Source organism: Alexandromys fortis, unplaced genomic scaffold (genome assembly GCF_014885135.2).
Source record: "Alexandromys fortis isolate MF-2015 unplaced genomic scaffold, M_Fortis_MF-2015_v1.1 scaffold_3, whole genome shotgun sequence".
Lineage (NCBI taxonomy): Eukaryota > Metazoa > Chordata > Mammalia > Rodentia > Cricetidae > Alexandromys > Alexandromys fortis.
Window position 1 is genome coordinate 13,458,702 of NW_026067909.1, and position 141,370 is coordinate 13,600,071.

At 50.1% G+C, this 141,370-nt stretch overlaps 4 protein-coding genes across 21 annotated transcripts in view; 2 read left to right on the forward strand and 2 right to left on the reverse strand.

Annotated features, from left to right (window-relative positions):
• Positions 1-10,824: 10,824 nt before the first annotated feature.
• On the forward strand, positions 10,825-70,942 carry Cpt1a (carnitine palmitoyltransferase 1A). The gene is made up of 19 exons (XM_050137036.1): positions 10,825-10,985; positions 34,720-34,870; positions 36,978-37,117; positions 41,264-41,435; positions 43,172-43,273; positions 46,776-46,913; positions 49,265-49,342; positions 50,298-50,405; positions 50,839-50,926; positions 53,838-54,033; positions 55,974-56,162; positions 56,767-56,872; positions 59,985-60,101; positions 62,998-63,162; positions 63,760-63,894; positions 65,164-65,316; positions 67,471-67,584; positions 67,806-67,898; positions 68,997-70,942. Exons 2-19 carry the CDS (start codon positions 34,730-34,732, stop codon positions 69,081-69,083), a joined length of 2,322 nt encoding a protein of 773 aa, XP_049992993.1. The 5' UTR covers positions 10,825-10,985; positions 34,720-34,729; the 3' UTR covers positions 69,084-70,942.
• Positions 70,943-71,815: 873 nt separating this feature from the next.
• Positions 71,816-85,736, forward strand: Tesmin (testis expressed metallothionein like protein). Its single transcript, XM_050137038.1, has 9 exons — positions 71,816-72,265; positions 74,683-74,841; positions 75,836-75,956; positions 77,606-77,679; positions 78,677-78,768; positions 80,399-80,489; positions 81,680-81,817; positions 82,460-82,635; positions 84,921-85,736. The coding sequence occupies exons 1-9, from the start codon at positions 71,882-71,884 to the stop codon at positions 85,111-85,113; spliced, it is 1,428 nt and encodes a 475-aa protein (XP_049992995.1). The 5' UTR covers positions 71,816-71,881; the 3' UTR covers positions 85,114-85,736.
• Positions 85,737-87,925: 2,189 nt separating this feature from the next.
• Gal (galanin and GMAP prepropeptide) lies at positions 87,926-93,310 on the reverse strand. Its single transcript, XM_050137037.1, has 6 exons — positions 93,158-93,310; positions 92,894-92,971; positions 92,204-92,258; positions 89,758-89,847; positions 89,296-89,373; positions 87,926-88,110 (listed from the first exon to the last, which is right to left on the reverse strand). The coding sequence occupies exons 2-6, from the start codon at positions 92,969-92,971 to the stop codon at positions 88,040-88,042; spliced, it is 372 nt and encodes a 123-aa protein (XP_049992994.1). The 5' UTR covers positions 93,158-93,310; the 3' UTR covers positions 87,926-88,039.
• Positions 93,311-137,937: 44,627 nt separating this feature from the next.
• Ppp6r3 (protein phosphatase 6 regulatory subunit 3) overlaps positions 137,938-141,370 on the reverse strand; it is a 138,855-nt gene continuing 135,422 nt past the window's right edge. For 11 of the 18 annotated variants that reach the window (XM_050137017.1, XM_050137020.1, XM_050137031.1 and 8 more), the window contains one exon: positions 140,060-141,370. This exon is cut by the window's right edge and continues 662 nt beyond it. Coding sequence is in view for 6 of the 18 variants with exons in the window: in XM_050137033.1 (XP_049992990.1) it covers positions 139,993-140,044 (52 nt within the window). In the remaining 12 variants the exon portion in view is untranslated. The other 7 variants (XM_050137033.1, XM_050137032.1, XM_050137027.1 and 4 more) reach the window with 2 other exon arrangements.

The following is a 141,370-nucleotide window of genomic DNA, read 5'->3' on the forward strand; positions in this document are numbered from 1 at the left end:
AGGAGGCCTGGTCAACCAGTGCTGCCCCGCCTGCCACCTGGTCCAGCACAGTGGCCAAACTTGATGTCCCTCTGCGTGGTTGGAAAAGTTGGGTCACATGGGGTGAAAAATCACAGCTCAGGGTAAAGAAATAGAATTGGGCATGTACACAGGGGCGTCCACTCTTACATAAAGCCCTTGAGGATGGCTCAGGGAGGAAAGGCACTTGCTCCCTAGACTGATGACCTCGGTTTAACCCCCAAGACCCACATGGTAGAAGGAGAGAACTGACTCCTGGGAGTTGGTCTCTGACCTCCGCAAGTGCACCATGCCGTGTGCATGTCCATATGCAGACAGATAGCAAATGTAATAATTTTTACAAAACATAAAAGAACTTTTTAGCTCTTTCCTGCCAGATTCTTCAGAAGGTGAAGGTCATGTATGGAGGGACCCAAGACGGTTTTTGGAACCTGATAAAACCTAACAGAAGCCTGTAACTACAGGTGGTCCTCTCAGGGAACATGCCCGATACAATCACAGACTGAATTGATGATTCCTTTTTGTTTGTTTATTTTGCTTTTAATTTTTAATTTAATTTAATTTAATTTTTTCAAGACAGAGTTCTCTGTGTAGCTTTGGTGCCTGTCCTGATATGAGCTTTTGTAGACCAGACTGGCCTCAAACTCACAGAGATCCACCTGCCTCTGCCTCCTGAGTGCTGGGATTAAAAGCGTGCGCCACCACCACTCGGTTGTTTTTAATTTTTATAAGACTTGTTTATTTTAATATATATGTGTGTGTGTGTTTTGTTCCCATTTATGTCTGTGCACCGCAAGTGTGCTTGGTGTCCTGGGAGGTCAGAAGAGGGAGTCAGATCCCCAGGGACCGGAGTTATGGCTGTGTGAACGCCATGTGAGTGCTGGGAATTGAACCCAGGTCCTCTGACGGGACAAGTGCTCTAAGGTTTTGTTTTTATGAAACAGGATGGATCTCATGTAGCCCATCACACCTAAAACTCACTATAAAACTGAGAGTGACCTTGAACTCCTGGTCTTCCTCCCTCCATCTTCCGTGTGAGTGGCAAGTCACTTCTAGGCGGAGGAGAGAGCTGGGAAATCTCTAGGAATATTTTTTCAGACACAGATAGATAAAAGAACAGATGACAGATAGGTTGATAATAAGTAGATAGATAGATAGATAGATAGATAGATAGATAGATAGACAATGATAAGTAGACAGATGACAGATTAATAGATGATAGCTGGATAAATGGGTAGATTGGTAGACAGATGGTAGATAAGTAGATAAGTAGATATATAATGGATGAATGGATAGATGATAGATAAATATATGGATGGATAAATAGATAGGTGGTCATATGGATGACAGATGGAAGGATGGACAGATAGGCAGATGACAGATGGACAGATAGCTAGATAGTCAGATGATAGAAAAACTGATGATATATAATAGACGATGGAGAGATAGATTGGTGGAAAGTGAGTAGATGATTGATAGTAATAGATTGATAGATGTTAGATTATAGATTGTGGGTAGACAAGTAGATAGACTGTAGATATAAACTGATGATAGACAGACAGACAGACAATTAACACAGCAGATGCTGGATGCATGATAGATGGCTGAGAGGCAGAAGCAACCCTGTGTCTGGAGTAAACACTGTTATTTTGACTATTTGAATTCTTTGATGGAACGAAAGAGCACGCGTCATCCTGGAGGGCTGGCCCAAGGCCAGCAGGAAGCAGAGGGCATCCGACCCTCTTTCCCTCTGCACACACCACCCCAGGCCCAAGCGCTTCAAGCTCTGTTTCAGAAAAGATTGATTCTCCAAGGCTCTAGGAGTGTTGTGGCTCCCAGGAATATCTAAAGTGAACGTGTTTGTTTGTTTTGTTTTTTTCAAGGTGGAGTTTCAATGTGTAGCCCTGGCCATCCTGGAACTTGCTCTGTAGATCGGGTTGGCCTCAGACTGAGAGATCCACCTGCCTCTGCCTCCCAAGTGCTGGGATTAAAGTAGTGTGCCACCACCACCCAGCTTGAAGTGAACTTTCTAAAATTCCCTCCTGCAGGCTGAGGATGATCCTTGGTCTGTAAAGCACTTGACTAGAATGCACGACACCTAGGCCCCAACCCCGGCACTGCATTAGCTACCTGGGTGTGATAGCTCACACAGGTCATCGCAGAATTTGAGAAGTGGAGAGTTCAAGGTTGCTCTCAGCTACATAGGAAGTTTTGAGGGCAACCTTGTCTGCATGACATCCTGCCTCAAATAACAAAGTGGTGTGTGTGTGTGTGTGTGTACATGTGTGTAGGGGATACATTCCCCTAGGTGGGTGTATGTAGAGGCCAGAGATTGATGTGGGGGTGTCATCCTCAGTCGTCTCTCACTAACCAATGAGCCTCTGAGATCCACCTCCCTCTCCCACCCAATGTTGGGTTTACAGGCCCGCGCTGCCCTGCCCAGCTTTTGCTTGGGTGCAGGGATCCAAATCCAGGGCCTCAAGCTTCCACAGCAGGTGCTTCACCCTCTGAGCTAGCTCCCAAGCACCCGCGGTTCGTAAGTGGCTTTCATTTTTATTGGAGCCGGCAGAACCAGTGACCAAGTTAATGAGAAGATCATTACGGCATATTCCAACAGTGCCAGGAGGAACAGGGAGGTGACCCTCCTGAGTACGATGGCAGGCCAGGCAGCCCTCCTACCTCACAACAGACAGTAGGGATGCTGACACCTGGAGGATGGCAGGAGGAGGTGGGGAGAAACACTCAGGCAGAGGAAACAGAGGCGGAACGCTCCTGAGGCTGCAGACTGGAAAGGGCTCCCTATTGAAGGTCCTTGTGGGCGGTAGAGAGGAAACACCAGGTGGCCAAAGAGATGGCTATCCCTCAAATGGGACATGGGTTGGACTGTCCCTGTGGTCAGAACCAACATAGGCTTGGATGCTCATGAGTTTACCTATGTCCATCTGGTTTCTGTGTCAGGCGGTGCCTGGGTGGAGGTCTCAGGCCCACATACAATGACAAGCTGCTTGTAGAGCCCAGGGGACACAGCAAACTGAGTCCAGAGGCTTTTTTGCTTCCCCTGGAGCCCAGGCCCCAGCCTGCAATGGGCTCTCAGTAAACACAGGTTGGAAACCAGGCATGGGCTGGATCTTGTAATCCCAGCCCTCAGGAAGATGAAGTAAGAGGATTTCCATGAGTTTGAGACCATCCTGGGCTACACAGAGAAATCTCACAAGTCTGGGCTACATAGAGAAATCTAGCCAACCTGGGCTACAGAGTGAGGTCCTGGATCAAAAAAAAAAAAAAAAAAAAAAAAAAAACACATAGAATCTGGGCATGGTGGCATGCTTCTTTAATCCAAGCACTCAGGAGGCAAAAGCTTGCAGATCTCTGTTAGTTAGAGGCCAGCCTGGTCTGTATGTACAATTTCAGGCCAGCCAGGGTTACATAGAAAGACCCTGTCTCTAGCCTGGTGGTGGTGGCTCATACCTTTAATCCCAATAGTTGGGAGGCAGAGGCAGGGTGATCTTTGTGAGTTTCACACCTGCAGAGTGAGTTCCAGGACAGCCAAGGCTACACAGAGAAACCCTGTCTCTAAAAAGAACAATAGGAAAAAAAAAGAAAAAGAAAAAGAAAAGACCCTTCCCTATCTCAAAAACTAAAACCTAAAAGCCCCAAACCTGTACTAGGGTGATAGCTCACTGGGTAAATACCTGCTATATAAAAACCCTTAATCAACTCCCCAGAACCCACACAAAAATCCAATCATGGAAGCACATACCTGTAACCTCAGTGCCTGAGTGGTAGAGACAGGTGGATCCCTGGGGCCAACTAGCTTCGCTTACCAGCAAGTTCCAGGAGCCTTGAGAGATCCTGTCTCACAAAAACAAAGTGGGCAGCTCCTGAGGAGGTAGTCCTCTGCCTCCACAAGTACATACACACGCATGTGCATCTACTCCCACACAGTTCCTCCACATGCAAGCGTGTTGCTGCTGAGCATGGTAGCCCCACATGCCTGTGATGCTGGCACCTGGGAAACAGGCACTGGAGGCTTGGCTCACCGTCGCTCTTACAGTACAGAAGCCGTGCAGAGGAGGAGAGGCCAGGCACAAACGCCACGTATCATGTGACTTCATTTCTATGAAATGTCCCGAATAGGCGAGTCCACAGGGACAGAAAATGGACCAACGGTCACCTGGGGCCGACAGAAGGCAGAATGTGGGAGTGACTGCTGATGGCAGGAGTTTTCTGTCAGTAGCGAACGTTTCTGAAGGGGGTGGAGCTGATGGCTCATTAAATATCGCAAACCCCAGCCGCCGATGCACGGGTTGTGTCAGGTGCTGATCACGGGTCGCCGAGGCCAGCTGCTTCTTATTCATTTTGTTTTGTGGTTCTTTTGAAACGGGATCTCTGTGGCGGGCCTCGAACTTGCTATGTGGGTCAAGCTGGCATGGAACTTGCTGCAATCTTCCTGCCTCTGCCTCCTGCCCTTTGGGATTACAAGCATGCAGCACCAAGCCCTACATTTTCTTCTTACTTCTATTTATTTGTGTGCCCGAGAGCACCACAGCAGGCCTAAGGAGGTCAGAGGGCAGCTTGCAGGAGCTGGTTCTTTTCTTCCACCATGTGAACCCCAGGGACCAAACTCAGGTGGTTAGGCTCTGCCACAGGTACCTTTACTCCCTGAGCCATCTCACCAGCCTGGCTTTTTGGTTTTGAAGATGTTCCAGTAAACTTTCTTAAGCTTAATTTATAAAAAGACTAACAGCCTACTAGAAGACCAGGCAGAGTGACGGGGCAGGTGAGAGAAAAAGGAAATGTGAAACTCTCAGCACTGGAAAAGAAATGTGAATTAAGGGCCTGGGCCTGGCTCAGAGGCAGGCCACTTGCTCAGCAAGCACAGGACTCTGGGTTCCTCCCTGGTACCATAAGCACACGAATGAATAACTAATTGAAACGCAAATTAAAACTGTCCATAGCATCGTATGCCTACAGTTCCAGCATTTGGGAAGCTGAAACAGGGGGATAGTGAGTTTAAGGCTAGCCTGGGCTATGAGCAGGGCATAGTCTCAAAACAAAAAGACCCCAAGGTCGGTTATTCATTCCTCAGAACATTTGGGCACCTGCTATATTTTGCTAGGAATGCTGGGAACAGAACCAATTGCCTTGTATGTGCTTCACCAACATTCCACCGCAGAGCCACCCAGTCCCTTGGCACCCACCCTCTCTGAGACTGTACTCTCATATCTGGCTTCAGGGGATCACAAAAGGGCCAGTCATCTCAGAGAGTCAACGGCTAACTTCCTGCATCCTTCACAGGTACGCACAAAGAGGGTCAGGCATCATCTCTAAGGCTGCAGCTAAGCTCGATACGAGAATGAATAGAACATGTGGGGCAGATGGCGTCCTCTCTCAACAGAAAATAGATTAGTGGCTGCCTAGGATTGGGGTCTGGGGCCTTGTGGCTGCCAGGGACTGGAAGTTGGGGGACTAGTGGCTTTTTGAATGGAAAAGATTTAGAGAGAACATTCTGGTCTAGGATTTCTTTCTTTCTTTCTTCCTTCCTTCCTTTCTTTCTTTCTTTCTTTCTTTCTTTCTTTCTTTCTTTCTTTCTTTCTTTCGATTTTCAAGACAGGGTTTCTCTGTAGCTTTTTTTGGTTCCTGTCCTGGAACTAGCTCTTCTAGACCAGGCTGGCCTTGAACTCAGAGATCCTCCTGCCTCTGCTTCTGGGATTAAAGGTGTGCACCACCACTGCCCAGCAGAGAATTTCAACAGAGTGGCAGCAGCCCCCTGTATGACTGGCTTTAGGTGGCATCTTTGTGAGCTGGTGCTCTTCTAGGGCCTGGACCTCTTCTCAGCCTGTGTCCCCACATCTGCTGAGCTCTGCTATGCCTGCCCTCAGGGCCTCACTCCACACCCTGAGTCTGAGTATCCATACCTTCAGTTCCCTCCACTCAAGTGTCTTCTGGTCTCCTCCTCCTGTCTTTGTGGGCAGCTATGCATTAGAGACCTGAAGGGAAGGTAGGGGCCAACCAGACTAGTCCTGGTACTCTAGAAAAGACAAATTCTAGAGTGGGCAGGCTCTGGTTCACCTGCCATGCTGGGCCAGCAGGGCCCAACACAGAGGCTCCAGCGTCAGCCTCCTTGGAGGCAAATGGGGTGACAGTGAGACTTCTTACTAGGCAGTAGCTACGCGCGGCTCCGCTTAGCTCTTTGTGTCCCTCTTTGTTGTATATTAGTATTCTATAAATGTAAGTCCTCAGTTTTCAAGCCTGCAATGATGTGACTCATATATCATAAGAAGTCATTTGGAGACACACAAACCGGTGGTTTGGGGTATACAAACAGGGTGCTATAATCCTTGTCGAAATCCTAGTCCAGCTGGGTGGTGGTGGCACACGCCTTTAATCCCAGAAGCAGAGGCAGGAGGGTCTCTGAGTTCAAGGCCAGCCTGGTCTACTGAGTGACTGAGTTCCAGGAGAGAAACACAATCTCAATCTCTCTCTCTCTCTCTGATATCCTTTAGAGATACAGTCTTGGTGTATAGCCTTAGCTGACCTGGAACTTGCTATGTAGACCAGGCTAACTTTGGACTTGTAGCAATCCTCCTGCCTCTCCCTGCCAAGAACTAAGGTTACAATTGTATGCCATTACCCCCAGCTTGAAATCAACTTTAAATTACATTGTGTGTGTGTATGCGCGTGCATGTGTGTGTGTGTGTGTTGTATATTGTAGGTCAGAGGACAACTATGGACTATTGGCTCTGTCCTTCCACCATGTGGGTCCTGGGGGTAGAACTTAGATTGTCACGCTTGGTATTAAGCACTTTTCTCTGCTGAATTGTCTATAAGCCATTCACCTAACAGTATATCTTGGTTTTGTTTTTCAAGACAGGGTTTCTCTATGGAGCCTTTGCTGTCCTGGAACTTGCTCTGTGAACCAGGCTGGCCTTGAACTCAGAGATCTGCCTGCCTCTGCCTCCCTAGTGCTGGGACTAAAGTTGTGCATCACCATGCCTGGCTTTGTATGTCTCTCTCTCTCTCTCTCTCTCTCTCTCTCTCTCTCTCTCTCTCTCTCTCTCTCTCTCTCTCCTGTCTCTCCCCAGTGGCTTGCTGTAATTTTCTGCCATTCCCTTTGCACACTTCCCCGAATACTGAGACCTGTCACTGAGGCTCTGCAGAGGGGTCTTCCTTACCCACCCACTCTGCTCATCTCCCTCCAGCCCATTACCCTGTCTTGATTTTCTCCACAGATGTTAAAAACTGCTACCTACAACTATACCACCATACCATGTCGGTGTGTATCCTCCATCTCTACCACTAAATTCCAAGGGCCTGTGGGTGATAACCTGCTCTCTGTAGAAGCCATAGCTCATCCCTTTTTGTTTTATTTTGGTTATTACTTTTTAAAAAATGAGTGTCTACATGTGTGTATGTGCACTGTGTGTGTGTGTGTGTGTGTGTTTGGTGACCAGAGAGGCCAGAAGAGGGCGTCAGATCCTGTGGAACTGAAATTACAAGAGCGGGGAAGCAACCAAATGGCTTCTGGGGCCCACACTGACACTCCTAGCCTCTGCTCTATGTCTTTACATGTTTCTCTGGGACAGCAATCACTGCTAACCTTCCCTTTGCTGGGTGCTGGGGGGAAGGGCCAGAGGAAAGCAGAGTGGAGCCATTGACCTGAAGGTGGCCAGCAGAGAAGGGCATCTTCACAGGACAGTTGCACTCTGGCAGGAGCACTGGGGAACAGGAAAAGCCTCATGGATTCCAAGTTTCTTTCGCCATATTCATTGGCAGCCCTGGGTTTGTTATCCTTGTGACATCGTCACTGTCCTCATTGGACCTGGTGACGTTGGCTAAACAAATACTACCTCCGCTGTTGACTCAAAACGTGTACAGCGGCTCAAAGTTCAAATTCAGGGGGACTCTGAGGAGGCGGGGAAAGCACCGAGTTCTGGGATTACAACATTCTTTATTATGGGATAGTTCCCTCAAAACTATGTCGCAGAGCCAAGTTCCCAAAAACCTTACACACTTAAATAGAAACCTACCAAGGGCTGCCAATGGAAAAGGAGGCTGGGGAGTCTGGCCATGGAGCGGTCAGTGGGGCCTATGAGAATTCCCTGTAGTTTGTATTAAGTCAGATAATTAGGGTTGGGATGTGGCTTGGCCTACTCTGGGTAAGACCTTGTCTTTCAGCCCTGGTACAAACAAATAAATAACACAATACGAGGGCTGTGGCAGCTCACCTGTCTTGCGTGCACTTATCAGCTTAACTTCTTTTCATTGTCCTCAAACTTGTTACGTGGCCAGTGATAACCTTGAGCTTCCCGCTGGAGTCACAGATTCGCACCACCATACCTGCTTCATGTGATTCAGGGGATGGAGCCCAGGACTTTGTGCAAACTAGACAGGTACTCTAACCCCGAGCTACATCCCTGGCTCTGGGTTGTTTGTTTCTTTAGATTTTTTTTTTTAATTACATGTGCGGGAGGGTATGTACACATAAATGCAGGTGCCTGAGGAAGCCAGAAGAGGGCCTCAGAGCTCCAGAAACTGGAGTTATCAGTGCTTGTGATCCTCTCCACACTGGGTGCTGGGAACCAAACTTTGGTCCTAGAGAAGAGCAGTGCTCACTCTGAGCAGCTGAGTCACTTTCTCCAACCCTGTTTTTGTTTGTTTTCCACAGGTTCATACTGTAGCCCAGGCTGACCTCCAATTCATATGTGATTCTCCTGTCGCAGTCTCCCAAGTGCTGGGATTATAGATGCCAGCCACCACAGAGGGCAAACATCTGTCCTGGACAGCTGGCACAGTCTAAAACTGAGAAAGAATGTGGAACATAACCAGAAGAGCTTGAGAAAAGTTATTCTAGCTTTGCGGCCAGTTCCTGAGATATTTTCAGCGCTCAGGGAGTTTAGGTTAGGGCCGAAGCTTCCCCGCCCCCCCCCCCGGGGCGCGCGCACGTGGGGGTGGGATAGGGTGTGGGGGGGTGTTCTTTAAGCTCTTTATTAATAGCCACCTCGGGAACTACAATCCCTGGAGCAGAGTCATAGTGGGGACAGAGTTAAAGGAAAAGGAGGTTCCCATAGCATAAACTAGTTGCAGGCGGTTCTGACTCATTACCGTACCTCCCCTGGGTACAGGTACGCGAAGTAAGAGGCGCCGGGCCAAGGCGCTCCTACTGACGAAGTCCCCGCCCCTGTTCCTGCCCCGCCCGGCCTGCAGGTGGCACCGGGGCCCACGGTCAAGGCCGTAGAGCCTTCCGGACAGACAGGGCACCGGGCCAATCCAGACAGACGCAAAGCAGGACGCCGAAAAGGGAGGAAGTGTCCTTGGGGAGGGGACCGGTTAGCGCTGGGGTTGTAGGGAGAGGAGGAAGGGCATTTAAGGTGAGTGTGATAGTCCTTGCGCGGTAAAGGAGCTTTAAGAAGGGAGCGGCAGGGGGTGTCTAGAGCCACCAGGGCGGATGCAGCAGATAGCAGTGCAGGGCCTAGACACCTGCCTTCTAGGGCGGAGAAGAGCGCCTTCTCCTTGCAAGCTTCAACAACAATAATAATGATAGTGAGAATAATGCCGGAAGAAAATAAGTTCTTCCCCTTTCACCTCTTTAAGTCAGGTGGATGGAAGAAAGTGTTTCCAGATAGCACTTCGGTAGGTGCTCCCCACATGTCACACTTGACATCTGCTTTCACGCCCAGAAACAGGTGTTCAGAGAAGGGTGTTTAAGAAGGCCCATGGCATGTGGATGTGGGGTGTCCCAAAATGTCCTTTGGAGGCCGGTTCAGTTAAGTTACAGCAGAACTGTGCGGCCAAATGAAATACCCCGATTAGCTTCGAGTCACTTCACATAAACTAATCAAAACCCGTAAAGTTACACACAACAATCTCCAGAACTCTTAAAACAATGGGGATGGGGGCGCGCTGAGACACAGCAACGGTTAACCACAGTTGGGGGCGGGATCAAAGGGGAACTTTCATTTTCTCTGCTGAACCTTTCCGTGGTAACACAGGGAAAGATGGAGGCAAACCAGTCTTCCGTGACCAGGAGTGCTTCCCTTCAATCTTCCTTCTTCAGTGCATTTATAGAGCGGTTGCTATATGCGGGACCTGAATCTGCAGCCTGGGAGGGCGCCCCACCTGGCGGGTAGAGCTCCCTGCCGGGGCTGGCCCGACTTCTTCCAGCCGCAGCGCAGCCTGCAACCTTCGCCCGAGTGCTGCCAGGCGGTCCCTCCGCAGAGGCCACTCCGCACCAGGTTCCAATCACTTCTGGCCCGGCACCTATTAGTTGTAGGTGTCCAAAGAGTAATTCTATTCTATTGCTTTTTGCTGCTGAAAATCGAGGACCTTACACAGGACAGGCATGCACCACACCATAAGCCCAGATCCTAATTGTTCCACAGATGAGATTTTTTTTTTTTAACCCAGATGATTTTATTCCAGGTAACCTATGAGTGTGTTGGCCTCTGGAGCCAATCTGCTCTAGGATGAGAAACATCTATCACTCAAGCTTGGGACTTGGGCTTCTTCACTCCGCGATGGCAAACTATTCCCCGCCAAGCTCCTGTCTTGTTTTTGTTTGTTTGGTGGGTTAAAAAAAAAAAAAAAGGTCCGGGGCATGAACTGCAGGAGTATAGAGAAATTCATATGCCGATACATATATGCCGCGAGTGTAAACCAAGCGTGATGCAAAGAACATTTATGGGCATGGCCCTATCTAATGAGTTAGCCCCTTTTGTAGAAGAAGAAACAGGGCTTCAAGGGTGAGGAATGCTGTCCTAGGACTATTGTGGGCAACCGCGGGTGCTAGCCTCAGTTTCCTCACTGGACTCCTCCCCGTAGCCCCGCCTCGTCCAGGCCCCGCCCCGCCCGCGCCGCAGCCCGGCCCAGCTCAGCCAATCACCCGCGGCGCGCGTCCGTACGCTTAGCCTCGCCCGCCCCGGCCGGGACTCCTCTCGCTCATTCCGCTGCCGGCGTCCGCAGACTCGGTAAGGCAGTGCTTGGGTAGCGATGTGGCACCGCCCTGGACCGGGCGCGGGTGTCATCTATGGGAGCGCGGAGGGGGATACAGACTGTGTCCACGGGGTTCGCGGGAGCTGCGCGTTGGAGAGGCAGAGGGCACCCCCTCCCCCGCGAAGTGACCGGTCTAGGGATCCCGGAGTGGGAGAAAGGATGCTTGGTCCCCCGACTGGGCAGGATGCCTTCGCCAGGGACGCGTGGGGCCTCGGCTCCTCGTGTCCCTCTCCACGGTGGAGACTGCGCATGGGTTTGGGGTCATCAGTGCACCCTGACGGATGCTCTGAATTAGGCATGACTCCTTGGTCCCTGTCCAGTATGGACGTCAAATCCCTTTCCGTCCCATCCCACTCCCCACTCCGCGGGTGGCTTGGAGCAAGTGTGGGCGCCAAGCTCTTTCCCAGTCCCATCCCACTCGCCACTCTGCAGGTGGATTGTTGCCGGGGGTCCCCGAGGGTCGGGCGCGGTAGCAGGAAGGATGCTCGGCCTAGGAATTTGGCAGGTGGCCGGTGCCCCCTCCCCGCTTGGGTCCCCGCAGTGCAGCCGTCGGGACACGCCCTTGGCGCTGAGACTCAAGTGTTGAGCACCCCTCCCTCTCGTTTAGCGCGGGGTTCAAGGGCAGGTGGGTGCCCAGAGATTGCCCAAGGTCGCGCAGGGACCGGAGCCTGGAGAGGGGTCACGTGACCAGGCCTGAGAGAACTTGGCCAGGGACAGCCCGACGGTGAGGTCTGGGCAGCCCCTAGAACCGCTTGGCTGTGTTCTAACAGCTGATTCCTTTCGTTTTTCTTCGTCTTTATATTGTGAATCCGAACCTGGCTTTTTTTAATGCCACAGAAAACAGATGAATGCTCACTTTTTGAAGGAGTTAAAAAGTTCTTAGTGTGAACCAGGCTGGATATAGATCAAGCTGAGTACTCTCATCTCCCGGCCGACTCTTCTCAGGTCCTTTCTGTTCCGTGCATTCAAATAGTTGTCCAAGGACACATTTTAGTTGGGAACTGCTAACTCTGGAAGTTTGTAAATAAAATGAAAGTGAGTTTAGAAGCCTTTCGGAACGTATTGAGTTACAGCATTTTCTCGCACAGGCGTCTGGTTTCTGGTCATTCCTGATATTCAAGCGTGTTTATCTCTGTCAAAACCACAAGCCAAATGAGTAAAATACAGCTTTGGTCTTTCATTTGTGCCTGCAAGCATACATTCCCTCCCCCCACCTTTCTAGTCAGTCGACTAAGCTCAGTGAGGACATAAATCTGACTTGGTGCAGGGGACAGTGCAGAACAGTAGGTAGGTTTGGGCACCAGCTGCATTCAGAGTCTTGCTGGTCTGGCTTTGTCACAGCATCAAGAGCCCTTTTGTTATGAGGATTAACTACGACACCTCGCTAGACTTAAATACTTGAATATTTTTCTTGTATCTATTTATTACTTTTTTTGAGATGGGGCCTGGAACCCCTGTTCTCCTTCCTGCACACGCCCCCCTCCCAAGTGCAGTGATTTCAGGCGTGTACCACCACGCCCGGCTTTGAACTCCGTCTTAGTCTTAACCGTCTCTGGAATCAAACCCCGGTCAGGTTTTGTATCAAAATTGGCCGAAGCGGCTACTTGCACAAGACAAAACCTTTTGAGTTTGAGCTAGAAAGCCACCTGACTGCAGATGAGGGAGAGAAACGCCTCCCTCCCGCCGCCGCTGGGCTTGGCCAGGACCCAGTGCTCACCGAACGGGCAGGCATGGTTCTCCCGGGATTTTTGGGGCGCCCGTTGGAGGTTACTCAACCCTGATTCCTCTTGCCCATTTTACCCATTCATAAAAGCAATGTAAGTTTTACGATTTTTTTTTTTTTTTTTTTGGCTTGGGTTTCTCTGAAACCCTTGGAGGCACAGAGTTTTCAGATTGTTTTGTTGCAAGCGACTTCTGTCGTCGGACAGAACGGGTCGGTGATTCCCAGGGCGGCGCGCGCCTGCTAGCTCCGGAAGGCCTGCGTGGGCTCGGCCGGTGGAACAGGATCCGAGCGCCCCGGACGCGCCAGCACGGGGGCGGGGCTCTCGTAACCTTTCCCCTACTTTTCTCAGCCGCCACGTGACCCCCGCCGCGGTGGGGGAAGGGGCGGGGCGGGAAGCCGCGGTTGTTAGTGCCCTTCCCTTCCCCAGCGCCTTGAACTTGCAGTCTCGGTCTCCAGGCGCCCGGAGGCCCGGGACGCCCCCGTACTTTGACCGTTTGCAGGTTTTGTTTTGTCGGAAAATATGTTTAGTCACCCTGCATAGATGTTGACGGGTAGGCCAAAGTCCTGCAGCTGGTAGGAGCCTGCACTGAATTAAGTTAGAATAAATGGTAGTCCAAGGTGAATCGTTTTAAAGTGTGCTTAGCAGAAGTCCAGTCCCCTAAGGAGGGAGGGTCGCTTGAATCCGGGAGTTCAAGGACGGCCTGGGAACTTACAAAGATTCACCCCCAGCTCCGGGAAGAAGGAGGGGAGTTAAGCCGGAGGCGCGCCTAGCAGGCTGAGAAAAGGATTACTGCACACTCTTGAATTAATGCCAATTTAAGCTTTTATTGCAAGAACTTTTGTTGTCAGGAAAATAAGCCTGCTGCCAAACCTGACGACCTGAGTGAGTTCGATCTCTGAACTTGCAAGGTGAAAATTATCCCAACTTCCGCACACGTTCTGTAGTGTGGTGTGTGTGTGTGTAAGTATGCATCTATGTATGTACGTTCCACTGCCATAAGTAAATGTGAGATGCAATGCCAGCATATTGTGTTAAAAAAGCGGAAATAGGGATGCCGTGTGATCGCCGGCCTACCTACTTGGTAGCAGGTGCCGAGCCCCCCCCCCAGCAGTTTCTTTAGGACTGTGATGGTGTATGCCTGTACACCCACCATCTAGCACTTGCGAAGGGGATAGGGTAGAGCAGGGCCAGCTACACTACCAGGGCGTTAGAGTCCTGAGTGGGATACACAAGAACTGGTTTCTGAGCCAAACCTAGGCTATGCAGAGTTTTTGTTGGTTTGTTTTGTTTTGTTCTGTTCTTAATTTCTTACCTAACACAAGGAGTAAGTTCCACTTGTTGATTTCAAATATTTGTTGCCTTTTGTACCCTTCACCTTGAACCCCATACAAATATTGCGGCAGACATCGGGTCCCCGCGGTCCCTGGGCTAAGGCCAGCTTTGCCTTGTTTAGGTAACGTGGCAGCCTGGTTCTGGGAAGTGCCCACCTTTGCCCTTTTTGTGCGAGTTGTTCTGACCTTCAGGGATGTTTTTCCAAAGTTAATAACAGAAAGCAGGCTGCCTGCTGAGGGGCCCAACACCTGGGTAACTGCCACTTGGAAGGTTGGGAAACACAGTGGCTGCTGCCCGTACCTCTGAGGAGTGGCAACCCATGCTGCACACAGACCCATTTAGATAAGGTGGAAGTTTGGCATGGTTGAAAACATCCGTAATCCCAGTGGGTGCTGAGGCAGGAAGATTGCCTTGAATTCTAGGGCTATATTGCGAGACCTTCTCTCAAAAAACAAAATGAAAACAAACCCAAAATAGCAGAGCCAGGTTTAGTAGTCCATGCCTATAAGCCCAGCTCTTAGGAGGTGGAAGCAGAAAATTAGGACTTTAACATTAGCCTCAGTGACATACCCAGTTTGGGGCTAGCCTGGACATCATAAAACCCTGTTTCTAAAACAAGGAAATAAAAAAATACTATGTTGTACAGTGGTGCTGGTGGCTTGTGACCCTTAGGAACACAGGAGTCGTCTTGACTCTGTCCCCTTGTCCAAGTGTAACTGGAGCTGAGTCTGTTGCTTCTGTTTCTTGAGTCCCCCCAGAATTAGCTCTCCCTGCTGCCTTCTTGACCCTGACCCCGAGTAGCCATGCCAGTACTTACTGAGGGAAGGAAGGACAGAGGTTGGGATGCCTTTCTCCCCTGGACTGACTCAGCTATTGATATTACCTTAAGAGGGTGGGGGTCCTTTGGGAGTTTCACTGGTCATACCCCTAGAAGTCCATGCTTGGGAGGCAGGGGTCAGAGGAAGTGGTGGGGCCCCTGCCTTAGTTCACTTGCTCCATGCTGTTCCACACCTGATCCAGCATCCTACCACCGTCCAGGCTTCCTTTAGGGTTCCTTTGGCTTTGGGTAAAGCCATGAATAGAGAATTCAACACGCCTTGTTATGAAGCCCTGAAAGGACATTGAATAACTCCCCACACCTCTACCCACCTTGAAACGGAATGTAGTCTTGGCTAGCCTGAAACTCACTCCGTAGACCAGGCTGTCTGGCTGATGTGGAACTGATCCTCTTACCTCCACCTCAGGCCTCTACGAAACTGATTGGTTTATTAAAGCATTCTCCCTAGCTTCCCAGCAGCGGCCCCTGGCGTGATCTGTGGAAGGTCCACTTCCCAGTTTGTTGAGCACAACCCATTCATTGTGTCCTGTGGGCCAGTGAAGGTGTCTGAAAAGAAAGGAATGAACTGCCCAGGTTAGTCAGTCAGTCAGAAGAAAGGCTGAGGCGTTGGTGTAGGTGGGGTGGGGGGAAGAGCGAGGACAGACACTTCCTTGAAGGATTTGTGTTGACCGTACAAGCTCCTGCTGGAAAGGCAGAATGTGGTGCTGAAGGAAAGATCCGGCGCTAGGCTGCACACGGCATCCTTCAGTGTGTGGGAGCTGGAGCGCAGTGTGGCTTGGTGTTAATACAGTGTACGAGAGGATGATGTCTGTCCCTGAGAGACAGATCTGGAAGTGAACCCACATCTATGTTGTAGCCATTTTCTGAGCGTGGCCCTTAGTGGTGACTGTCCCGTCATGCGTGCAGACCGGGACGAGATGGGAGCACGCCTGGGGGTTCATCTCCTCTGTAGGAAGGCAGCGCAGATGCCTGCTCTCCTGCATCCCCTGACTCCCAAGAGATTCCAATAAGGAGTTAGACCTCAGTCTCAGCACTTGGGTGGCACAGGCAGGCAGGTCTCCAAATTTGACGCAGCTTTGTCTTCCAAGAGTGTGTCCTATGCACAATCTTGAACTTTCTGACACTTAAAAAAGAAGAAAGGATTTCTTCTATTTTGTTTTTGAGACAGGGTCATGCTTTGTAGTAGTCCTACCTGGCCTGGAATTTGCTACGTAGGCCATGCCAGTCTTGGAATTCACGAAAAGATCCACCTGCCTTTGCGCCCCCAGGGCTGGGATTAAAGTGCACCACGACACATAATAGGGTTTTAATATTTTTATTTTTTTTTACTTTTTAAATTTATGAGTGCTGGTGCGTCTGGAGACATCGTCTCGCCTGGGGCTGGAGACAGATGCTTGTAAGATGCTTTCTGTGAGGACTGGAAGCCACGCTTGGGTCATCCAAGGAGCAGCGTGCACTCTCCCTGCCTTGCTCCCGAAGTGAAAACATTATACATGCCGTAGAAAGTGAACTTTGGAGGCTAAATTTGGATCTTTGCCTGGGACTGATGAAGTGGAATGCCATCTTCTCTGTGACCCTGGGCGATTTTAGTGTGACCCAGTGATTGCGAGGAGGACCGCAGGCCTTCACAGGCCATTGTAGTCCTGAGGTACAGCATCCGGTAGATTGAATTGACTCAACATGTCTTATTTTTCCTTCGCCCACCCTTTTTTTGAGACTGGCTGCGAAGTTTGTTGGGGGGGCGGGGTAATTCAGCGCAGGGGAAGCCCTCAGGAGTGCAGATCCAGGGGACCACAGTTGATGATACACTTGAACCCCGAGCCATCGGGGATGAGCCACTTCTCTGCATTAGTCTTGAAGCCCCACTTTGAGCTGTAGATCCTCTGGCGGCCCGGGAACTCGGAACTTGGCCCGTCAAAGGACCTCCGTCGCACCTCTCTACTTGTAGTTTGATGAGCATGCACGTGCTGACCTAGAAAGTGTGAACCCTGGCCACTGTGCCCTGGGGACTTCTCAAAGGCACCACATACCTCTCTGGAGCTGAGGTTGGGGGACCTCAGAGGCATGACTGTCAACAAGAAACCCGCCTCGAGGATCCCTTAGGGCAACGTATACATGACAGGCTTCTTCAGCTACCGGGAGGGCTGCTAGCTGCAGCCATTGTGTGACAGCCCCTCCATTCTTAATGACGTAGAGCTGGAGTCAGTGAAGGTCCTTAAGTATAGGCTTGCACACAGAAGAGGAGCGGCACTCGGAAGGAAGCGAGACTAGACACATCTGTACATGGAGGGTTGCTGTGAGGCCCACTGCCATTTGCAGTATTTTTTTTTTTTTTGAGATTTCTCTTGTTGGAGGTGGTAGCACATTCTGTAATACCAGGACTATAAGCAAAGGAAGGAGGATCTCTGTGAGTTCAAAGCCAACTAGCCAGGGCTACGTAGTGAGAAGTTGTCTTTAGAAAAAAAGATTAATTTTAGTTATATATTTGTGTGGGGGGGAACCACTTGAGGGCAGTGGCCGCTGAGTCCTAAGAGAAGGTAGACTGCATTAGAGCTGGAATTAGGGGTTCGAGGTAACCCATGTGGATGCTGGAAACTGAGCTCAGGTCTTCTGCAAGCAGCACAGATTCTTAACCCCTAAGCCATGTCTCCAGCCCCACCTAACAGCATGTTTTTACCTGGAGGTGGCTCGTGGCGTGTGATCCCTACCCCTGTAAATCGGGACGTTTGTAAACACAGCTTCTAGATGCTGGGATTTGCTGGGATTGCTACTAGACAGGTGTTTTGATTGTTGCTGTGTTCTGCATTGCTTGTATTGCAGCTGTCAGGGTGCTGAGGTGACGAACATGCATGGGAGGTGCAGAGCAGCCCCAGAGATTAGGGAACATTTGTGGGATACATACAATATCTTGGTATGAGGAGAGGTTCTGAGCTCCTTGAGCTGATAGATGCACTCCCCTCCCTGGCAGTCAGAGCTCACGCGGGCGTTCTGTGCTGGCAAGACTGGATCTAGGTGCTACGTTTCAGAACGGATGGGCTGTACTGTTAGCCTTGTCAACATGTGTTTCCCTTGTTAGTAAACAAGTTTAACTGTTTTTTTGTGGTGGGGCAGGTATGCACATGTATGTGCATGTGTGCGTGTGCATGTGTGCACTTCCGTGCCACCTGTAGGTCAGAGGACAGCTTGGGGTAATTGGCTCCCTCCCTCTCCTGTGTGGGTCTCTTGAGGACTGAACTCATGTTGTTTGGTTTCTCCTGCTGAACCATCTCACCGGTTTCCTTTATTATTCTCTCTGCCTGCCTATCTATCTGTCTGTCTGTCTATATATTTTATTGAGACAGTGTCTCGTGTAGCCTAGGCTGGCCGTGTAGCCAAGGATGCCTTTGGATTTATGATCCTCTTGTCTTCACCGCCCAAGTGCTGGAGTTAGAAGTGTTCATCATGTCCAGCTTGAATTTTTGCAGTGTGTGACAGATGAGAGTTCTGTTGGTTTATTTTTTGAGAGATGTAGATTGAATGATGACTGAAAATTTACTTTTTTACCATCCAGATACTAACCAGGCCTGACACTGCTTAGATTTTGAGATCAGACCATTCAAAATGTCATGGCCATAACCCAAAATTCGTTTCCTAACCTGACCTGAACAGCCGAGTCCAGCCCAAAAGTGTGATTGGCACGTGGTGATATCAGCGTCTCACTGTGGGACGACACCTGTGGCCGCTTTAGAGCTTGCAGACAGGAATGCTCAGCCATGGATTCAGGGTACAGCTTTTCCCAGTGAGGCCCCTTGCTGTGGTTCATCTCTGACCACACGTACCCCAAGGGGAAAAAGCTGTCATAATCTGGTAGCCAGAGTGACTGAGTTTGCAAGATGGAGTCTCTGTAGCGGAGGGGGCTAGTGTCTTGGTCCGGAGCTGGAATCCAGTCTTCTAAGGTGCACCAAGTCGGTGCCTTGGGCCCTGCCGTCTCTTCTGCGCACGTACTCATTTCCACTCTTGTCCAGGCTCCCGCCAGACCAGTGGCTTCTTCCATCAGAGGACATAGCCTAAGGCCCTTACCAGGAGGGAGTTGTGCTGAACTCCCCGGCCTCAGGAACTGTGAGGCGTGTAAATCTTTATAAGATGTAAATCGGCTCTTCTGTTAGGACCACTGAAATGTACTGAGACATTCCTTGGCTTTCCTTGTTCCCCAGACCCCCCAGAAGCACAAGGTGCACATGTCCCATTCATTCTAAGTCGCTGCCTCTGGATATATCAGCCATATGAGGTTTTAAGTCCTTTTTATTTTTGATGTGTGTGTGTGCATTTCACGTGTGCATGTACTCCAGAGGCATGTACTCCAGAAGCATGTACTCCCACAGCCAGTGTTGTCTTCAGCTGTTCTCCAGCCTTTTTGAGGCAGTTTCTCTGTATAGCCCTGATGATTGGCCTAGAACTCATTCTGTAGCCCAGACTGGCCTCAAACTCACAGAGATCCGCCCGCCTCTGCCTCCTGAGTGCTGGGATTATAGGTGTGCGCCACCACGCTCAGCCTAAATTGGAGCCATATCTGTTCGGTAGAGGAGAACATTCCCATGAGTTTCAGGTGATAAGAGACCCTACTGGCAGATCTTTGGGGCCTTCCAGGGACAAGGCTCAGGGCTCCTCAGCCTGGTGCTGTTCCTGGTGAGGGATGCCTGCCATGTTCCTAGACCTGGAATCCTGCTAAGCTGTCTCTTCCTGTGGGTAACCCTTTCTCTAAGGATTTCCAGCAGTTGTTTACTGCCAGGTGAGATGGACAGCTGGTGAGGGATTAGCTGGAGGCAGAGCTTGCTCTTGCGTGCCAGGTGAATTATGAAATTCTGGTGGGCAGCTAAGCCATACTGAGAGTTAGCCTGTTTGCAATAAGCGAGTTTTCCTGCTGGCTGCCACCTATCATTTTGGCTGCAGCAGTGACCTAAGTCGATGTGTGTTGCAACTGCAGGAATCTTAAACTGGTCTTTGCTGTCACCACTGTACCCTGGTAAGTAAGGACATGCCCGTTGGCACCGGACCTGGACTAGATTCCTGCTCTGCTGTTGGCTGGCTGTGACCTTAAGTGAGCTTCTGCTGTCTAAGTCTTGTTTTCCTCATTAGTGAATGGCGACCTCATGGGTTCATTTCTTAGAGTTAGTTAGAATTTAATGAGTGGATAGCAGTAAAACAAATTAATTAGAAAATTTTATCAGGGGCCCTGGTGTTAAGGTCCATGCCTTTAATCCTACTTGGTAGGCAGAGTAAAGTTCATCTCTGTGAGTTCCAGGCAGGGCTACACAGACCCTGTCCAAATAAATAAATAAATAAATAAAGCAACGGAAAAGACAGAGGTTGAGGCTATGGCTCAGTCAGTAAAGTGCTTGCTGAGTTCTGATCCCCAGTACCCACATAAAAAGCCAGGAGCAATGGTGCACATCTGTAATCCCAACACTGGAGACGCAGAGACAGGAAGATCCCTGGGGCTCACTGACTAGCCAGCCTGGTCAAATTAGTGCTCCGTGGGTTCAGTGAGAGACCCCATCTCAACCAGTAAGGTGGAGAGTGATAGACACCCAGTTTGGACATGTGTGAACACACATGAACACACACACAAATTAGGCATTGTTTGGTGTGTGCCATGTGGTTGGGCGAATGGATATCTCCCATTTTCTTTACCATGGAAAACATGAAACGAGCCTGCTTGCCATCTCTGACGGTGAACTGTGAGCCACCGCCCTGCGTGTTGTCCTTTCTACCTGTCTACAAACCTATCTGGCTCCCCATCTGTGTGCTGCAGGGCCGTGTTGAAATACTCCCTGGAGCACAGAACCTATTTGCATAATTCAGTTGCTCGGAAGCCTGTCATCCCTGTGCAAGTCTTCCTGTTTGATTTATATGATGAACATGGTTTCCACATTGCAGTTTCTCTGGCATGTGCCAGTTTCTGGCGGTGTGCTGGGCCTCTCGTGAACTTTCCCCTCCTTTCTTAGCTGGCTGCCTGCCTAAACCCTGCAGCCGCGGGGAACTACGGGGAGACGGGGATGCTAAGAGGGCTTGGTCTGGGAAGGGAAGTGGGTATTTTTTCTCAGGGTTGGCAGCTTGGTGGCATGGCCAGTGTTAGGGCTCATGTGCTGACCTCAGAGGTGAAATGCTTTTGTTGTAGAGGTGTTGGCAATGGAGAGAGCGAGCCCAGTGGGCACATCCCACTAGCAAAGCACAGCGCCATTTATTTAGCCAAGGACTGGAGCGCCACTCCAAGCCACGTTATTAAAGTGAAGACAGGCTTAAGTCAGCAAGATACCTCAGTGGGAAAAGTGCTTGCTGTGCATGCCTGGTGACACCAACCCCGGATCCCACGTACATGTAAGAGTAGAGAAGTGACACGGAATTGTCCTCCGACCTACACACACACATCCATTGTGCACACACACACTCACGTAATAATAAACAGAACTTTGAGAATGAAGACAGTCTGTCAGTAGCAAGTGAGATGCAGTCTGCAGAGTCCTCAAGATTCAATCAAGAGCATTGAGTAAGACTGGTGTCTCTGAAAGCTTTCAGCGTCTTGGGAGATGATTAGACACAGTTTGGGAAGGGACGCCCTCTGCCAGGAAGCACGGGTGAGTGACCCAGTATGTCCTGAGGCATTGCCAGGCTTTGGGAATGTGGAGTCAGTAGCTGGCCAAAACTGGGCCCTGTTGGAGGCGTGTATTTAGCTAAGTGTGATGAAAGGTGAGAATGGGAATGACCCAAGAAGGGTTGAGCAGATGGATCAGTCAGTAAAGCGCTTGCCTTGAAAGCATAAGGACCCGAGAAAGGTCAGGCATGGTAGTGCATGCTTGTAATTCCAGCTTTGGAGGGGTAGACGCAGGAGCATCTCTGGGGCTTGCCCTCAGCCAGCCTAGCCCAATCAGTGAAGCCCCAGGCTGGTGAGAAAACAACAGTGTGCAACGGCCCCTAAGGAACAATACCTGAGGTTGCATACATACACACTCACACACACTCTGAGGACAGTCAGTAGTGGGTAAATGGTGGAGCCACTGGGTCTAGTGTAGATGGAGGTATAGAATTGCAAGCTTGGGGACAGACACACAGTAGACCTGACGTGAGGTTGGTGGTTTTCCTGCATTTTGGTGTGCAGATAGCAGATTACAGTGAGGGGCTTAGTGCCCTGCTGCAGCCCTCCTTGGGGGTCCCTCCCCAGCAGTGGGGCTGGGACATACATGGTGTTGGGCCTGAGTGTGGGGGCACTTACACGTTCTCAGGCAAGGAGGTTGGCAGGTGGGATGTGGGAGTGGCCGTTACCACACTAACGCTGCCACTTGGGGCAGAGGCAAGATCCAGGCCTCGACACCCACTTCTCAGAAATACTGACACCAGATACCACAGCCTAGCCCTCTACCATCAGGATTTTTTGCTTTTGGCATGGTGAATGTGTCTCTGAACATCTTCCTGGCACCTGGGGGGTTCTTGCTGCAGCAGCCACCTGCGGTTTGGCCTGAACCAGTTTGAGGACACAGGGCAAGAAGCCACCTTGTGTTAGGAACAGTCCCTGAGGGGACTTTACTTTGTACTGGCCAGACCTGTTTCTGGGGTGGAGCAGTCAGTGTGTTTACCTAGAGGGTGTGTTGCATTCAACTCCCCCCTCCCCCCCCAGGCACACTCTAGTTTGGAATTCTAGTTCAAAGGCTAATGCTAGGTGTGGTGGCAGATACTGTGACCCCAGAGGACAGTCACAAGTTCAAGGCCAGCCTGGTTTAGACACCTTAGATACCGAATTGTTTTTGCTGAACAACTTGGGAGGGACGGTGAGTGACCGAGGGGAGGTCCAAGCCCTCTTTCCTTCCATCCATATATTTTTCTCTCTTATGGTTTTCTTTCCCAGTATATGTTCTTGTGGCCCTCTTTGAACTGGGGATGCAGGTGCATGCCCTGCGGTGCAGTTACTTCCCAGTGGTCCTGTGTGTAAACCTTGTGCCCAGGGACACTAGCTCTCCACGCTGGGCTGCAATGGGTCAGAGCAGCCCCCTGTTGCCAGCTCTTTGTATGTCCCCGTGTGTGTGTGTGTGTGTGTGTGTGTGTGTGTGTGTGTGTGTGCGCGCGCGCGCGCGAGAAAGAGAGAGAGAGAGAGAGAGAGAGAGAGAGAGAGAGAGAACATGCAAAGCAGAGCTTCACAAGGCACTTGGGACAGCTCTGGGAGTGACTGTAGACACTGGAGAATTGGGAGGGGCAATAAAAAGAAGGGTGTGGGCTGAGGGGCGCTGGTGGGCTGATGTGCCTCTTTAAGTCTAGTCTGTATTTCTGGCCTTGAAGCGAGTGTGGATTGCAGAGATCTGATTAGGGACAGGGGCCTGGCTGGCTCCCAAGGTACAGAGAGCCGAAGAAGACCCTCCCATCAGTGGAGACAGAGGTCAGGGGCTAGAGGCCATAGCAGATAATGTGGTAGGCCAGGCTTGAGCCACTGGTGACCTGAGGTGGGAAGAAGGAACTGGAAGTGTGGTCTAGTACTGGGAAATCCGTGTTTTAGTGCGCAGTGTATGGAGCCTGGCAGAGCCCTCCAGCCACCATGGAGGCCTGCCATGCCCTCTTTGCAACAGCCCTTGGAAGGGAGGAGGAGGCTGCCCAATGCCAGTGGCCTATGTCCAGGCACAGCTGGCCTGCCAGATAGAATGGCTGGGCCAGCTGACCCTGAGGGCCATTCTTCTAGTATGTCAGGGTTCCCAGGTGCTCAGACACAAGGACACAGCCTTAGGACTCAGGCTAGGCAGGGTGTGACCACTGGAAGGGTTTCTGGGAAGGGAGAATAGGAGTCAGGGCAGTGGGTGTCCTTAGTAACCAGGCAGAGAGCCATCTGAGGAACAGATTGGCTTTCTATTGGCAGAGGGATGGCAGAGTTGAATACACCTGGTGAAAGGAGATGAGGGGAGGGGCCAGGGGATGGGTCAGTCAGGGAGAGGCCTGTCCCCAAGCCTAGCCTCTGAGACAGAAACGCAGTTCTAGAGAAAGAAGAGGGAGGGCTCCTGATGGGCCGAGAGCTTAAGCTCACTTCCTTATGAGGCCAGGGTGCAGCAGGGGAGCAGCCAGACTCCTGGGAGCTGGGGTGGGGACACAAGGGACAGTATGGCAATGTTTGTGGACCTCTTGTACACAAATTCTTGCATGTACAAATACACACACGCGGTATACATACACACATGGTATATACACACACAGTATGCACACACACACAGTATACGGACATACAAACATACACATGGTTTGGACTGTTGGCATGTCGGATGGCTCTGCCAGGTGTCCCACAGACAAGTCCCCTCGCAGCCACTGTTGAGGGTGGACTTGCTTTTGGTGTTTTACGGAGAGCTATTCATTCTCCCACAGTGGCTTCACACGGGAGGTGAGGAGGACACAAGGGTGTCCACCCCACAGCCATGCAGCAGAGGGTGTGAAAATGGCCCAACATAAGTCAGAGAATTACGCATGCGCCACAGCACAGGAGTGGAGGTCAGAGGACAGCCTTCAGGAGTTGGTTCTCTCATTCTATCATGTGGGTCCTGAGAATTGAACTTGAGCAGAAAGGCTTGGCAGCAAGAGCCTTTGCCCATTTAGCAATCTTGTTGGTCTAGAATTTTTGTAACTTGATTATTGTGAATAGTAATGTCCTATTGAAAGTCAACACCGGAAACACCCTGCCTACAGTTACGTTCCCTCTGAGGAGAAAGGTGGTGTTTCCAGGGACACCGGGAATACTGGCTCAATCAGGGATGATGGAGGGACACCCTGCCCCCTCCCGCCCCCCCCAGGTTGATTAGCAGAACTATGACGACTGGATTGGGACTCTGTGACTGCTGTTTCTGGGGTGACAAAGCCTCCCAAATACATCTGTGCCCACCTCTAAAGTAGGGAGCTGTAGGTGGCAGTCTGCCAGTTGTGGGTGTGGTCTCCTGCCCAGGAGGAGGATGGCAGGACTAGCTTGCAGCCTGTGAAGGAACTGGTATCGGCTCAAGACCAAGTTCTTAGCACAAAGGAGATTTATTTGCACCAGAGGGACAAAGGGCAGGAAATAAGAGACAAAGCCAGGAGACAGGGCGAGGGAGAAGGGGAAGGGGTATTTATCTGGAGGACGGAGGACGGGGCACACAAAGGACTGCCTCTGGATAGAGGGGAGACAGATGTGGCCCATAGAGAGATGACAGTTTATAAAGGTCAAAGGCAAAACCCTGTGTTAGGATGAGGTGTTTAGTTTTGACTGGGTGTGTTAATTAGGGAAGCTGCAAGGGGGCTTATGATAGTTGAACCTTGGTAGTCAGCCTCAGGAGAAGGAAGTAGCCAAGTAAGTGACTAGGCCTTGGTGGCTGGCTGTAGAAGTGTAACCTAATGTATTTTAGCAAGGCAGAGGGAATTGGGGAGAAGGGCGAGGCCAGGCAGCACCGTGTTTGCCATGCCCAAGCCAGCTAGAGTCCCTTCAGCCTGACCAAAAGATGTGGTTTAGTCTTGCCAGATCTCAGAGTGGTGTGTGTACAAAATGTTCCCTGGAGAGACACAACACAGGGTGTATTCTCTCCCAGATCGGGATCCCACAACAGAACACCAAAATCCAACTCGGTGGGCCAGTGGCTTTATTGGTGTTACCTGAGGAGCAGAAATGACTCAAAGACAGCTGTATCACCGAGGCCCACCCCAGCATGGGTGACAGCTCACAGGCTGTAGAGTGACCTTTCTAGGTGCCTTAGTTGGTCTAAACCTCTTCCAGTAGGCTTCGGTGGCTTCTGTTTCTTCCAGTCAGCTGGTCTGGTCTCAGAGTCTTCTTTGTAGCTTGGCTCCTCTGAGTCTTGGGAACAGCTTTTTCTGTTAGCTCAGAGGGACTCTCAGCTTTTATTGCTTACTCTTGCAGGGAGGAGCCTACTGCATCTGGTCAGTTTCAGGGACTTCCTGAAAGTATTGTGAGTTCTTTCCTTCCTGCTTAAGGAGCTCTTCTGCAGGATGGACTGTTTTGGAGGAAACTGTTACAAGTGGGTGTGTGATGGGGGTGGGGCCTTTAGTTGCAGCAGCTGACTTCCCGTCTCCCTGGCTGCCTGCTTCATCCTCCTGTCTCCACTTCATCTGCAGGAGTCTACTGTGTAGTACATGGATGGAGCCAGGGGCACTCCACTACTTAGAACCCATGAGAGCTCTGGCACAGCTGCATTAGATACATTAAGAAGTGTGGGGAAAGCCGGGCAGTGGTGGCACACACTTTTAATCCCAGTACTCGGGAGATACAGCCTAATGAATCTCTGTGAGTTTGAGGCCAGTCTGGTCTACAAGGTGAGCTCTAAAACAGCCAGGACTGTTACACAGAGAAACCTTGTCTCAACCCTACCCCTTCCCCCCAAAAAAGTTGTGGGGAGATCTCAGACATGTGCAGAAAAATCAACAGGAATGACGTGTGTGGTCATTGCCTACTTTCCCAAGGTTTCCCAAGGAACCTTTGCCCACCCCTCCCCATCCCAATCCTAGGTCCCATGAAATCTGTAAGTGTGTGTGTGCACGTGTATAGTGTGTGTATTTATGTTTCGTGTGTTTTGTGTACATGTAGGCAAGAGGTCAACCTTGGTTGTCACAATTCCTTATACCACCCACCTTACTGTTTTTGAGGCAGGGTCTCTCTTTGGCCTGGGCAGATGCCTCAGGAGGCAGGCTGACCAGTGAGCCCAAGGGATCCTCCTGTCTTTGCTTCCCCACAAGTGTGCTCCACCATGCCTGGCTTTTAATGTAGCTGGAACTCAGGTTTTTATGTTTGTGCAGCGGCACTTTCCTGACTGAGCTGTCTGCAGATATTTGGTGTCTACTCTGCCTCGTTAGATGATTTCTGAAAAGAAAAAAAAAAGAAAAGAAAAGAAAAGAGAACTTCCTTAGTGCTGGAGGGTGGTGTTCCTGGTGGGAACTGTGATGGGGTGGGCTTCTAAAGCCATCTCATTCCTTCCCGATGCCCCCAGTCCTGTGGCATCAAATGCTTGAGTGTTAAACAACATTTGTATTCTGTGAAAGGACATTTTTTTCTTTCTTTCTTTCTTTCTTTCTTTCTTTCTTTCTTTCTTTCTTCATGAACGTGCATAGTATGCTCATATGTATGCATGTGTATATGCATTCATATGTGTGCATGTGCATATGGAGGTCAGAGGTCAACTGCAAATATTATTTCTTAGCAACTGTCTACTTTTTTCACTTAAAAAGTTTAATTTATTATTACTGTATGTGTATGATGTGTGTGTGTGTGAGAGAGAGAGAATGGGGTAGCATGCATACTATAGTGAGTGTGTGGTAGGCAGCGGACAGCTTTTGGAAGTCAGTTCTTTTCTTTCACCTTTTTTCTTTAATTAAAAAAAATTAGGGGGAGCCGGGCGTTGGTGGCGCACGCCTTTAATCCCAGCACTTGGGAGGCAGAGGCAGGCGGATCTCTGTGAGTTCGAGACCAGCCTAGTCTACAAGAGCTAGTTCCAGGACAGGCTCCAAAGCTACAGAGAAACCCTGTCTCGAAAAACAAAAAACAAAAACAAAACAAAAAAAAAAATTAGGGGTGTGTGTATGTGTGTATATACATCACATGAGTGCAGTGCCCACAGAGGCCACAAGAGGGCATCAGAGATCCTGGAACCAAAGTTATAGGTGGTTGTGAGCTGCTTAAAGTGGGTGCTGGGACCTGAACTTGTGTCTTCTGGAAGAACAGCAAGTACTCTTGATCACTGAATTATCTTTCCAGCCTCTGAGATAGTATTTTTAAATAACAGCCTCATTGAGATGTGTTCTAGCTAGTTTTATGTCAGCTTGACACAGACTGCTGAACCTTGCCAAGACAATGTAAAATAGTCTTTCAAAATTTCCTGCTTCTAAAAATGATCTGTCAAATATTCTGGGCCTGTAGCTGAAAGTGGATGCCCCAGTGTTTCAGAGAAACGTTGGGTGACTGTCCAGACACCAAGCTGTCTCTGTTGTTTCTTACATTTTTCGGAAGTTGCTTGCTTGCACTTCCTGTTTACTTAGGTAATATTATTTTCCTTCTCAGGTCTTTGATGGGGTTGAAGACTAGATAGTCACAGTTACTATTCTCTCATATCTTAACTAAGAACACGTCAGGTACTAGGCTCAGATTTTTCAGGGTAGGACAGCTGTTGGAGTAATCTCTGTAATTTGTCATTTACCTATGATCTGGACATTTAGTATGTTTCCTACCTCACAACTTGTTGCTTATAGTTCCATTTTTGTTTATGTTATTTCTCCTCCTTCCTTCTGGACAATATGTGATAATCGTTCTTATTGTGTATAATTTTGTATTAAGTTTAGAACCTTTTTATCTAGACAAAAAGGAAAGTGTTGTAGGTATTTGCTCCACCCATGACCTTGGGCTATCTAGCCTGATTGAAGGTGCTTCTTGTCTGTTTACGACCTCTCAGAAGGAAGGAGGGAGGGGGCCATTCTACCTCTTGGTGAAGACCAGGTCAGGCAGCCTGGTCAGGCAGCCCTGATCAGTTTCCAGCTTTCCAAGGACTCTGCAACTGGATTTACCATATCCTGTATTTGTGGGTGTATTTCTCCCCTTTCATATCTAAATAAATCCTTGATACACCTTAAACAGATGCACATGGATTTCTTTTTAACCCAGTTTAGAGTCATCCAAAAGGAAAGGACCTCAATGAGGAGATGCCTCCATTAGAGCCATCTGTAAGGCGTTTTCTTATTAGTGATTGATGGGGGAGTGTCCACCTCCTTGTGGATGGTAACATCCTTGAGCTGGTGACCCTGGATTCTATAAGAAGATAGGCCGAGCAAGCAATGGGGAATCAAGCCAATAAGCAGCATCCCTCCATGGCCCATGCATCAGCTCCTCCTCCAGGTTCCTTTCCTGATTGCCTTCTAGTCTGGACTTCTTTTGGTGTTGTGATATAGAAGTGTAACCAAATAAATCCTCTCCTCCCTAACTTATTTGATAATGGTATTCCATCACAGTAATAGTGACCCTGACTAAGACAATCTATAGCTCACATCAGCAATTCACCCATCTAAAGTCTGTTTTGGAGATTTTTAATTATCTGTCATTCTGCTCGGCTTGGGAACATTCTTATCAGCCCTAAAGAAACACTCCTTCTTAGCCTTCTCCTTTCCAAGTTCTCTCAGTCCCTGGCAGCTCCGAGCTTTCTATTCTTTTTTATTTATTTATTTATTTTTGAGACAGGGTTTTTCTGTGTAAAAGCCCTTGCTGTTCTGGAACTCGCTCTGTAAACCAGACTGGTTTTGAACTCAGAGATCTTCCTGCCTCCTGAGTGCTGTGATCAAAGGCATCACTGCCGGGCCGATCTCTCTATCTCTATAGATTTTCCTGTTCTTGATATTTTGTGTAAATGAAATGAGATGACATTTGACTTTTTGGCTTCATGTTGTGCTCTTGCCTTTTTCTCCCAAAGGAGACAGGATCTCATGTAGCTCAGGCTGACTTCTAGCTTACTCTCAAGCCAAGGATGATTTCAACATCTGATCCTCCTGCCGCCCCAGCTCAAGTGCTGGGATGACAGGCATGTGCCCCTGTGCCTGGTTTACATGGCGCTGGGGTTGGAACCCTGGGCCTTGTGTATGTGAGGTGAACCTTTGGCCCCCTGAGCCACATCCCCAGACCCTGACGTCATGGTTTCATCCGTGTCATTGCGTGTGTTGGTGACACTTTCCTTCTTAGGGCCTTGTCATGTTCTGGTGTGTGAGTATGTCACAATGTACCTACGTTCTTCCTCCTGTGGAGGGGCCTGGCTGTCGTCTCCTCTCCTGCTGTGGAACCTGCATGTTTCTGTCTATCACGAACATGGCCGCTGTGAGCACGCCTGTATAGGTTTAATGTGGACTTGTTTGAGTTGTCTTGGCCAAGGAGAGGAGCTTCTGGGTTCCACGGTTTGGGCATTTATGCTTTGTTTTGTTGGTATATGATCTTTGTGTGTAGCCCACCTGGCCTTGAACACACCACCTTGAAGGAGCCTTTTGGTGAAGAGATCAGGCCGTCTTCTAACTTGACCCCTTCACCTTTCTCCAGCGCAGTGGGGGAAGCCCCTGTCTTCTCAGCGTCCCCGCCAGCACCTGTCAATCACTGCATTCCAGCTGTTCCTGGGCGTGGAATGTGCTGGGATTTGATTTGTACTTCCTGGTGGCTTCTGGGAATGGCCTGAGACTGCAATAGCCTGTGAAGCCGGCATGGAGGCCAAGACTGACTCATTAACTCCGCCACCAATGCCTGCTTAATGGTTTGACGCAGTGAGGCTGCGTTTGTGAATTGCTTATGCACACCCAAAAAAGCAGTAGGGCTGCTTGCTGCCTTGAACCTGTCAGGCCAGATGTGGTGGCCTTCTTTAAGTTAGGCAGTTTTTGTCTGTTTGTGACAGGATTTCACATAGACCAGGCTGGTAACTCACTGTGTAGCCAAGGATAACCTTGAACTCCTGATCCTCTTGCCTCTACCTTCCTAGGGCTGGGTTTATAGTCTTGTGCCACCACACCTGGCGGGCTCAGGAGGCTCTGAACATTAAACTCGGGTCACGTGACAGGGACGTTTCACTCTGGAAAGGCCACCATAAGCCACCAGGCCTCTTGATTGTCCTGAGACTAGGTTTGGTTTCTGGGCAAACGTGTGGTTCATGACTTTGGATAGAACTGACTGCAGCACTGTGTTTAAGCTGCAGTTAACAGCCCCCTCGTGGGCTGAGGAGATGACTCAGTGGGTGAAGAGCGTGCTGAGCAAGCTTGAGGACCTGACTTTGAGCCCCAACATTCATGTAAAATGCTGAGTATAGCAGCATAGGCCAGTAATTCCAGCTCCGGGGTTGGCAAACGGTGCGAACAGGATACAAGGACTCGGGGATGGCTCCACCTAGCCAGTCTACACTCTCCTCGTTCAGTGAGAGACCTCGCCTCCAGGCAGTAAAGTTGAAAACAGTAGAGGAAGATAGCTGGTGTTGAACTCAGGTCTTGATGCGCAGACAGGGGTGCAAACACCCAGGAACATGTGTACTTTCACATACGCACAATAGGAAAGTCCCCTGATACTTTAAAAATTCATTAAAGTATTTATTGAGTTTGTTTTTGTTTTTGCAACAAGGACTATCTGTAGCCCAGCCTGGTATTCACTGTTTAGCCCAGGCTGGCTTTGAACTTGAAACAATACACCTGACTCACCTTTGAGGTCGCATAAATGATTGGCAGGGCGACCAGTCACAGAATCTGTTTGCCTGGATTGATGCCTGTGATGTGGGCTTCAGGTCTCGTGATAGCTGCGGATATGGGAAGCTTAACCTGGTGCTGGCTCTGTCGTCAGTAGGGTGCCTGGCTAGCATGCCCTGCCTTCTTCCCTGGCAGTGGATAAAGCAGGCATGTTACAGATATCTGTGATCCCAGCACTTTAGAAGTAGATGGAGGAGGATCTGAAGTTCAAGGGAATCCTCCTCACCCTGACCGGAGCTGCCTTCTGTGCCTCACCCGGGCTGTGTGTCTCTGAACAAGCATGGGTGGGTAGTCTTGTCGCTTTCTCAGGTGGGGTCGGTGCCCTCCCATGCAGTATGTAAAGGCTCTGGGACTTCTCTTGGGCTCTAAGTTTTGCCCCCTCACCCTTTTGGAGGTCAGAGCAGAGCTCAAAGGCCAGCTTCCAGCTGTGTTGCCCGCCAGCACCATCCTCATTCCTCCCACCTCCCCTGGCTGCTCCACCTAGGTGTCCTTGGTCATTTCCAGCACAGCAGGTCCACAGGTGAGTTGTCAGCTGCCTGCTCCCCCTCCCACCCCAGGAAGTTGCTCCGTAGAGCACATAGTTCAAGGCTGGAGGGCCCCTTTTATCAGCATGTCCAACCTATAGGATCCAGGCCTGCTGAGTTGATTATCGTCTTCATCTTTGATGGCTCCACTCCGGGCCAGGGCTGTCTGCTTGTTTCCAGAGTGGCATGCTGAGCTTCAGGGTCTCTTGTCTGTCATCTCCTTCTGCACCCTAACTGCTGTGCAGGCATTGGTTGCTCTTTGCCTCCTCTCTGTACCACAAGAGGGCAGAGGGACCAGTTCCCATTTCTTACCAGGGTCTAGGGCCTCGCTTCACTGGTACATGGGAGGCAGCCAGCAAATGTTTGTTGAATGAACAAATGATTCACAATTGACAGGGTTTAATTCTACAACTTGGGCTGCTAGATCAAACTGGCCTCTAGCCTGTGGCAGTCCTTCTGCCTCATCCTTCCTTAGGTCCGTGCTACCACACCGAGCTTTGGTTGATATCTTTGAACTATAGTGACATGTATTGATTTAAAAAGGTTTTTTGCATTGCTGGGGATAGAACCCAGGGCCTCACACAGGTTAGACAAATGCTTTATCATTGAGTGACAATGTCTGCTTGTTAATGTCATGTAGCCCAGGCTAGCTTCTAACTTTCAGTATAGCCGAGGATAACTCTGAGCTCCTGATCCTCTTGCCTCCACCTCGAGTGCTCGAATTACAGGCAAGGACTATCACAGGTAGTATTGGATGTCATGCCCAGGGCATGTGCGAGCTCAGTGGGCACTCCTCCACCTGAGCTACAGCCCTAGAATCCTGTTTGTTGTTGTTGTTGTTTTTTAAATACACATATTTGAGCTGGAGCGATGGCTCAGTAGTTAAGAGCACTGGCTGCTCTTCCAAAGGACCCAGGTCCAATTCCCAGCACTCAATGACAGCTCACAACTGTCTGTAACTCCAGTTCCAGGGGATCCAACACTCTCATACAAGCAAACCAATATATGTGAAATAAAAATAAATACATCATTTAAAAATACACATATTTAACATTAGGGGATTTTGTCTGAGTGTTTTGCCTGCATGCATGTATGTGCACCATATGCATGCCATGCCCAGGGAGGCAGAGAGGGTGGAGGATCCTCTGGAGCTGGAGTTACAGATGGCTGTGAGCTACCGTTTATGAAAGTGCTAGAAACCAAACCCAGGTCCTCTGTGAGAGCCGCAAGTGCTCTTAACTGCCAAACCCTCTCTCTAGTCCTGAAAGCTTAACAGCTTTATCCGGCCTTGTGGAAAGTTACTATATGATAAGAACACCCCCATAAATTAGATTTTATTATGGTTCTGCATAGTTATTACCTCTTACCTTTAAATATATGTATATATACATATATGTGTGTGTGTGTATACACACACACTTAGTGCTTTGTAACTAACAGCTCTGGGAAATGGGTTGCACACCTTCAGAAGAGGGGACTCCTCAGGCAGCTGCTGGGGGACTGAGAGAACCAGGAAGGCAAGAGGTGACCCTTCTGTTGAGTGGGAGTGGGCTGGCTTAGACAGAAGAAGAGAGGGAAAGAGCATATTGTAGTTCCCTCTTGTTTGTTGTTTATGTGTATTAACCTATTCCGTGTGTATATGTACGTGTGAGTACAGTACCCGCAGAGGCCAGATGAGGGCCTCAGCTCTCCTGGAGCTGGACTTACAGGTGGCAGTGAGCTGCTTGACTTGGGTTCTGGGAATGGGACTCTGGTTCTCTGCAAGAGTGGGAACACTCTTCCAGCCAGCTCTTCTCTCTTTTTTTTTTTTTTTTTTTTTTGTGCTGGTACTCTAACTTGGGCTTTACACATGCTAGTCACTCAGACATAGCCTATAGATTTTTTTATTTTTTAAAATATTTATTTATTATATGTTCAATATTCTGTCTGTGTGTATGCCTGAAGGCCAGAAGAGGGCACCAGACCTCATTACAGATGGTTGTGAGCCACCATGTGGTTGCTGGGAACCGAACTCAGGACCTTTGGAAGAGCAGGCAGTGTTCCTAACCACTGAACCATCTCTCCAGGCCTCCTAGAGATTTTTTAAAGATTTCCTATAGTGAGTGGGGCTGGACAGACTAGCACAGAAGAGGCCATGTTTTGTGCAGGTATGATGAAGGCCCCATACATGGGTGCTAAGGCAAGTTTGACTTTAGGAATGACCTCAGAGGATCAGGATTAGTTAAGGTCTGTGTAGCTTGTGGGATGATGGTGGAGTTGTTCTTTTTTTCTTAAGTTTCTTGTTTGTTTTGTTTTGTTTTTGTTCTCATTACTTTGAGACAGTGTTTCTCTGTGTTTTTCTGTGTAGCCCTGGCTGTCTTGGAACTTCCTCATCCTCAGCAATCCACTTGCCTCTGCTTCCCGAGAGCTGAGATTAAAGGCGTGCTCCACCATAGCCCAGTGTAGAAAGTATTTTTATTTATTCTGTATGTTGGGAGAGAGCGTGCACTGCACAGTGTGTGAGAAAGCCGGAGGACAACTTTGTGGAACTGGTCCTCTCCTTCCACCTTTGCTTGTGTTCTGGGGTTGAGTTTATCTTGCCAGTCTGGAGGGAAGGGCTTTTCCAGCCCAGCCATCTCATCTCCTGTCGCGAGGTCTTTGTGGTCTTCTCTGACGTTGGGGGTGCAGTAGTCAGGCCCAAAGGTCAGGGTTCAGGGCTGCTGGGGACTCGTTTGTTGCTGCTCCTGGAGTTCCCATGACAGCTTCTGGGATGGGCTGTAAGAAGAGTCATCTCCACAGTGCAGGTCGATACCTGGCCACCAGTGTCCTTGTCGTGCTGGCTGAGGATGCCTTTGAGGGTGTGGTCTGTGGGATGTGCAGAGGACATGGGGTGGTGGTAACATGGGCCCACACCGTCACCTCAAGGCTGTGCGGAGCTGGACAGGTGAGAAGCGTGGAGTGAGGGACAGCAATGGAGACGTATATGAGTCGCTTAAGTCACAGGGTTAAATCTGGATGCTCCATCTGCTGGAGGCGCTGGTTTCTGCTGTCAGGCCTCTCTAAGCCATTTCTGTCCCTGCTCCAGGTACTCAAAGATGGCAGAAGCTCATCAAGCTGTGGCCTTCCAGTTCACTGTCACCCCCGATGGCATCGACCTCCGCCTGAGCCATGAAGCCCTCAAACAGATATGCTTGTCGGGACTGCATTCCTGGAAGAAGAAGTTCATCCGATTCAAGGTTGGTTGGCTGTCCCCTGCAGTGTTTGCTGGGACTCAGAGATCTGCCTGCCTCTGCTTCCCAAATGCTGGGGTTGCAGGCACATATCACCATGACTAGCTTATTTACTTATTTTTAACTCTATTGAGTTATTTATTTACTTATTTATGCTTGTATTTTTTTAGAAAGGGTCTCATTCTAGCCCAGGATGGCCTTGAAATTACAATAGTCATCCTGCCTCAGGCTCCAAAGTGCTAGATTGACAGGGGTAGCAGCGCACGGACCTCTGAGAGCCCTGGCTTTTGTGACACAGGATCTCATGTAATCAGGGTGGCCTCAAACAGAATGTGTAATGAGGGATAGTTGTGAATTCTTGATCCTTCTGCCTCTACCTGCTAAGTGTGGAGATCACAAGTGTGATTTTATTTTTCTTTTTAAAAAAGAGATTTATTTTAATTATATGTATCCTTTATTATGGAATACACCTAATTAAAAATAATAATCTGGGTATGGGAGGGCTTATGTTAGTTGCAGGTAACTGGAGAGACCAGAGGCATTGGATCCCCTGGAGCTGGAGTTACAGGTGGTTGCCTGACATGGGTGTTGGGGATTGAATTCAGGTCTGCTATAAGAGCGAGTGTTCTTAACTACAGAGCTATCTCTAGCTCCAAGAAGGGTTTTTCTTCTTTGTTTGTTTGCCTGTGTGTATACATAGTGTGTGTGTGTGTGTATGTGTGTATGTGTGTGTATAGGCCTGACCTTTATATTGGGTGTCTTCCTCTATAACTCTCTACTTTATATATTGAGACTGATCATGAGCTCACTGATCCTGGGTGGTCTAGAGCCTGGTTGGTCTAGAGCCTGGCTAGTCTAGAACCTGACTGGTCTAGAACCTGGGTAGTATATAGCCTGGTTGGTCTAGAACCTGGCTGGTCTTGCTAGCCAGCTTGTCTCTGGAGTCCTGGGGTTACACGTGGGTGCCACTCCTGCCTGGCTTTTTGCATTGATTCTAGAGATCTAAACACTGGTCCTTCCTCCAGCTTGTGTGGCAGGTGCTTTTACCCCGAGCTGTCTCTCCAGCCCTGTTTTGCTTTTCTGAGATAAAATCTGACCCTGTAACCCAGGCTGGTCTGTAACTTCAGGCAGTTTTCCTTTCTTCGCCTCTCAAGTTCTGGGAAGACATGTGAGTCCTCACAGTGCTTGGAGAATTGCTGTTGTTGAGTTAGGGTCTCACTTGATAGCCTTCTCCCCCAACCTCTCTTCCTTAGACAGAGTTTTGAGTTACCTGGGTGAGATTGCAGCCCTGCCTGATGACCTGAGTTTGACCCAAAGTTCTACCAGCTAGAAAGAGAACTGATTGTCACACGCTGTCTTCTGATCTCCACCTTTGCAACATGGTGTCCTTGCATCCACTCATGCACAGTGGATCAATACAGCAGAAATTTTACTTTAAACTTTGTTTTGCTGCCTGGAGGGCTGGAGGCTGAGGAGTTGGCTGACTTCTCTATAACTCCTGGGTGTCTCAACCAGAGCGCAGGGCATGGAGGCTCATTAAAGAGCAACCTCCAGGATTCCGGAGCACCTACCCTAGCCCAGACACCAACTCCCCCGGCTGTGAGTGTCCCCTGGGGCCACTCCGTCAGTTTGCGTTTGCAATCCTTTCTAGTGTGCAATCCCTCCATCTCAGCCACCAGGAAAGCAGCATCAGAAAGGCCCAGAGCAGGGCTGGGGATGAGGCTCAGTGGTTGGACAGGGCAAAGGGAATTTGGGAGCTGGGGTCCCTGACTGCCAGATAGTGGCAGACTGGGAGTGGGACCTCATGGTGCCCAGGCTGTCACCATATAGGGATCTGTATGGTAAGTCGGGCCTAGTGTTCCTGCCGCCCCTGAGTCCCTCTTGGGGAATCTCCCAGGGTGCATTTGGACTCAGAAAGAAGAAGCTGCATGAAGATGAGGCAGTCGTGGCTCCAGGAAGAGTCTCAGCTACTGGGCACTTGGTCCTTGGTGGCCTGCGTGCCATACCTTCTCCCTGCTGCCTGCTGTTCCAGCTGCCCGTTGCCACAGGGCTACTGCAGAGCAGCAATGGTGGCCTCAGGAGAGTGGTGCTTACAGCCGGTGTATCTTTCCAGAATGGCATCATCACTGGTGTGTTCCCGGCGAGTCCCTCCAGCTGGCTTATCGTGGTGGTGGGTGTGATATCATCCATGCATGCCAAAGTGGACCCCTCCCTGGGCATGATCGCTAAGATCAACCAGACCCTGGACACCACGTGAGTAACTGCCTCTCCCTAACCCCCTCCCCACCTCAATATTAGGAAGATGACAGTACCCTGTTGACTGTCCTTGCTTTGGACTCTCCACAAGGCCATTGCTGCCTGGCCACATGGGTTCTCTTCTTTTTCCTGACCTGGTAGTGAAATCCCTTGGAAGGGTGACCTGTAGACCCGGCCACCCTCCTGGGGATAGTAGGCTAAGAATGGCCAAAGCCTGAGCCACCTGTGGCAGTCGATGGAGCCAGTGGTGACCTCAGAGGGCTTCTCTGTCTCAGAAGATGGCTCCCAGTGTCTATTCCACTGAAGTTAGTCTGTCCACTGATCTGGTCCCCTGAACTGACTGCCATTGGCCAACACTTCAGCCTTTGGCCCCTTCAGAGTGGCTTAGATTTCCCAAGGAGGTCCATTTTACCTTGGTTTGGAATTTAGTTTATTATGGGAACTTGAAAGTTGTTGGCATCCTGTTTGGTGACAAGGCCTGAGGTTTTTCTTTCCTTTTTTTTTTTTTAATTTTTTTAAGACAGGGTCTCACTGTATAGCTCCAGCTGGCCTAACTCTGTAGACCGGGCTCAAACTCACAGAGTTGTTGCCTCCTGAGTGCTGGGATTAAAAGTGTGTCCCACGAAACCCAACTTTTAAAAAAGATTTATTTCTTTATATTTATGTATATGAGCGTTTTGTCTGTATGCATGTATGTATGTGTACCTTATGTGCCTGGTACCCTTCGAGGCCAGAGGAAGCTGTTGGATCCCTTAAAACTGGAGTCAGAAATAGTTGTGAGCTGCTTGATATAGAAACTGGACTCAGGTCATCTGTAGGAGCAACAAGTGCTCTTAACCACTGAACCATCTCTCTAGCTGTGGAATACTTTTCTTACGGGGTCCTTTGTAGCTGGGGTCTCCTGCTAGATGCTGGACCTGCTCTAGAAGGTATCTAGGGAACTGGGATGGCATGGAGCCTTGGGCCTAATGCATGCTAGGTTCACTCTTACCACTGAACCATACCCCAGCCTCAGGTCACCTCTGGTGGCAGTTCTTCCATGCAAGTCCCTGGCACCATCTAGGATGGAGGATGTTAGACTCTCTCGGTGTAGAGTGCCAGGGCACAGGACACCATGGCTCGGTTTCCTTTGCATTGTGACCCCTGCATTTGAACATTTTCTTTTTCTTTTCTGAGACGGGGGTCTCAAGTATCCCAGGCTGGTCTCGAGGTGCTATGTAGTATAAGATGACCTTGAACTCTTGATGAACTTCACCCTCCTGCCTCTCCAGGGACTACAGGCATGTACACTGGGTTCAAGCAAGTGGTTTCAGAATTGTCCCTAATTGTCCTGTGCCGCATGTCCTTCACAGCATGTCCTCAGTGGGCTTATAACTGAGAAGCAATAACTGCCAGGTCCTTGCTATGCACTTGGCCTTGTTTTCTAGCCAGGAGTTGCGAAGGGTCCATACAGTGTTTAGGGTCAGGGCTAAGCTCAGCTGGGAACATTGAGTTCAGTGCCTTTGGAGGCCAGTTGAGGGCCCTGGGCCCCCTGGAGCTGAGGTTGCAGGTTGTTACGAGCCACTCAACCACATATGCTGGGAACAGACCTCTGGAAGAGCAGCAAACCCTCCAACCACTGAGCCTCATCCCCAGCCCTGCTCTGGGCCTTTCTGATGCTGCTTTCCTGGTGGCTGAGTTGGAGGGATTGCACACTAGAAAGGATTGCAAACGCAAACTGACGGAGTGGCCCCAGGGGACACTCACAGCGGGAGGAGTTGGTGTCTGGGCTTGGGTAGGTGCTCCGGAATCCTGGAGGTTGCTCTTTAATGAGCCTCCATGCCCTGCGCTCTGGTTGAGACACCCAGGAGTTACAGAGAAGTCAGCCAACTCCTCAGCCTCCAGCCCTCCAGGCAGCATTGGTTATGCCTTTGTAAGCAACCGCAGGAGACCAGATAAAAATGCCTGTTCAGGCCTCCTGCCAAGGGCCTTGTCTGCCTGGGGCCCTGAAGATCCAGCAGGGGCTAGGTTACCAGAAGCAGCTGGTGGATCTGGTCACCGGAGACTGGACTTGTGCAGTCCTACAGGTCCTGAGCGGTGAGGGAAGTCCACCAACAGCTCAGCGTGCCTGGTTGAAGGTAGCTGCGGGGCTAACAGTTTTGCTTTGCTGTTAACATGAGCTGTGCCTCAAAGCCGGATTGCACACAGCCATGCCAGCTACTAAAACCTTGTTTAATCTCAGTGTTTATAAGATTTGTTTCTTTGTCTCTCAGAATCTATTTTCGTAAACTGGGTCATCCCTGGCCCAAATTTAGAAAAGCCAGGTGAAAGGTCAGAGTCCTGCAGCCTGAAGGGTTGTTCTGGAACCATCTTCCCATTGAGGACTGAGCTCCTGTACCCCTAGGCTGTGTTTCTGTTTGCTTTGATCTGAAAATATCAGAAGAGGTTAAAGACACAGCTAAACTTTGGATGGTTTTTTTAAGACAGGATCTCTCTGTGTAGTCCTGGATATCCCAAAACTTGCTGTGTAGATCAGGCTAGCCTTGTGAACTCACGGAGATCTGCCTGCCTCTGCGTATGACACCACACCCAGCTTGGATTAGCTTTTTAATTTTATTCTATGTGTATGTGTGTTTAGCCTACATGTGTGTCTGTGTACCATATGTGTACCTGGTGCTTTTGGAGGTCAGAAGAAACCTCAGATCCAGGTGGTTGTGAGCCTCTATGTGGGTGTTGGAATTCGAACCCAGGTCCTCTGCAAGAGCAGCCAATGCTCTTAACTGATGAGCTGTCTTTCCAGCCATTTGAATGCTGGGTTTGACCAACTGTGGGAAAATACATTTCAGAGCATAAGTGTTTTACCTGAGAAGAAACTTGTCTCTGTCACTTACATGACTTTAAGTTATTGTTTTCCAGTATCAGAACATTTATGGTTATGTATACTATTCTTTTGATCATAGACTATCTTTTATTCATCCCTTGACGTTAGTTCTGTACATGTCAACAGTGTATCTTGACTATACCCATGCCAACTCTCCATATCCACTCTTTTATTAAATCCACCAAGTCTAAATAGTGCCCCTGCAGGAGTGTGGCCCGATCCAGCTGGCTTGGCCTCGGTCCACAGCCTCAGCGAGTTCTCATGTGCAGCAGAGAGCGTTTCTCCTTCCCATCCCGCTCTTGTATCCTTTCCACCTCTTCTTCCTTGATGTCTCTTGAGCCTCGCAGAGGAGGGTGCTAGTTTTTACTTTGCCACTATTTCTCCATTTCCAAAACAACTGCAATAATTCCACAAAATAGCTGCATTTTTGTCTTGGTTTTTCTTTCATAATCGGTGACTTTGTTTTCTTAAGCATTTAAAATCTTTTACGTTTTTTCTAGGTTTATTTATTTTTATGTAGTTTTTTTTTTTGTTTGATTTGGTTTAATTTGATGTGGTTTTGTTTTTGAGACAAGGTCTCACTTTGTAGACCAGGCTGATCTTAACTCACAGAGATCCACCTGCCTCTGCCTCCAGGGTGCTGGGACATTTGAGTTTCTTATGAATAAAAACATCTAAAATTATATTTGAGGACGGAGGTATAACTCAGGGTTTGAGCCCCTACCTAGCAAGCATGAAGCCCCTGAGTTCAGTTGCAGGCACAGCAGATCCAAGCAAATACAAACAGGTACGTTTGAGGGGTGGGGAAAGCTTTATAATCTGAAGAAATTGGGCCAGGGTCTCTGTGAGCATCATTTAGCAGTCCCCACCCGCTTGAAGCAGTTGTCATAGTGAGCAGGTCTCTGCCCACAGCGGGCTTCTCTGCTGTGCCCTCTAAGGCTGGAGAAAGTGGTGTTGTTCAGGATGGCTCAAGTCACTAGCCGGTCTCTGGCTTCTTCTGTGCGTTGCCCAGGCTGGTCTCTGGCCTCTGCACAAGAGAGGCCACTCTGCTGCACCCAGCCAAGGCTGGCCCATTCTGAGAGGGACAGAGAATGGCACAAGCACTAGGAGAGTTGGTGGGTCCCTCAGGCTTCCTTCCCTAATGAGCTCAGCTCTGCTTGAAGGTGCTGCAGCCTGCTCTCTGCTGCCGCTGGGAAGGCGCTTGGTCCCACTGCGTGGCGGTGGTAGCTGTAGCCACCTTCCCACGCTGCCGCTCTAGCTACTTATCTGGTCCATTCCCACAGTGGCCGCATGTCAAGTCAGACAAAGAACGTGGTGAGCGGCATCCTCTTCGGCACCGGGCTCTGGGTCGCGGTCATCGTGACTATGCGCTACTCACTGAAGGTGCTGCTCTCCTACCACGGCTGGATGTTCGCGGAGCACGGCAAAATGAGCCGAAGCACCAGGATCTGGATGGTAACTATCGGTCACTAGCTAGAGTGACGTCACCAGAGGAGGACCCTTGCCTGATTAGCACTCTGCTCTGCTCTTTGATGTGTGACTGGTCCCCAGCCTCTGGCTATGGGAGAGCTGTGGCTCACCGTGACACTGGGGTGGAGCCCAGGGCTGCTTGCTAATGGTTTCTGGGAGTTCTGCCATCTCTCTGTTCACCTGCTTAGCCTGTAGTTCAGGATGTTTACTGAACCTAAGTGCCACCCACCAGGTCTTTGTAGCCTTGGGCCGTTTTGTAGTCAAGACACTTTTGCTGGCCAGATCACAGGTTTTACCCTAACCCTTCAGTGTTCTCCATTTCACCCCGACCCTAAGGCCAGGCACCCTCATTTAAGGAAGAGGGTTATTGCCATATGCACGAGCCTTGTCAAATTTTAACTAGTTATGGAGATTTTTTGTTTTGTTTATTGTTTTTGTTTTTTGAGACAAGGTCTCACATCACCCTGGCTGGCCTTGAATTTACTCTGTAGCCTGGGATAACCTTGAGTTTCTGGTTCTCCTGCCTCCAGCTCAGGCAGCGCCACTATGTCTGGTTTTTACGAGATGCCAGTGATCAAACCTAGAGCTTCAGAGCTTCATGCGTAGCTTAACTCAGTGAGCTGTCTACCCACTGAGCCATGTTCGAAGCTCCAGCTCATTTTTATAAGCTCAGTTTTCTGGAGTGGGGGTGGAAGGTGGCTGTCCAAAGTGGAGATCACTCCTGGGGCTTCCGTCTTTGGCATCAACACCCCTTCCGCAGTGTGACTATCACGTGTGCCCCCACCCACTTACAGTTACCACTCTCAGCTTCTGGTCTGCAGTTCTGTTTTTTGATTTTATTTTGTTTTTGTTTTATAAAGAAACTAATTTTCTGCTCCCAAGGTTTGTAAATGATTTTAATGAGTCTGGTCCTGGTAAAATTGTCTTTGAATTGCTTCTTCCCGGGGGTCCTTCTTGGTGAAGGGGAGGGAAGGGTCAGCTTGACGTTGACCTACAGGCCAGCACACTTCCCCCATCATCCCCACTTGAGATCTTCTCCTTCAGAGTCCCCTTGCTACCCACCACACACTCCACTCTTTCCCAAACCAGCTTCCACCTTGTCTGTGAGTTTTCTAATGCCTCGAGTAGCAGAACTTAAGTCCTAGATAGAGATGGTGTCCGGCGGGCTTAAGCAGTCCTCGTGGCTGATGTTAAACTGAGTCCCAGCACTCCTGAGTGCTGAGAATCATCACTGTCTACACCTTGAACCCTTAGAGATGTTCTGGTTTTGGATAGGAGCAGAGAGTGGCCTTCTCTACCTGGCCTGCATCGGACTGTGAGAAGTGGCTCACTCTCCGTGTTGCTTCATCTGATGGACAGGGACACACTGCCTACCCTGGGGATGACTTGAGGGCGGACCCCTCAGCTGGCTTTACTTCCTATATCCAGAGCCTGCACCAACCTCAAACCATGAACCTCCCAGGAGGAGGCTGACAGCCGCCTGCAGAGGTGTTGTCGGCTCCAGGGTTCCTGGCCATGGGTGACGGTCGGCAGCCATACCTGAAGCCTCTGTCAGACCGAATTTTGATTCAGCCCAGTGTTTACTATTTTGGTTTGCCGAGGTCTGATGGTGTAAGTCAGGGAATGGCCCCACCATAAGCACTCAGCCAGTCGTGTGCAGGTGAACCCTGACTTTGACTCTAATACCTGCGTCATCTGTGAAATGTAACTTGTATCTTCAGGCTATGGTCAAGGTCTTCTCAGGCCGAAAGCCCATGCTGTACAGCTTCCAGACGTCTCTGCCGCGCCTGCCTGTCCCAGCCGTCAAAGACACCGTGAGCCGGGTAGGTGTGTCTCACCTTTGTGCTGAGATGCCTGAGTCCTTTAGAGCCATTCATCTGGCTAATTGTAACTGTGGAAACACTCCTTCCTCTTTATTAGTGGGTGGAGTCTCTGCTGCAGGGTTCCTGTGATAATGCCACCCCACCTCAAGAGTGCTTGCCCTGGCTGGACAAGGGTTCTGCCATGAACTATAGCCCCAGCCCTTTGATGTGTAGTTTTTGCATACAAGGTCTTGCTGGGTAACCAACCCACACTGGCCTTGAACTTTTTCTTTTTTTTTTTTAATAGTTAACTTTATTTATTTATTTATTTATTGCATGCCAATCCCAGTTCCTGCTTCCTCTTCTCCTCCCACTCCTCCGTTTGTTCCCCCACCTTCCTCTCCCTCCCCTCACCTCCCCCCCCATCCACTCCTCAGAGCGGGTAAGGCCTTCCTGCTTAGTCAGGTCTGTCCCATCACTTCCTTGAGGGAGGACCAAAGCCCTCGAACATTTTCAGTTTTTTTTTTACCCTTTATGTATAAGTGTTTGACTTTGTGTAGATGTGTACACTGATGCATGCAGTGCCCGCCATATGTATGCAGTGCAGTGCTCAAGGAGACCAGAAGAGAGCGTTGGATTCCCTGGAACTGGGGCTAAAAAACAGTTGTGAGCCATCAAGTGGGTGCTGGCAATAGAACCTGGGTCCTCTGCAAGAGCAGCCAGTGCTCTTACCTGCTGAGCCATCCCTCCAGCCCCATGACCTTGATCCTCTTGCCTTAGCCTCTTGATGCCGACGTGGTAGACATATTTTACCATCCATAGCTTGATGTTGTTTTTCTGTAATGGATTAATTGCATCCTCAGTATTCCCCATATCCCACCTACTGGGGAATGTTTACTTTTGAGTAATGCCTTTATTGCGATGCGGTTTAGGACTGGATGAGTCCCTGTTTAATGTACATGCTTCAGGAATTTGAGTGCATCCATTATTTTAAACTGTGGCAAATACATACAAAAGCCACATTTATAATATTTTTTAAAGGCTGGGCATGGTGGCATATGCTATTAATCCCAGCACTCAAGAGACAGAGGTAGGCAGATCTCTCTGAGTTTGAAGTCAGCCTGGTCCACAAAGCTAGTTCTAGACCAGCCAGGGCTACACAGTGAAACCCTGTCTCAAAAAAGAAAGAAAGAAAGAAAGAAAGAAAGAAAGAAAGAAAGAAAGAAAGAAAGAAAGAAAGGAAGGAAGGAAGGAAGGAAGGAAGGAAGGAAGGAAGGAAGGAAGGAAGGAAAGCAGGAAAAAAAGAGGAGAAAATGAGTTGAGATAGTTTTCAATCAGTAAAATGCTTGCAACCTTGCAAAGTCCTAAATTTGGTTCATCAGAACCCATAGAAAAATGCGAGGTTTGTGGCACACACTTGTAATCCCAGTCCTGGGGAGTGGAGACAGGAGGATCCCTGTGGCTCAGGGCCCAGTGAGACCAGCCTGGCTGCTTAACTCCAGGCTGCTGAAAACCTCTTTCCAAGGGGTGGGTGGTATTTGTAAGGATGGCTTCTGAGGGCATGCGCCCTCCGAATGCACCATACATGTATGCGGCTGTGCATGTGCTTGCATGTGCGCATGCACACACATGCACACACACACACATCTTAACTGTTTTCAAGTATAAGCTTATTAAAACTAATTACATCTAGGGCATTGTGCAATTGTGGCCACCATGATTTGTCAGGCCGTTCTGTTGCCTCAAGCAGAAGCTATAGCCATTAGGCAATAACTCCCACGCTCCCTGCCTGTCTGCCAACCTCTGCTCTACTTTCTGTTTCTAGTTCTGCCGAGTCAGGGACTGTGACATGAATGGAGTTACGTAATGGGTGACTCTTGTGGGTTTCCCCCCACACACTAGCGTTTATTTCTCTTTGAGGCATGATCTTACTCTGTAGCCCAGGGTAGCCTTAAACTCGTAATTCTCCTGTCTTAACTTCCCAAAGCAGGATGATTGTAAGATTGACCCTGACCCAGCACGGCTGTGCTGCTTCCCTTTCTGTGGCTGAGAACGTTCATCGTGTGGGTAGATGGTGTGGGCTGTGTCGTAAGCAGGAAAGCTGGGAACGTCCACGCGCCTGTTTTCATGTGGGTGTGGTTGCTGCTTCTGGATGGCAGGTTCCGTGGGTGGGACTTCGTGTGGCAGAGTAGCAGAGAGTGACTCTGTATTGAGCCTGATCTGCTGTTCAGTGGCCGCACCTTGGGAGAACACCCATACTTTGTGCCTTCTGCCCACTTTTCAGAATTGTAAATCAAAGACATACTGGCTTCGGGGAATTACAGCTGCCTGCCTGCTATGGCGCAGTGCTCACCCCAGAGTCTATAGAGCCTCCTCCCTTTTTCCAGATGGATCTCACATTGCTCAGATTGGTCTGGAACCCCTAGAATTTCCTATGTAGCTGAGGATGACCTTAAACTTCGATTCCTCTGCCTCCCGCACCTGAGCTCTGGGATGGCAGGCTAATCTTACAATACTCAGTTCTCTGCAGTGCTGGGGACAGAATCCAGGGCTTTGTGTGTGCAAGGCAAGTGATCTGCCAGCAGAGCCCTGGGAGAGTGTGGCCTTTCCGTTTCAGTGCCCATGTTGAACTTGGAGTAAGCTTCAGAAGAGCAGCTGGCCCTGCTGAGGAATGGCCCCGCCCCTCATTGTGCAAAGCAGGCCCTAGGGAACCCTGCTGTCCCCAGGCTGGTGTTTGTTTTGAGACAGGGTCTTGCTATGTAGCCTGGTTGGCCTGGAACTTTCCAGGTAGGCCAGTTAAGCCTCCTCTGCCTCCAAAGTGCTGTGTCCTACGTCACACCCAGCTCCAGACCTGGTTTCCTTTCTTGACAAATAAGATTTGATGGCAGTTCCACTTCCTGGAACTCACTCAGGTACAGGTGTGAGCTTTCAGGGTTCTTAGAAAACTCAGGCATGGGGGCACATGCCTGTCATTCTAGCCCTTGGGAGAAAGAGGAAGGAGGAGGATCAGAAGTTCAAGGCCAGCCTCAGCTGCCTAGTGAGTTTGAGGTCAAATTAGACTACATGAGACCCTGTCTCAAAAAAGAAAAAGAAAGAAGACTGTGAACTAACTACTCCTGTGTGTTTTACCTCGAAACATGTTCAAGGTTTGTGTCTGTCAGTCTGTCCGAACTGAGCATCTAGACCCTGGAACCATGGTCCTGTTCCTGCTCTGCCTGGACACTTATCTGACCCTCACTGGGCCCACAGGGCTGTCCTACCCTTCTCAGGGCACCATTGAAATAACAACCAAATAATGGTTGAAAGATGTCTTGATGTCTCCTCCATGAGGAAGAAGTTACCTGGATTTCCGTTCATCTGCAGCAATGTTTATCCCTGCAAGGGTTGTCTTGTCTGTAGAGAGGGGAGACCGACTCAGGGAAGCTTTCCCAGCCTTTTCTGCCTGGTGTGACTCTCCTGAGGTGTGAAGTGTCCATGGTTCAGGGGTGGGTATCTCACTCAGACCGTGTTCTCTCAATTCCAGTACTTAGAATCTGTGAGGCCGCTGATGAAGGAAGGAGACTTCCAACGCATGACAGTGCTGGCCGAGGATTTCGCAGTCAATCTTGGACCCAAATTGCAGTGGTATTTGAAGCTAAAATCCTGGTGGGCCACAAATTATGTAAGTATTTCTGCACGTAAATCTTTTCTCATAGATCTTTTCTCAGTGGGCTGTTTCAGTGTGGAAGTTCCCGTTTGGGTACCAGGGCTCACAGAGTATGACAGTAGCTGAGGGCAGCCATACTCATCCCTGAGAACTGTGCACAGAGCTGCTGGCTGCCTTTCCCTCACACAGAGGATCCTGAGTAGCCTTTGCAGCCCCCTCAGGGCAGGGCTGCTCTGCCCTTGAGCCTCTAGTCCTCACCTGGCAGGTCACTAAAGGCTGTTCCTCCCGTGGTGGCCCTGCCACCTCTCCTCTTTCTCTGGTACCTTTTACATCCCAGAGTATCATACCCCTCTGAGTTCCTGGTCAGGGTTCAGATGATGCTGACAGTGGCAACTGTCTGCTGGGAACAGCTGTATGCTGTTGGGCAGGGCAAGAGGGCCTGTTAGGGGTGTGAAACCAAGAGGAGGAGGCCACATGTAAAGAATAACTTTCGTGGGAGGCAAAGGATTGAAAATAACATCTAGTGAGCCAGACGCAGTGGTACACACTTATAATTTCAGCACTCAGAAGGCAGAGGCGGGAGGATTGTGGACTCACACAGTGACCGCATAGTGAGACCTTATCTCAAGAAAAGCTCTTAAATTTAAAAAGTATCTATTTTTATTTATATATAGGTGCGTAGGTGAGTTTATATGTATTACATGCAGGTAGTTGCCCGTGGAAACTAGAGGGCATTGGATCCCCTGGAACGGGAGTTTCAGGTGGTTGTGAGCTACCTAACATGGGGTCTGAGAGCCAAACTTGGGTTCTCTGCAAGATCAGAACACACTCTTAACTACTGAGCCATCTCTCTAGTCCCTAAAACAAAACTGTAAGGGCTGGAAAGGACACACAGCTGAGAGAGTCCTTGATAACGGTGCACAATGCCCTGGGTTCATTCCCAGCACTGCGCCTGTTTTGGTGGCACACACTATTCCCAGGGCTTCAGAGAGAGGCAGGAAGATCAAAGTCCAAGGTCATTTGTGGTTATATAGAGTTCAGGGAGAGCCTGGAATGCATGAGACCCTGCTTCAAAAAAACAAAACAACAAAAACAAGAGGCCATAGAGATGACTCAGCAGTTAAGAGCACTTGTTCTTGCAGAGGACCTGGGTTTGATTCCCAGCACCCACATGATAACTCAACAGTCATCTATAACCCCAGTGCCAGGGGCTCCAACATCCTCTTCTGACCTCAGTAGGTACCAGGCACACACATGCTGCACAGAACATATATGCAGGCAAACACACACATGAAAAAAATCCTAGCTGGGTATGGTGGTGCACGCCTTTAATGCCAGTACTCAGGAGGCAGAGGCAGGTCAGGTGGATCTCTGAGTGCGAGGCCAGCCTGGTCTACAGAGGGAGTTCCAGGACAGCCAGGGTTACATGTTTCAAAAAAGAAAAAAACAATGTAAAAACCACAAATAATAAATAGACAAAAACAAACAGAGAAAGTAGGCAGAAAGAAGCAGAGAAAAGGATCAGACAGAACCAGGCACTGAGCTTGGGAGGGCAGGACTCCACAAGACTCCTGGGCCATAAGGGGCTGTCATGTTCTGGTTTTAATCATAGGCCAGCTGGACTGCTGCACACCTAGACTCTTGTGTGTGCCCTTTCCCAGGTGTGCACCCCAACACAATGCTCAGCATGGACCGCGAATGGGCATTTGCTGGGTGGCGTTGCAGTGGGCACTCTGGAGAGTAAAGACAACACAGGCTGCCTCTGACTTATTGCTGTGGCTCTGGGACGTACCCAGGCATCAGGAAGGGGAAGATGGGTCATTGGGGAGATTTGGGGTCATCTCTGTTATTTTTATTTCTGCAGTGCTGGGGATGGGACCCGAGGCCTGGGTCAGACAAGTGTGTAGCACTGCGCCCCACTTTCCAGCCAGGGCACTTTAGCGGTTATGCATTCGGTCTCATGTGGCTCCCAGGCTAGCTTGAAACTTGCTGTGTAGCAGTCTTGAACTGGCTATAGCCTGGAACTCCCCATCCCCCTGCCTGTATGTGCATCAGTGTCCAGTCCTGTGCCCAGTTCTGTGCAGCACTAGGGAGCAAGCATTCTAGCAGCTGAACTGCGTCCCCAGCCCGGACCCTTTTTTTCTTTTTAAGTGACTGTGAAATGATGATCTGCTGTCTAGCCAGGTCTCCCCTTAAGACCGGTGTGTTTCTCAACTCCGTGTGTCCTCTCTGCTTAAGACAGCTTTGTTTTGGAGCCTGTCATATGCCGGAATCTTCCAGAAAGTTGTACTTCTAGAGCAGGCTGGTCCAGGGAAGGCAGCTTCATGGCTTCGCTCAGCACGGTCTTGTTTGTGTTTGCTCTGTAGGTGAGCGACTGGTGGGAGGAGTACATCTACCTGCGGGGCCGAGGGCCGCTAATGGTCAACAGCAACTACTACGCTATGGTGAGTGGGTCTTCATCATGCTGGACAGAGCTGCTAGCCGCCTGGGAAAGCTTGGGTGGATTCTTCTCCTCTTGCTCCTGCCTCTGTTGTCCATTGTCCATGACTTCATGTTGTGTGAAGATCCCACCCGGGGCCCATGTGTTAGATCCCCCTGTGCTTGTGGGATCCCTGCTCTCTACCCAACAGTACGGACACCTTTGTATTGCAAAGCACATTCACGGCAAATAGCGCTTGCTTAGTAAGCCCTGTTTGGCCTTGAACCTGGTAGAAAAGGTGTACACCACCATGCCCAGCAAAATCCTGCTGGCATTTAATAGCCCCAGAACAGATGGAGGCTGGGGTAGTAGAACAAATTTAACAAATTTAGAGCCTGTGGGACCAGCACTGGGGAGCTGGAGGCAGGGGATCAGGAGTTCAGGGTCATCCTTGGCTATGTATGGAGTTCAAGGCCTTCCTTGGGGGCGAGAAAGATGGCAGGTTCAGAGCACTAGATGCTCTTCCAAAGGACCCAGATTTGGTTCCCAGCATACATGTCAGGTGGTTCAGGCCATCTTTAATTCCAGTTGCAGGGGATCTGATGTCCTCTTCTGGTCTCTCTGGGCACCTGCACACATGTACACTTAACCACACAGATATAAAGAAAAAAATTCTGCCAAAACCCACAAATGGACCTGAAACAGTAACAAAACTGTCCAAATATGAGAAAAATCAAATAATTTATTAAGTTATAAAGTCAGGCATAGTAACACATGCCTTTCATCCTCGCTCTCAGGAACCTGAGCGCGTAATATAACCTGGTCTCCAAAAACCAGAACCTAAAGCAAATATAGAAAGCGAGGCTGTTGTGGTACCTGAGCGGGGCTGTAGGAACACCTTGATGTCATGGAGGCCTCCACCATGTGTACAAATCACTATGCCATCCCCATGAGCATTCTCTGCTGTCACCCCCTCCCAGGAGATGCTGTACATCACCCCAACCCACATTCAGGCGGCAAGAGCCGGCAACACTATCCATGCCATGCTGCTGTATCGTCGCAAGCTGGACCGTGAGGAGCTCAAGCCCGTATGTAAACTGTCCTTTCAGATCTTTAGAGAGGTGGCTCAGGTGACAAACTGCTAGTGACGCCCAGCTAGATGCTTTGGTGTAATAATGGTTGGAATCCCAGCACTGGGACCAGAGACAGGCAGATAACTGGGGCTCACTAACAGGCCTAATCAGTGAGAGACTTGAGATGGCTGAGTGCTTGTGTTCAGTTCCTGGGGGATGAGAGGCATGCTGGTGAACTGCTCAAGAGAAGCGTTTCTTTCATAACCTCTGGTGGCTTACGTGTTTGTCTGTACCCTGGCACAGCTCAGCAGGTCCCTCAGGTGCTACCCCAGGGGACAGCTGGAGAGGATGAAGTCAGACTGGGCAGTATGCAGCATTTTAATCAGCTCCATTTAAAGTTTTCCTGTGGGATTTTTGCCTTTTGGTTTTAAACACATTTTTATTACAGATTCGTCTTCTGGGAAACACGATTCCGCTCTGCTCTGCCCAGTGGGAGCGACTCTTCAACACCTCCCGTATACCCGGGGAGGAGACAGGTGGGTGGTGCTCACCAGGGCTCCCTCAGGACCCGGACTTAGTCATTCTGCTGCTCAGAACCAGGAAACATTAGGGAACATTGGGGTAGGATAATCTGCAGGGTGTCGGGCAGGAGAATCCTCAGGGTGTGGGGGCAGGAGGATCCGCAGGGTGTACCCTGAGAGCTTGTTTCTGAATGTTCCTCCTCTTGGAATCCCTCTTTTTGTCGTTGGTCATGGTTTGGGAACAGGATCTCATGTGTTCTAGGATGGACTAAAACAATATATAGTTGAGGATGACCTTGAGTTTCTGCTCCTCTTGCTCCCACTGGGATTACAGGCACGTGTCACTGTGTCTGCAGTATGTTGTGTAGGAATGGAACCGTGGGTTTCGTATACACTAGACAAGAGCACTACCAACTGAACACCAGCTCCAGCCTAGGTCTAGACAGTGGGTCAGTTCCAGATTTTAATATTTCTTCAGTTCAGAGTTCCATTCATGGGCATTTTCCCCAGACCTGCTGGAATATTCCCTTGGACATCTTCCTCTGGCCCACATGCCGGGTTTACTGTAAAATCCTCATGACTGAGGAGCTGGATCCTGGCCCAGATTCTTGCTTTTGGCCTTCTGGCCTGGGAAACATGGTTATGTAGTCTGCCTTCTAACCTATGACATCTTGGAAAAGAGGGAGAATGGATACAGCTGGTCCCATGCAGGCCTGCAGGGGTCAAGTGTACAGTATTGGTCACCTTATAACATTGTGACAAAATACCTGAGCAAAAACCACTTATGGGAGAAAAGATTTAGTCTGCCTCATGGTTCCAGAGGCTGTAGTCCATTGTTTCTGGGCGGTGGAAGAGCAAAGCATCATGGGATGCAGGGACATGTGAGGGAGCAGAGCACTTACCTTCTGTCAGCCAGGACACGGAGCAGGAGAAGGGGCCTGGAGTCAAGGATGCCCTTCAGGGCTTGCAAAATGACTCAGCATGGAAGTGTGCCTGTCCCCAAGCCTGGTACTTGTGGTGGAAGGAGAGAACCTCCTCCCACAGGCTGTTCTCTGCCCTCTCCATGTGTACCGTGGCATGCCTGTCCTCACATGTTTGCATCCCCACACAAGATAAATGAGTAACTGTAATTTTTAAAAATTTGAAAGACCCTCTAGAGATGCATGCCACAGAGGACGTCTTGGAGGAGTTGGTTCTTTTCTTCACTGTGTTGGGGTCAGGCTAGGCAGCAAATGCTTTTACCTCGCTGGCCCTGCCATGGTCTTTAATAGTAATGATCATGAATATTAAAATCCCAGCATTCAGGAGGCCGAGGCAGGTGGATCTCTGAGTCCAGCCTGGCCTACACAGTAAGTTCTAGGTCAGCTAAGACTACCTATGAAACCCTGTCTCAAAAGCAGAAACAATTTATTAAAATGGACTGCACCTAGTGGGGTCATATACGCCACATGCTAGTGTCCAGGGGCCTTGCTGCTTAATTGTCCAATGTGTTTGCTTTCCTCTTTTGAGAGGGTCTCGTGTTCTAGAACACCCCCATGTAGACTAGGCTGGCCTTGCATTCACAGAGATCCACCTGCCTCTGCCTCCTGATTGCTGGGATTGAAGGTGTGCACTGCCATAACCAGCCTTTTTGTTGTTAATCCTTTTAAAGTTTCTTCATTGTGTTTGTGTGTATGATTGTGGGAGGGTCACAGCCACACTGCAGTGCTCATGTGCCGCTCAGTGACAGTACCGTGGGGCTGACTCACAACCTCTGCATTTACATGGGTTCTGGAGATCAAACCCGCATCACCAGGACTGTGCTGCAAGGGATTTTACCCACAAGTCATCTCCGTGCCGCCCCCCCCCCCCCCCCCCCCCCCCCCCCCCCCCCTTTTTTTTTTTTTTTTTTTGAGACAGGGTCTTATGTAGCCGAGGCTAGCTTCTAACTTGATATGTAGCTAAGACTGGCCTTGGACTACTGATTCTCCCAGGTGGTGCACCATCATGCCTGGCTGAAATTTTTCATTGTTTTAAGATTTATTTTTGCTTTTTATTTTTATGTGTCTGTCTCTTTAAATGTATGTGTGAGATGCCCTGGAGCTGGAGATACAGGCGGTTGTGAGCCACCTGATGTGGGTATGGTGAACTGATCTCTGGTCCTGTGGAAGAGCAGCAAGTGCTCTTAACCACTGAGCCATCCCTCCATCCCCTGAAACAGCTTTCATGCTGGAAATGTCCACTTTCTTCATCAGAACATTTTCCAGGGTGTCCTCTTATAGAACCACGTGGCCTGGGTGCTTTGGACTCGTGAGCTCTGTGGGAACCGGGTGTTCATTCATAGGGGAAACCGCTGTATTATTTCCCGCTGTCATAAAATACCTGTCCAGCAGCCTATAGAAGCAGGTGTGTGGAGCTGGCGGTTCCGGAGGCATCTAGTCCATCCCTATCACAGAGGAGCACAGCAGCGGGAGGCTCTAGAGCTAAGAGCTCGCGTCCCTCTCCACCCACCGGAAGCACAGGCCACGAGGCCACGCACTGGGGAGGGTAGGAAGGCTGTGCCCATCCCAAAGGACACTCTGATCCTTCCCAGGTAGCCACCAACAGGGAACCAAGTAGTCAAATGCCCGTGACTTTGGGAAACATCCGTTCAAACCACCGTGCCTGCCAGCCTTGTTTCATAGATGAGGAAACTGAGACGGAGGATTGGTTTGGTCAAAGATTGACTCAGTTTGGAATCAAGGACCACACACCTGTGATCCTAGCACTCAGGAGGTAGAGGCCGGAGGATCGGGAGTCCAGGGTTGTCGTTGGCTATCTGTATAGGGAGTTGGAGTCCAGCCTGGGCTACATGAGATCCTCTCTCAAAAAGCCAAACTCTCAGCTCTGAGACTCCCACCAAGGCCTTCTGACTTGCTGTCTCTCCCTTTGTGTCATCCCACCTCAGACACCATCCAGCACATCAAGGACAGCCGGCACATTGTCGTGTACCACAGGGGCCGCTACTTCAAAGTCTGGCTCTACCATGATGGGAGGCTGCTGAGGCCCCGAGAGCTGGAGCAACAGATGCAGCACATCCTGGATGACCCCTCAGAGCCACAGCCCGGGGAAGCCAAGCTGGCCGCCCTCACAGCTGCAGACAGGTGCGTCGCCTTGCAAACCCTTCCTGGGTCTGGGTTTCACAGTGCTCCGAGGAGCTCTTCCAGAACAAGGTCCATCCCATGGATACCGGCAGTAGCACCAAAGTAGCCAGAGCACCGTCACGGTGTCACGTCTCGCTCCTGGATGTGAGTCATACAGGCAGTGGGATTCAGCACGTGACAGCAGGTCTGTAGCGGTAGGGAATAACACAAGGGCGCTTGGTGCAAGTGTGTAGCCTTTTGCGTGGGGCTATGGACATACTTGTTAATGGCCTCAGACTTGCTGTGTGGCTGAAGCTGGTCTTAAAACTGGGGTCCTCCTGCCTCCACCTCCTACATGCTTGGATAAAGTCCTGTACCACCAACATCCAGCTAACTTCCTTTATTTCTTGATTTCTCTTTCTGAGGCAAGTGCTCCACCACTGAGTGAGCCCCCAGCCAGGGACTTGCTTTGTATGTTGTACGTGTGTGAGTAGTGTATGTGCGTGCAGGGGATCTTCAGCTATTGCTCTCCCTCTTTTTTTTTTTTTTTTTTTTTTTTTGAGACTAGGTTGCTCCAGGAACCTGGAGTTCACCGATTGGCTATTCTGACAAATCAGTGCACTCTAGGGATCCTCTTGGCTCCACCTCCTCAGTTCTAGGACAATGGCAAATGGCCACAGAGCCTTAGGCTGGCTCCCCCTACCCCTCTTCAGTGAGTGTGTCTTCAAGGACAGCTCCAAGAGATCCAAGGGGTGACTGTGAGAAAGAGAAACTGCCCTGTGCTCTGCCTTGTGCAGAGTAAGGAGCAGGTGGAACAAGAAAGTGGGGAGGGGATTTGTCTCTCTGAAGCCAAAAGTAGCAGACATTTCACAAAAGACAGCCTTCCACAGAGCCCCAGAGCTGCTCTGAAGCTGCTGCAGCAGCCAAGGCAAGGGGCCAAACACTTTAATCAGGAGTTGCTCCGGGCACTCGGGAGAAACAGGACTGTGCTGCTTGGCGTTGGGAGCCTGGGACTAAGAAACCTGTTTCATCTTTTGCCTTGAGGGCTAGGGTGCCCTGGGGACATGTGGCATTTGTGGGTGTTAACACACCAAAACTTGCCAGAGTGTGGGGTGGAGGCAGGCAATGGAGCTATAGCAGAAGACCTGGAGGCTAAAGACCAAGTGAGGGACCTAGGAGCAATGAGAGGAAGCTCCTGCAGGGGTCTTTGAAGGGACATGGGCCTTACACCAATATCAACAGTGCAGTGGGCACAGGATGGTCATCTTGGTAGTATCATGTGATCTGGGTTCAGGGCCAGATGGTTTCACTTCTTCCCTACTCCAAAATAGTTGTGGCCTGTTCTCTGTGCCTCAGGTTTCCTCATCTGAAAGATGGGTTTATAGTGCTGAAGATATCAGTGGACTCATGTCTTCAGAGAGGCTCAAGGCAGTGGCTGGTTCGAGGGCTTAGGTCCTTCAGCATTTTTTGTGGCATCTGCAGGACAGGGAAGGGCCGCCCCTCCCTGGCAGCCGGAGACACAGGCTGGACTACATTCTGAGCATTTATTGTTGATTTAATTAAAATCCCATGGCTAGTCAACTTCTTTGGTATCTGTGCGTGCGTGCGTGTGCGTGCGTGCGTGTATGTATGCATGCATGCATGCACATGCTCAAGTATGCACACTTTGGGTGTTGTTCTTCAAGCACTAGCCATCCAAATTGATTTTGGAGACAGAGTTTCTCACCAGCCTGGAGCTTGTCAGTTTGGGTGGCCTGGCTGGCCAGTGAACCCTGAGGAGTGTGACTTTGTCTCCCTAGGCCTGGGATTGTGAGCATGTACTGCCTCACCTGGCTCTTTTACATGGGCTCTGGGGATGAAATTTAGGTTCTCATGCCAACAAGCAAGCACGGCTGTCCACTGACTGAGCCATCTGCCCTCCCAGGGCAACTTTCTTTAGATGCATTTATTTCTTGCCACAGAGTGCCCTGGGCAAAGTGTCGGCAGACCTATTTTGCACGTGGGAAAAATAAGCAGTCCCTGGACGCGGTGGAAAAGGCGGCATTCTTCGTGACATTGGACGAATCGGAGCAGGGTTACAGGGAGGAGGACCCGGAGGCATCCTTAGACAGCTACGCCAAGTCTCTACTGCATGGCAAATGTTTTGACAGGTACCCTCTCCCTTTTATCTTCAAGGTTGGTGGGGAATTGTGGGAGATGTCTCAGGTACGCTTTGGAGCAGCTTCCCCGTGTCTGAACCCACCACAAAAGTTGTCCTGTGAAGGCTCTACTTGCTTCCCTCGGCACACTCGCCCATGCACAGACCAGGCCAGAAGGAGCTGAGATCCCTTCCTTTGCTCGCCCCACCACTCTTCTTAACTGAGCGGGGTCAGTCCCGGGAGCTGGCACTGGCCTTGGTTGTGGTTGTGCAGCTGCTGGGGTTCTCCTTCCTGGATCCCCTTTCCAGAGCTGTAAAGTGAGGAAGTGCCTCCCAGGCCTGGCTGGAAGGGGCACGTGCTAGTCCATGTTATAGTAGTCAGTGCCACGCTGGTCCCAGGACACACATGTTGCATTTATTTTATCTCTGGTACAAGAAGAGATGAATGACTGTGTCCTTTGTGTCCCTTTATTGTCACCTTCCTGGGGTGTAGAAACCTGGAGAACTCACTGTCAGGGGCGGGGAGAAGTCATTGGTCCATGCAGAAACACATATACAGCTTTTGGAGTTTGGTGTCTATGTAAGGCTGGAAGCCATGATCATGCTTTCTTCTGTAGGTGGTTTGACAAGTCCCTCACATTTGTTGTCTTCAAAAACAGCAAGATAGGCATGAACGCTGAGCACTCCTGGGCGGACGCGCCCATCGTGGGCCATCTGTGGGAGGTGAGCCACGCCCTTCTTACCTGTTGCTGAATATGGAAGGTGCATTGGGGAGCCCAGCCCAGACCCACTTGAACTTGGCTGTATTTGTCTGATTTTCTCTGTATCAGTTACATTCCTTGTCTGTGACCAAATAACCTGAGAAAGGGGGGAAGAGGTTTCTTTCAGCTTTGACGGGACCAGCCCCGTGTGGCAGTGGAATGTGGGGGCACCAGGAAGCAGGGCCCTGGCTGTAGAGCTCAAGGCCTGCTCCCAGTGATGTACTCCTCCTAGAGTCCAGAGCATCCAAAGTAGTGCTGCCAGCTAGGGAGCAAGAGTTAAAACACACGAGCCCGTGGGGGGACTTCTTACATTCAAACCACAGCACTTAGTTCTTTACTGGTGTTGGTATCATGCAGGAAGTTACAGGCATTTGAGTCTTGGTTTCCTGGAACTTAATGTTCCTTGGGTATAGGCACATGTGATGTCTCTTCATGGAACCAAAACCACACAATGACTCGGCTCACACAGCTTGGGTCATTCTGAAATAACACACTTACTGGTAGACTTCCTGGTTTTCCCATTTACTCTAGTTTGAGGGCAAACAGAAAGACACATGTGTGTGTGAGATGCTGCACACACTAGGCCGGTATTCCACACCAAGTCTATAGTCCCAGCCAATATTTTGGAGACCAGGTCTCACTAAATTAAACATGTTAGACTTGAACTCACTCAGTTGCCTAGGCTCAGACCTGGAATCCTCCTGCCTCAACCTGTTGAGTATCAGAGATTTATAGGCATTACCACCAGGCCTGACTTAAAGTTTTGGCTTCTAAAATGGCAGTGTACAAGTGGCCAGAGAGATGCTAGCAAGGTAAAGCACTTGCCATGAAGGCCTGGTGATCTGAGTTCAATCTCTGGACAGGAAGGTAGAAGCTGAATGGGTCATGCAAGCACTCACACACATCGGAATAATTAAATTAATAATTGAGTGAAAAATTTTAAGGAGATGTATCTTATTGAAAACTTTTGTTTCCTTATTTTTGGTTTTGAGACAGGGTTTCTCTGTAATACAGCCATTATTGTCTTGAAATTCACTTTGTAGACCAGGCTGGACTCAAACTCACAGTCTCTGCCTCTCATGTGCTGGGATTAAAAGCATATACCACCACATCCCAGCTTTTTTTTTTTACTTTTTGATGATTTATTTATTTTTATTTTATGTGCATTGGTGTTTTGCCTAAATGTGTGTCTATGTGAGGGTGTCAGATCCCCTGGAACTGGAGTTACAGATGGTTGTGAGCTGCATGTGGGTGCCTAGAACTGAACCCATGTCCTTTGGAAGAGCAGCCAGTGCTCTTAAACTGTTGGGCCTTCTCTCCAGCCCCAGCTGGAAACATTTGTTTATTAAAATTACTAAAATCCCTTTAGGGTTACTTGAAGGCCACCACGTCTCTCCCCTGCCCTCTCTCCCAACGCAGCTTTCAGAAACACAGAGGGGGTGTGGGGTACATAACTGGCCCCCTAGTGCCCAGGAGACTGAGGTACGGGGTCAAGCTTGAGGCCAGCTTGAACTACAAAACAGAGAGGCAGAGAAAAAGAAAAGGAGATTGTCCTTGGGACCAGGGTGCAGACCTGACATGTCTGCATTGGCTCCTCAGTCAAGTGTCTGTTACAGAAATCAGAAGCACTTTAAATGCTGCCACAACTCCCAACAAAGTTTAATTTTTAGATTTCTGACTAGAGATGTTCTCTCCCTCTCTTCCTTCGTCTCTCAAGAATCTCACCAATCCATGGCAATCCTCCTGCCTCAGCCTCCAGAGTGCTGCTGGGAGTATAGCTGTGCACTGCCACAGCCAGCTAAGACTTTACGTCTTAGTTTCTTCTTGCAGTGTTGTACCCAGGATTTCTTTCCCGTGGTGCAAAATCAGCTGCAGAGTGCATGCTGTGTCTTCCTGCTCATGCACGTGCTCTGCCCTCCTCCTGGAGGGGGAAGGTTTTGTCCCCACCAGGCCCTGATGCCAGCAGAAGTGTGGACTGTCAACCCGGAAGTACAGATGCCTCACCTCCATTAGCCCCCGCCATGTCCCTGGGAAGCCCTGCACAGCCCAACAGAGGCTGTGCCCATCAGAATATCCCAGGAACACATGCACAGAGCTGTTGTTGGGTCACGGAGATCTCTGGGACCTAGGCAGCTTGCATAAGAGGACAAATGGTGGCATATGCCTCTAATTCCAGCACTCAAGAGGCTGAGACAGGAGGATTACTGAAAACTTGAAGGCAATCAGAGCCACATAGTAAAACAGACAAACAAAACCCCAAAAGCATGGAAAAAAGAGATAAAGAAAGAGAAGTCGATAAGATAGCCACATAGTCTCTCTGATTTTTAAGGTTTAGTGTGTATATGTGCATATGAGTGCAGTATATGCAGCAGCCAAAAGGGGGCAGCAGATCCGTTGGAGCTGGAGTTACAGGTGGCTGTGAGCTGGGGACCAGACCCTAAACTTCTGTCAGAGTAGTGAGCACAGAGGGCACTCTGCGGCTAAGTCATCTCCAACTCTCAGGCTAGTACTTTAAAGTAAGTCTGATCAAGATAAGGTTAAGGAAGGAAAATCTTAGGCCACGGATACTAGTAGAATCAGCATTTAGTTTTCTGTCCACGTGATGGAGTGACTAAGGCTCTTAAATGGAGCCCAGGAGCCTGGGAGAGTGCTGGGGACCCGGCTTTCATCCTGAAGGCACAGGGCCACATTGCCACAGGGCTGGTTCTGAGATGTGAAGCAGCATCCAGGGAAATGCCTACGCTTCTCCGGTATTACAGAGGACACCCAAAGGCTGTGCAGGTGGACACTGGAGATGCTGAGACCATGACCTGCCGTGTGGTTTAGAGCCACAGTTTTACCCTCCCAGGGCCTGGCCTCTAGCTGTCTGGGAGCTTCCTGGTCTCTGCTGTTTTGGGTTTTTAAGATTTATTTTGTGAGGTTGAACTGAAATGGGCACCCACCTAACTGGTGGGCACTGGGGAAGGTGCTGCCCTTGCTCCCAAGACTGGTCCCAGGTGTGTTCTGTGCTAGGCATGGAGGAGACACTATACTCACTAGGGTTTTCTCTTCCTTTTCTGCTTCTTTCTCCTCAGTATGTCATGGCCACTGACATCTTCCAGTTGTGTTATGCAGAGGATGGACATTGTAGGGGAGACACCAACCCCAACATCCCCAAGCCCACCAGGCTACAGTGGGAGATCCCAGGAGAGGTACGTCCGCTGATCCAGAGACCATCATTCACCGGGTGGAAGAGCTCAGTCTTCCCACGGTGCTCCTGACACGGTCCTGAGCTCTGTTGACCAGAGTATGGGAAGGGCCTGGGCTGCTGAGGGAAATGGGGCTTCAGTTTCCGACTCTGTATGGATTCCAGCTTTGAAGTCACGGAGCTTTTGTGACTTCCTTGAAGACAGAGATAAAAACATAAGTCACAGCTGGGCAGTGGTAATGCAGATCTTTAATCCCAGCACTCAGGAGGCAGAGGCAGGTGCATCTATGTGAGTTCGAGACTAGCCTGGGCTACAAAATGAGTTCCAGGATAGCCAGGGCTAAACAGAGAAACCCTGTCTTGAAACAGCAACAACAACAAAAACCCTAAGTCATGTTGACTTGAAATCCTCTAAGTGGTTTGGGTTTTTTTTGTTTTGTTTTTGAGACAGAGTCTCATGTAGCCCAGGCTAGATTGGAGCTTGCTGTGTCCCTGGGGACAGCCTTGAACTGCTGAAGCTTCTACTTTTAACCACTCACTTGCTGGGCTGGCAGGTGTTGACTACACCCTGGGTTTTCTGGCTGTAGGGATGGCACCCTGGACTTTGTACAAGCTGGGCAAGCTCTCTACCTACCGAGCTACGCCCCCCCCCGATGTTTATTATTTTTAAAACTTAAAACATTATTGGCTCCCCATATGTATTTTGGGGCTGTGTTTGTGGCCTACTTCTGTCATCCCAGCCCCTGTGCTGAGACAGGAAAACTGCTATGACCTTGTCTCAGAAAACAACATAAGATTCTGAGATGTGGTTTACGCCTGTGAAATTTTATAAGTGTAAGTAATATTATTTTTTAAAGGACAATAAAGGATTTTTTTATAGGAGCCCTGGGAAGAAGGGATGTTAGGGTGGGAATTTCTGGGTGCCGAGAAGTACTTTTTTATGTAGTAAAATTCTAGATCCAGCGTTCTGAGGTTCCAGGGCAATATGGGATCCATGGAAAAACATGACCTCTGCGGAGAGTCTGGCCTAGGGCTGGAACTGACTAGTCCATGGATTGCTCACTGGGTCTCTTCAACACACCGTATGTTAGAGGTATTGGATTCTTGGCAGAATTGAGAAGACGATGTGGGTATTTCCTAGGTGCCACACAGTTTGCCTACTCAGCATCCCTACCAGGGTGGTCTGTCTCTGAAGCTTCCTGGCAAATCACCATGTTCCTGTTTACACAGGGTCACCTGCGTGGCATAGGTTGTGTAGGTTTAGACAGTCATGCAGTGTCATGTGTCCCCTGTCACAGCATCAGACAGCTGTCACTGCTCTAAATAGTTCGTGGCCTCCACCTGCTAACCCCCTCCTGACCTCTGGCAAACACTGATCCCTTTATTGTCCTTTAAAAAATAGTATTATTTCACACATGGAAACAATGTATTCTGATAATATCTATTCCTCCCTCCTCCCTCCAACTCCCCCTGCGTCCTCCCTGACACATCTCCCTCTCAATTTCATGATGTCTTTATAAGGTTTACTTTTAATTATGCGTGTGCGTGCCCTTGTGGGTATATGTATGTGTGTAGAGCCACAAGTAGTTGTGAGTCACCTGATAAGGATGCTGGGATCGGAACTCGAGTCCTCTGCAGAAGCAGTACACACTGCTGAGCTACCTCTCCAGATTCTCTACAAAGTAATAACTACAATCCACTGAGTCCACTGATGCTCCCAGTGTGCTCATGGGTATGGGCTGGCCACCGAAGCAGGGAACCTCCCATTGGTCTCACTCCTAAGGAAAAATGACATTACCATCCCCAGCAGCCATGGGTGCCAATAAAGCCTCAGCTCAGGCTGGGGCTGCATGAGCCTCTCCCTGCTCCTTGCTGCAGCGTTAACTGGCTGGATCTTGTGCAGGCAGCCACAGCTGCTGTGAGCTAGTGAGTATACCAGTCCTGTTGCAGCCAGAAGACATGTTTTCATGTCCCCCTTTCCCAGAATATCTTCCTCAAAATGACTTGCTTTGTGCAGCAGGCCTACAATTGTTGAAGCTCCCTTGAGTCTCAGGTGGGAAGCCTTTCCCTGTGGAGACCCCAATGGCAAATCAAAGTATGGTCCCACCAAAGTCTGAGTTTGTTGGGCTTGCTCATGGAGCCTGGGTGAGTGTTGCTTCCAGGAGCCTATGACCCCAAGAGCAGCTGTGCCAGAAGACGGTCTGACTCAGCTTGCATGATGGCTACCCCATCGCCCCTCACATGGAGTTCTGCTTTCTGGTACCCTTCCATTACCCACATAGCCTAGCATCTTCCAGGATGAGAAGGCTACTTGTGGTTGGGACAGAATCACATACAAATGACTACGAGAAATGTGAGGGCAATCTAACTATGACATTTGTCACCTAAGTGACCTCCAGTGTTAATTCATCTGATCTGGCTGGCTAGGCATGTGTTCCCTTCCTTCACTGCTACTCCTGTTAGCCCCTCCTGAAGCTGCCCATCTCGTCAAAGAAAACCTTCCCCTTAAAGAGTAGGGCCATCATCCTATCAAGGGCACAGAGTAGCTGCCCTCTCCTGCCAGACCCTACAAACAAGTGCCTGGGCATGGGAGAGGGGTTGCCTTGGAAGTTTCTTCCACATAATGCTAGCCACTCTGATGATGTTGCCTGTCGTGTGTGAAGGACTGCTCTGCACTCTACAGCAGTCTCATGCTCCGCAGGGGCTGTGGTTTCTGACTGGGTTTCCCCACTGCTCCTGGGGTGAGGTAGAGATGCTGTGCTTTGCCTCACAGGGCTTCCGGGTAGCCTTTCCAGAAACATCCCAGAGAATGTGCAATGCACATTTGCAAACTCGGTTCTGTCCTGCCCCGCCTTGTTCTGTTGTGCTTCCCCACTGAGTGGAGCCTCCTCTCCCTGCAGTGTCAGGAGGTCATAGAGACTTCCCTGAGCAGCGCCAGCCTTTTGGCAAATGACGTGGACCTGCATTCCTTCCCATTTGACACCTTTGGCAAAGGGTTGATCAAGAAGTGCCGGACGAGCCCGGATGCCTTCATCCAGCTGGCACTGCAGCTGGCACACTACAGGGTAAGAGAGGATCTGAGCTCATTGTGGGCACTCGGGGTCCACACACACACACATCTGGGCGGTTTCCCTAGTGGGCAGAGGAGGTAGAAAGCCCAGAATGAAGAGCACCTGACACCAAACACCAGCACCTCCCGCCCAGGTCTCTGAGGTACCGAGGCATGGAAAGTCACACTGCTGATCACCCTTGGTTTATAGTGACATCCCGCTCAGCATTAGCTTCTGTCATAGACAAGACAAGAGTTTGAGACGTCCACAAATGAACAGTAAAACCTTAGAGTAGGGGCTGGGGAGACGGCTCAGCAGCTTAGAGGACTTGGGTTCAATAGAAGCACTCCACACGTCAGCTCACAGTCATCTGTAACTCCAGTCCTCAGGGATCTAGTGTCCTCTTCTGGCCTCTGGACACCAGGCACATACGTGTTGCTCAGATGTACATGCAGGCAACACACCCAAACACATAATGATTAAATTTGAATAAAGGGTCGGGGGGGGGCAGATTCCCTCCTCCTCCTGGCCCCGCTCCTGGCCACTTGTCCCTGTAGGCGAAGATGGTCAGTGCAGCCTGTCAGCCCTGAACTGTGTTCCCTTCCTTCCTAGGACATGGGCAAGTTCTGCCTCACGTACGAGGCCTCCATGACTCGGCTCTTCCGAGAGGGTAGGACAGAGACTGTGCGCTCCTGCACCACAGAGTCCTGCAACTTCGTCATGGCTATGATGGACCCCACGAAAACGGTAAGGTCATGACGGCTGAACACAGCATGGTGCGTGCTTTCTCGGAAGACCCTAGAAGCTAACCATGAGGCTCTCTAGCCCTTCCATCCGTCTCCCTTCTCCCTCTACCCTCCTTCTCCTGTCTCTCCCCAGCGCCTCATGCAAAGAAACAGAAAGCATTTAAGAAGCTCAGTAGGGACATGTACAAAGAGAGTATTGTCCACTGAGCTTTTGGGAATAAGATTATTTGTCCTGAGAACCTTCACATGAGGATGGGCACAGCGCAGGAACAGGAGACAGACATCCATCACTGGTGTCAGTGGACTTTGACTCTGGGATCTTCCGAGCCTGTTGCTCGCTCTGCCAGGCAAAGCTGGGACTTCCTTGCTCTGCCTCTTAGGAGCCCTGTAGTAGCCTTATGAGAATGAAGAAATAGACGCTGGACTGAGATGAATTCAGTCTACTGCTGGCCCCAGCTAGCACACGGCCACATTCACATCTATGCCCAGTTCCCCAAGCTCCTGGATAGGTGCTTGCCACCAGCAGACAGTAGGCTACAAGAGAGCTCCAACTAGGACTCTCTTTCCTCTAGAAAAAAAATGGCAGGTGATGCTATTTGTCACTAGAACTTCAATATGACCCAGAGGCCGGGTCTTTCATAGGAGCGTCAGTGCCTTGACATACCTCCATGTAAAGGGCACATGTTGCTCAGATGATGTTGTGATGTCCAGAAGAACCTTAAAGCAGTGTATGTGTATGTGATTGTGTACGTATGTGTGGTGTGCATATGTGAGTGTAAATGGAGGCCAGAAGTCAGTGTTAGTGTCTTCCTCTTCATTCTCAGCCTCTTATTTTGAGATGAGGTCTCTCACTGAGTCCGGAGAGACTGCTATTCTGGCTAGACTGGCTGGTCAGCAAGCCCTGAGGAACGAGCTTCGGTCCTTGTGCTTTTGTGCAGCAAGCACACGACTTCAGTTCCCTGAAGCATCCCATTCGGGTCACATTGAAGCCCTCACAGTACCATTTTAGCAGAATTGCCAAGGAGGGTAACAAAATAAACTGAGGGACAGCTGGGCTTTGGCTACCTCACAGGGGTGTGTACACAGCAGACACCCACACAGGGTGCCCCGGCAGCATCTGGGAAGGGATAGTGGGCTGGCGGAGCTCTGTCACGACATCCTGGTCACGGACCCTGGCACATCCCACAGCCTTTTACAGACCACTGAAGAGAAAGTGGCCTGGCGCACAACAGAACCATGCAAAGCATATTCTTGTCCTGTTGACCCTTAGGTGGAGCAGAGGCTCAAGCTGTTCAAGATAGCTTGCGAGAAGCACCAGCACCTGTACCGCCTCGCCATGACCGGTGCCGGCATCGACCGTCACCTCTTCTGCCTCTATGTGGTGTCCAAGTATCTGGCAGTTGACTCTCCTTTCTTGAAGGAGGTAAGCCGCCTGCCCCGGGCTGCACACTCAGCCTGCTTGCCGGAAACATCTTAGTATTGCTCCAGCCTTGCGCATCAGCGTGGGTGAAAGGGCAATAGGCCTGTGGAGATGCAAGCTGCAACTTTGGTACCATGTTTCTTCAGCAGTTTGGAAAGGCTGATGTGGGCCCTCCTCGCAGCAGCAATAGGAGCTGAGTGCTGGTGAAATATGGGAAATAATCAGGAAGAGTTGAGCACTGAATGTCTGTCAACTTTGTTCGCTGTGCACTCATGTGAGCAAGGGTGCATGCGGAAGCCAGATCAGCTATCTCTAGCATCACCCTCCACCTTACTCCCTTGATAACTGAACCTCCAGGGTCAGCTCACCAATTTTTTGGCAAGACTGGCAGCCAGCAATACCATATAATACTGTTTCTGCCCACACCCAGGACTGGGGTTGCTGGTATCCGTACTACTCCATTTGTTGTTGTTGTTGTTTTCTCCATGATGCTAGGGATCTGAACTCGGGTCTTCATGCTTGCACAGGAAACATTCTTACCCACTGAGCCATTTCCCCAGCCCCTCAGTTTTGTTCTTATTGTTTTGTGTGTATGACTATTCTACCCATATGTATATCTGTGTACTGTGCTTAGTGGAGGGCATTGGGTCCCCTGGAACTGAAGTTACACATGGTTGTTAGTTGTACAGATGTGGGTGCTAAGGACAGAGGTCCTCTGGGAAAGCAGCCAGGGTTCTTAACCAATGAGCCATCTCTCCAGCCATCTTTTTTTGGGTTGAGGCAGGATCTCACTATATAGCCCTGGCTACCTTGGAACTCAGTATGTAGGCCAGGCAACCCTTGAGCTCACAGAGATGCACCTGCCTCTGCCTCCCAGGTGCTGGGATTAAAGTTGTGTATTACCACACATGGCTTCATCTTTGTTCTTAATATTTGTGAGTTTAAAATTTTTTTAAACTTTGAGATAGGCTCACCATATTGGCCAATATGTTCGCAAATTCCTGTGTTCAGATATTCTCCTGCCTCAGCATCCTAAGGTAGCCAGGAGTAAAGTCATGTGCCGCTACACCCAAATTTTTAAAACTTAGCGTTTTTGTTGTTGTTGTTGTTGTTGGAATTGTTTTTGGGGGGTTGTGGTTTTTTTGTTTTGAGACAGCATCTCTACGGCCTCAAACACATATGTAGCCAAGGCAGCCTGGACTGCAGACCTCTTTGCCTCCACCTCCTAAAAGCTAGAATTATTGGTGTTCAGCCTGGTTTTCCTGTTCTGTTGAGACAGGATCTCACTTTGTAGCCTAGGCTAGCCTTAAATAGCAATCTTCCTGCCTCAGCCTCCTGAATGTTGGGATTACAGGTATGTATCACCATACTGACTTTGAATAGTGACTGAACAACCAGCTTGGAAAGTTGTAAGTGGGCTCATAGAAGCTGTCCCAGATCCCACTGACGGTCCTCCACCTCCCGAATGAGAGGTGGTTTGGTCAACGGGAATGGCTTCCTGCTCACACACTTTAATCTTTGTGCAGCCTTCAGGGTCTTTCCTTGTCTCCCTGTTAGGGGTCCTCAGGCAACAAAAAGGAGGGGTGTTCTATACGGCTTTCTGCTGCTGTCTTAAGTGTCACTCTGAGCACTTGCCACTTGGGGAGGAATGAGTTTATCTGGCTACATTTTTAGGTCACAGCCTATCATGAGGGAAGTCAGGGCTGGAACTTAGCAGAAAGCATGGAGGAACGCTCCTTGCTGGCTTGGGCACAGACTCACATCTAGTTAGCTTCTCTAAAAATAAAATGTTACATTTATGAGTGTTTTGCCTGTGTGTACATATGTCTGTGCATCACGTGTGTTACAGACAGTTGTGAACCACCATGTGGGTGCTAGCAGTCGAATGTGGGTCCCCTGCAAGATCCATGTCTCCTGCCCTCTCCAGCTAGATTTCTTGTACAGCTCCAGGGAACAGAGCCACCTCCAATGAGCTGGACCTTCCTGCATTAGTCTTCCACAGACATGTCCACAAATCAGCTTGACACAGTTACTTAGCTGAGAATGCTTTATGTCCGTCCCCCCAGGTGATTCTTGGCTATGTCAAGTTGACAGTCACTGCTTACTAGGAGAAGGGGGTGGGAAAGTGTCATTCGGACATTTCTTGCTTTGTCGCAGGTTTTGTCTGAGCCATGGAGGTTATCCACAAGTCAGACTCCTCAGCAGCAGGTGGAGCTGTTTGACTTTGAGAAAAATCCCGAGTATGTGTCGTGTGGAGGTGGCTTTGGGCCGGTAAGTATAGCCAAGTGCACTCACTAACTTCAAACCCATCCCATTTCCTCAGATCCACTTACTACATAGTCTAGGCTGGCCTTGACCCCACTACATCAGCCTCTCCAGTGCTGGGATCCAGCAGTGAGGTCCCACTGCTGCCCAAGTTTATGTTGAGAACATGAAGTCCCCATACACGTGATCTCATTTCCTAGTGATGACACTGACCTCTGTCTCTGCAGGTTGCTGATGATGGCTATGGTGTTTCATACATTATTGTGGGAGAGAATTTCATCCACTTCCACATTTCTTCCAAGTTCTCTAGCCCTGAGACAGTGAGTATACTGGGAAACTCCTTTTTCCAGAAATGGGTTAATTTTCGTTTTGGAAGGAGCACATCTTTACAGAAACATTCAGTTGAGGTGTCAACATTTATTAGCTTATTTTCATATAGATAAATTTCACTCATTTGAAAAGCGTAAGTTTATTTCGTTTACCTACTTTCACTGGTTAGCAGTGGTCTTAAGTCTTCTTGTATGTGTATGTATGGGTTTCTGTCATTCTCCCTATTTTAAACTCTGTGAACAAGTTCTGGGCTCACATGAACTTGACACTGTCTGAGGGAGCCCCTGGGAACCTGTTTGATGTCTCTGCAGCATCAGCCATTATGCAGTCAATGCTACAAAAGCTTCCAGGCTGCCAAGCCCCACCAGACACAGAGTTCTTGAGAATGTGGTTCAGGAAGCCAGGCATGAGGTGCACACCTATAATCCTAGGAATCCTGTACTCTTAGGAAGCTGAGGCATGAGGGTTGAGAGTCAAAGATAGCCTGGGATATAGAACAGTGACAGGGGGGCCTCAGATCTTATCCATCTGTCCACAGAGCAAGTCACCTATGGGCTGTCCCCCTCTGAATGCTCAGGCTGCCTTCCTCACCCTTTCTGTCATTCCCTCAGAGCTCAGAGAGTGGGATGACAGGAGGCTGGACTAACCCAGGGGCAGATGATAATGGGAGACTCTCTCCATTCCTTTTTAGTCCCCCCCGCCCCGTGTGTGTGTGTGTGTGTGTGTGTGTGTGTGTGTGTATGTGGTACACGCGCATGGGTACAGAGAGCACTGGGCATCTATCCTTATCTTTATTCCCTGGAGACGGTCTCTCTATGAACTTGGAGCTACTGTTTGGGCCCAGGCTGTTTGATCAGCAGGTTTCCACAAATCTTGCTGCCTCTGCCCTCATCCCTGGCTGGTTAAGGCCATGCATTGCTTTTACATGGGTGCTGGGGACCCAAACTCAGGTCCTCAGGTTTGCACAAGCATTTTGTCCACTGAGCCATCCCCCAGCTTCTTTCATTTAACCTTTAAAGACTTGATGCAGTCCATGCTCCTGCCTCAGCCTCAGCTGCTGACGTGGTGTTCTGCTCTGTTTCCTTCAGGACTCACACCGCTTCGGGAAACACTTGAAAGACGCCATGGTGGACATTATCACCTTGTTTGGCCTCACCACCAATTCCAAAAAGTAACCTCCTGAGCCACATGGAAGGAAGACAGACTCTTGTGATACAAACCAAATGAATAGGTGTCGCTCCTGATTGTAGGACAGGCAGAAAATTGCTCTCCTAAGACTCAGTTTTCCTTCCAGAAGGTTTACCGCCTGTCTCCCTAGAACAACAGTAGGCCCCACTGTGAAGTGTGACCCTACTACATCCAGAGATGCCCTGGCTCCTGGAATACTGGGCACAGTCCCCTCAAGTCTTTTGAATCAGCTCCTACTGGATGAAGAGATTAAAATGCTGGTGAATTCCTGGATTATTAGGGTTGTAGCCTCACATGTGTTGGAGGTGACAAGACTTCCTTGGGGGTAACTTATAAATACCTGGGTCTGGAGGGTGTCTGACTCCACCCAGGCAGTGCAAAGGTCACCTTGTCTTCGGAGCCAGTGGACTTAACAGCTAACACACACGTAATGCACTAATGGAATGCTTGGGCCTGGGATTAAGGTTTTGCTGTGGGTGACAGCCGTCATCCCTTTGGGAGTCCACATTTCCAGGAAGGAGGACACCACCTTGTCAATGTCACCATCCTCACACGTCTTCAAAACCCAGTGCCTTAAAGTCGCAAGCCCCTTGGTAAGCGGGGCATTAGAGACTTATTTGTCAAGTCTTTGGGTGGATATGTGAGGATGTGGCTTCCCCTCACGGTTTCCTACATAGGGACGCCTGCCCCTAAGTACGCACTTCCCCTACCCCGGAAGACCAGGTCCCTCCCTGGTGAGGCAGCAGTGCTAGAGTCTCATTGAGCAGCAGAATAGGCATGCGTCAGCAGCGGGGAGCAAGGGTTCGGGAATCCAACTCTATAGTTGGAGACCAGCTGGAGAATGTGGCTTGGTATATTTGGCAGCTGGTGGCGAGGAGAGTAGGACCCTGGTCACTGACACAGGCAGCCAGAAGACACACACCCTAGACATCAGTGGGATCACCTTCTAATCCCACCCAGTCAGAGAGACTTGCTCTCAGTTCCATAGAAGATGAGATCGTTTTGGCAACAGACTCAGGGGTCTCAAGCGATGGGTGCTTTGTACCCAAATGCCATCCCTCAGTGGGAGTGCCTTTCTGAAAGCGCCTGATGGACCGCAAGGCAATTCCACACCAAGTCTGTTTGGACTTTCGTAAACAGAAGCATAACGGATCCCCCCCCACATCCACACCCTGTCCTGACAAGCTTAGCTACCAGTGTTTTAAATCATGTATTTATTTTTCTGACCACTTCCAATGTGCCCTCTGGCCTGGCTGAATTCCTGCCTCTGTGCTAGCAGTAACACAAAAGTCAGGGTGACCAGCCATGCCAAGAGGTGCACGCAGAACTGCTTATGCATGTCTTACGAATATGTGTGTATAGATTTTGTAATCTAAAAAAATTACACCTAAGAGGGCCAAAGATTTTTTCTTCTTAAAAACGGAACAAAAGGCAGTATAAATACAAAAGCAGAAGCAAGCAGTACGTCAGAGCCTCCTAAACTCGGCTGTTCTGACCACTGACCAACCTTTGTTAGCCCAGGAGCCCTGCTGGTGCCCAGGTGTCACATTCCCCTCTCAGGTTTCCAGTCCTTGCTGCTCCTGAGCACTTACCAATGCAATGTTCTGGTCCTTACAGGGTGGAAGGGTGGGCTTTCACTGCGCGCTGAAAGGAGGCAAGACTATGATGTATTTAATTTAATGAGGAACAAAACATAGTCTTACCTACCGCAGCCAAGGTTTGAATTCGGTATCCTAATCTGTCCATTGCCTGTAAATACCATATGCTGTCTGGATATAAATCTTAGAAATGCATGTGTGAATGGAAGTAGCTGACCATTAATAAAACATTAATCCTGTCTACTCCAGCATTTGTCCCTGTCTCCGGTGTCATACTAATCAGTGAGGGTTATATGACAAGTAGTGGCCTCTGAGCAGGCAGTGTGGGGGACAGCACTGTGCATATACAGACAGATGGGTGAGGGAGGGAAGGAGGGAGGGAGGGAGGGAGGGAGGAAAAGATAATAGGTGGATAGATAGATATTGATAGATGATAGATAGATAGGCTGGAAGGTGACGTAGAGGTTAAGAGCACTTGCTGTTCTTGCAGGAGACCCAAACTCACTTTGCAGCATGCACATGGTGGCTTACCAACTACCTGTAACTCCAGTTCCAGGGAATCAGACACCCTTTTCTGGCCTCCTCAGTCACTACACTCACATGTATATGCGTGTGCCCACACATACACACCCCCACCCTCTCTAATAATAATAATCTTGGGAGAGAGATGAGATAGCAAGCTTTTAACCCCAACTCTTGGGAGGCAGAGACAGACAGATCTCTGAGTGCCTGGCCAGCCCTGGGCTACTTAGTAAGAACCTGACTTAAAATCAAAAACTGGTGGAAATAATGTAAATATTGTACTCAAATACGAAATTCTCAAAAGAAAAATATAAAAAAAGAAACACCACTTTGGGGGCCTCAGTTTCCCCACTGGAGGGCAGGACTGATTAATCCCTGGAGAATGAGTCCCTCCAGCTTCCATTCAAGCACACAGAAAGGTCCTGCCCACCAGCCTCAACCCAGGCCTCGCCCATCAGGCTCAGGCCCCGCCCACCACGGCGCAGAGCCCGCCCTCCACAAGGCCCCGCCTACCACTACCCAGGCTCCTGTCAGCTTGGCCGAGGCCCCACCCACCACAGTCCTGGCCCCGCCCCGTCCCTAACGGTCGACGGCCGGCACAACCTGTCAGGGTCGAGGCCCGCTGGGCGGCCGCGTCGTGTCGCTGCTCTCGGGTCCCCACGACCATGGAGGACGCTCTGCTAGGAGCCATGACGGGCCCCGAAGACGAGCTGGGCGCCGAGCTGTTCGGGCAGGAGCGTGGGTTCACGGACGGGCTGGCGCTGAGCCCCGCGACGGGTGCGGCCGAGCGGGATGAGCTGCCTGTGCTGGCCGACGCCTACCTGGGCGCCACCGAGCCTGGGGAACAGCTGCTGCGCGCGCTCAGCCCCTCGCCGGGCGCCGAGGTACCGGCCGCCCTGCTCGGCGACTTCCCGGGGCTGCCCGACCTCCGCACCCCAGACGACGCCGCGCCGCCGCCCGCCTACAGCGTGCACGTGCTGTCGTCGTTACTTCCCGGGGCGCGCGGGCCCGCGCTGTTGCCGATGAGCGCAGGAGTGCGCGTGATCCCAGTAAGCGCCGGCAGGGGGCGCCGCCGCACTGTGTCTCCGCGTGCATTGCCCGCCCACCCGTCCCCCTCCCTCGGGGTCTTGTCCAGACCGCAAGTTCACAGCGTCCCCGGGTGACACCTGAGCACTCCTCAGTCTCCCTGCCCAGCCTGTTCCCCTTCCGGAACACACACCTGCTTAGCATCACGTAGCCAGGGATCAGTCATTCATTCCTGGCCGGTCAGACTTGTGTGCCCCCCCCATCCCTGTCCCCGCCCCCACCCGGATGGTGTTAGGAATGGAACCCAGGGTCTTTTGCGTACTCAGCAGATTGTCTTCAGCCTAGTCCTAAAAGTCTGGGTTTGCTTTATTTTATACATGCTTGCTCACACCAAAGACTTTAATTTATTGACGAGTTCACTAATTGATGATTTTTCCACCTTTGTAAAATAAGGGACAGTTCTTCAAACCTATGTAATGGCGTCTGAATGAACGCTACTCCTCAGTCAGCTACTGTTCCTTGAAATTGCTAAGTAGCTGAGAATGACCTTGAACCTGAGTCTCCTGCCTCTGCCTCCTGAGTGCCCAACCACACCCAGTTTATACAATGCTGGGGATCAAACCCAGTGCCTTATTCATGCTAATCAAGCACCCATCCAACTGAGCCACATCCCCAGCCCTTCTTAAAGGAAGCCCAGTACATGTGTTAACTTCCAAAGAACCCAGCTTGGGAAACTGGTTCCTCATCCAGTCAAGTGTGTCAGGTCTAGAGTAAGCTTTCATGGAATAGTTTTTGAATCTCTGTGGAGATGACAGGAGCCTGGCTTTGTACAGCATAAGTCACAGTCGCTGGAGCTCAGGGTCCAAAACTGCTGTTCCCTGCTTAATTTAAAGTTCTCCACAGGAACTTTAGCCCAGCCTTATCCCGAGGCAGAGGCCTCCCCAAGTTTCCTATGGTTCCAGATGCCAGCAGGTCCATTTACCCTAGTGGGAGCTCACCAGGCACCTTGTCTGATGGCCCTCCCCTAAGTGGAACAGGGAAGAGAGTGTGCCACTGTTGAAGACATGCTCTCTTTTAGTGTAATTCAGGTGCTATAGATTATTGGATGACAAAACACTCTGCTTTTTGAAATTTTAGATTTTTAAAAAATGTGTTTGTCTACATGTGGACATACTGTATTCATGCAGTGCCCACAGAGGCAGAAGACAGTGTCAGATCCCCTGAAGCTGGAGATACCCACAGTTGTGAACCATCTGGTGGGTGCTGGGAACTGAACCCAGGTCCTCTTCGAGAGCAACAATTGCTCTTAACTGATGAGCCATCTCTTAAGTCTCTCTTTGAACATGTTGAGACTATTTTCTGATTCATTATTTTAAAAGAAGATAGGACATAGGTCTATTTATCCTTTAAACAAGTAGAATTGTTGTCTCTATTCCAGTAACTATTCAGAGTAAATCACTAACGTCTTTTTGGTAGATCTTTTGGTTTGTTTGTGGTTTTTTGAGGCAGTTTCGTATAGCCCAGGCTGGCCCTGAGCTTTGTGTACGTACACATGATCTTGGATTCCTGCTCCCCCATGTGTCTAGCTCAAAGGGGCTAGGATTCCAGGCTTAGGCCAGCTTACATGGCTCTTTCTATGGGAATCTCTTTCCTTCATGTTCATGCATTTAGGTTTAGTCTGCTGTGGAACAAATGGTTCTGATATATAGTGCTAATGGAGAGGCCAGCAATTGTGTTTGTGGGTCCAGGGAAGGTATTTCAGTGAGACTCCAGCAAACTACTCCTGGCAAGTTCCTAAGGCAGCAAGCATGCCCCTCCCCCAAAAGAAGTATAAGTAACCTGCATTTCCATAAAATTTGAAATGTCTGAATAAGGCTGTCACTCAAAATCTAGCTGCACTTTGTAGTCTTCTTGAGTCTGATCTAAATTTTGTAACCATTGGGACCTTTCAGCTTTTAAATCCCATTGCTTCTTAGTAAATGTAATTTTGTCATGTTTATTTTATAATTAGATTTATTCATTTGTGTGTGGCTGCATGTGCCACAGTACGCATGTTGAGGTCAGAGAACAGCTTCCAGGAATTGATTTTCTCTACCGTATGTGCCCTGGGGATCAAACTCAGGTCTTCAGGCTTGGTGCAGGTGCTCTTACATACTGAGCCATCCTGCTGGCCCTGTTTATTTCTTTTTGACGCAGGCTCTCAGTATGTCCCTAACGCTAGTCCTCTTCACACCCCATGACCGATGGCTCTCCTCAGAGGCCTTCTTCTGGGGCTGCTCAGGTGCTTTCCCCTTTCCTTCCTCATAGGACAACGGTTCTGGTGCTGAGAACCAGGGAAGTCTTTGCTCTGAGGCTGACCCAGAGCTCTGACTTCAGTGTTCTGTGCACTGCCACTGTAGCATGTATCCCTGCACTCGCTGATGTCACCTCGCTTTTCCAGGTTGAAATCAAGGAAGCAGGTAGCAATGTGCCAGGCAGCAACCCCGAAGATGCGGCTTTCCAGAACCCTCTGACTCAGGAATCCTGCTGCAAGTTTCCATCATCCCAGGAGGCAGAGGAAGCTTCCAGCTGCCCCCGGAAGAAAGACTCCAGTCCCATGGTAAGATCCCCGTGGGCCCTGTCACTGACTTGCTAAGTCAATGCTCTTTGTTCATCTACAACTTGAGAGAGTCAACTTGAAACCTCCATCTTTCACCTTTCACCCCCAAGATTCTTATCTCTGCCCCACCTCAGAAAATCAAGTAACGATTGGGATACTGCTGTGCCCCACAGGGGAGTCACCAAAGTCACACTGCCCATGTAAAGTACAGAGTTAGGAAATGAGGTAGGGATAGTCTAGGGACAGCCTAAGTAAGCTTTCAGGATTGGTTGGCCCAAGTCTGTGCTTCTATAGCCTTCCTGCCTACCTCCAGGTTGTCAGTGACAATAGTGTACAGGGTGTGGAGACTGTGTGTTGTCATTTCCTTCTGCAGCTCTGCAGGCAGCCCTTCTATGCCTGTCTTAGCCATAGGTGGTGTGCGTTGTACTTCTGGAACTGTTCAGGGCATGTGATAGAATCACCAGTGCTTCAGCAGAGCTTGGGCTACACAAGTAGTGCACCCTCAGAGCCTTCAGCAGCTCCAGATGAGGCCTGGTCGAAGACACAGAGGAAATAAAGTCAGTGGGCATAAAAACTACCTGTTAGATAACAGCCTGGATCTGTGGCAAGAGGGAACAACCAGCAAATTAAAGCTAATTCTACAGATGTACTCAGCCCCCAAGGGTCTCAGAGGTGGGAAACTGGGATCCGGGAAAAAGCTCAGTCCCTGTTCATAAGGCTGTGGATTGAAGGCCATCAGAAAGGAATCCCTCTCCACAGGCACATGGTCCTCCAGAGGATACAGTAGAAACCTGTGAGTGTGTAGACATGGCACAGGAATACATGGGGTGGGGCTAGAGAGCAGCAGTTAGTGTAGAGGAAGACATAGAGAACATACCACCTTCTCCCCTCCCCCCCCCACACATTTAGACCTGCCAGGGGCGAGTCTTCTCAGATTTCCTCTGTTCCTGCTCCAAACTGGAGTCACTTAACCGTCTTCACCATGTGGTTCTAGGTGATCTGTCAGCTGAAAGGAGGTGCCCAGATGCTCTGCATAGACAACTGTGGCGCCAGGGAGCTCAAGGCACTCCATCTGCTTCCTCAGTATGACGACCAGAACAATTTCCCACAGTCAGGTACCACAGCACACAGGCTGCCCTGGCTCACCCTAGAGGTGGTGAAGAATGGGGTAGTGAATGAGTGTTAATCTTTGTGTCTAAGAATGTGAGGAGGCCTAGAAGGAGGCTGTCCCTAGCTGGCCGGCCAATCCAGGCTGCTGACCAAGAGTCCAGTGGACCAGTGAGAGACCCTGCCTCAGAAAAAGACAAACTGGTGGATGGCTACTGCAGGACAGTCCTCCAGCCTCCACAAGCCAGTGCACACAGAAGCACCACAACCCCACACAGACATGCACAAGCACACACACACACACTGACAGTAAAACAGGCCAGTCATGTATTAAATGAGTGCTTGGGCAAACCCGGACAATATCAGTCAGAGAACAGAACAAAATCGATCACCATAGCCTAATCTGTCTAGAGCACATTAAATGACACTCAGTCTTATCTGGCTCCTCCACTACCTTGCCTTCTAGCAAGTGACAGCTCTCATCAGGATGCTTCTGCTTCATTCCTCCACTCAGGGCAGAGGTGGCTCACCTGAAACGTTATCAGCCTACCCAGGGGCTCGAGGCTGGGCCACTCACATGTGCTTTAAATGACTGGTGTTTTAATGGAAACAGTCTGTGTGATCCATAAGGGCAAGCGATCCGTTCCTCTGCTTTCATCATCAGGCGTGCCAAGGACACTCCAGTGACCTGATAGTCACCCAGCCAATTCCTCACACTGACTCCAGAATTAACAAATGACCCCCAAAGGACTCATCCACACACTTTAAAGCTGATGAATGGCTAGACAAAGATTAAATGATGTGGTCTTGCGCCTGTGTGTAACCAAGCCTAGCCTTGGCAGTGAGCTTCTCTCTGTAAACTCAGGGACCCAAGCTGCTGTGACAGAAGGTAACCTTTCAACAGTCTCAAGTCAACCAGTCTCTGTAGCCCAGGGCAAAGAGAAGTCTAACACTCTCTCCATACTCCCTCCTTGATCCAAAATGGATCCAATCACTAGGTTTCCACTGAAAATGTAAAATGCCTCAAGGTGTCCAGTGAATCTACTGTGTCATGTAAGGACATCTTGGCACATGGTTTTGGAAACTGGATGCTAACATCTTTTCAGTATAGTAGACCTCTGCAATGCTCAGGCCAAACAGGTTTATGATTTTTAAAAAAAGCAAAAAAAAAATATAAGTTTAAAAATTACAATAACACAAAAGCATCTATAGAAAAAAATCACAAAACCCAGGAATAGTGATGCACATGTGTGACCCAGCCGTGGAAGGTAGAGACAGGAGGACCAAGAGCTCAAGGATTACATGCATGGTGAGTTAAGTCTGGGCTTTCTGAGACCCTGTCTAAAAGCAAGGGGCAGGAGAGACAGCTTAGCAGTTGAGAGCACTTGCTGCTCATCTGGAGACCCCCAGTTCACACCCACTTCACTGGCTCACACACTGCCTATAATCCTGCACTCAGGGAGCTGACACCCTCTTCAGGCTTCTGTGGACATCTGCACATGTGGTATACACACACACACACACACACACACACACACACACGTATAAATAAAAAATTAAAAACAAAAAGACTAAGATCAGGATAAGCCTTGCCTGTCCATGGTAGACCCACACCTTTCAATCCTTGCTGCCATTTCATGTCAATTTTTTCTCACAGATCTCCCTAAGCCAATGACAACTTTAGTGGGAAGACTTCTGCCAGTACCAGCAAAATTAAATCTCATCACACAGGTGAGTCATTTAGTACAAAACACACTCGATGTCGTCTCCTGGCATTTTCCTGGCTGCACTTATTTACCTCAGGTTATACAGTTTACAGTGAGAGAGCCAGTGCTCATGGCACATGCCTATAATCTCAGCAGTTGGGAAGTGGAGATGGGAGGATCAGGAGTTCAAGGTCATCCTCATTTATATAGCAAGTTCTAGAACAGCCAGGGTCACATAGAGCCTTGTCTTAAGAACAACGTCAAAATCAATAGTAAAATAGTTACTATGTATTTGTACCTTCATACCTGTGCCAGACACTAAGATGGAAGATCAGTAGTAGGGACATGAGGGACTACAAGGGCAATGGTCGGTCACAGCATTAGCCAGGAGTCCCTTATGCTCCCAATGGCCGGCCCTCCACCTGAACAAACGCAAGCTCAGAGAGTTGTGCTAACAAAATGTGGGGAAGGAATAGAGGATGCCTATCTGAGTGTTTGCAGCCGGGGATGTTTTTGGTCAGGTAGGAAAGGTGTGGGTATAGGGATGGAGTCCAGCTACAAAGTCTAAAAGATAAACAATATTTGCCAGTGAGATTTAAGATATCCAGGTCTCTCTGTTGTTCTGAGAATGTAGTACTTTTGGAATGCTTCTAGTCTGGGGACATTTGTAACTGATTTTATTTCCAACTACTTGTTTGTGGACACAAAGTGTTCCAATGACAGTGTCACCAGCCTCCAAGTGACAACTGTATGTACTACTCCCTACTTGTCTTTGCTGGCCCCAGGCCCCACCCCACCCTGACTGTTCTCATCATCCCTATGGTTAGACACTTTGTATCCTGGGGTCCTGAGCCTGGGTCTAGGAATAGCTGTGAGATGGTCTCAGCCTATGGGCTCAATGTCAGTGGACTTGTTGTGGTTATGAGACCTGGATATGGGATTGCGATATCCACCTGTAGGGGCTGCTGCTGACACTTCACATACACACTGAAGAGACCGTTCTTGCTTTTGCCTCTATCCAGGTTGATAATGGAGCTCTCCCATCGACTGTCAATGGAGCTGCCTTCCCCTCAGGACCCACTATGCAAGGGCCACCCAAAATAGCTCTGGCTGGGTAAGGATTAAAATTGGAAGCTACTCCCTTTAATGCAAGCATCCAGGATGCTGTTGTATAAGATGCACTTCCTGCTGCACTCTAGAATTACCTTTGCTGAAGGATCAGTGGTCATCTCCCCTTCCCAGCAGGGTCACTGATCACCTGTGGGTACATCAGTGGTGGCTTCTGGCCTCCCCTCCACTGTCTGCTGTCCTGTGCATGGTCCATGGTCCCCTGGCTGTTGTAGCTCTGTCATGGTTTTTCCTGCACTTGGGTAGTGCCACGCTGTTTCTTGAAGGCTGTCGTTGATACAGTTCACACACGGCAGCTGCTTACATGATCATCTTTGCCCCATCATTTCACAGGGCAAGAAAGGGGCCTCTCACTGGGCAGAGGGCCTCTTCCTCTTTGGGGCACACTCTGAAATGGGAGTTGGTTTGTACAATGAGTGTAATGGTTTGCAGGGCAGGTTTTGTTTTGCTTTAGGTTTTGAGACAGGGTCTCTCTATAGTTCTGGCTGTCCTGGAACTCACTATGTAGATTATGCTGGCCTAGAACTCTGCCTCCAGGTGCTGGGAGTGACAGCCTCATGCAGCTCAAACTGACCTAAAACCTGCTATGAAGCAAAGATTGGCCTTGAATTCCTGATCTTTCTGCCTCCCTTTCCTGAGAGTTGGGGTGAAGTCTGTACTCCTCTTCTTTCACATGTTAGGGCACAGGGCCATTTGGAGAGTGGAGCTTACAACGCTGGCTTGTGAGGCACCAGCTTGTCTGAGTCACTTTGCTTTCTTGAGTTTCTGCTCACCTTATACTCTGTGGCTGCTTTCTCTTGTAGATTTCATCAGTGGGGAGTTTAGGTGTGAATGAGCTTCCCCCAGAGTATGGCTTCAATTCTCCCTGGAGCTGTGAATCCCAAATTGGACTATGGAGGGAACATGGAACAGGACATCCCAGGCATGTCCTTGAACACTATTTTACCTTTCCATAAGCACCAGGGCAGGATGACCCAGGAAACATTGCCATCAGCCACTCTGGAACAACGTAGATGTAGAGGTGGCTGCTGTCATGCACCAGAAGAGGCAGGTGCTTCACTGACAAAAGGGGGACACCATATTCAAGTGGTTGCTGTCCATGAGGTTTCCCAGGCAACAATGGGAGTAGACTGATGGCTGATGATGCCAGTACCTTGTACAAGAATCCCTAGATGATTGGGGTGTAGGAGCCTGAGATCAGGGAGAGTGCCATGCTCAATTTCTCTTTGCTGCTACTTAAGTTGCTATGCCAACTTGACAGGTCAGGGCTGTTGGCAAAGGGAGCAGTGTTGCCGAAAAGGAAAAACCACACTCTGGGAAGAATGTGTGACACTTGGTGTTCCCCTCACTACTGTCCCAGGGAGAGTGGAGGAGAGCAGAGGGCAGGGAGTGAGATGATGGACGGATGGCGTGTCTTCCAGGAAATGGTGCTGATTTGCCAGGTCCTGGGTTATAATCAATGGCTTTACTAGTTTCTTTCTTCTGAGTTAGTAGACACCACACCCCACCTCTAATTCTGATTTTCTTATGAAAAGTCCAAAGAAAGTCCCTAAACTGAGTCACCAGTCTTTGTATGCGTTTTCTTATCTCAGGCTGCCTGTGCCTATCCCTCACAGATACTGCGACTGCTTCACCAGCGGGGACTTCTGCAACAGCTGCAGCTGCAACAACCTACGCCATGAGCTCGAGCGCTTCAAAGCCATTAAGGTAATGCACTTGACAGAGCTTTACCAGTGTTGTCAGTGAACGGTCTCCAGAGTCCAATTCAGACAGAAGCATAGACAGATGCAGTGACCTGGGTGAGATATAGTGATACCCAGCAACCGGGGGTGCTTCATGGCTGCAGCAGAGTCTGGGATGCTCTGACTCATGAGCAGAGTCTATCTTGGCTCAGGGATCATAATTCTGGGTAGCTCCGTGCAAGGAGGTACAGAGTATTATCACCTGTGGGTGGGAAGCACTTGGTTGAGCCTCATAGACTTTAAGCTTTCTGTACTGGTATATTATTTGTGTTTTAAGAAGTAAAGCTTGCCTGAAGATCAGAGGGCAAAGCAGCCACACTACTCAACCATACAGGCCAGGGAGTGGTAGCACACCCTCAATCCCAGGACTTGGGAGACAGAGGAAGAGGGATCTCTGTTAGATCAAGGCCACCTTGGGCTACACAAGATTGAATCTGTCTTAAAGAGAAACAGCTCATTTGGGATCACACACTTTTAATCCCAACACTAACGAGGTGGGGACATGTTTGCCTAGATGTCACCAGCTGATGGAAATGAGAGGAAATCCTCACAGAGATTTGCCAAGCAAGTTCTTAGCAGCTTCATTCATAACAGACAAAAGCTGCCCTCAAGCCCTCAGCCCATCAGTGATGGGATGGAGCAACTGCCAGCTGGGTGAACAGAATGTCACTCACCACAGGGAAAGACCAATGGTTCCCTCCACTGGAAGGAGTCATGTTGGCCTCACCCTTTTTCTGAGCCATGTACACACCACCTACCTAACACCCCTTAAGCTCCCAAGTTTGTCAACAGAGTGAAATGAGAGACAACATTCATTACAGAGAAAGACGGCTAGGTGTTGGTGTGAGTTGTTCTATGCCATGACCTTACCTGCTTCAAGCAAAGATGCGAGGCATGCTGGGAAACTGTTTTTACCATGTACTATTCTTACAGTACGTAGGCGTGGCTCTCAAATGCAGAGAAAGGGTTCAGTGCTTCTAGAGCCCTGCTGCACCTCAGTTCTGTGTGTGGCATGGCCGCACAGAAGCCTTGAGACCTCTGGCGTGCCTTTAGGACACAGCTCCCTCAGTGACTTCCCCAGTGTGGCCTTCCCTTTCGTGGAGCCTTACTTTTGGGTCCCACACATTTCCTGATGGTTCCCATGTTCTCTCTTAGGCATGTCTTGATAGAAATCCCGAAGCTTTCCAACCGAAAATGGGGAAAGGCCGGCTGGGCGTGTCTAAGCTGCGACACAGCAAAGGGTGCAGCTGTAAGCGATCGGGCTGCCTGAAGAACTACTGCGAGTGCTATGAGGCGAGTGGGCTTCTCGTCCTTCCTTCCCAAGGGGAACGGGAGGTGCTGTCAGCTTGATGGGGTCTAGAGTCACCTGGGAAACAGGCCTCTGGCCATACATGTGGAAATTATTTTGAAGTGGGAAGAAAGACCTGGCCATTGTGGGTGGCACCACAGCAGCAGCAGCAGCATCCATCACTCTCTGCTTCCTTATTGTGGATCCCATGTGAGCAGCTGCTTCATGCTCCTGTGGTCTTGACTCCCTCCCCCTGCTGGACGGTACCCAGGAACTGTGTGCCAAAGAAAGCCCTTTCTCCTTCCAGTTGCTTTTGTTCAGGGTATTTTTGTCACAGCAACAGGAAATAAAACTATGACACAATTCTGTTTTTATAGGCAGGTCTCCTAGTTCAGGCTGGCCCGGAACACAGTCCCTAGCCAAGGATGGTGACCTTGAATGTATGATCCTACGGCCTCCACCTCTAGAGCACTTGCTTTATGGCCATTCCTTAATGCTGCCATGCCTGCTTCCCTCGCTGGTGACAGCCTCTAGTATTAATCTGAACTAATCTGACCAAGCAGATGGGTGAAGGTAGATGTGAGCGCTGGGTGGCTTGCGGGAGGGGGGGTGGACCCTGGTTTCAACAAAGCATTTTCTATCATCAGGCCAAAATCATGTGTTCTTCGATTTGCAAATGCATTGCTTGCAAAAACTATGAAGAAAGCCCAGAGCGAAAACTGCTGATGAGCACACCCCACTATATGGAGGCTGGGGACTTTGAAGGTAACCATCATCTGTCCCCAGCCAAGTTCTCAGGACCTCTAAAACTGAGAAAAAATAGGTAGGTGTTCTGAACAATTAGACTGGAAGTTCTGAGGGAGGCTTAGAAACCACATCTGCATTGGCTGGAGCTCGCAGTGCACGCATAACACACACACTGGCCTTCCTTCTTATCTTGGCCTTTCTTTCCCTTTGCCCTGTCTGTGTATTCCTGTTTATACTTACAGGCTCTGCCCAGGCTGTTCACAGGAGTAGTGGTATTCTGATGTCTCTGAATGAGGTCAGAGTCTTGCTCAATCTGCCAACAAATGCTGGGTCCTACCTCTCCCTTCCATATTCCCTTCCTCTTCTCTTTCCTTGTCTCTGTCCATTTTCCAGGCTAAGGATAGAACCTAGGACCCAGGACTTTCTTCTTGAGCTGTGCCAAGCTCACTACTGACTTTTTACTGTGGGCAGCAGTACAGATGTGTTTTGGACACATGCTGAACTCTTAGCGGTAGGGACTGTGGTTGGATATCTTCCCTTGGGTAGTTTTTGTTTTTGTTTTTCGAGACAGGGTTTCTCTGTAGCTTTTTGGTGCTGGTCCTGGAACTAGCTCTTGTAGACCAGGCTGGCCTCGAACTCACAGAGATCTCCTGCCTCTGCCTCCCAAGTGCTGGGATTAAAGGCGTGCGCCACCACCGCCCCGCTCCTTGAGTAGTTTTGAAACCACACTAATCTTAGTCTCCCAAGGGCTGAGACATCATTTGATCATATATTAGACTTGATTTTCCTATTTAAAAATATTATTCCTAGGGGTTGGGAAGGGTCACTCTATAGGTAAAGGCCTGTTATGCAATCATGAGGACCTAAGTTCAAATCCTAGCTCCCATATAAAAAAAGCAGGCTTGATGACCTATGCTGGTAATCTCAGTACAGGGGTGGGAGATGGGGATGAAGACAGGGTTCCTGATTCATTGACTAGCGAGGCAAGCCAATCACTGAGCTTTATTTAGGTCAATCAGTGAAAGACTCTATCCTTGAAAATCAGGTGGACCTTCTGGGGAGACCATGTAATAGTAAAGCCTTGTTGTGTAAATTGAGAGTGAAGTCTGCGTGGTTGTGGCAGGTGCCTGTAATCCCAACGTATGGGAGGCAAAAACAAAGGATCCCTGACTCAATAATATATATTCGTCTCAAAATATAAAGTCAAGGAATGATCAAGAAAGACACACAGTGTCAACCTCTGGCCTCCACACATGCATGCAATTACACCCATCCATACAAATGCACCATACACTACACATGTACACACATGCACGCACACCCCAAAACCTAAACAACCAAAGGAAGAGCATTCCTTTAAGTGCTGTGCAGGTGGTCATCCAGGTATCACAAATGAGCCAACTTCATTCTGCAAAGCCGAACTCAGGCTTATTTGGTTAAAGATGTGAGATGCACTCTCACCAAGCCTCACTAATGCCGGGGGCTGAGGGCATCTGTACACTGTCTGGAAGTCTGACATCACCAAGCCCTGTGTGACCTGTGACTTTGCCACTGAAGCACATGAGCCTCTAGGTCTGTCAGTGGCCTTCACACTGAGACATTTATACTCTGCCAGGGTCCCTATGCTGCTCTCCCAAGCCCGACCCTCACACCTTTTTTTATTTAGTTATTTGCTTCTGGTGTGTTAAAACCACATATCTCCCTCTAGCCCAAGTGGGGACACAGGCCTGGGCCAGTGGGCTCAGCACAAACAGAGCCCCTTTTATTAGCAGAAAAGCACATGGCACCTTTTTAAAAGATGTCTTTTGGCAATTGTATGCTTGTATGGAATGCATTGTAATCATAGTCTTCCTTTGGCTCTCTTTTCCCCACCCCATCCTTGTGACCCTCTTCTTCCGAACTTCTTCCTCCTCCTCTCACTTTTGTTTTTGATTGTGTGTGTGTGGTGTGTGAGAGAGAAAGAGAGAGAGAGAAAGAGAGAGAGAGAGAGAGAGAGAGAGAGAGAGAGATTCACTTGTTTTGTGTTTAATTAGGGCTTCTCACCTGTGTGGAGGGTGTAGCTATTTACTGGGTATGGACCATTTACTACTGGCTACATCCCTGAAGAAAATGTCCCTTTCCCCCATCAGCCATTAACTGCCAGTTACTCCTCAGAGAGGTCTGTGGCCTCATGAGCCCATCCCCTATCCATGCTGGAATATTGAAAGACAGTACTGTGCAGGATCTTCTGAGATGTTTCCTGGGCCTTGAAGGGGAAGTGGTTTGGGTGTCCCTTCTAGAGACCATTGATCCTTGAACTAGAGTGATTGGGCACTGCCAGGCTGGATGGTAAAGACGCTGAGTGGCTGTGTCTCTCCTCAGGCAGACCTTCTCCTGTATCTCCTGGGAAGTAGTGGAGGCCACATGTGCCTGCCTGCTGGCCCAGGGCGAGGAGGCAGAGCAAGAGCGCTGCTCTCCAAGCTTGGCCGAGCAGATGGTCCTGGAGGAGTTCGGAAGGTGCCTGTCACAGATTCTCCACATCGAGTTCAAGTCCAAAGGGCTGAAAATTGAGTAGAGTGCAAGCTGGTAAAGGGGATGCCTGTGGCAAGCCTCAGCTTTGGGGAGTTTGCACCTAGGAAGGTGGTACCACGGGAGGGGCACGAGGCCCCTGTAACATGGCCAGGCCAGCCAACTGTGAGGTCTGAGCCATCCCACTGTTGGATCAGCCAGCCTGCTCAAGCCACCCTGAAGTACCGGCAGGCAGACTTGTCCTGGCGGCTGGACACTGGCCCTCTGGGGATCCCCTGCCCTGCATAAGAAGAGTGGCTTTCTGATTATTGTTATGTGTTCGCTTTTCAAATCGCTTAGTAGTTTCCCCATTCAAGTTGTTATGAGCCTTTAAGTCTCCAAAGAGCAAGGCTCTGCAGGTACCCCAAGTCACAGATCAGGTGACCAGCAGGGGTCTTCCAGGCCAGGCCTGTGACAGAGAGTGTGGTAAGGGGGTCAGGTGGGAGCTAATTTTTCTGAATTTCTGCTTGAATTGAGAAAGCAGTCTCCTGTCCAACCCTCATCTCCACAATTACTATTACATTGTGGCCAGCAAAACAGTCGCAGTGACCAGCTTGCAGACACCAGCAGGTGAGGTGGGCAATTGTGCCCATGCTTTGCATTCTGTTGTGAGAGTGAACCTTTCCAGATTCCCAGTTGGACCTAGGTTAGTAGTTGAAAATAAAAAATTTGTCTCAATAGCTTCTTCTCTAGACTCCACTGAGACCTTGTCTCTTCATGAGTCTGCGTTTCCTAACAGCACTGCTGCTTCATCACTTTGAGAGGCTTAAACCTGGGCATAGCTGGGTGGTGGTGGCTCACACCTTTAATTAATCCCAGCACTCAGGAAGGCAGAGGCAGGTGGATCTCTGTGAGTTCGAGGCCAGCCTGGTCTACAGAGCTAGTTCTAGGACAGCCAGAGATACACAGAGAAACCTAGTCTCAAAAAAACAAAAAACAAACAAAAAAAGAAAGAAATGAAAAGAAGCACCTGGGTACAGACAAGACAGTGGTGGAGGTTGTCTGGGGAGCCAGGAGTTCACTGACGAGAGGGAAATGATTGGAGAAGGCTCCACCAGTAAAGTACTTGTTGTGCAAGCTGGAGGACTTGAGTTCAATTCCCAGAACCCCTGTTTAAAAACAAACATCCCCCACCCACCCAGCCCACAGCCCACTCCTGCTACAGCCACATAAAAAACAAACCAAAGCCAGACACAGGCTTGTAATCCCAGCACTGGGGAAGTAGAGACAGGAGTCTCCCTGGGGCTCACTGGTCAGCCAGCATAGCTTAATTGACAAATTCCAGACAGAAGAGACCCTGGCTAAAAAGGTAGCTCCTGAGCTAAAAAGATGCACAGACAATGCATGCACAAACACACCATGGGGAAAAGATCTAGAGTCAGAAGATGATGCAGAGGAGGAGATAGACAGCTGTGCACTGCTGACCCAGAGGCTGGGCTGTCATGGGAATGGCTTCAGGAACCCTCTCCTGGAGGCCTCAGACCAATGGCCTTGCAGGAACCTAGGGCTCAGGAGGCTCTGATGAGCTGGCCAGCTCCTCAGAACTAGAGAAACAGCTTTTTACTAGGGTGCCCCCACCACTGGAGCCAAAAGAGAAGGCTGCATCATAACAAGATGGCCTCATAAACTCCTGGACCATGTGCCAGGGTTGCCAGACATTAGGAGGCACTAAGGTAAGGAGGGCTAAGGTGAGGCAAGGCTGGCATAGCTGCAGCTACTGATCTGGAGAATTAGGGTTGGGGCACATGATGTCACAGCCTTGGACTGGAGGGAGCAAAGCTAGAAAGATGCCACATAGGACAGGCTTCAGGCTGGGGGCTGACTGTAGCAGCCCAGACGTCATCCTTCTGGGGACTCTTCTGGAGAATAATGTGGTTTGCAGACCCCCTGACAGTGGGCAGGGCCTGCTAGTCTGTCTTGTGTAAGCCTCAGGGTCCAGGTGCCGGCTCAAGTCAGAGTTAAGTGTGAAAGAGGAAGAGTGAGGGGAGCTTGAGAAATGGCTTCTCCCAGAGGACATGAGGGTGATTTCCAATGACTCCCAACCACCTGTAGCTCCAGCTCCAGGGCTTCTGCACACACATGTACATGCTACACACACACACAGAGAGAATTTTTTTTAAAAGAGGAAGAGGGAAAACAGGAGGGAAAAGGTGGGGTAAGGGTTTAGTTCTGGCAGACAGTCTTTGCAGCTGTGGCACCTGGACTGGAAGTGGGAGCTGGGTCTGAAACACAGGAGTATATGAGGAGTGGTTGAACCTGGGGACAGCATGTCTGGCATCAGCTAGTGTCTCTTGCAGAAACAGCAAAGTAAGGGTTGCCTTGACCATGAGGTTGGAGTCATCCTTGATGTGGAGCCTCTGCGGTCTCCTCTCATCTCTGTGCTGCAAAGGGTACACATAGGCAGCCATGTAGACCAGTGCTGACCGCCTGTCCTATAACCAGGAGACACAGAGGGAAGGCTCAGCTCAGCCTAGCACATGGGTACCGGGCTCTTCTGTCTCCTGTGCTCATCTCTCATCTTCTGGTATCTGCTTTCTGCTTAGAGCTAGTTCTCTTCCTGACTCCATAGCCACCGTTCCAGGGTGGGGTTGTACCCATTTGTGCCTTTGTTCATGCTTTTAAAGCTCACTGGTGAGGATCTAGAGAGACGGCTCAGCAGGTAGACATCTACTGCCAAGCCCGATGATCTGAGTTCAATACCCAAGGTGTGTGTACGTGTGCATGTGAACATGAGCACACAGATATATAAATAACCACACTAAGGTAATGGGCTGCAGCACAGAAGACTCAAACAGTCCCAGATACTTGCTAGTCTTTATTGTCACTCCAACCAAAACATCACAGTATCACAGCAGAGAACAGAGGGTTTGCTTGAGGAGTTAGCAGAAGATTCTGCCTAGAGTGACATGGCACAGGTGCCGGTGGGTGTTGTCTCAGGACTGCTCTAGATCTTCTGAGGAGGTGGCCAAAGGGAGGCCAGGCAGGCTGTCAAGGGCCCCAGCCTCTGAATAAGGAAGAATAGCAGTCAGGTAGTTAGTTTGAGAGATAATATCCTGCTAGTACCCATGGAGAGGGGCGAGTTCCCATGGGGACCCTGAACTGGGGATAGCATCCATGTGTCTAACCTCTGTCTGAAGGACTTCCCACTCTTCAAAGAGGGTAGGCATTGGAGTTGTGAAGCTAGTGTCTAAAAATACTTTGTGTTACAAGATCAAAGCCAACTGGAGGTGGTGGTGGCACACCTTTAATCCCTGTACTTGGGAGGCAGAGGCAGGCGAATCTCTGTGAGTTCAAGGCCAGCCTGGTCCACAAAAGCTAGTTCCAGGACAGGCTGAGAAGCTACAGAGAAACCCTGTCTTGAAAAGCCAAAAAACAAACAAACAAAAACCCAACTGGAAACCCCTGGCAGAGACAAGGTGCCTCTGCAGGAGCAGTCACCCAGAAATCTGCAGAAAGCCCTAGAAGCTCCCTAGAGGTCTGGGGACCCAGAGTTGAGACTAAGGCTATCAGCTCTCTCACTCCCCGGCCTGGTTGATTGTTGATTGGTTTTACTTTTTGAAAGACTTCATAGTGCGCGTGTGTGTATGTGTGTGTGTGTGTGTGTGGGTGTGTGTGTGTGTGTAGTAGTAGTAGTAGTAGTAGTAGTAGTAGTAGTAGTAGTAGTAGCACATCTTGTGAAACTGGAGTTATGGGTGATTGTAAGCCACCTGACATAGGTACTTGGAACTGACTGAACTGGGGTCCTTTGGAAAACAGCAAGTACTCTCAAGTTCTGAGCAATGTTTCCAAGTGCCACCCCCGCCTCCCACCCCTATAGGTTTTATTCTCCTGGCCTTCAGTTTCCCTTGGAAGGGCAGTAGCATGGCCGAATGCTGAGTACAGAAACAGCTCCCAGAGCCAACCTGCCAAGCACTGTGCTGACAGAATATGGCTTCTCAAGGGCTCGTAGAAAGAACCTGGCCCTGAAAAGCACTATGCCGAAAATAGGGGCCCCCAAAGCTCCACTCCCTTCTCAGTAGTGACATCAGCCTGTTGACCCAGCACAGGACGTTTGAGTGCGATGTACTTGAGTCCTAACATAGGATGTTTACCTGTGGCATTCCATGAAACCCATTCTCATTTTTTCCTGCCAGGGATGGGTATGCCCTGCAGCCCAAGATACAATTTTAGATGAAAAATACTCCCATACCTTTAAGGTGCAGGAAAGTCAAAAACTCCATTATGGTGCGCACGATGTTGCTCTCAGGCAGGGGCCCATCAATGCTGCCTAGACAATGGAGAAGAACAGTGTTCATTCCCTTTTTTCTTACCACCCTTGTATCACCCATCTGAGGCCAAGGAGGCTGGCTGAAAGCCTGGGGGCATCCCAGGCCATCCAGGGCCTCTCTTGAGAAGTGGAGGGGCCGTGGACCAGTTCTTCCAGAGGCCTCCGTAGTCAGCTCCCTTGTTGGAGCTGCATGCCCCATGACTTTGCTCCCCAGTCTTGGCAGTTGAGAGGTGTGTGAGGCCGCAGGCTCTCAGGTTCTACTCGGCTAGGACAGCCTCAGGCTGTAACTAGAGGCAGGATAGTGGTAGGTGTAACCGCCATACCCCAAGTGCACATGGGAATCCCAGGAATGACGGGGTGCACATGCAGGGACTCGGGCCTTACCTGGTCTCCCTTCCTCCACTTCCAGTTGTAGCTCCCGCTTGCCTGTGAGGCCATGCTTGTCACTAAATGATCTGTGGTTGTCAATGGCATCTGTTCACAGACCAGAGAGGGAGAGCCTGCTGTCACTGTGGCTTATCAGCCAGGGGAAGACTACACATGGCTGGCCCAGCAGCATAAAGCCAGTGGGGGGGGGGGGGGCAGAAGAGGGAAGCAATGTCTCCAGGGTCCCTGGCTGAGAGTGGTGATCACAGGGAACTGAGACTCCAGTAGGAAGAGGGGGGCTGATGGCAAGGAGGGTGGGCACAGAGCAGGTGTCTGCAGACAAACAGGTGCCAGGTGCACCTGGGAACACCAGAGGAGCTGGTTGATCCCAGAGACAGGAGCTGGCTCCTAGGACAATACTTCTCAGACCGATAACAGAATCTGGGTCTCTTCATCCGTGGAAACTAGAGACTGGAGATGTCTAAAACATGCCTGGATTGTTATTTTCAAAGCCACTCGGTGAGGAGTGGGGTGCAGAGAACTGTGGGTGTGACAGAGCTCCCTAAGAGACAAGGTCATAGTACAGGAAAGAAATGGCAGCTGATGAGTATTGAGAGATGGCACACAGAGGCTGGAGGGACGACTTAGGAGACAAAATAGGTGACATGGATGAGACTCGGGGCTTCTGGCCACTTAGCCCACCTGCCAAACTAGACAAAAAGACCAGAGAGTTCTTTTCAACAGAGTCAGTGTTCAGGGCTAAGTTCATGGGGTAACTAAATTACCTCGTCTCGGAGCTCCTCCCTGAAGCGTCAGCATCCCAGCAGCTCTGGCCTTCAAAATCTGCCACACCTCAGTGGCATCGAAAGTACCTGACACCTGGCTAGTACACAGTGCACCTGCTGACCCAGCTGGATGGCTACATGAACTTGGCAGTGAGAAAAGTTTTCTATTCTGACTCAAAGTCTTCCTGTTAACATTTTTAATATTCTAAAGCCATGGGTCAGTGCCAAGTTCATACCTGTGAGGACCCTGGAAACCAGTCTGTAGGCCACTCCACCGATTGTTGGAGAGCTTCCCAACAATCAGGTGACTACATGGATCCTGCACAGGGCCCCAGGCAGGTTTGGTCAACCCTATGCCTTGTTTCTCAAAGGATGACCACACATCTGCAGTATGAACATGTGGCCTCATGCAGACTCGGGCTGGGAAGCACCAGCCCTACTCCACTGTCCCTTTCACTCTGGTGGACTGGGAATTGGGGGTGGATGGGTGGATATTTTGTCTCTACCCATGTGTCAGGGGACAGTGAATGGGTACTCAAGATGGACAGGCATCTCCAAGACAGCTGTGCATGTAAATTTGAAAGACACAACAGCCAAGCAACTAACCAGGCAACTCTCAGAAGGGAACCAGTATCTTCCAACCCAGTCCCCTCCCTTTTCCCCTGGTGATTCCACAGTCCCAAGTAAAATCTAGTGGTCACAGGTAACAACATTCACACCACACAGAAATATCAAACTCAGGCCAAGCATCAACCTCCATCCACCACAGGGTGACAGCATTGGGATGTGATTGATGGATCATTGACACACTTGGGTGATCTGCCCCACCCCACTCCACGCAAAGTCCTCCGACTCTAACCCTCTCCAACCGTGAATGCAGAGAAAGTACTAGTGACACAGAGTGAGACCTATGCCGGAAGGGACAAGGCTAGTGTTAGTGTAAGCTGCGGGGGGAGGGGGGTGACAGTGGGGCTGGGACTGGGGAACAGGTTTGAGCAAGAAAGAAGCCAGCTCAGGTGGGCCTCCAGGTGGGCTCTCTGGCTACTTCAGTTTGTCAGCTTACTGGAGCACAGAGGGCAGCTTCAGGATGCTGGAAAGTGGAAGGGTGTTAGTGAGACCCAGGGGTCCAGAGAGGGGGTCCAATCAGAACTCCAAGGAAACCTGGAAGACTTGCCCAGAAAATTTGAATAAAGCCCCACGGAGGAGCAAGTCAGTAGAAGAAACTTTTAAAGGAACAGGGCTGAGGTTAAGTGTGCAGAGCAGTGACAGGCGGTCTCTGGCTGCTCAGGAGGTGTCGGGTGCTGAGTGGGGCAGGGCAGCTTTCAGAAGTGGAAGGGAAAGGAGGTTCAGACCAGAGCAGGCTCGGAGGCTCTGCCCAGATGAGGCAAAGAAGCTAGGCACTGGGGTTCCCAGGAGGCTGGTGTGGATGACATCAGGAGACCCCAGGAATGAGCTCATCTGCTATGAGTAAGAAGAGTGGAGGCCTGGAGGGGTAAAGCCTTTCAGGGAATGGGAGAGCCCCCCCTTTCCACCACAGCAGGTGTTTTAAGTCGCAGCGGGTTAGGCTAATGGAAACCCACAGTCCCCACAGCCACATGGGAATTCATCTGAGAGTAAACTGGCTATGAGAACAGACACCAGGAACCATGCAGCCTCAGCAACCCAGCCCAACCACTCACGTGGGCCCAGAAGGTAGCCAGCGCTGTTCAGTGTCCAGCCTCTCTTCTCCTTTGCCTAAAACAGGATGACACAGGTCAGACAGCCTAGGTCCCAGAGCTCAGGAGCAGAATAGCCTGTGCATTGTTCTTCAGCCCAGACCAGCACAACACAGAAGCCTGGGCATCCAGGCTGCCAGGGTGACCTTTGGCCTGAGCATGCACTAATTCCAGGTCCCCTGATGTTCAATCAGAGTAAGGCTCAGCTGAGAAGCCAGGTGACAGACTTAGTCCTGAGCAGTCTTAGGGCTGAGGGCTGTGCCTCCAGCACTCCCAATCTCCAGGGGAGGTTAGTCTATTTACCGCAGGCCTTGTCCAACAAACGGGAGACTTTTCCTCGCTGTTTTGTTAAGACAGCACCACTTGTAGCCCAAGTTGGCCTAAAATTCACTAAGTAGGGGAGGCTGTCCTTGAACTTTTGATCTTCCTGAATGCTGGGATTACAAGCCTGGGTCTCTACACCTGGCTAAGAATAGAACCATTTTGAGCCTGTTAGTGTCCAGCTGGTCCTCAGTCCTCCTCCTGGGACCCTCCCCACCCTCCAGCAGCTGCGGGGACTCGTCACCCCCCACTCCCACTCCTGTTGTGGGAGAGAATGAACCATCATTTGCTCCAGGCTGATCCTCTCTGACCCCCTTAGTCCTCACCACTTACCGGCATCCCAAGCGCCAGAGTTGCTGACAGGGTAGCCAACAGGAGCCAACCTAGCAGGAGGGCGCTGCCTCTGGCCATCTGGAAGAGAAGTGGAGGAGTTGACACCATCTGAGCAGCCCAGCACACGCACATGTCTGGAGGCCACTCGGACTGCGGACAGGAATGCCTTCGGGGTGGGAGAGGCGGGTGACAACAGGGACAGAGCGGTGAGAGGGGCAAGGACTGGGAGGCCAGTTACCCGAGGTTCGGATCTGATGCACGCACCTCAGTGGGCGCAGGTGCCTTGAGCAGCAGTGGGAACCGGGTGTGGCTGGTCGACGCAGGTCGGGCGTGTCTCGGTCCGGGCGTGGCGTGGCAGACGGGCGAGTCGCTCACCGCATGGCGCAGCGCAGCGGCGTGAGAAAGCGCGAAGATCCCTCGACGACGTGTCCGCATCAGGAGCAGCGCTGCCGCCGCTATTTATGCCCCGCGGGAGCTGCCGCGTCACTGGCTCAGCGCCGCCTCCCGCGAGTCCCAAGGGCTGCAGTGACAGGAACCCGCTCCTGGGGAGCAAGAGAGGACCACCCCCAGTCCCAGACCATCAGCCAGGCGATCTCTGAATCACAGAGCCCCTCCCCACTGTTCCATCCCGGTGCTAAATAAGAGTGACTCTTACACCCCATTTTGAGGCCGGCGAGGAGCCTTACACTCTTTCCCAGGGCTAGGGCTGGAAGGTCCACCCCACAGTCCAAGCGTGACCCGCCACAGTCCTAAGAAACCAAGTCCCCAGGTCCTGCTCCCCACCGGAATGTGACTGCAGCTTCCCCAACCTGTGCTCAGCGACCTCCACTCCTGTTTCACTGGGGCGGGGGTCAATCATTCAGGGGTGAGGGCAGAGTGGAGGGTGACTGACCACTACACACCCTCCCTCCTGCACCCAGCATGCTCCTTGGAGCCCACTATTCTGAGCACCCCGTTGAGTGGGCTCTGTTGTAGCTGTGGTTAAGTTCTGCAGAGCCCAGAGTGGAGGGAGCTCCAGGTCAGATTCCTGCTAAGAAGCAGGCAGGGGGGCAGAGCTGCCCTCACCCTAGGAGTTTATCCACCTGTGCAGGCAAGCACACAGGCATGGCCACACACCCTGCAACCACACCTCAGACAGACACAGGGGTAGCAACTCCAGACTCCCAAAACGTGAGATGTTTCAAGCAGGTGCAGCCCTATGATGAACGGCACAGCCCTTCCGGTCACCTGGCTCAGAAGCGGACCCCCCTCTCCCCCCACATTGTCAGCCAGGTCCCGGGAAGCCTGTAAGCTCAAGAAAGGAGGGTTCTGCTTAACACGAATCCTTTGCTGGAGCAACCAGCAGAGTGTTCATGTGAAATAGGTTCACTAGGAATAGCCTGGGGGTGAGGCCTCAGTCCTGAATCCCCTCTCCCTACAATCCCACCTGGGACCCTGGCTGAGCAGAATATGGGGCAAACGGTGTTTGCCAATTCCACATTTCACGTGTCTCCACACTAAGGAGGCTGTGCAGACTCGGGACACCTGTGGAGGGATCGGCTGACCCACATGGACAGGAAGGCCATAAAGTGCAGGAACAGCCTGAATCAGCATGCCTGGGCATGTGTGGCAAGGCACACATGTGGAAGTCAAGGGACAACTTTATAAGAATTTGTTCTCTCGTGTTTAGATGTTCTGGATCTCCAGGCTTGTAATGAGAGCGTTTGCCCACTAAGACATCTGGCTGGCTCTCCTTTTAACAAAATGATCCTTTCGTCTTCAGTCACCCCTTGTTTTACAAAGGTTCAAAACCAGTAGGCAGACGTTACCCTCTGCCCACATCTCCCAAGGTCTCCAGGGAAATCTAACCTCAGGCACACTAGGATCTGAACACCTATCAGGCCCTGCTGGAGTCCCAGCGAAGGGAGAGGGGTGTGCCTCTCACATTGGCCTCTGAAGGCAGAGTTCCAGTGTGCCTCCCTTGATCAGAAGCCACCTTGGTAGAGGAGAAGCAGAGTGACCAAGTGTCTGCCCCAGAACCAATGAGACACAGTGACAACAGCCTGCAGCTCAGCTACCCAGACTAAGGCAGAATGGTGTCTTGAGCCTACAAGTTCAAGGCCAGCCTGAGCAATGCAGTCAGATCCCAATTCAAAAAGTTAAAAAAAAAAAAAAAAGAGGAGCCAAGACCACCTGCTGGCCATCTCTCCTACGTGCCTCACAGGGAAAGCAGACACCGCCTTAGCAAACACTTGAGTGTCGTGAGTTCATTTCAGGAGGTTTGCAGCAAGGGTGGGGTGGTATGCACCTGTAACTCAGCATTGAAGTCATAAGGTCATTCTCCACTATACTGGGAGCTTGAGGCCAGCTTGAAATAAATGAGGTCCTGTATTAAAAAAAAAAAAAGAAAGAAAGAAAAGGAAAGAAAAAGAAAAAAACAGAGGAAAGAAAGGAAGGAAGCTAAGTGGAAGACTTGGGCCAGACTCAAGGCTCACCCTCCGATGCCACTCCCTCCAGGGTGTTTCCACCATTGGGGTGGCCCCTGCTGTCACTGCTCCCCATTTTGGTTAGGTAATGGGTTTCTGTCCAGCTCTTAGACTGTGGCTGGAACCTGCTGGGGAAACACTGGGAGGTGGGGACAGAACAGGGCTGTGGCTTCCCACATCTCTGACAGTCTTGCTCCTACAAATGAGGACAGGGTGTAGGATAACAGGTCCCCGTTTCCTGGTACATGCTGTGCTGGAACCCACGGCCCCCGTCTAATGGGCTCCTCACACAGCAATGACCCAGTGGAGTCATTGTCAACTTGTCATCTTCAAGGCGGCCCAGCTTGTGGCTAGCAAATGGGTCACCATTAGAGTAATGGACACGAAACACAAAGCGTCATTTTCCCACCTGCAAGTCCAGCCTTTCTCAGAAGCTGCCGCTGCCACCAAGAAAAAAACCCCAAACCTGAACACCAGAAGGAGGTGGGGGCTCAAGGGCAGTGCCCCACATGGGACTATGTCAGTAGTGCCCTGGCACTGCAGCTGTGGCCCTGAAATCAGAGGGGCCTGCCCCCAGGAGGGTTCCAATCTGGTGCAGACCTAAATATACAACCGCTCTCCAAATAAGATCTCAGTCATCATGAGACGTGAATTCAGCCAGACCTAGCTGACGGGCGGGTCTGTCCAAGTGGAGGACTGCAGTGGGCACACCTCTTCCCAGTCTTCCTCTTCCTCCTGCTTGGAATGTAAACCTGAGGGCTGGTAGAAAGCAACCATTTCGGAGCCCCGAGGTGATGCCAGACTGAAGGAGCTGTGGTTGCAGGTACCTGAAAGAGGGTTCTGTGCTGTCCACCTCTAGACAAAGCCCACTTTTTATTTCGAGTCCATGCTATCTGGAGTTTTACAGTGGACGCATTTGGAGCTCCTGTGATCAACATCTCCCACAAACACTCCCCGGAAGTCTGACGGATAAATGACCACACACACAAATGAAGAGCAAGCTGTTGTCGCTTCTGGCCATGCTGGAGAGGTGGACTCAGGAAAGAAGAGGCTGGAGGAGCCCCCAGACTAGTAAGCACCCCTGCACCCCACTGTGATCTCACTATGACTAGAAAAGCGACCAAGGGAATGGCTGAGTGATCTAAACTGACCGACTTACACCTTGAAGATGCCCGTGCCCTTGACTCTCTTCCCACGGTTTCTACGGTTCAGGAGTAGACCACATGCTTAGAATCTCCCAGTGAGGGACTGGGGGTGTGGCTCAGTGGTAGAGTGTCTATCAGGCATCCACAAGCCACATAAATAAAACGTGAAAACAAAACAAAGCAAAATATCATCTTGGGAAAGATTTAACTAAAGTGACATGTCAGCAGACAGGAGTGTGTCATCCTGTGAGTGAGTCTCTGTATTCAGTTGCCGGAGTAACGCTATTACATAGCTTCAAACTATACATGAGAGTTTGCTAACGTCCTTTCCTCAGGCTTATGTTGAAGGCCCGAGGTCTGGTGTGCAATCTGAGAAGGGGGAAAGCTTGGGACTATCTGAGATTTTTTTGTTTATATTTTTGTTTTTTAATAATTCATACTGTGGTACTGAGGAACTTCTTTTTGTTGAAGAGTTCTATGATTCTAAAGTTTTTGCATTTTTATTTATATTTTTATGTGTATAGGGTTTTTGCCTGAGTTTATGTGCCAAATGCATGCAGTGCCTACAGAGGCCAGAAGGTGGAGTCAGATCCTCTGGAAAAGGAGTCACAGGTGAGTGTGAGCAGCCACAGGGATGCTGGGAATCAAACCTGGGTCCGCTGGAAGTATAGCCCGTGTTCTTAACAGCTGAGCATCTCTTTAGCCTCCAACTTGTTTTTCTATCTAAATTCTGGAGTTTTAATTTAATTTAATTTTATTTAATTTATTATTAATGGGGTGCATGTGTGTGTGCACGCATGTGTGTGAGTGCATACATGTGTGTGCCAATGTGTAAGGTATGTTCAGGTGAGTGTGCATGTGGAGGTCTGTGGTGCTCCCCAGGAGCTGTCCACCTTTGTTTTATTTTGTTTTGTCTTGAGACTTGGTCTCACTTGCAAATTAGACTCCGCTGACCAGACCCTGAGCCCCAAGGTCGCCTGGCTGCCCCCCAGTGGTGGGATTACAAGTGTGCATCATTTGTGCCCAGGAATTTACACAGCTGTTGGGGATGGAATGCTGGCCACATGGCAGCCACTTTACTGAATGCATCCTCTCCCCAGCCCCTATTAGTATACATTAATTATGCATACTAACGAGCTTCATTATGACATGTTCATACACGCATATAATGTAGTTGATTATATTTGCCTCCCATTAGAGAATTCTGTCCTTAAGAAGCTTCTGGAAGATGGCTTGCCCACTTTTAAATTTTAAACACCTAGGGGCACCCAGCCATGGCTGGCGCAAACGGTGATGTCCTTTGTGTGGCCTGTGAGGTTCTGGATAGGCACTATGAGGTTGAAAGGAGAGGGCACGGGCCATGGGAAGGCCTGGTGAGCTCTGTGTCAGCTTCAGGTGGGACCTCAAGGGCAACACCGCTTTCTTGTGAAAACCCACCCGGCACAGTTGCCTCACACGGTGAGGGTTCACTCGCCTCCCTGCCAGCAGGGAGCCCTGAGAACTGAGCTGCCCTCCCTGGGAACTGCAGAGATGGCCAGATGCAGGCCTCCTCCTGGCAGTCTGGGATTGCACCTGTATCCTGAGGTGACTCACACAGCTCAGCCTGGAGGAAAGAGCTGCGGATGACCAGGCCACTGCCCACGGTGGGGGTTGAGGGACCAGGTGACTCATCACTAGCCCTGGTCCACTGTATCTGTTTCCTGGCCCTGCGTCAGACAGGCCCACAGCACTGTCAGACCAGATGGGCCCATCTGACTTTCGGGATGTGAGGTCTCTGGAGGGTCGGTAGGCTGGGGGGGATGGCTCACCTCTGCCTGAGCTCTGTGAAAGACTCTTCTGCGGTCTTGCTTTGGTCTCCTTCTAAGGGACCCAGCACACTTCAAAGAACTTCAAAGACCCATGCCACCAGCCCTCATTCAGAGTGTGCCCTCCATTTCCTTGAGCCCCAATGTCTGTTCTGCACTGCCACCCAAAGATGCCAGCTGCCAGACGCTAAGGGCAGCTTCCAGTGGCTGCTTTTATTTTGGCACCTGCTTCATTTTCTCCCAGTGGGGTCTCTGGGGTTCCCACTTTGTCTCTTGGTGTCCCTGCATTTCCAGAACCTCAAGGCCTGCGTCACAGCTTCCTATGGGGACAGCAGCATCTGCCTCCTCCCAGCGGGGCTTCGTGAATAGACACTCAGACTAGAGTCACAGTGGGCCCCGTGGGTCTGTGTGACTGGGAAAGAGACCCCTACTGAGGCAGTCCCTGTGTTCATCTGCCCAGTCCTTCTCGGGGACCGCGTCTGCTCACACCTCCCCAGCTCCATGCTCTGGCCCTCCTCCTGTCTACACCATGCCTGGTCCATAGATGGCCATGCCAGTTTCCTGGGGCGGAGGGCGCTATGGGACGTGGAGTTTCCAGTGTCAGATCCAAGGCAATCTGGGACACTATTGGGTACCCTTCTCCGTCCAGGTCTACACCAGCCGCTCACGCCTCCGCTCAGCTTGGGAAATGTGCCTTGCCAAGTCTCTCTCACAGGACGCTCCTGTGTCTTCATCCTCCCCTCCCCACCCACTGAGCCCACCCTGAGCACCCCAAGTCTCTCTTTCTCAGTCCTTCCTGTAACACAGCACACTGTTCATCCCCCTCCCCACTCCCTGAATGGCTCAGGCACGGTCAGGCACCTACAAGCAGAAAATGTGTCGCTGGAAATTCAGATAGACAATTTTAAATTTTTTCTTAATTTTTAATTTTTTAAAGATGTATTTATTTTCTTTTCATGTGCAATGTGTTCTGCTTGGGTGTGTATACATACACTACATGTATGCAGTGCCCATGGAGGCCAGAAAAGGGCATGGGGTCTCCTGGAACCCCCCATGGAAGTCACAAATAGTTGGGAGCCACCATGTGGGTAATGGGAATTGAATTCAGGTCCTCTGCAGGAGCGGCCATCTCTCCAGCCCCTAAAAATCAACTTATTCAAGTTCACAAAACACCCTTGTGAGGGTCGGAGGACAGTTTTCAAGAGTTGGTTCTCTCCTCCCACCCAGGAATTGAGCTCAGGTCACCAGAGTTGGCAGCAAATGCCTTTCCCTGCTGGGCCATCTCACCAGCTCAGCAAATGAGGAGTTTTGAACATATATTCCGTGCGACACTCGGGACATATGGCCCGAAAGAGGAAGTTCTGGTGATCTGAAATCTACATGGAACCGGATACCCTACATTTCTGCCTGTCCCCAGGGGAACTCAAAGTTGAACTCTGGGACTCGGGTTAAGAGCACTGACTGCTCTTGCAGAAGACCCAAGTTCAATTCCCGGCACCCACATGGCTGTCTGTGACTGTAGCTCCAGGGGATTCGATGCTCTCTTCTGGCCTCTGTGAGCACTGTGCACGTGGGCCACAGATGTAAGGGTAGACAAAATACCCATACATGTAAACAAATAAATTAGTTTATTAAGAACAAAAAACCTTGAGCTCTCAAGCCAGGTGTGATGGCCCAGGCATGATGCTGTGCCCTGATTTTTTGTTTTGTTTTGTTTTTCAAGTCAGGGTTTCTCTTTGTTATCCTGGCTGTCCTAGAACTCACTCTCTAGACTAGACCAGGCTAGCCTCAAACTCCACAGAGATCTGCCTGTCTCTGCCTCCTGAGTACTGGGATTAAAGGTGTGGGCCATCACCACCTGGCACCTTTGATACTTTTGTTTTGTTTTGTTTTTTGAGACAGGGTTTCTCTGTATAACAGTCCTAGCTGTCCTGGAACTCACACTGTAGACCAGGCTGGCCTCGAACTCATAAAGATCTGCCAGTTTCTGCCTCCCGAGTGCTGGAATCTTTAATTCCATCCCCAGCTCGCTCACCTTTGATAGTTTTAAAGAGGAGGAAATAGACGGACTTCTATGAGTTTAAGGCCAGTCTGATTTACATGACAAGTCTGATGCCAGTCAGGGCTGCTTAATGAGACCCTAAGAAAAGGCAAACCAAGCAGCTGATGAACATAGCCAACTAAGCCATGAGCACACGTTAGTAGGAGCCACAGAAAATGGCAGGTCCTGTTGCGATCCTTTAAAAAAAAATAAATCTGGTAGAAAAAAATGGATATAAGCATTGATTAAGAGCAAATCCAGTCGATGGGCCCTTGGTGCTTAGGGACACACCCCTGTGATGTACAAACAGCCACATGCATTGTGACCTGGGTGGGGGAATTAAATTCCCAACCCTGTTATTCTATTTGAAGAGTCCAACTGAACTCAACAAGGAAAGGACATGGCCAATTACTGTCCTCAGGGGGCAGCTTTTTCCGGGGAGTCCAGCTGTCCTGCAAGCTTCCCGGATGGCAGCCCCTGCCTGACAGCTGGTCTTGGCCTGCACCATTGCCAGGGAAACTCTGGTGGATGTGGGCAGGAGAGTGCGGAGGAGGTGTCTCAGGAAATGACGCTCAGGAACAGCTGTCAAACCAGCCCAGATACCCAGGGCCACTGTCCCGGTCCCCGCTCAGCACCCAGGAGGGAACCAGGCAAAGTTCTCCTCACAGAATCCCACTGTTTAGTGAAACTGATTGTCCCCAAACTGTGTGGCAAGCGCTGGGAGCCCATATCTGCCACCCAATGCCACACCATCGGGGGTCACTTTAGCTTTTGAGTCAAATAGTTTGTGTGATTTGGTGCTGGCTGGAGACGCGGAACACCACAGGGACACTCTTCAGGGCCAGCTTTTTCATTCTCCTCCTTGTGGTTGCTTGGGCTTCCTCACAGTATGGCCGCTAAGTACCAAGTCAGAGGAAGCGAACGGCGGCAATCCACAAGCCAGGCCTGATGACGGCATCGCTTCTCTTCTGCTGTGTTGGACGAAGCAGCTGTAGGCTCAGCCTGGGTGTCGATGTGTGCGGTGAGGCCTCTTCTCAGGGCAACACTTCAGGTCCCTTTTAGCTTCTGAAACACATAGCTGACCCCACCCTTATTTTGCCTGGGGACCTCAGGAGCTGTTCTCCGCATTGATCAGGGTCACATGTTTTTTCCAGCATTCAAGGCTCTCCCATTCAAGTCAGAACCCATCTTCCTACCCCTCTAGATGCTTTGATCTTCTCACCCCTCAACCCTTGGTCTGCACCCTGAGAAACATCTGTCTTTCTCACCATGGGACTGGTACTAATGCCATCGTATTGACTGGATCACTTTCTTGAAACCAGTCACATGACCAAGAGAACGCAGGGCCAGAGCTGGGATCCGTCCTGAGTGCCACAGGGGGTGCTTCCAGGAGGAAGCTGCTCGCCCCAGCCTACATGCATCTAGGAAGGAGGTGGAGATGAGTGGAGAGATGGGCTGTGGGACCAGAGCCTTCGGCTCCGTGCTCTGTGAAGCCATAGAACAGCAAGAGGGCCCGTGGATGTGGTGCATACCTGGGTACCCAGCGGCCTACAGAGACAGGCTGGCTGGTGCCTCAGGGATAAAGTCCAGCATCGCCAGTGCCCACAGGTGCATAATGGTGAGCGGCATCTGGTCTGACTTGGAGAATGGGGTGTGTATTTCAGGGCCCGACAGTCAGTGCAAGGCTGGAGCCTCAGTGGTGTTCTCAGCCCTAATGAGGTGTTCCTACAAAGATGAAAGGCCAGCCTGGGCCATCCAGCCTGCCAGACTCCAGGAGAGTGGCTTTCATGTCCCGTCCTCTTTAATCTGTGGAGCAGCTCACAATGGGCCTAAGTGACAGGCTGGGTCTATCTCTCCGGGCTCCATCTGCCCTGCATGGCCTCGGTCCCTCCTGTGCTTCTTCTGAGGAGGGGGTTGCAGATATTCCTCATCCACCCTTGGGTGACTCATACCCTTTCCTCGCCGCTTTCTCCCTGGTTCTTTAGAACCTTCAAGACCGGGCAACTGCCCTTAGTCCATGGAGCCTCAGAAGGAACGGTCATGTGCCAGCCGGGACACTTAGGGGCCTTCACACCCCCTGAACATACTGTAGGGGTCACACTACCTACCTTTAGTTGTAGTTTCAGACTAGAAAGTGGGGCCCAGGGAGACACCAGCCATCTCAAAGCCACACCCTGTACAGAGAATAGTCTTGGCCCATTGGGGAAAGGTTAACTTGAGACTCAAGGACAGGAGGAAGACCTGGGCTAGGCTGAGATCCCGCCCTGGCCCATCCTCACCCTCATAGTGTGGACCAAAGGGAAGCTGCACTGGGGGAAGGCCTGGGGGCTGGTTGGCATTTTCAGAAGGAACCCTGGGTTTCTGCACAGGAGACGGACTTGATTCCAGGTGAGAAGCAGACTTGGGCTAGTTTAGCTGAGTGAACACAGACAACTCCAAAAGATGCCACCCACATGTATATGTGATGTGTGTGAGGTCTTGGGGGAACAGTCCCTAGGCCCAGCTATTGCTCTCTATGGGAGAGAGCAGTCCGTGGGCTGAAGCCCTCGACACTCACAAACCCCTGAATCCAGAAGGTCTTCATAGTCTCGTGCACTGGGCACTTGTTCCTCAGCTGCTACTGCCACTTTGGAATGTTCTAGGAACTCTGAGAGGTGGGTTCCAGGTGGAAGGAGCCAGACCAGCAGGGGCAGGCTTTTAGGGAACACCTGGCCCTGGTTCTGGCTTCGATTTCTGCTCCATGGTCCACCCACACCCTGTTGCCTCCCTGCTGTGCTGGACTGAACCCTTTGGAGCCCTGAGGCAAACAAGCCCTTCTTCCCTCCAGGTGTGTATGCCGGCATTTGTCACGTCTCACAGCCGTGGTGAGTACTCAGATTCCACTCCTGTCACCTTCAGTAGTTTATAGGGTCCCTACCCACCGGGCCTACAGGGAAACTGGCTCTAAGGCAGGTCCCCAAAGTCACAGATCCAAGTCCACCCTGTCCACCCTGAATAAAGTCCCCTGAGACAGGGACCTTGCGAATGTCTCACACGACTGTGTGCCTGGTGCCCACAGAGGCTAGAAGGGGACATCAGAACTCCTGGAACTGGAGTCACAGATGGGTGGAAGCTACCATGTTGGTGTGGGAACTTCCCTGTGAGAACAGCCAGTGTTCTTAGCCGCTGAACCATCTCTCCCGCCCACAGTCTTTTGTTCCTTTGGACCCATCGTCTTCCAAATGGGTGAGCTTCGTGTCCTCCGGAGCTGAGAGACTTTCTGTCGATTGATGAGTGGCCGCACCCCACCTCAGCCCATCACAAGACAAGCTGCAGATCTCAGACCGGCACTTAAACTCTTAGCTGTGACAAGGGGAGAATTAAATAGCATTTAGCGCCCCTCTAAGAGCGCCAGTGGAGTCAGCTGCTGGCATTTTTGGCCTATTAACCAAGAAGAGATTTTGAATTACCTCCAGAAATCCCCTTTCCCAAGCCACGGTGTGCTTTAAAAACAGAGTAGGATGCCCCAGAGAAGCAGGAGGAAGAGAGCTGGGTACCAGCTGTGGGGGCCCGTGGGCTGTGGGAAGCCTGGAGCTTCCGTCTCGCAGGCCAGGAAGCCCCACAGGCTGGGCTGGCTGAAGTAGAGAAGGCCACCTCGGTCACTGGTGAAGGGCAGGCTGTCAAAGGGCACAATGTGGCCCACCTGCTCATAGTAGGTGTCCATAAAGAGCACAGAAGGTCGTCCATAGTGTCCAGGAGGGTGGGCTCTGCCTGCTCACGGGCAGGCAGCCGTTGCTCATAGACAGATGTGTAATTGGCTCAGCAGGACCTGGTGGGCAGTGCTGGCCTCAAGAGCCACAGTCTGTTAACAGCTGCAGAGGCCAGTCTGTCTCCGGGGAGGAAAGACTGAGCTGTCTAAGGAAGTGTATTTCCAGAGCAGAAGAGAAGGCTCAGTGGGTAAAGGTGCCTGGCACCAAACCTGATGACGGGTGTTTGATCACCCAGAGCCACATGGTGGAAGGAGAGAATCAGCTCTGATCTCCACATATGTGCCATGGCATGTGTGTACACATACACAGTACACACATATGCCTACCCATGCCATTGCTCTCACACATGTGTTATGTGTCTGTGCACACTCAATATCAGCAGACACGCGCCTGCACGCACCTGCACGCACAATCCTGTTCTTAGACTACACACATCACGGTCGTGTGCACTTGGTCATTTGGCCCAGTGATGTGAGGGTTGCCAGTTGGAAAACTGCAGTTCCGCAGGGGTGTGCTGTGCTGTGCTGTGCTGCATGCCCCTGACCCCTTCCTGCGCACCAGAGTGCTGTGCTGGACACCTCCCTGCATGCCAGGGTGCTGAGGGCTCAGCCTCCCTGAAACCACTGCTGATGCCCATCTGCCGCGGGGCGCCCCCCCCCGCCCCCGGGCCCAGCTGCTCAGGTAAGCTCTATCCTAGCTGGACTTCAGAGGGAATTAAGGACAACTCTGGTGAGAGACAGAGGGCTGTGTGTGAGCTGCAGGCTGAAGGACGCTACAGGCTGGGGACTGAGTGCCACGGGGTCCCCTGGACAGAGGGATGGCTTCAGTTTTCTCTGGTCTCTGTTTCTGCTGTTGGACGTGGGGGTGAGAATTAGGGAAACCGCAGTTGTGTGAGCGGCCAGGTCACTCCAGGCTAAATGCCTGTTGTAGTTGGAGGTGACTTGGGAATTAATTTATGCATGACACTAGCAGTGAACTGGTGTTCTCGCTCTCTCCATTGGTTTTTTTTGTTTATTTTTAAAATTATATTCATTTTATTATTTTAAATATTTTTAACTTTGTAATTGGCTTTACATTTATTTATTTTATTTTATGTGTTCTGCCTGAATGTATGTATAGCTGTGTCCTGTGTGCAATGCCTCAGAGGTTGGCAGAGGGCGTCAGATCCCCTGGAACTGGAGTTACAGATGGTTGTGAACTGCAGCTCGGGTGCTGGGAATTGAACAGGGTTCTTTGGAAGAGCAGCCAGTGCTCTTAGCCACTCACTCCCCTCTCTGGCCATTTATTTATCTGTGCGCGCATGTGCTGCTTGTGGGAGTTGGTTCTCCTTGCAGCATGTGGGCTTGGGATGGAAATCAGGTCGTCTCGCTTGGTGCAAGTGTTCCTTCCCACCCACTGAGGATCTTAGGATGTACCACCCTAAGAAAACGGAGAGGGACCTCACACCTCAGCTCAGATAATAGGGACAGATCAACCCCACACCACGGCCATGACAGTGACCTAGAAATAGACGCGACTCTGAGGAGCTGGGGAACACCATCGGAGGGTCACAGTGTCCTCCTGGTTCTCCTGACAACTGTGGGACAGCTCATGGAACCATCAAAGCCCATTCCGAATAGCAAGCGACGCAGCCGCCCCCGCCAGCCACTGATGACTGTGGTACTCTCCCAGCCTGACCGAGCCTCGCCAGCCACATCAGTGTCACAGAGATTTTGGAAACCAAGCTTTGTAATTTATAAAAAGATTTCTTTTGTCAAACTGCTTTTGGGAGGATTTGTAAAGAATCAAATTTTGAGTATGAATATCATCACTAACCCCCTGGTCAGAGTTTCCAGTAGCTCACTCAGGCTAGCCTCCAACTTGCTCTGTAGCTAAGGATGGCCCTCAGAGGCCAGGAACTTTAGAAACAATAAGTTTCTAAACACAGGTCATTTGTTTTTTTGAACTGAACAAATTTGGTTCCTCCAACAAAGCAAGTCTTTCTTCTTTTCTTATCACCCTCCCATAGTGTTTTCTTTAAAACAAAAATAAAAACAGTGGTCCCTCAAGACATCACCCACTGCCCCACTGCTAAACCTGATGACCTGAATTCAATCCTCATAACCCACATGGTAGAAGGAGAGAATTGGTTCCCACACATGTACCATGGCATGTCCAGTTCCCACACATGTGCCATGGCATGTGTCTGTATTTTCTCCAAATAAATAATTAAAATTTGTATTGGAAGAAAAGACAGGTTAGTTAACTCTAAGAATCACAAGAAGAAAACACAAAATCCACGATTGTCCAATTAAAGCAAGCTGTATTTTGGGGCACACCCGGGACTGGCCGGCTGGCTGTCTCATCCTAAGCTGGGATTGGAGAGAGCAGTCCCTGACAGCCTTTGAAGCCCTTTTTACAGGAGGGATAAGGTGCTGGGGGTGGGGGTGGGAATCGGCTGCTACACCGTTAGACAGACGCAATGAAGGGGAAGGAACACGGGTAAGGACACACATTGTGTGAATGGGGTCGCAAGCTTAATGTGCATCAAGAAACATTTTGCAGTTTACATCAGACCTAAGGAACAGGAACTGGATTATAACAGAAGCCTTAGCTTGGGAGGACTTAGCACAGGATGGACGGTAACTTATTCTTTAGCCTTAACCTGCAGCTCATCTCGTTCCTATTTTGATTTCACAAAGGAAGAAGAGAGCAGTAGGCGAGGACTGCAGTCTGTAGGTGAGAGCTCACCTGGGGTCCTCTGGCAGAGGACTGTAACACCCTCCTCTGACCACTGAGAACACCCAAACACACGTGTAAGAGCTTACACCCCCCCCAAACACACCACACACATGCACCCCAAACACACCACACAATGCACCCCAAACACACACGCACCCCAAACACACCACACATGCACCCCAAACACACCATACACACACATACCCCAAACACACACACACATATCCCAAACACACCACACACACATACCCCAAACACCACACCACACACACTACCCCAAACAGACACACACACATACAAAACACACCACACACACTACCCCAAATACACACCATGCACACACATACCAAACACACCACACACACACACTCCAAACACACCATACACACACATACCCCAAACACACACCACACACACACATACCAAACACACACAAATATACGTAAATGAAAATAAAATAAATCTAAAATCTAGGGGTCCTTGATAGACCCCAGGTGAGGAAGACAAAATTGAGAGGGGCCTGGGCACTGGGTAGTAGTGGGGTGCTCAGCTTCACAGCAGGACCCAAGCAGAGGACAGCAGTGCCCACCTACTGACCATTCTGGAAACCGAATTTGCTCTAATAAGGAAGCGTGGTTTGATTCTGTGGTGTTTATAGCTAACCAAGTCTCAAGAGATTTTAAATAAAGATCATTTCCTCACCAGCAATGAGTTAGGACTCAGACTTCCACTCAAGCCAGACTGCTCTGCATTCTCTCTAAAACAGTGCACACAGCTTGGGGTGCCGCCGCAGGCCCCTCTGAACAGCCCAGGGTACCACTGCAGGCCCCTACCCAGTACCTGACCGGGGAGGCAAGAGGTTTGTGAATTCAAAGCTAGCCTAGCCTACGTTTGAGACATCATCTCAAACTTTTTATTTTTTCAAGACTTATTTTGTTTTATTTTGTGGGTATTGGCTTTTTGCCTGCATGTATGTCTGTGCACCGCGTGCATGGCTGGTACCCTTGGAAGCCAGAAGGGCAACAGGGGGACTTAAAACTGGAATTACAGACAGTTGTGAGATGCCATGTGGGTGCTGGGAATTGAACCCTGGTCCTCTGGAAGAACAGCTAATGTTCTTACCTACTGAGCCATCTCTCCAGTCCCCCTGCCCATCCCAAACTTAATTAAGTAAACTAAAAACAGAGTTAGGTGTTGTAGTGCCTGCTTGTGACCCCAACACTCAGGAGGCTTGCCAGTTCAAGGCCAGCCCAAACTACATATAAAGACCCCATGTCAAGAAAGGGGGTTGAAAGGAGAGGAGATGGCTCGGTGGGTAAGAGGGTTTGTTGTGCTGTCATGAGGACCTAAGTTCAAATCCTCAACAGTCACAGAAAAAGCTTGTCATGGGAACTGGAGGCGTGGCTCCGTGGGTAGGAACACTTGTTCTTGCAGAGCCCGGGGTTCAATTCCCAGCTGCCACAAGGTGGTTCACAGCCATTTCTAGCTCCAATCCAAGGGATCTGATGCCCTCTTCTGACATCCAGGGGCACCAGGCATGTGCACATATATGCATGCAGGCAAAACATCCATACACATTTAACAAAAAAAGCCAGACAGAGCTGTATTCAGGCCTTTAATTCCAGTAGCATGGGGATTGGAGGAGGAGGATTGCTGGGGCTTGCTGCCTGCTATCCAAGTTCAGTGAGACCTTGACTCAAAGGAACAGGTGGAGAGTGGTGGAGCAGGACACACAGACAAGACGCGCGTGCGTGCATACACACACATCCGTGTGCTGGCTCACTTTGGTAATCTTCTTTTCTTTTTCTTCTCCTCCCCCCCCCTTTTTTTTGAGATAAGGTTTTTCTGTGGCTTTGGAGCCTGTCCTCGAACTCACTCTGTAAACCAGGCTGGCCTCGAACTCACAGAGATCCACCTGCCTCTGCTTCCCGAGTGCTGGGATTAAAGACGTGCGCCACCACCGCCCAGCCCACTCTGGTGATCTTAACAGCGAGGAAGTAGAGACCAAAGAATCAGGAGTTTAAAGCCAGCCTCAGCTACACAGAGAGTCCCAGCCTTAGTTACATGAGATCTTGTCTCAAAATATAAAATTCATATTGAAGGGAAATAAGGCAAAATTGGCTCACAGTGTGAGGAAGGTCCTTCACGCCATCACAGACGGGCTGCAGGACAGCAGCAGCATTTGCACGTTTGGACTTGGCTGGTGTGTGTGTGCCTGAGTGCGTGGTTCTGTGTGTAAGGCAGCAGTCTGTGCGTGCTCCTGCATACCTGTGAGAGCCCCTGCAACGTCACTCTGTGCACAGTGTGTGTGGGCTGTGGTGGCTGTGTGCACCTGCTGGGTGGCTGCAATGACCCTGACCTCATGTCACTCCCTCTGCCCCCTGCCATCCTTTCAATAAGGACCCTGGGTGGTGGCACCCTGCTCACTGTCCCAGCTAGGGCACTTGTCGCCCTGCACAGTGTCCTGGCCCTGGACTCCGACTCCATCCATGCCCCGTCCTCCTCTCCTGTCTCAGCCACGCTGACAGCTGGGTGACCCCGGCCGCTGTACAGACAGTGCCTGCAAATCAGATTTGATTTATTAGGTTATTGCTGCCCTTTACCGAGCGCGTCACTGTGCCTGGCAGCCTTCTTGATTGAATGACCCACCAGAAATGAGCTTTTCTTAAAGTAGAAGTCCTCCAGCCCCTGGGGAAGGGACAGCGTGGGCTCCAGAGTGTGCACCCTGTTGTGCTCAACAAAGAATGCTGCCCTTCCCACGGGCCACACTGCCCACTTGGTCATGTGTGGTGGGTGAGACAAGGTAGGTCCTTGGGCTCAGGACACAGCACAAAAGATTCAAGGCCTCCCTGGGAGTGGCCCCCACAGCCCTGGCTCCTCTTGGGCAGTTCCCACTTTCCCTGTCAGAGAGCTGGGTCTCTGGAGAGCTGAGCTGAGGAGCTAAGCCGGCCAGCTGCTGGGAGTGGGTCCTAACTGGGAGGGATACTGAGGTCTGTGAACAGCCTGCAGGGATCCAGAGGCACTGGGAGGAGAGCCATTCAGGTGTTTGGGGGCTCCAGGCTCTGAGATGGCCTTGGTCACAACTTGCAGAGCCTTGCCCCATCAAGCCAGCACAAGGAAGGGGTTGTGGAGGTTTGAATGAGAATAGCCCCTGCCTTAGTCTCTGTTCTACTGCTGTGAAGAGACACCATGGCCATAGCAACCCTTATTATTTTTTTAACATTTAACTGGGGGCTTGCTTATGGATTTTATAGGTTAGGCCATCATCCAGGCAGGGAGAATGGTGTCAAGGAGGCAAGTGTGATGCTGGAGAAGCAGCTGAGAGAGCTACATCCTGATCTGCCAACAGAGAGAGAGAGAGAGAGAGAGAGAGAGAGAGAGAACACCTTGGTCTCACAGGGATTTTTAAAACCTCAAATCCCACCCCCAGTTACACACATCCTCCAACAAGGTCACATGTCCTAATCCTTCTAATCCATTCAAACGGCTCTACTCCCTGGTGAGTAAGCATTCAAGTATCTGAGTCTATGAGGCCATTTTTATTCAAACCACCATATTCAAAACAACCCCTGTAGGTTCATATGTTTGAACACTCACTCCCCAGTTGGTGGAACTTCTGGAAAAAGATCAGGAGGTGTGGCCTTGTTGGAGTAGATGTGTCCCTGGGAGTGGTGTTGAGAGCCATTCCCAGGTGCGCTCTCTGCTTTCCACTTGGATCCAGATGTGTGTGCTCAGCTGCTCCTGGGCCGTGGCTTTGCTCTGCCGTCAGGACTCTAACCTCTGAGACCGTGAGCCCCGTTATGTGCTGTCTTTTCTGAGTTGCTTTGTCACGCATTGGAAAGGGAGCTAGCGCGGAAGTTCGTGCGGGAAGTCGCTGTGACAGGCCTGACCACAGTGTTGTCTGGAGGACTGTGGAGATGCGGAGACTTAGGACTAAGGAAGTAGTTGAATGCTGTTCGTGGGGCTCAATGGGACACCCTCGTGGGAACTTGGGAGACAGCAGGGCCCAGAGCAGTGTGGACCCTCGAGGCCCAGCTAACATGTCAGCCGGGAACAGTATTAGAAAGTGGACTGAAGCCCACACTTGGGACATTTTGGCAAAGAATAGGTCTAGCCTCTGCCCTTGTCCTAAGAATCTGCCCGAGGCTAAATTGAAAAGAAATTGGACTAATTTCTTTGTCAGAGGAGAGTTCAGACAGCCTGATAGCAAGGCTGCTGTGAGGTGTTAGCGATCACTCTCATGTGGTCTACAGTGGAAAAGAGCAGGTGGGGAGGGGGAGATGCAGACGTCCAGGTTGGAGAGAAAGGGCACGGGGAATAGTAATGATGGAGCCAAGGCGGTGCTGAGAGGGCAGGGGCGAGGAGAGGCCTGGGCTGCCCTGGGATGGGGCGGGGCTCAGAGCAAGACTTCTCACACATACTCTCACACAGGCGTGCACGCGCGTGTGCACACACATACACACACGCAGCTAAGCTTCTAACTTGTGGAAAAGAAACCTAAGGAATTTTCTGCTCCTAAAAAAGCCACAGGGCTATCTCCTTGGTTCTTCCAAGTTTCACTGCCAAATCGGGTTGAACAACTGGCAACCTTAAAAAACAAAAACAAAACAAAACCACAATAGAGCTCAGAGGCTATCAGCAGGCTTGCTCCTTCTCCTGCAGGTAGACATCCCACCCAAATGCAGCATTCCCAGGCCTGCAGGCATGCTGGAAACCCATCGGTTGTCACAGCTGGTAACAAGCATTACTGGAGGAGGGTAGACCATCGCTGCCCCCTGCCCTCCAAACTCATTTGCACATGTCAACCATGCAGCCTCCAAGAGCCTCCTGCAGGAGCCTGGGACATGCAGGCTCTAGAGGAGTGAGGGTAGACAGGCCTCAGTGCGGGGTCTCTGGGGCTTGCAGCTAGCTCGTCTCTGTATTTTTCTTCTAAAAACTATGACTCCCCACAGCCAAAGGGTGAAAGGCAATCAGCGTCCTCTGATCCAGCCTACAGAGCCTTCTGACACCCCATAGGGACATCCTTCTAACCCCACCCTAGGCCTCTGAGCATCCTGTTTCCTCTCTGGGATACCCTTCCAGAGGCCAGTCTTTGGCCTGGTGGCCCCAACGCATTAGCTTAGTCTGCAACAAAAATGCCAGAAACTAAGTAGCTTAGGGCTACTTACTACTGAAGGCTGAAGTCAAAGTGAGACCTGGCTTTATTCTGAGTCTGCTTCTCCTAGCCTCTCTCTGCATGCTCACTGGCCTGGCCTCTTCTCTGTGGGAGTTGAGGAGAAGGGAGACGACAGCTGTGGCGTCATCTCTCAGAAGGGTACTCATCCTGCCAACCCAGGGCCCCACCCTCAAGGCCTCAACTAGCCCAAGGCCTCACCTCTAACATCAGCACTGAGGCTCAGGGCAATGCCCCCTGATGCCCTCCCTGCTCTGACCCCCATCTCCCAGCCTGAGCTCAGCCACTCTTATGCAATCCACGTGGGCTCTATGCTGGGTATCAGTCTCCTGAAATCATTCTGGGGCCACACGTGGGCCTGCTGGAGGGCAGGTCAGAGCTCACAGCCTCATCAGGAGGCCAACTGGCAGCCCCAGATCTTCCGGGAAAAGGGATGAAGGGAGAAGCCAGAGATGTGCCCACCCCACGCCTCTCCTGTCTGCAGAGAACAGACTCACCGCTCGCTCTCCAACAAAGGACAGAACTGTCCTCGCAGTGGCGCATAATGGTCTGATTTGTGCTGAAATTATCGGTAATTTGGGCCATTAAGACTGAGTGGTGGCTGGGTTGCTGAACACCGAAGACCAGACCGCGACGTGCCAGGTGCTGTGGCTGCTGTCATATTTGGGCTTTTGCTTTTGTTTCTTCCTGTATACCGTCTCTGCGGTGTGAGCCTCCTCCGCCATAGCCCACACTCTGTTTTTGTGACTCTGGGAGTTCCAGGGCAGGGCTGGTGGTCACGCTGAAAGGTGAGACCTGACAGAGACCAGGACAGGACCCTGGTGCCCAGGGGAAGGCTCTGCTCATTTCATTTGCATTTTTATGTCTTTATTCCCCTCTCCGCGGGTAATTTTAATAACGGAAAGTGTTCCAGGCAAGTGGAGATTTATATTTAAATTCGCGCTGGCGTCACCTAACAAGATTTGAGCCCCACTTGCAACTATTAAAAACACATCTCAAGACCATTTTCCAGAATTATAAACTCGAGCTGAGAAAATTCCAGAGACCTGGCCCTCCCGAGAGTCAGCCAGACTGCCATGGGAAGTGGCATGGCCCATGCCTCTATTTCATACACACAAAGGGTTTAGGGTGTGGTGGGGCCTCGGGCCACGGGACCAGCCCGCACAAGCCCTGTATAGCTACCTCCTGACCTGGCTTCAGATTCTCAGCTGTCTGCTGGGGGGCCAAGTGGGAAGCAGCCACCGGATACCTTTCTTCGGCAGCGTGTTGCAGGCCATGTAGTCACTGTCACAACTTTTGTCTCCCACTAGCGTGTACACAGCCACAGGCAGCACAGGCTTGCACAAGTAAGGCGTGTGCCAATAAGACTTGTTGAGGAAAGGCAACCTGCGGGCCTGAGTTGGCTCACGACAGCTCCTGTCCCGCAGACTCCCCTTCTTCACTGCTTTGGCTCTTCAGCATGCCCCTGGGTCCTGACTTGGTTTCTCCTTGTGCTGTTCCCCTGGCTTGCCTTCTCTACTTAGGCAGCTCCCTCTCCTCTCTTCCTGTCTCCCCCACTCCTACCGTCCTTAGTCTTACCCACCTACATGCCCACACCCTCTTGCCCCTGACTTTTCTACTTCTAGCTTCTAGTGTCCAAATTTTATATAAAGACTACGTGATTCCTCTGACCATAACATGTTCCCAAGTGCCCCCTGCGTAGAGGTGAGGCCAGACAAGTGGTTTGGGGTCACCTTTACCTGACAGCCAGTGGGAGCGACTGATTGTCTTGGAGGAGAGGTGAGGTCTGGCTGTAAAAGACCATTGCGTACCTTGACCCGAATGACCTCTGATGTTAACATATCCACACCTCCCCCCCCCTCCCCCCCGCATACAGCTGCCACAGCCCGGTGCCTGCTCAGGTCCAGCAGCTGGGGCTAGCAGGGGTGCCAAGCCCCCTTATTCCACAGTCCACTGGCCTGCTCCTGGGATGCAGCCTTTCTCTGGGGAGGATTTCCATGGTAACACCCATTGTTCTTGGCATAGTGTAGTTTGGGGTCAGGTCTTCTGATGGATCCTAAGGGGTTCCAACGTTCAGCCTTTTGAAGAATAGCAAACAGTATCTGGGCCCAGCCCTGTATGTGGCCAGCTGTGGCCGCCTCTCTGCAGCCTAAGCCCAGTCCTTTAGCCTACCGGCTCTAGATCCTGCTAGCCTACATCCTGCCAGGTTTGAAGCCTGAGGAAGAGAGAAGGGGAACCCAGATGGGAAGTGAGGCCCCATGATGAGCCCACACATTGGGTGGTTTAAGGGGGAGCTGGAGTGTTCACACCTCCATTTGGCTGTTCTCAGCGCAGCCAGGGGCATATTTCAGCTCACAGCTCTTTAGCAATACCGCCCCCACTGGCCATGATGGGGACTGCAGCCCTTTGCTGGGTATGGCTAGGGAGAGGGGGAGGTCTGGGTTTGTGGGCTCATTTCCTGTGGCCGCTGTGGCAACACCATGGACAGGATGGTATAAGACAGAGGACTCTTATTCTCTCAGAAGTCCCAAATGTCTGGGTGTCAGGTGTAGATTCCCCTGAAGCTGGGCTGGGGGGCTTGTCCTGCCTCCCCCAGCCACTCTGGGGATGCCTGGCCTGGCCTGGAACTCACTCCATAGACCAGACTGACTGGCCTCACTCAGACTCAGAGATCTGCCTGGCTCTCCTCTTGAGTGCTGGAATTAAAGGCATGTGCCATGCGCCACCACCGCCTGACTGCTTATGGCTACTTTTTCTTCTTCCTTCCTTCCTTCCTTCCTTCCTTCCTTCCTTCCTTCCTTCCTTCCTTCCTTCCTTCCTTTTTTTCTTTCTCGTTTATTTTTCGAGAAGTAGTTTCTCTATGTAAACATCCTAGCTGCCCTGCAACTTGCTTTGTAGGCCAGGCTAGCCTTGAACTCAGAGACCCACCTGCCTCTGCTGGGATTAAAGGGAATTAAAGGTGTATGCCACCACCACCTGGATACTTATGGTTACTTTCTAATCCCTGCCTGTCCTCCCTGTGACTGTCCCTATCACAAAGTCACAAAGGGACTTTCTTCCAGAGAAGAATACCAGCCATTATATTAGGACAGCCTAACCACTCCAACCAAGGGGACCCCCACCTTGACTAACCACCTTCAGAAAAACTCTGTTTCCATACGAGGACCCTGAGATGGTGAATTCTTCCAGTGTGATTTGATTTGGAGTCACCTCTGGGCATATCTACAAGTGCATTTCCAGAAGCTTCAGCCAATGAGGGAAGGCCCATCTTTACTTTGTCAGACAGGGTCTCTCACTGGGCCTGAAGGTGCCAGAAGTTTAGCCGTTCTCTAGAGTATCAGCCGATGAACTCCAGGGATCCTCCTGCCTCCCCACCCTGCCCATGCCAGGATTACACTCCCAGTGTTTTTGCACTGGGTCTGCGGATCCAACCGAGTTTTTTGTGCTTGTGCCAGGCACCCAGGAACTGTACCAACCAAGCCATCTGTTAGCCCCACCCCCTTTTGTTGGTCTAGGGGTTGAACTTGGGATGTCACACCAGCTAGGCAAGTCCTTCACTACTGAACTGTGGTGCCAGCCCCTCAGAATCAGAAAGTCTTTCCTTCCGGTCACCTGCTCTCCAGCATGAAACCCACCCTGCCCAACCCACCACCCTTTTTTTTCTAGTGGGGGCCAAATGAGATGCTGTGCAGGGCCAGCCCCTCAGTGGCTGCACCCTTCAGAGGCCGCCCGGGGGAGGCAAACAGGGCAGTTTTCCTTTAAACTGCCCGCAGCATCGCCAGCCCTGGGAGTCTTTGGGCCATCCGGCTTGGAGGGAGGCTGTGGTGTCCTTCTGTTCTGTCTGAAGAACGAGTCACACACTAGCTGTCACAGGAGAGGTGAACGGGGGCACACCGCAGAAAGCAGGGTGGTTTGTGCTGGTCGGGCGACTGCTACCTTGGGCCTGGAAGTATTTTGTACACTGGTGTCTCTGGTTCTTGTTCTTGCTCCCCGTGGCTTCCTCCAATCGGAAGCTGTGCTTCTGGGCTGACATTTGGGACTGGTCACTTCATGTGTTTCCCCAAACTATAGTACCTCCTCAGCCTCCAGGGTCCTCACCTGTGGCATGCCCTGTCCCCAACACATGATACCCAAAAATGCCACCAGGCAAATTGCTACATGTGCCCAGGCGCAGAATCTAACCCTAGACCAAGTAATGAGGACCTGGCTGTGGACAGGGTGTCTCCTACCCAGTCCCACCTCAGTCTCTCACAGCACCTCAGGCTGGGATCACCGAGGATACAGATGGCTCCCCTTATGTTCATGGCTCAGAGCACCTCAGAGCATGGGGGTGTCCTCCTGGAGAGGTCAGCTGCCCTGCCCTGCTTTGGGGAAAATGCATCTTAGTTCAGGTCAGAATGCACAGTAGAGAGGGGACCTGGTCTCCCGAGAGTGTCCTTGGCACTGTCTCCAGCCATTGGTCTGGCAGAGCATCCCTCATCTGGGCACAGCATGGCACTGGCAAGCAGACAGCTCCATCCCCTGGATTTGGAGCAGCCTGTTTTGGTTTTTGGTTTTTTATTTTATGTGCATTGGTGGTTTTGCTTGCACATAGTGTCTGGGGGGGGGGGGGTACCAGATCTCCTGGAACTAGAGCTATAGGCAGTTGTGAGTTGCCATTTTTTTTTTCATTTTTCTTTCTTTCTTTCTTTCTTTTATTTTAATAGCTTCCCCAAGAATGCTGTGAGAACAAAGCCAGTTGTCTGGGGACTCCTTGTCCCCAGAAGGAACGATGACAGGGGACTGTGAGACACAGCCTGATACAATGTGTCTGGACCTGAACGCCACGGCAAGGTGACTTAGTGAAGAGCCATCTGTCTCTGGAACCGCTTTTCCTTCCTCCTAGCAGCCCAGCCAGGTCCTGAAGTGACTTTGTACCTTGGCCTGGCAGGGCAGGGGGACCCGGGCTGGCAGAGGTGGGATGCAGCTGGCACAGCATGGGCGGTGGGTCTACAAAGACGCAAGGCTTTTCCTTGTCACCTCTGTCCCCCAGTTCCCCAAACTACATCAACTTGCCCTTCACCCCTGTGGTGGAACTGGTTTCAGTAACTACGGCTCTTCAGAATTTCTCGGAGCAGAATTTGGCCAGACCAGGGCTTGAGCTGTGGTCCCCATCATCAGACGAATGCCCTCCTTCGGCAGCATGAGCAGCCACAAGGACGGCTACGACATATATAGATGATTCCGCCCCCATGCCCTCTGCTCTCCTAGGGTTCTGGGGAGCCCTGGGCCAGGAGGGAGCAGGAGAGGTTGGCTGGGAGCAGGCATGAATCCCCAGCCCCGGTATTAGGCTGCTGTGCCTGGATAAAAATACATTTTTCATCTCAACTCAAAAACCCATCTCCACCGCAATGGTGGGATAAGTGTGGCTACCAATGGACTATGACAACACAAAGCATCGCCCTCACCCCAGGGCACCTAAGGCTGACTAATTCTCCTGCCCCCTCCTGAATGCTAGGCTTACAGCTCCTATCACCACACCTGGTTTCTAAGGTGCTGAGGACAGAACCCAGGGCTTTGTATGGGCGAAGCAGGTGCACTATCAACCGAACTGCATTTCCAGCCTGTTCACTTAGTGACAGGGTCTCTGTCACACACTGGTCTTTTTTTTTTTTTTTTCCGAGACAGGGTTTCTCTGTGGCTTTGGAGCCCGTCCTGGCACTAGCTCTGTAGACCAGGCTGGTCTCGAACTCACAGAGAGCCACCTGCCTCTGCCTCCCGAGTGCTGGGATTAAAGGCGTGCGCCACCATCGCCCGGCATCACACACTGGTCTTGAACTTACTCTGTAGCCAAGACTGGCCTTGGACTCCCGATCCGCTTGCCTCCTCTCCCAAGTAGTGCTGGCCTTGCAGGTGAGCGCCACTGTGCTCAATGGCTACTGCCTTTGAGTGACAGTCCAGCATGTCTGGACCCTGTTTCAGGACAGACCGAGGATACCACACTCTTCCTTTCTCCCCTTGTGTGGTTAGGACGCCACCTCCACCCACCAAGCATCTATGGCATGACCAATGAGGTCCTCACATGCAGGGAGAGGATCCAGCTGCAATTTGAATAGATGTGGGGTTTAAGGTACACCCACCAAAAGTGTGTGGGGAGAGGACACCCCCAAGAGGAGAGCTGCCAGCAAAAAAATGAATCTAGATGGCAAGGCCAGGGTTCAGGTCATATAGGACCCTGGGAAGCTATGGTGAATTGGAGGTATGAAGTTCCATTGAGCACCCAGTGGTCACTGAAATTTAAGAGGTGTGGAACTTTGTGACACGAGCCAAGATGTCACAGGGGGCCCAGAGTGCGGCATGCAGCTGTTCCATAGGGCCCTAGGGCTGCAACAAGGATGGTGGGGATGGGGGGGGGGATAGCTCAGGAGTGGCCCTTGCTGGAGCAGGGCTGTCACTGGAGGCTGTCAGTCACTGGAGGCCACCCCCTCCCCAGAGCAAGCTGAAGAAAAGTGCAGCTGCATCTGCGAGGTTCTCTTAATGGGTTTAATGCTGCTGAGCTCTGAGGCCAGCCATTGCGCGTCCCACGCACAGCTTTGAGGAAGAAGAGAAAGGAGGGTGAACAATGGCTCTCGTCCTCTCCAGCAGAGGAAATAAAGTAGTAGGAAAATAACAGAAATTATTGTGCAACTTTGCTCACCTTTCATTTTTTATACGCCTGCTTTCACGAGTCCCAACAATGTGCCAGGGTCCTGATTAATTTCCGGATAGCGGGACCTTTCTGTGCTCGCTCTAACAAGCCTCTGAGTAATTAGCGTAATGCGGTCCCCTGCTCAAATTGCTCCGCTAATGAGGCTGACTGGCAACAGCAGCATTAGCGGTTAGTCACAGGCCTTGGAAGGCCCCCAGTCTCCTTCAGCTTCCTGGGGGAGGGGTGTTACATCTGTTTGCAAATGTGGTTCACGGCCCTCAGGAGAAGGATCCCTGCGCTCTGNGATCATAAACAACTTGGAAAGGGAAAGGCTTATTTTAATTATAACTCTCAGGTCACATACTCCATTGCTAAGGGAAGTCAGGGCAGGTGCTCAAACAGGGCAGGAACCTGGAGGCAGGAGCTGATGCAGAGATCCTGGAGGGGCGCTGCTTACTGTCTTGCTCAACCTACTGCCTTAATAGCACCAACCTCTAGGTGGTACCCACCATGGGCCATGCCCTCCCAGATCAATCACTAATTAAGAAAATGTCCTACAATTTTGCCCACGGGACAAGCCGGTGGGAGCATTTTCTCGATGAGGTTCCCTCTTCCAAAACTGTAGCTTGTACTAAGTTGACATAAAACTAGCCGTCATATAATTTTGCTTATTACATTTTCTGTGCCCATTTGCCCCTTGACACATGTGAGTTGTGTTTACCTTTTGACTGTAGTGAATAATGCCATCCACATAGATCTATGAAAATCTGAATCTGTACCTTATTTGTCCATAAGCTTACCAACATTTGTTATTTCTGTTTTTTCCCTTTGTATTAGCCATTATTATGAGTGAAGGTAGTTTCTGAAATGTGATTTGCATTACTATAATTAGTAATACTGACCAACTTTCCACACGCATGTTACCCATTAGTGTATCTTCTGAAATGTTTATTCAGATATTTCCTATTGTTTAATTGGGTTATTTGCATTTTTATTATTGAGGACATATTGGATACTTCTAACTTCTGTGTCTTTATGGCTCTGCTTGAGTGTGTATATTGGGATATTGTTTTTCCTTCATGGTGTCTAATTTCTTTATGTGTGCTAGACATATTTGTAGAATTACTTGGAGGAATAGTTGAGATCCTTGGTAACTGTTGTACCTGTTTTTGTTGGGTAATCAATATTTCTTTAGTCTTTTTTAAAATTTATTTTTATTTCATGTGCATTGGTGTTTTGCCTGTATGTATGTCTGTGTGAGGGTGTTGGGTCCCCTGGAACTGGAGTTACAGACAGTTGTGAACAGCCATGTGGGTGCTGGGAGTTGAGCCCAGATGTTCTGGAAGAGCAGTCAGTGCTCTTAAATACTGAGCCATTTCTCCAGCCCCCAGTTCTTTTTTTTTTTTTAAATTTATTTATTTATTATGTATACAGCATTCCTTCCATGTATGCCTGCAGGCCAGAAGAGGGCACCAGACCCCATTACAGATGGATGTAAGCCACCATATGGTTGCTAGGAATTGAACTCAGGACCTTTGGAAGAACAGTCAGTGCTCTTAAACTCTGAGCCATCTCTCCAGCCCCCAGCAACCTTTCTTATAGGGCCGAGGCCCACCTACATAGGGACCTACACGGTGGACTCGGCCCTTCTGTGTCAGTTAGCAATCAGCCTCAGAGACTTGCCCGTAGGTCAGTCTGAGGGAGGCAATTCTTTAGCTGAGGGCCAGTGTCTCTAGTTTGAGACAATAGAACAAAGCCAGAACAATGTGGGTCTTGAAAATTGACTTCAGGGCCCTCAGCACAGGTCAGGACTTGCCTCTCAGTCCAGCCCAGACCCCAGCGGAGGAAATATCATACTAGAGAAAGTGGGTCAAATAGCCAGTTCCCCAGTTCACCAAGAAGCTTTACCCCTGATTCTAGCGTGGAACCCAGGGCCTTGGACATGATAGCCAAGTGCCTCCACCCCTTTGTTGAAGCAGGTCTCTCGGTGTCTCAGCTGGCCTCAGACCCTGAGTGCTGGGTTCACAGGTGTGTTCCCATGCCTGACTCGCTATCCATTTTGAACAGAACAGAAGAACAAACATCTCTGTTTGTAAAAATGGAAGCTGTGCTAGTGGTTCAGTAGGTAGAGAGCCCGCGTGGCTGTGGTTCAGTGGGTAGAGAGCCCGCGTGGCTGTGGTTCAGTGGGTGGAGAGCCTGCCTAGCATGAAAGAAGCCTGACTCCTGTCCCCTGTTCTGCACAAACTGGTGTGGTGCACTCAAGCGATGGAAGCAGGAGAATTAGGAACTCAAGGTCATCCTCCTCTGCTATGGGGTAAATTTGAGGACAGCCGCGGCTACATGAATTCTATCTCAAAAACAATAAAGTAAATCTTTGAAAATGGGTTAATTTAAGATGTAAGAGCTAGCTGAGAATATGCCTGATCCATTGGCCAAACAGTGTTGTAATTAAAATAGTTTGTGTGTGATTATTCTGGTGTGGGAGGCCGGGAAGCAAAAACGCAGTCTCTGTCTACAGAGCACCTCCTTAGAGGAGGGGGCTCGTTTTCCATTGATCTCTTCACCTGAGAGCAGAGAAGTCTGAGGACAGCAGCTGCAAAGTTGAAGCTGGGTGATCTCTGTCCTTGTTTTGGTTTTTTGGTTTTTTTTTTTTTTTTTGAGACAGGATTTCTCTGCGTAGCCCTGTTTGTCTTGGAACTTACTCCAGGCTGGCCTCAAAGTCAGAGACATGCCTGCCTCTTGGTTGCTGGTCTCTGTTCTTTTCAATCTGCAAGAGTTCCTTAGAGAGGAGGTCAGGTCCTGACTGTCTTCCAGGGTGGTCCTCTGGGTGCTGAGGAGCAAATCCAGAGCTCTGAGGATGCTCTGTCAGCCCTCTGCAAACCGAGCCACGGCCTCAGATTGTGCTCCCTCTTCTCGGGCCCTCAGCATCTGTCTGCCCGCATACACCTCCATAACTGCCTTGTTTTGGTTTCTGAGACAAGAGCTGGATATGCACCCAGACTGGTCTCGAGTTCTGGATCCTCCTGCCTCTGCCTCCCGAGTGCTGGGACTTCAGGTGCATGCTGCCATGCCAGGCAGGTGGGGGAGGGAGCTGTGGTTGTGTCACCCCTGAGTCTATGACACTGTTTAAACTATCTTCCATAGTGACACTTTGTGTCTGCCCTGAGGAGTTTGAGCATGTCCAAGAGGCAGTCAGCAAGCTTAGTTCATGATGGCCTGGTCTCCATGGCTCTGTACTGTAAATAAAGCAAATGTCAATGTCCCTTTTGGGGAATCATCTCCTAAGCTAGAAAACAAGACCTCCTCCCATCCCAGATGCCCCCATCCTCTCACCACATGCAACCCTGTTAAGGATGGGCCCTGTCCAGCACCGAGCACCCGGCTGCTGCCCTTGCCTCTGCTGAGATCCCACCCCTCCTACTGTCTCTCAGAAGGTTCTGGATGTTCCGAATGTCCTTCTCCCTTGTCTGTTTGTCCTATAGCTTGCTCCTCCAGACAGTGTCTAATGGGCTGAGTTTATCTTGTCTGTTGAGGTGGTGGCCACGTGTGCCTGTCCACAAGGCAGACGCTCAAATTATTCTCTTTAAAAGCTGCATAAAAGTCCCTGGCAGCCAGCACTCCCTCGACGGCAGCATTTTATCTCATGCTTGGTTCCGCATGGAGCCAAACTGCCGTGAGATCAGCTCTGAAGTCCCAGGCCTTCGTAGCGCGTCCACTTTTAAAGTCAATATGTCACTGAGGAACATAGGCTGCCTTTGAGGGTTCTTAGCCGCATAGATAAAAGTGTAAAGCCCACATTTGGGGACCCTTTCAGGAGCATTTGAGAGGCTGGAAAGGCAAGCTGGAGTCTCCAGAGCTGCGGGCTGGAGGGAAAGACACACTCTTTGAATCAGAAAACAGTTGGCAGACCCAGCCCTGGAAATCTGAGAACTCTGCCTGGGACAGGGATAGGGTGAGGGATGGGGAGAGAGGGAGGGAGCGGGGAGAGACAGACAGACAGAAGGACTGACTGACTGAGCCCTGAGGTTCTGAATATGCGTGTGACAGCTCATTAAGGGACTAACTATTCTTCCTGTCTAAGCAAATGTGAGTGACCTGCCTGGGAACAAGTTTCAGATTGTTCCAAATAGCATATTCCAACATGACCACAGTTGTGAAAGCAACAAAGAAAGCCGTAGATAACACACTTTGTAAACACATGAGAGTGTATCAAGCAGGGAGCTTCCTGCAAAGCAGGGGTGGATGGCTGCCAGGGGCCTAGACACGGATGCCATTCTCAGCATTTGGCTTGGCAGAAGGACTTGCCTGCTTGTCACAGGTATTAGGTACACATAGACACGGACGATGACGAATGGCTATTAGGCAGGCTGCAGTGCTAATTCTCACTCACTGTGCATGGCCTGCCCATCTGTCTGTCTCTCAGCGGCTGGAGCTTGGGTAGCAGGCTATCTTGAGATGTCTGGGTGCTAGGAATCAACTTCAGGTCCTCTGCAAGAGCGGCGTCTCTCTGGCTCCCGGATCAAGGCGACGACAGTAGATTGTCCTGCTTAGGTGTTTGTTTTTGTCAACTTGTAACACCTGTGAAGAGGGGACCTCACCTAAGAAATTGCTTCTGTCTATGGAACGTTCTTCTAATTGTTGATTGATGTGGGAGGGCCCAGCTTTACCCACAGTGCTGTAAGAAAGTGGGCGGAGCAAGCCCTGGAGAGTGAGCCAGTGAGCCACCTTCCTCCATGGCTTCTGCTTCTGTTCTTGCCTCCAGGTTCCCCTCGCGCAGCGATGGACTGTTACCTGGATGTGTAAGCGGATGCAAACCTTTCTTCCTTAAGTTACTTTTGGTCAGGGTTTTACCACAGAAGAGCGGGCGTGCACTGTTATTCACTAATTCCAATCTTGGGAGATGATTTAGAGCACAGTCTCTGCCTGAAGCCGGAGAGCAAGCTAAAAGGAATGGAAGAAAAATAAGGGACTGCGGAGCTGCAGTTGGTGAGGCGCCTGCCTCAGAGGCTTAGAGACCTGAATCCAATCCCAGGCCCTGCATAAGAAAGCCTGGTGCAGCTGCACACATCTGTAACCCTGGAGAGATGCAGCTCCTCAGAGCTCACCAATCAGCCAATCTAGCTCAGTCAGCAAGGGCTGGATTCAGTGAGACACTGTCTCAAAACAAGGTGGAGAAGCCGGGCAGTGGTGGTGCACGCTTTTAAACCTAGCACTTGGGAGGCAGAGGCAGGTGGATCTCTGAGTTTGAGGCTAGCCTGGGCTACAGAGTGAGTTCCAGGACAGCCAGGGCTACACAGAGAACCCTGTCTTGAAAAACAAAGAGAAAAGGTGGAGAACGCGGTGGAGAGACCCACATCACATCTGGCCTCCCAGTGCGTGTGGGGGCACATGTGCACACATATTACATACTGGAAAAAAATTTTTTTAAAGAAAAGAAGTAAGTCCAGGGCCTGTGGATGGCTCAATGCTTAAGAGCTGCTCATGCAGAGGACCCGGGTTTGATGGCAAGCACACACGTGGCGATTCACAGCTGGGTACGGGGCTAGGGGGGTGAGGGGCTCACCACCTGTTGGCCTCAGCAGGCACTGCTATCATTCACACAAATCTCTCATACACACATGATTTAAAACTATAATAAAATATTGTTTTTTTACAGAATTGGAACAGGTTTGATCCTAAAAATCTAAAAACCAGGCTTATTAACTGCAAAACCCCCCAACTTCAGGAAAAGCCAGGGAAATATGGCCAAAGGATGGCTGTTGTCCCTCCCCTGGACCTATTCTGTGAGGATCAAGGGACATGCCTGAAGTACCTTATGCGTAGGCCTTTGTGGCTCCCCACAGGAAAACCAAAAAAACAAAACAAAAAAAAAAGTGAACCCAGCCCTGAGCATCAGAGGAGTAGAGACTTGGTCAGTTTGGCCCCTGTGCCTATGGCACACCCTTGAGGGAAGTAAGTGCCTGGGCCCACATGGGCTACTAGAACGCTTGCCCATTTCAAAAAGGCAGGAGCTCCGGAAGGCAAGGCAAGGAGGCGTCTCCAACTGACCTTCAATTTCCTAGTGACTTCCAACCCTTCACTTTGGAGTGTTCCATGTCCCTGCTTGCTGCACGCTGGTGTGTGTGTGTGTGTGGGTGTGGAGGGGGGGGGGAGGGGAAATCAGCCAGCAAGCTGATGGGCTAGTCTCGAAGGCATGGTGAGTGTCTGCACAGCACACCTATTCACACAGACCAGAAGCCCACTGCTTGGGGTCAGAACAGCAGAGGCCACAGACATTGGATGGTAGCAAGCCTTCCTGCAGGGAGAAAAGATGGTATAGAAAAATCCCTTACCTCAGCAAAAGGTCACTTGAAGGAGGAAAGAAGCCTGCACTATTTCTCCATACACTAAGACTTTCAAAAATCCCGCAGTACAAGAAATAACGCGAGATGCTTGTAACACGGCCTTGCTTCTGGGCTGACATTTTCTGGCCGGCCAGCCGGTCCCGTGACATCTGTAAAAAGTGAAGCTACTGGATCCCGGGAAAGGGTATGAAAGGAACGCGAGGAGGAATGTAGCTCGGTGGTCGGGCACTTACGTACGAGGCTCTGGATTTGATTCCCAGTAACACACATGTCTCTAATTCCAAAACAATGTTTTTCCCCAGACAGGGTTTCTCAGTGTTTCAGCTCTGACTGTCCTAGGTCTCACGTTGTAGACCAGGATGGCCTCGAACTCACCAATAGCTGCCTGCTTCTGCCTCTTGAGTCCTGGGATTAAAGGCGTAAACCATAACCACTCAGTTAATTTTTTTTAGATTTACGTTTTAGAGATTTGAGAGATTCGCCTGCATGCGTGTACGTGCACCGTAGGCACGTCTGGTGCTTGTGGAGATCAGAAAATGGGGCCGGATCCCCTGGAACTGGAGTTGGGGTAATTGTGAGCCTCCGTGTGTGGGTGCTTGGAATTGCACCTGGGTCCTCTGCAAGAGCATCGAGTGCCCTTAACCGCTGAGCCATCTCTCCATCCCTGCGTGTGTGCGTGCTGTCTTTTGTCCTGATACTCCACTGAATCCATCTTAGTTCCTAGCAGCTTTGTGTAGAATGTCTAGGGCTCTTCAGACAGGCAATTTACTAGGCTGACTGCCTTAATACGACTTCCTGGCTGGAACCATTTCTCCTGGATGCTTTGAGGGACTAATTTGATGTTTTATTTTCTCTTCATTCTCTTTTTTGACGTGTTATGCACTTGCTAAAAGCTTCCTCATTGAAAACCAAAAGCATGACTACCACAGATCATTCGCCAGACCACACAGGACAAGTGTATGTGGTGTGTAGCACGTGTTTGCCTGTGTTGGGACAGATGGTGCGTAGGTATGTGGGCATACGTGTACACGGGAGGTCTGAGGTTGATGCCAAGGGCCTTGTTCAATCACTCTGCCTCCTTATTCATTAAAGCAAGGCCTCAATTAAATGCAGAACTCACTAACTGACCCTTCTAGCTGGCCGGCTTGCTCTGGGGAGCCGCGCCTTTGACTTCCAAGGCTGGAATTACAGGTGAGCATGTATGTAGTATTTCCATCTGGCATTTATGCAGCTTCTGAGGACCTGAACGCTGGTCCTCTCCATCCACTGGGGTCTCCAACTCCCCAGTTCTCCCTTTGTAAGCTAAGTGCCTGCTGTTTTTCATGCCTAACTGCTCGGGCTGCACCCCTGCTGTGTTTCTGACTCTACAGAACAGGTTTTGTATTTTCCATCCTGGAGTGTGATGTGGGTTGAAGTCTTGGACTGGGCTTGAACTGGACGGCCTCTGGGCTTTGACTCTTCCCTTTGCTCTAGGCAGACAGAAACCGCAGGTGTCAGGGAGTCAGCGCTTTTGTATGGTTAGTATTTGACAGCAAAGACAGGCGAGCAGCCTCGAGTGGCGCCCCCTAGCGTTAGAACTCTTGGGAGTTACAGTTTTTCTGCAGGTCCAGGAAAAGGATTTTTTTAAAAAATATTTATTTATTATGTATACAATATTCTGTCTGTGTGTATGCCTGCAGGCCAGAAGAGGGCACCAGACCCCATTACAGATGGATCTTTGGCAGCAGCTAGCATTGCAGCTCTAGTGTGGTTTTCCCTCTGTGGGCGCTGAACAGCTTCCTCTCCTTCAGCTCCGACACTGGAGTCTTTCTCTGCTTTACATCTCCCCTTGTTCCTGTCCTGACGACTTCTTTAAATTGTTTGAGCACTGATTCATCTGCTGCCAAGCAGCTGGCCCCCTTGCTGCTTTTGCACCCCGGCCTGTCTACCCTGCGGCTATCACCGAAGGCTCTGTTGTGCTGGCAGCCAACATTTTCCTTGCTACTAAAAGTGTAAGCCCCTCAGGCTGGGCAGTGGGGGTGCACACCTTTAAGTCCAGCACTTGGGAGGTAGAGGCAGGTGCATCGCTGTGAATTCGAGTCCAGCCTGGTTTACAGAGTGAGTTCCAGGCAGCTAGGGCTACACAGAGAAACCCTGCCTTAGGAACAAAACAAAACAAAAACAAAAACAAAAACCAATAACAACAACCAAAAAAGTGTAGCCCTCTCAAGCCACACTCATGGCCAGGCCCCTCTCCTGAGGGTTCAGCCACAGAACACTCTAACTGCCTTAACTGGAACCACCAACCCCCCCCCCCCCCCCCCCCCCCCCCCCCCCCCCCCCCCCCCCCCCCCCACACACACAGAGTAAAAAGTCCAAACTCTGGACTTGAAATCACCAATCCACATCTGGGAATCTCCACCCTGGAAATCTCTGCCCTCAAAGAAGTTCTAAGTAAACCCCATTTCTGCTCGGTTCTCTGCTACATCTTGCCCGAGCAGAGGCAGCCACCCTCCTGGTTTTCTCTCACCCATGCAATCTCTTGTGTGAGGTTTGTTTGTATGGTGGGACTTTGTGGTATTCCCTGACTCCCGACTGCTAGGAAGCCTTTCCTATCTGAGCTGTAACACTTGCATTTGTACTGTGACTTGAACAGACTCTCCTGGTACCCAAGTTTCCCCTCCTGGTCTAGGCTGCACTGGGACCCTACCCCTCCCCAGTCCACCACCAACAGACTCGTCTTCTGGCTCACTGATCGCTCAGCAACCCACCCACCAGTGAGAATTAGATTAGATAAGTTTCCCCTTCGGTCGTTGTAAACATTTCCCCGAGTCCAAGGAAGTGACTGTTGAGTGTCCAGCACCACTCTACTCTTGGGGGTGGAGGTACCCCCAGCCACGGTCTTTAAGGCTACAGCTGGCCCTCTTCTCCTGACCCCATCTGCCCACCCTTGGAGCTGCAATCCAGCAGCTTCCTTAGCCAAACCAGACTACTATGCCCCTTCCTGCCCTCTTCTCCACCTTCCTCCTGGAGCTACCCATCACCCCACAGCTCCTTTAGGCCCTCATGGCTTTTGTGACCCTATTCTCCAACGCTTTCCTGTGGATGAGACCCCTTTCCTAGAGCTCGGTTTTAGCCCTTGTCTCTGACCTCTACGAAAGCCCTGGTACCAGGCTCCGAGTCTTTCTGCTGGCTTAGCCAGGTTAAGCTCTGCCCCCCGTTGAGTGTGGTGATGACCCACTGATTGGCTTGGTCCTCATTCAGTCCTTCCTGAGTTCTGGGGACACCCACAACTGCAGTGACATTTTCCTTCTCTCTCATCCATGGGAACATGTCTTCCATACCCTCTTGTTCCCCCATAGGATGCCTCTTAGAAAACCTCCATCCTTTCCACATGACACCCCACCTGAAGGACACTAAATTTATTCACTTTTGCAACCAAATTTTGCCTTAAGATAGTCAATCCACAGGGGCACCTAACGGCACCCTAGATCCTAATATCATTCATGACCTTTTTAAATTTTTTTTCAAATATTCATTTATTATGTATATACAATATTCTGTCTGTGTGTCTGCAGACCAGAAGAGGGTACAAACCTCATTACAGATGGTTGTGAGCCACCATGTGGTTTCTGGGAATTAAACTCATGACCTTTGGAAGAGCAGGCAATGCTCTTAACCACTGAGCCATCTCTCCAGCCCTTTAAAATTTTTTTTATAAATACTGTTGGTAATGGGGAAATGGGAAGAGTTTCCCAATCCCTATTTTTCTTTTCTCTACTCTAAGCCTTGTTTGTTTTGGTCTGGTCCACCCCAACCCCCCTCACACACATAGGATAAATGCCCTGCCTTTACCTTACCATTATGGATCTATAAGTTTACTGCAAAGTGGGAGCCAGGAGCAGGACCTATCAGGAAGGGGAGAGAGCAAGGAGTAGGAGAGCTGTTAGGTGCACACACTCTCCACTGGCTGGTGCATCTCTTAGCTCCCTCCTGCATCCCTCTATATCTAGAACTCAAAAATTCTACCTCTAAGCATTCTTTGTTCCCATCTTACTGGATTCAGGTTTTACAGGGATTCAGGCGTCCTTGTGGTATTAGTGGCATCAGATGGTTGTTTTGTGCTGTCCCATTTCAATTAAAAGATGACTCTGGACCCACGCATGATCGTTTAAAGGCTTCCTCTAAAATCTCTGTCCCGTCTCAGGCGAGCCACTGACTATGTGACAGAGAAAGGGGAGCAGCAGAAAATAAAGGACTGACTATTCCCAGTGGGAACGGTTGCTGCTCTTCTCATGCTCATTTGGGTTTGTTTTCGCTCTCAAACTTTTGTTAAGGTATAAATCTTACCTCAAGATTTGTAAGCATACCGGATGTGGTTAAAATCTAAAACATCTCAAACACTAGGGTTAACTTAAAAGTCTGAAACACTGGGGTTGGCAGTCAAAAATCTCTAAGTATGTCATCTTAAAGGGGATGTGTTGCTTGCTGCTGTCCCAGCTGCTCTCCCCCTATCAGGATGGAGGCAGCCACATGGTCTGTGGTACGCCTTCAAGGTGTACCATGAGAGAGATGAAAAAGCCTGAAAACAAAAATACTTGATGCTGTCGAAGGCCTCTCAATCGGCCATAGCAGCTGCCCAGGCTCCCAACGCCGAGAACCTCTAGGTCCATTTTTCAGATGCAATCAGGAGGGCCATTGATTGGGTTTGGGTCTGTCCAAAGCTTTACAAACCATTGTAACCATGCCCACAATGCCATCAAAAGGGACATTGGGCTGTTGACTGTCCTCATGTCCTTCACAGCAGAGGACATCAAGCCCAGATCAGCCTTCAGCCGACCTCCTAGATCTGGCCATGGACGACAAGGATGAAATTCTATTCTTTCTAGGGATGACTGGATTCTTATGTTCCTGGATTCCTTCTTTCTCTCTTCTCACTTGTCCCCTATATGAGGCGGTCCTCGCACGAACCCCTCCTTGTGCCCATTACTAAGCCCTTTTATAAGCTTCAACAGGCTCTCCTCCAGGCCCTGGACCTACATCTTCCTGACTTAACTCACCCTTCTCTCGCTATGCTCTTGGGGTCCTGGATCACTAACTGGGTGACCTTGTGTTGCATAATTATCAAAAACAAAACAAAAATCAAGACCATACTAGACAAGGATGGGTAACTTGTCTGCACATTCTGGTCACAGCTGAACTTCTTATATGCAAATCAAAGAAATGAACCGATCGGTCACCTATCACTCTTCTTCTTTTCTCACACATGTCCTGCCTCCCCACATACAAGGGTCTCCACACACTACCCTCTTCCTGAGTTCCCTCTTTAGGTAGCATTGATAGAAGACACTACACTCAGCTTCCACCCATGCCCACCTCTTAACATTTCAAAGCTCCTCCCCTAACCCATCCCAGAATACTCCCCATCTCACTCTTGAATTGAGAGCCTAAAAGCGTCACAAGGAAGGAAGCATTGCCTTCAGTCACCTATATAATGTTGGTTGTGGGACCCTCCTAGGTCAAACTCACAACCGCCATTCATAGGCTCACCCACCGGACCCTTACCTCACCTCTCCATTAGCCGCTCTTATGTACACTGCCGACCCTTATCTCTCTCCAGCATCACAGGCTGGTTTAACTCCTCAGGGGCGTGCTTTAGGGACACATCAGATCCCCCAGACTGGAATAGTATCTTGACTCTGAGCACTGTCACCAGCCCCTAAGTCTAAACGTCCACAAAACTTTGATCTTCAGTTACACTCAGGTTTACTGCTGCGTACCTGCCAGGTGTTCCTTTTTCCAAAATTAGGAGTGCTACCTGGTGAAGAACCCTTGCCAGTTCTCGCCACAGGGGTTAGAGTGGCCTGGCAATCAAGTGCTTCAGGTCCCATGCTTTCCACAGTCCTGGGTATAATGGCTGCTGTCGCCACTGGAGCAGAGAGAATGACTTCTTTCCTAGCTATTTACCACCAGTTTCCCCCTAACTTCATCCAGGATCTCCAATGGGTGGCTCAGACCATCCTTATTCTCCAGGGCCAAATAAACTCACTGGCCACTGTAATACTACAAAATCCACAAGGGTTAGATTTACTAACTTCAGACAGAGGTAGTCTTTGTCCCTTCCTTACGGAAAAATGTGCTTTTATGTCAACCAGTTGGGTACAGTAAAAAAAAAAAAAAAAAAATCTGACAACTCCAGACGGATCTCCAAAACCATAAGAAACAGCTTGATGCCTCTGGCTAGTGGATCATTGACAATCCAATAGGGAATTTTAACCCCCTTTCTCCTCCTTTTCTTAATCCTACTAGTCACATCCTGCCTTATACATTTATTGTCTAGATTTCTTCAACAACAGGTCCAAAAGATTTCTAACCAGACTTTTAAAAATTAACACAATTTTTATTCTTTGCAAATTTCACATCCTGCACCCCAATCCCAAACAGTTTCCAGTCCTTCCATGCCCATCGTCTACCCTTGTAACCTTCCCCCAAAAGAAAATTTTTAAAAAGAGAAAAATAGTAAAAGAAAAAAACAAAAACCCACTCAGCCCCATGTCTTTCCCACCCATCACATTCATTTGTCGGGGTGGCCTTGGGAGCAGCGGTCGTCACCAAGTATATAGATCCTTTCGTCCAAACAGCTTTCCTTGCAAACGCTCATTGCAATGAGCTGTTGGTCTGGTTCAAGGCCGCTGGCTTCTGGCACTCAATACTGGACCCTCACAGAAACTTCTGTGATACCCCACTGTTGCTCTGAGTCTTCGAGATCTTGCAGATTTGCTTATGCCAGAACGGTATGTTGACATGCTCCAGCAGGTCACAGATGGGGTAGATGTTGGGATGGCCATCTCAAAGCCTGTGGTGTGGGCCTGTGTGGTAGCCGAGTTGGTCAGTATGCCATCCACTAGGATACCCCCACCTGCCAGCCAGGTGAGGGTCAGGGCCAGCTCTCCCTGGCCTATATGCATTCGGGACCAGGTCTCCTGCATGGATGGTGAGGGATGAAGCCAATTCTTCTGTATGCAGGGCCGGCTCTCCCATTTCAGTGGCCAGTGAGGGGAGGACAGTTTTCCCAGGGTCGTTGAGGGTCTCAGAGGACACTTGGGCCAGTTTTGTCAGGGATGGAGCAGCACTTCCATTGAGTCTGCAAGGGGCAGGACCAGCTCCCAGGGGCTCAGGTCACCAGGGCCAGCTCTCCCATGGCCCCTGGTAGTAACACAGGCCATGGACATCATCATAGACCCTGGCTGTGGTTGGGCCACAGACCCAGACTTGGCCCTTGGCAGCTGCCCAGGCCATCACACGGTGGCAGTGTAGGCCAACCATATGGTCTGTTCCTCACTGCCAAGGCATCTCCTACTCCACTTCTCTCCAGAGCACATGGACACTCTGCTTCTCCTCTCCCGAGTCTCCATCACAGACCTGCCCATCCGGGTTGCTTGGTGTCGGGCAGACTATCTAACTTTTAATCAGTTGCTATTACAAGATTACTGGTCACTAGTACAGACCCAGAGGCCAGTGGCTCCCAATAATATCCCGATGGTGAAAGCCAAGTTCTTCCAAAGGATTTCAATGTCCCCATTCAACAGGAAGTAGTCTAATGAAAGCATTCCCCCTCCCAGCCCAATTATTTATTAATAAAAAAGGAGGGACATAAACCCCTTGAAGCACGTGAGTGGCTAGGTCCCTCCCCTGAGGACCTCCAACCACCAGGTTCCACTGACAGAATGCTCTAATGCAGAGTAAAAAGCCCAAACTCAGAACTTGAAATCCCATCAATCAGTGCGCTCTCCCCAATCTCTCTGGACTTAAAATCCCACCAATCCACACCCTGGAAATCTCCACCCTGGAAAGTTCTTCCCCTCAAGAAATGGTCTTCCTCTCAATTCTCTTCTGCTTCTCACCCCAGCAGAGGTAGCCACTCTCTTGGATGTTTCCTGTCCATTAACTCTCTTGTGTGAGGTTTGTTATGTGGTATTCCTTGGCTCCTGAGAGAAACCTGTGTTTTGCAGGTGTCTCCTGGCTCACCAAGGGTTGTGAGGAAGTGGGCCAGCTGCCCTGCTAGCTTACACCTGAAATAACCACACAGAAACTGTATTAAAACACTGTTTGGCCATTAGCTCTAACTTCTTATTGGCTATCTCTTACATATTAGTTTAACCCATCTAAATTAATCTGTATATCACCATGTGGCAGTGGTTTACTGGAGATTCTAACCGTGTCCGTCTCAGAGGATACATAGCTTCTCCCAACTCTTTCTCCCTCCCAGCATTCAGTTGTTTTCCTTGCCTACCTAAGTCCTGTCCTATCAAAAGGCCAAGGCAGTTTTTTATTCATTAACCAATGAAAGCAACACATGAACAGAAGCTCTTACACCAACCAAGGGAGCCAAGCACCTGCAATATAGCATACAAGGCTCATCAAGGTACCAACCACAGAATTGTCTTTTTAGCACCAAACATGGCAGTCCTCTTGCTAGGCCACTAGAGGAAGTGTCAGCTCCACCACTGCTTGTGATGACAAAGGCCCATCATAGTTAAGACATGGAAGACAGGTGTACTCGCGTCCACACCCCTTTATCACCAACCCTCTTGCTATGGCTTGAGCGGCAAGACTCTCCGAAACTCACGTAAGAGCTGAATTCCCACGTGAGGATGAAGTGGAGGGGCTTGATCTGACTCTTGTGTCTAGAGATGAGGCCTCAGGGAAACGATTAGGATCCGATAAGGTCACCAGGGTGAGTCTTGTTAGATGAGAGGGAATCCAGGAAGCACACACACATACTCCTGTCTCTCTCACAGGATGCCTGGCTGGGTCTGCGTGGACTCAGCTAACAGTCACTGTCTTGGATCAGAACCACAGCCAAGTTACACCTCAGTATAAGAAGACCTGTAGCACTGCTATTGGCAGCAGAAAAACAAACACCACCTCCTTCTTGTGAGTAAAGTTTTTATTTATGGCACTATAAAATGGTTTGCCCCATTCTACGCCTTTATGACGGTGGGCCTGGGCACTCTGGGTCTCCGTTCACACAACACCGAGGTTCAGGGTCACTGCAGCATCAGAGTGCATTCCTGTTGACTGGGGGGAGAATGCTAGGATGTGACTGCTTTGTCAGCCACCTATCTATTTTCTGGCCATGCTGTCATGATGTGAACATGTAAATCACTGAATTCTAAGTCAGTCTGCATAACCAGAAAGCCACGACCACAAAAGCTAAAACAGAACAACACATGCTCAGCAGCTTCCCAAATGGTGCATCACTTCTAGTCATGACAGAGGCCCAACGCTTCGTGCTCACCAGCACTGACTGCTTTCCTGGAGATGTTTCATTATTGGTGTGAAAATTTGCCATGTAGACCAGATCACAGCCCCTGCAGCTGAAGTTACAAGCATTTGTGAGCTACTCAGTGTGGATGCTGGGAACTAAACTTGGATTCTCTGGAAGAGCAACATGTACTTTCTATTTTTTGCCCCCCAAGTTTGTTGTTGGGACAATCTTTTTTTTATACAGATGTGTCTCTGTCCTGCCTCACTTGCTTAAGGTACCTTCTGATTAGTTTACTAGAGCTGAACAGCGAAGAGCTAGGAGGAGAGGATAGGCAGGACTTCTGGGGAGAGATAGGAACCCTGGGGAAAGAATCTGAAACGGGAGATTCGCCAGCCAGATGTGAAAGAAGTCGGATGTAAGGTACTGAAGAGAAGTAACGAGCCACATGGCAGAATGTAGTTTAATATGTATGAGTTAATTTTAAGTTTCAAAAGTTAGTTGACAACAAAGTCTAAGTTAAGGTCAAGCTTTCATAATTCATAAAAAGTCTCTATGTCATTATTTGGGCAGTGGCAGTCCAAAGAAAGTCCGACTAGTTTTAGATGTTTGCCTACCCCTTACGTGTGCCAGGTATGTGTCTGGCATTCATGGAGGCCAGGAGACGGAGTTGGATCTGCTAGAACTTGGGCTATAGATAGCTGTAAGCTTTATGGCCTGCCAGATGACTACTGGGAATGGACCTTGGGTCCTTTCGAAGAGCGGCACTCCAGTCATCCCTCCAGCCTTTCTTTCTTCTCTTTCTTTCTTTCTCTTTCTTTTTTCTTTTTCTGCCTTTGAGATTGAAATCTTAAGTCCCTCCAGCAGGTCAGCCTCCTCTTTGTACTTTAGGCATCTGGCTGGGTGAGAATCACTTGTGTAGAATGTCTATGGACTGTTCTTGAACACTTGATTCCTGGCTGGAGATGCTGTTTGTGGAACCTTAAGTGGGGTGGCTAGCTGGTCTTTCATGCCAGGGTTCCTGCCGGAATTCTGCTTTCCACCTACCAGAGAGAGCAGATAATTTAACCATTTTCCTGGATTCAGCTGTCTTCTGTTAAGGGGATGAACCTGTCCAAATCCTAGGCCACAGCTCTCTCCTCCACCGAGCTTGTTTTATTATTAAGTTACCTCATTCTTTTGTGTGGATAGGTAATTTGCCTACATGTACATAGTATACTAAATGTGTGTTGGTCCCCACTGAGGCAGAGAGTGTTGAATTCCCTATGATTAGAATTACAGAGTTGTGGGGTGAAGTTGCTGGGAATTGAACCCAGTTCTTCTGGAAGAGCAGCCAGTCCCTCTTAACCACTGAGCCATCTCTTTAGTCGGAGCTCCCGAGCTGCTTCTTGCCAGGTAGTTATAACTTACACCAGGACAGGCAATACTGGCCCTCTCCTGTTAACGGGCCCATCTCTGAGTCTTTGCCAATGCAAAGTTGAGTATTCCATCTGACTTCTACTTTTCCTTGTCCAAACTTCATTATGTTTAGAGCTGATGTGTTATACGGTAAGAAACAGTGCTTCCTTCACTCATAAGCATCATTTTTATTTGCCTCACTGTCTTGTCTGCATGTATGTGCACCACGTGTATGCAGTGCCCACAGAGGTCAGAACGGAGTGTTGCATTCTCTGAAACTTGAACTACACACAGGTGGTTGTGAGTGGCCTGACATGGAGGCTAGAATTGAACCTGTGTCCTTTTCAAGAACAGTCATGGCTCTTATCTGGTAAGTCATTGCTCTAACCTTGTCCAGTTTTACTTGCAAGTTCAAGTGTTATACCAAGGTTGGCACATAGGCTGTAGCAGACACCAACACAGGACAATGAAATACACTGACTGTAGAAATTTAGAACAGCAGGAATACAGCAAAAAGCCAAGAGGAGGCAGTGCTGTTCTAGCTCAGTGGTGACTGCACCTTCACCATTATCAGGTACCATCTCACTAGATTCTATGCGTGCACACCCTTTACCCCCAACACAGAAACAAGCCGCACCATCATCTATGGCCAAAGTCAGCAGCAATTCTCAAGGTTGTCTCTAGAGCCCATGCCCTTGCCTGTGTTGACACCTGTCTGGGACACCTGCAGAATTCAGGAACACGAGGCATGTGCCTGGCAGAGGGATGAGAAATGAGTAACGGCATGCCATCACCCCTGCTTCTGCCTTTAACGCAGTGTCTCTGGGCCAGCAAGAAGGCTCAGCAGGCGTTGCCATCAACTTGAGTCCAATACTTTCTCTACCTGTGGGATATTCAACCCTTTTAGGGGTTGCATACGAGATAACTCCCTAAAACATTACAATACAAAGTAGCAATGAAAATAACTTTATGGTGTGTAGCGGTTGTCACCACATCAGGAACTGTATTAAAGGCTACGGCACCAGGAAGGTTGAGAGCCACTGCCTTAGACCCAGATGGTAGGAGAAAACCAATTCCCCCAAGCTGTCATTTGAGTTCCACACATGCATGGTGGCACATGAGCAACCTCACACACGTGACAGTCTAGGTAGCCCACAGCAACTTTGAACTGGCAATCCTGCTTCAGCCTCTTGGGTGCTGCAAATATAAGCATGCTTCATTTAGCCAGTTCAATATTTCTTATTTATTATGTATATAATATTCTGTCTGTGTGTATGTCTGCAGGCCAGAAGAGGGCACCAGACCCCATTACAGATGGTTGTGAGCCACCATGTGGTTGCTGGGAATTGAACTCAGGACCTTTGGAAGAGCAGGCAATGCTCTTAACCACTGAGCCATCTCTCAGCCCCCTAGTTCAATATTTCTTAAAAGCTTCAGAGAAACCCTATCTCAAAAAAACCAAAAAAATAATAAAAACAAAACAAAACACAACCAAAAACCAGAAACTAAAACTACTCCATGTATTTTGAGTATGTGTGAGCTGAAAGGCACACAGTGCCATGATGTGCATGTGAAGGTCAGAGGGCAGCTGAAGAGCTCCTCTCCCTTTAGCCCGGCATGATGGCAGCACCATTACTCCCAGCAGATTAAAGGCAGAGGTGTTAGGATTTCTGTGAGTTCAAGGCCAGCTTGATCTACAGCAAGTTCTAGGACAGTCAGGATGACATAGAGACAGGGTCTCAAAAAAAACAAAACAAAACAAAACAAAACAAAAAACAAAAAAAAAAAAACCCAAAAACTAGAGTTATCTCTCCCCCTGCAACCATGTGAGTTCCGGAGAGTGACTATGGATTGTTCAACTAGGAGCACTCTTTAAAACAGCAATAGAGCTGGGCGGTGGTGGTTCACACCTTTAATCCCAGCACTTGGGAGGCAGAGGCAGGTGGATCTGTGAGTTCGAGGCCATCCTGGTCTACACTAGCTAGTTCCAGGACAGACTATCACTAATGCTATCTGCTGGTAATCCCAGCAAGCAGGGCAGGGAGTGAGGAGACACATGAAAAGCTGACAAGCCGGAGGACCAGGCAGAGGATCTCAGGATGGCAGCTGGTGGCTACTCTCTTAGTAAAAATGTTCTGAGCACTCATATGTCAGGCACTGATGGTTGCAGGTGTGTGTGGGGGTCACGACAGTGGCTGAGTTTCTCCAGGAACTGGCATACCCAAGAGTCAAGGACAGGAGAAAGCTAGGTCTCTGGGCACAACCTGAAAAAGGCACAGAGGAACTCTCTAGAAACAAAGCATCAGGCTTTATTTTGTTATTACTTTTAATACAGGTATTGTACTGCAGACATCTGTTAGTCTTGCGATTCATACGGCCAATACACAGAAATGAAAGGAGCAGGAACTCATCTCAAGCCTGGCTGGCACCCTCCAACCCAACACACTTGTCCCTTCTACCCTTCACAGCCTTTCCCCAAGACAAGCAAACCTAAGTTCTTCCCCAAAGACAACACCCAAGTGTTCCTTCCCCCAGAGGACGGTGGGATGGAAAAGCCAGCCCAATTCACAACAAGGAGGCAGTGTGGGCTGACAAAGGGCCAAACCCTGGCTGTGGCAAGCAAGGCTCATCACCAGGAGAGACAGGAGTATGCCATCCGCCAGCAATGTGAGGTCCTGGGCCACACAGGTCAACCATCCCTGAGACGAGCAGAAGGAGCCCTGTCCTCTGGTGGCACCAGGTTCCAGAGGAGAGCAGTCTCCCCCGAAGGAGCTGTGACTGAAGGGTCCTGGGTGGGCACACACAGGCCACTGAGCCCCTCACCACCAGTCCCGGGGCCTCCTGCTGCCCACTGAGCCTGGTGACCAGACCTGCCTCGGCCACCTGAGGCAGTCCCTGCACTGTCTACAGTGAGAAGCGAGTAAGGAGTAAGGCATCGGACACTTGACTCTTTTCTTTCCACACTCGATGTCATATAGGCACGCTGCTTGGGATGCTGGTTCTAAAAAACTTGTTGGCCATTTTTCAGAATATCCTTTTGGTTTTAAATACTGGTCAGGAAAATCAAATGATGTAAAAATATGTGAATAATTTTCTATTAAAGAAATGAAAAACTGATCTGCATCTAAAAGTGCAAGAGGTGAGGTGACTGAGCCCTTTCACCAGATGCCACGGCAGTGCACAGGCCATTGCTTCAGCTGTTGGAGGAGGCTGGGATGTGTTTATGCTGACATAGAAAATTATAAATTACACTGAATTAGTATCCATAATCACTATATACACACAAACCAGTTCTAAAATCCACTGGTTTACGAGTGAAAACCTCACAAGGTACAGTAAAACAAGAAACATGCTTGGATGCCAGGCTGTGATTCTGTTAAAGCCAGCCAGCTTGATGGACACATTCTACCCCGTCACCAGCATGAGCATTTCCAGGGACTCACCTCTGGGACTGGAGCAGTACAGATGCAGACCACTCTGAAATGGCCACCAGTGATGCTTGCTGACAAGGGATATTTTGGTGAATGGGTTAAAAGGCGGATGAACTACCAAAACAAAACAAAAAACAAAAACAACCCCCCCCCCCAAAGAAACAGCCCAACCACAGTCATGTGTACTCCAATATTCTAGTGTTTCACCTGTAGAAAGAAACGCTCTGAGCAAACAAGACCGTAACAGAACATATGGCTTTACAAGAACGTCAATTCATCAACTAAGCTGTAGCAATAAATACTTAATCTCCACCAAGACTCACGCATTTGATCCGCCTGCAACAATACCAATAACAGTTACCAATCAAAAGCGGGTTATAAAAGAACACCAAGTATTATTCAAAATCACTTTGTAAGTCAGAACAACCAAAATAACGAGGGCTTTTCCATCACAGCTCTGTGCCAACCTGGAAGAAAAATGAATTCAGAATTTTGTACAAGGTGGAAAATGTATGAAAACTGCCTAATACTTTGGTCACACTAATAATTGTCAAATAGTTATGTCTCGAATACAATAGATCTGTGTAGTCACTTTATAAAACTATTCTTACAACCATCTGAACTATGTATCACTACTATTATTACATGGGCGGCAAGATCTGATGTCACAGGCTACCCATATTTAGATCAATACAATATAAACATACGCAAAAATTCTTGGTATTTCTCAATGTGCAATATTTTTACACTTCTGAATTTCTCTGTACAATGTCTTAGAATCTAGAATATAAAGGTTGCTGGTCCTGATCCCTTGCAGAGTGCAGCAGTGGCGGCTTGGGAGCTCTGGGTGACCCCTCCAGAGCCCCTGGGTGGTGGTGGCCTGCGGTCCTCAGTCAGCAGCAGCAGTCACTCATCATACAGGGCCATTAACTGACGTGTCGGTTGGCATGCTTGGCTGGTCAGTCCTACAGAGAAGGAGACAGACACCTGAGGCACTTGAAGCTGAGCAGGTCAGCTCTGCCCACCCTCCACAGGGCACATGGCTGCCAATGGAGACAGCAGCAGGTGTGTGGAAGCTCCTGACTCAGCTGCTCAGAACTGCACGTGGGTGTGCGTGCATGCAAAAGTTCAGCTTTCCCACTGCTGGGCTCAGCTGTGTGCTTCAGCAACTCTGCTCTGTCCTACAGAGGCGCAAATCGACTTCCAGCTGGAAAGCAGAGCTCTGCTACCGGGAAACGGAAAGGAAAAGGTGTGTGAAGAGGACAACTGTGGAGAACAAAGGGGTACAGCCAGACCCTGGCTCCCAGAAAGCAGAAGCAGCAGAGACATCAAGGGGCCAACGAAAGCAGATATAGGTCTGTCAAAACTACAACCTGAGGCATTTATTTGGAGAGGCTCAGCCAGGCTGTAGCTGGAAGCACACAAGCGCTTTTCAACTAGACTGCCTTCCCCACTGGAGACCTGCCAACTGTAACAGGACCCAGAAGGTGCTCCCCAATATTGTACTCTAATTACACATGATGGTGCCTTGGTGTACAATTCTCAGACACTGAGAATTGTGACTGCACCTTCACAGTTCACAAGCTGTGTGTTTTAAAACACGTTCCTTAAACTCAGTCCTGTATTCTCCTCAGCAGAAGGGGGACAATAATGTCTGCCCCAAGGCTTTGTAAGGATGATGTGTGCAGAACACTAGCACACCAGCTGAGACAAGACTGAGAAGCTCCCCCAGTCCAGCTCACTGCCATTGCTCAGAGACTAGTACCCCTACTTCCTGTATGCAACCCTGCAGCTTCTCCTTGAGCATGTTCTTTGGGCTATGAGATACCTGCCTACTCACACCAGTGAGTCCTGTTCTGACAAGGGCTGGGTGAGGAAAGGCAGAAGGTCAAATGTAGATACAAGCAGTGCTGGGTCTTCTACTGGCTTGCCCTAATGTTTTGCAGCTCACCCTGCAGACTGAAGGGCAGGGCCTTTCATGCCATATAACAGCTAGAGAGAGTCAGGTGGTGGTGGCACACACCTTTAATCCCAGCACTTGGGAGGCAGTGGCAGGCAGATCACAGCGAGTTTGAGGCCAACCTGGTCTACAGAATGAGTTCTGGGAGAGCCAGGATTGTTAGACAGAGAAACCCTGCCTCAAAAAACCAAACCAACCAAACAAACAAAAGAAACAGCCAGAAAAGAACCTAAAGGTGCCCTTTGGCAAATAAGTCACCAATGTAGAGCCAAGAAGCATACTCCTGTATGACTTCTTTCAGAGACATCCTGCCTGTTCAACAGCCTCAACT

Coding starts and splice junctions, on each gene's coding strand:
- Gal (XM_050137037.1), bottom strand. CDS start 92,971: ATGGCCAGAGGCAGCGCCCTCCTGCTAGGTTGGCTCCTGTTGGCTACC. Junction 92,259..92,893: donor CTCTGGCGCTTGGGATGCCG/GTAAGTGGTGAG, acceptor ATCCTGTTTTAG/GCAAAGGAGAAGAGAGGCTG. Junction 88,111..89,295: donor GACTTTCCTGCACCTTAAAG/GTATGGGAGTAT, acceptor TTCCTTATTCAG/AGGCTGGGGCCCTTGACAGC.
- Tesmin (XM_050137038.1), top strand. CDS start 71,882: ATGGAGGACGCTCTGCTAGGAGCCATGACGGGCCCCGAAGACGAGCTG. Junction 77,680..78,676: donor AATTAAATCTCATCACACAG/GTGAGTCATTTA, acceptor GCCTCTATCCAG/GTTGATAATGGAGCTCTCCC. Junction 80,490..81,679: donor AGCGCTTCAAAGCCATTAAG/GTAATGCACTTG, acceptor GTTCTCTCTTAG/GCATGTCTTGATAGAAATCC.
- Cpt1a (XM_050137036.1), top strand. CDS start 34,730: ATGGCAGAAGCTCATCAAGCTGTGGCCTTCCAGTTCACTGTCACCCCC. Junction 37,118..41,263: donor AACCAGACCCTGGACACCAC/GTGAGTAACTGC, acceptor CCATTCCCACAG/TGGCCGCATGTCAAGTCAGA. Junction 56,873..59,984: donor TCGTGGGCCATCTGTGGGAG/GTGAGCCACGCC, acceptor CTTTCTCCTCAG/TATGTCATGGCCACTGACAT.